Here is a 132,992-nt window from a genome sequence, read left to right on the forward strand (position 1 = left end):
CAATTGGAACTTGGAATGACTTTCTGCTGGGATAACACCATTTGCATTGTTTTATTGGGCATTGTTCTATAGTAGGCAAACATTGTATGTAACTTCTTCCTTGGCAAATGGATACTATTTTTGTTTTCTTGCAGACAAAGTTGTAAAAACCTATCATATTGACACTACATGCAACACATAATTACACTTTCACAGTAGTTTATACAGCAACATTTTCAGTGATATACCCAGTAAATTATTCAGTTTAAATTATCAAATGAGAACTATAGTTGCCATTCAATACAATACATATAGAGATGATGACATTTATGTTAATATCTACATGTAATAGAATAATTTTATATCAACATATAACAAAAAGACTGTAATAAATGCAATGGGCACAATTATTTAGAAATAAGAAATCCATAGATCTGGTTAGGAAACTAAATGTACATATATATTATTTTTGCAAACTTAAATACTAATTTTTAAGGTAATTGTTAGTTAGTGAAACCTATTTTGTTAAGAAGTGGAAAAGGACAGGTTCATTGAAAGGCCAAAAACATTACAAATAAAGTATTGTAATATTTGTTATTATTACTCATTGGAGTAATTTTCTTTATTCTGACTACAAGGTAGTAAAGTGCTTTTAAACCAATAGTTTGAACTTGGATGATTTATGCATTCATTTCTCAAATCTGGTAAAATAACTGTGTTTTACAGGTGAGTAGATAGTGAAGCCTTTTACATTATTAAAGATTCAGCCCAACAGTTTTCTCCTTATTTTTTTTTACTCTCCCCTTTTCTCCTTTTATCTCAACTAGATTATCAGGACAGAGTTAAATCATTTTCTTCTCTACTCAGATGCACATTGTTCTTTCAGTTTTGCTTGTCAAGAATATTATTAGTCCTTTTTTATTTTTCAGTACTGACATGTCTAGTTGCGCAGGCAGGATAATTCACAGTGAGTATTATGGCTGCACTTTTATGTTAGCATTCAAATGAGTCCGTTGTCCAAATCAAATTGCAGTTTAATATTGTGGGTTGACTCTCTAATATATTTACTTCTTACTATTCCTCAGCATGAAAAATAACTTGAGGAGCTTTTTAAACTTCTCCTGAAATCACATCACAGGAGTTGATTCATCTTCCTGTTAAAGCTTGAATGTGTGATAGAATGCCCCAAATTTGACCTCTGTCCTTTTGGAAAGTAATCTTTCTGACTGTTCTGGACAACCATTTATGTTTCCTTTCCTTCATCTCCAAACTTTGTCTGATTCTGAAGAAAATAACAGAATAACAGAGTTGGAAGACCTTGGAGATCTTCTAGTGCAGGGGTCGGCAACCTTAAACACTCAAAAACACTCAGTAGAGCCGAGGTGGCGCAGTGGTTAGGGTGCAGTACTGCAGGCCACTTTAGCTGACTGTGATCTGCAGTTCAGCAGTTCAAATCTCACTGGCTCAAGGTCGACTCAGCCTTCCATCCTTCCAAGATGGGTGAAATTAGGACCCGGACTGTGGGGGCAAGTTGCTGACTCAATTTGCTAAAAAAATTGTAAACCGCTTAGAGAGGGCTGAAGCTCTATGAAGCGGTATATAAGTCAAATAAATAAATAAATAAATAAATAAATAAATAAATAAATAAATAAATAAATAAATAAATAAATAAGCCATTTGGACCCATTTCCCACAGAGAAAAAAAAAACCTCATGGTGCCTGACTGTTTCCTGAGCGGCTACAAAACTAGCATATGTAGTTGAATTAAACATTCTGTTTTCTTCTGAAACTTTTCTTGTCTTGGATTTATCCATGGTTGGCCTACTGCGGGTTGAAAAGCTCATTAAAATGGATGCTAGCGATTGTTGCACATTGGCAGTTGTGAGGCATATTTTGAATGACAGGGAGCCACAGCAGTGGGATGAAAGAGCCACATGCAGCTCCAGAGCTGCGGGTTGCTGACAAACCTCCTGCTCAAGCAAGAAACCCTGTACCATTTCAGACAAATGGTTTCCCAATCTCTTCTTTAAAATCTCCAGTGTTTCAGCACCCACAATTTCTGGAAGCAAGTTGTTCCACTGATTAATTGTTTTGTCAGAAAATTTCTCTTTAGTTCTAGGTTGTTTTTCTCCTTGATTAGTTTCCATCCATTGCTTCTTGTCCTGCCTTTAGGTCCATGATGGCAAACCTATGGCACGCGGGGAGGCGGTTTTTGTGCTTCCATGGGAAAGCCTCCACAGCCTGGGTGGATGAAAAAGGGGCCTCCCGGAAGTTCAGGAAGTCTGAAAATGACCCTGTTTTCGGCCTCTAGAGGGCCTTCGGAGCCCGGGGGAGGTTACCTTCACCCTCCCGGAGGCTCGAGAAAAGCTTTCAGAGCCTGGGGAAGGCAAAAACACCTCTCACTGTGGTGTAGGAGGCTGAATAGCCTGCGTGGGGAGGTGTTTCGTGCTTGCATGTGGTGTGTGTGTGTCACGGGCGCATGTGCAGGGAGGCAGGCACATTACATTGTGGGTGTGGGCACGCATGCATAAACAATAGTGCGTGTGCGCACGATTTCGGCACGTGAGGAGAAAAAGGTTATCCATCACTGCTTTAGGTGGTTTGGAGAATAGGTTGACTCTGAATGAAGGACTCTTTCCATCTCTGGCGGGCCAGGGATAGAGGATATTCCTCTATCCTAGTGCTCCTTGACCTCTTAGTGGCTTTCGATACCATCAACCATGGTATCCTTCTGCGACGGTTACGGGAGGTGGGAGTGGGAGGCACCGTCTTAAGGTAGTTCTCCTACCTCTCGGACAGGTCGCAGTTGGTGTTAGTTGGATGACAGAGGTTGACCCCTAGGCCCCTCAAATATGGGATGCCGCAGGGTTCGGTCCTGTCCCCCCTCCTATTTAACATCTACATGAAGCCACTGGGTGAGATCATATGCCGGCATGGGATCAAATATCATCAATATGCGGATGATACTCAATTGCATCTGTCCGCCCCGTGCCAACTCAGCGAAGCAGTGGAAGTGATGTGCCAGGGCCTGGAGGCTGTCAGGGCCTGGATGGGAGCGAACAAGCTTGCACTCAATCCAGACAAGACCGAGTGGCTATTGATGTTGCCTCCCAAGAATAGTCCAGATATTCCACCTCTTAGCCTGGGGGGTGAAATTATACACCCCTCAGAGAGGGCCCACAATTTGGGTGTCCTTCTGGACCCACAGCTGACGTTAGAACATCATCTGTCGGCTGTGACCAGGGGGGCTTTTGCCCAGGTTCCCCTGGTGCACCAGTTGCGGCCCTATCTGGACCAGGAGGCACTTCAAACGATCACTCATGCCCTCGTCACCTCAAGACTGGATTACTGTAACACACTCTACATGGGGCTGCCCCTGAAGAGTGTTCGAAGACTACATTCTGGTCCAGAATGCAGCAGCGCGAGCAATATGGGGTGTATCTAGATGCACCCATGTTACACCTATCCTCCGCGAGCTGCACTGGCTCCCCATTGGTCTTCGGACGCGCTTCAAGGTGCTAGTCGTTACTTTTAAAGCCCTACATGGTTTAGGACCTGGCTACCTGAGAGACCGCCTCCTGCCACTTACCTCCCAACAACCAACAAGATCGCACAGGTTGGGCCCCCTCCGGGTGCTGAAAACCGAACAATGCCGGCTGGCAGCCCCCCGGGGGAGGGCCTTCTCTGCTGCTGCGCCGGCCCTGTGGAACAATCTACCCGTAGAGATCAGGACCCTTAGCACTCTCCCGGCCTTCCGTAAAGCCGTTAAGACCTGGCTGTGCTGGGTCTTAAACTCAAACTTAAGTAGAATGAAGTGGATACTTCTTACTGAAAGAAGGTGGTTAGGAAATATTTTTCCTGAAGATCAAAAAGGAGCATGATTTCTGAGAGGCAACTCCAATAAATTGGTGCTACTTTAGAGAAGCAGTGCTTTCTAGTTAAAATCCCGTCCGTCCCCCCCATCTCTCAAAAAGGACAAATAGTTTCTGCCTGAAAGATCTAATGGGCAGGCTAATTCCATTGGAAGAAAGAGACATTGCCCATGCCCAGATGTCTATATTGATAAGTTGATAGATTGATAAATTGATTGATATCTCAACTTTTCTAATATTTTCCCAAACTTTGCTGGCCGCAATAGAAAGTCAAAAAATAAAAAAGATAAATAGAGAACATTTGCCTCTTTCCTTTGATGTGCTTCTAATAATCTATTAAGTGTTTACAATTCTTATGTTAAAATTCCGAGTGTTTTTACAAGTTTCAAAATAATACGTCAGTGAGATTACTCCCAGTATATACATCTAAGAGCGCAATCATTCCTGAAAACAGTGAGATTTTTAAAATGATTTGTTTTGAATTTTTATGTTAATTTCTAATGGAAAAATAGGATATAATTTTCTGCCCCCCCCAGCAGTGTGACTGTGAAGACCTCCCTAGGGAAATGGTGATATGTACTTTCACAATGAGCTCTTGTACAGCAACATTTATCATAATAAAATGCCTCCTACATTTCTGTTTTGTTCTGTGTGTTTATTGCTTTCTTATACGAAAGATGTGAAGAAACTGATTCCATCTCAATTACTGGCAAGTTTTAGGGGGCTACTTTATGTGCCATCTCCTTAATAAAATAGTAAATAAGAGTCAAGCTTTTTCTCTGCTGTAGCTATGTTCAATTCTGAAATATTAATGGAAATGCTATCCAGTTGCAGAAAATCCCAGGCTAACCAAACACGGGACAAGGATGACATTAAATTCAAAGTAATTTTAAAGCAAAAAAGTAAAAACATTATACTCACTAGATTAAAACTAAACTAAAAAGTACTCATTAGGTCCTTGATCATAAATCAAATTTAGGGCCATGTACATTTCCTGGCCTTGCACAAATGCCAAGAATACAATGACAATTATTAAGTAATAGCAAACCTGGAGAGAAGCTTCTGAATTGTCAGATGTGAACAATCAGATGCACATACTGCATGAAGAGTTCAATTAACTTTTATTGTTCATGCCTATAATAAATGAATATTCTTAGACTGGTAGTTTGTACCTGGGCCAAACTAGATAAGGTTCAACAGCATATAAGGGGAGCTGGACTTTGCCTTCTTGTGTTTATATAGAGTTTCCAGACTAATTCCCTGTTTGACTCCTCTAAGTCTCTTTCCAATATGATTTACTGTAGGCGCAGGGCTATAATAGCTGGGCAAAATTATAGTAATTTAGGAAGTTTATATAGAATGAAATGATTATTTAACAAAAGCAGAAAACAATAGAATTATATTGTATAAAATTTAATTTGAATATTTCAGAACATTTTTGTATCCAACCACACTTTTATCCAAGTTCAAAGCCATTTTCAAACTTTAAATTGTAAATTAGGATCAGAACTTCATTTTGTTGTGGATTTGAACCTAGGTTTGTAATACTATATCCAAATCCAGTATTACTGCATTGAAATCACCAATAAAGAAATAACAATTATGCCGCTTTGTAAAGAAAATAATTCCTTGCTTTTGTCTCCAGTTTTAGATTTTTGTTTGTTTAATAATATTACAGGAACTTATTTGAACTTTTTGTTTGCTACTACTGGGAGTTTGTCTTTATGACCTAGACTGAGACATTTTCTGCACCTTCTAGGCTTGCGAAGAGGACATGTTGCATTTTTCTCTATTAAAAATACAACTGCAGTCAGCAATACTCTCAGAAAAACAACCGTATGGATGTAGAGATGTAGTTAGATGCAAATACCAGGATAATTGAAGAAATTATTCTGGAACCATTAGTTTGAATGTTCAAAAACCTGGGGGAAGTCCTAAAGGTCACAAAATCTTGATTACTTAAGTACTTATATGCTGAAACATAATGGTGTAATAGGCATTGTAAATTTGTGTTGTTCTCTGAAACTCTTTGAAGCCCTTTCAGTCATATTACTGAGATTTCCTGGCACTTTTATTTCAACTCATTGTGTATCCATTTAGAAATTTTAGTCAATGTATTTTGGGGATAAGACATGATGCTAAGAAGCTGTGGCACTGCCATCTGCAGTCTTCTAATGTCCTGGATTTTTTGATTTTTTTATTATATAGTATTTATTTCATATACCTGTATTTTCAATAATTACAGAGTCTGCTTTTATCTTTGTTCATTTTGTCACATTTTTGAGACCAATTAAAATCTTTTTAATCAAGAACATAAAAAGGTGATGGAAAAACATAAAAATGGATGGTTTCTCATTTTTTCCTAGTATTTCCAAAGCCTTTGCTATTGTTTTCTCATTACCCAATCCTGTCTAATGGAGTGCAAAGAGGACATGAGTAGCCTGCGATCTGAATAATTTACTTTTTACCTCACACTGAGTCAAACTGAGGTAAATATTAAAATACTTATTGAAGAAGTGTCTGTTTTCTTTTCCTAGTTTCATGTCTGATTTCAGCTACTAGGCTGCTGACCTGACAGTTGTGCAGAAAACCATCATTGACACCCCCCATAAGGAGGGAAAGCCTCAAAAGGTAATTGCAAAAGAAGTTGGATGTTCCCAAAGGGCTGTATCAAAGCACATTAATAGAAAGTTATGTGGAAGGGAAAAGTGTGCAAGAAAAAGGTGCACAAGCATCAGGGATGACCGCAGCTTGGAGAGGATTGTCAGGAAAAGGCCATTCAAAGGTGTGGGGACTTTCACAAGGAGTGGACTGAGGCTGGAGTCAGTGATTCAAGAGTCACCACACACAGACAGATCCTGGACATGGGCTTCAAATGTCGTATTCCTCTTGTCAAGCTGCTCCTGAACAACAAACAACAAACAACATCAGAAGCGTCTTATCTGGGATTAAGAAAAACAGACCCGGTCTGTTGCTCAGTGGTCCAAAGTCCTCTTTTCTGATGAGAGCAACTTTTGCATCTCATTTGGAAACCAAGGACCCAGAGTATGGAAGAAGAATGGAGAGGCACACACTGCAAGATGCTTGAAGTCCAGTGTGAAGTTTCCAGTCTGTGTTGATTTGGGGAGCCATGCCATCTGCTGGTGTTGGTGTGCTTCATTAAGTCCAGGATCAACGCAGACGTCTACCAGGAGATTTTGGAGCATTTCATGCTTCCTTCTGCAGACGAGCTTTATGGGGATGCTGACTTCATTTTCCAGCAGGACTTGGCATCTGCCCACACTGCCAAAAGCACCAAAACCTGGTTCAATGACTGTGGGATTACTGGGCTTGATTGGCCAGCAAATTCGCCTGACCTGAACCCCATAGAGAATCTAGGGGGCATTGCCAAGAGAAAAATGAGAGACATGAGACCGAACAATGCAGAAGAGCTGAAGGCCGCTATTGAAGCATCCTGGTTTTCCATAACACCTCAGCAGTGCCACAGGCTGATAGCTTCCATGCCACGCCACATTGAGGCAGTCATTGCTGCAAAAGGGGCCCAAACCAAGTACTGAATACATATGCATGCTTATACTTTTCAGAGGTCCGATATTGTTCTATATACAATCCTTGTTTTATTAATTGCATGTAATATTCTAATTTTCTGAGATTGTGGATTTGGGGTTTTCAAGAGCTGTAAACTATAATCATCACAATTATGACAAATCATGGCTTGAACTATCTTGCTTTGCATGTAATGAGTCTATCTCATATATTAGTTTCACCTTTTAAGTTGCATTACTGAAATAAATGAACTTTTGCACGATATTCTAAGTTTTCGAGTTCACCTACATTTTTGTTGTACTGTTCATTTTCATCACTGGTAAAGTGCTTCAAATGGACACCTGTGAAAATTATACCTTAGTAGTGACTCGATTCTGAACCCTCCAATACTGAATTCATCTGTATATCCCCGTGATCCGACAAAAGCGCGAACGTCATAAGCGCGCCGACAACACCGCGGCGCTAAAACTGCGATGTCAAAAGCGCGCTGACAACAGCGCGCCGACAACAGCGCGCTGACAGAAGCGTGATTTAATTTAAGGTAAGATTTATGGTTAGGTTTATGGTTAGGTTTAGGGTTAGGTTTAGGGTTAGGTTTAGGGTTACGTTACAGCGCGCTTCTGTCGGCGCGCTTTTGTCGGCGCGCTTTAGGGCTAATTCGTCGCTCATTCGTCGCATGGTTTTGTCACCACGCTTTAGACACCGCGGTTTAGTCAGGCGCGCTTTTGTTTTGCGCGCATTTGTGGTGGAACCTATATCCCACAACTATGGACTAAAAAGAGAAATGGACACACTGATAGAGCATATTATTCCAACTCCTTATTCAATATTGGAAATCTAATGCAGAGCTAAATAGTTTTTGGGTTCATCTATGGATGTTTTTTTTTGTGGCAGGCCTGAAAATATTGTTAAAAAAATAATTCATTATAATGATTACCTATTTCAATATGAATTACTATGGATATAGCTTCTGTATTTAAGACTACTTGCTATTTAGATTATTTGCTTTTCCAGTATATTCTAATGTTCCCATCTTTGATGTAGTTCAAATACTGCTCTAAGCCAATATTTCTTTAACTACTGAATAATTTTCAGTTTGATTTGACACACTGCAGTAAGATATAAGCCATGGTTTTTAAATTATAATGGTTTTAGGTATGCATTTTCTAGATCATAAACCATTAGGAAAATCTGATGAATGAAACTAGTCTCTAAGAAACAAGCTGCAGTTTGGTTGACAAAGAAGCATGAGAAACAAAACAGGTAGTCCCCAACCTATGACCACAATTGAGCCCAAATTTTTTTGTTGTGAAGCAAGACTGTTGAATTTTGCCCCATTTTATGACCCTTCTTGCCATAGTTGTTGAGTGAACCACTGCAGTTGTTAATAACAGGGTTATTAAGTGAATCTGGTTTTTCCATTGACTTTGCTTGTCAGAGGTTGCAAACGATGATTATACTACAACTGTCATAAATACATGCCAGTTGCCAAGCATCCAAATTTGAATCATGTGACAATGCAAGAGTCAAAAGTCACTTTTTTCAGTACCGTTGTAATTTCACAGTCATTAAACAAATGGTTATAAGTCAAGAACTACTTGTAGTACAGTCCTATGTCTAGAAGATAAGGTTGTACTTTAGAGATGGGAGTCTGTAATATTAATCCAATAAATAGTGCATTCTATTAGAAATACTAAGGAAATGCTGGGAGAAGTGTAGAAATGTATGCACAGATCATCTTTAGTTATTTTTCTTCTCATGATACTAATAGTATTTTGCTAATATGAGGCACTATGAATTTATATGTTAAACAATCAGAAGATAAACTGCTTTAAAAGTTTCAGCTATGAATTTTAATGCTAAAATCTAAGCTGGTCTTTTGTGTTTATTGTCTTTTGGGGTTATTATGTATATTATGTTTAAAAGCATCATCATAACTCAATTGAAATGACCAGTGCTGCATAGAAAGCCCTTAAATTTTATTCATGCTTCAGACTATCATAGGATCCTATTACTGAATTAGAACGTTGCATTTATATGACAGACTATTTTTTTTATTTCTGCAATTTTAAATTGAATTGAATCTTTCTGAATCATACATTCTTAAATTGTATTCTACTCTGAAAATAAAGTTAAATCTTGATACTAATCTTTTAAATATGACTTAGTTAGCTTGCACAAATATATATTTGTTTGGTTTAAGGAGAGGACTAGAATTATGATAATTTCAATTTTGTTAGAATTTAATCAGAATAAAAAGGCAATATAACAAATTCCATGACATAAATTGAATATATTGTGTTCTTTATAGCAGTGATGGCAAACCTTTTTGGCACCATGTGCCCAAACCGGAACACACGTGCATGCGCTGGAGCACGAGAAACCCAAAGACCAGCTGGCCGATGCACGGGTGCTTTTTTTTTTGCCAGTTTGGGGACCATTTTTGGGGCTGTTTTCAGGCCATTTTCAGGCTGGTTTTCGGGCCATTTAGAGGCCGTTTTTCAGGCTATTTTCTGGCACTCCGACACTCACAAAGAGCAGCTGCCAACAGCATGCGTGTCCACAGAGACAGGTATGTGTGCCATCTCTGGCATGCATGCTATAGGTTCGCCATCATGGCTTTATACCAACATCTCCAACTCTAAAGGTCTTTTTATCCAAATTGCTTTTATACCAGGTCCTTGGAAAGGATTATGTTACTATATTGTACATGGTTAATATGTGTTCATATGCTAACATTTAGGCATTTTCACATGTGTTACACATCAACCAATATTTATGATCTGTATTATCAAAACTGCCTATGTTCATAGTTTTATCTTTCCAGAATTTATAGTCTACAATAAACTTTGTTACAAATTGTAGTTTCCCGCAATCCAATTTATATGGCTTTCTTTGATATAATTCGAGCAGATACAGTATTGTTAACTATTGATTGTAAACATGTAGACATGCTTATGATTTTGGCATTTTAAATATCAGCATATATCTGAAAAAACTAAAGACAATTTGAAACTATTCAAAATTCAGTTAATATTAATTAGAAAGCCTTAAGGAATGGATAAGCTTCAAGACTGCGCTTCACAATTGGTAGATTATCCCTGTGTTTTTGTGTGTATTATATTGTATTCAATGATTTCCCTTAAATACAGTAACAGGACTTTGAGTTCTAGTCAAATGAATCTCTCCTCTTAATTTTTTTCTCCAGGGATTCACCACTGGAACTGCAGGCTTCTAAGGGAAAAAAAGTTTTATTATAATGTGTTGAGTTTGTCATCCCAAACAGTGTAATCTAGATCTTAATTTTGTATATGAGGTATTTTGTATGCCAACCAAGAGTTTATTGGCACAAAGTTGATAATATAAAATATTTATATAATTGTATTGCTACTTAGTTGTAACTTTTTTCAACACGTACAATTATGCACTCCATTGGGCTGGATCTCTATAGGATACAATTTCTCTAAATAGAAATACCAACACTTTGAAACTTTTAATAGCTAAGTGAGAGTTTCCATCTTTTGCTAAGTAGATTTATTTGTTACAACGCTACTCCTTGGAAAACTCGCTAAAATGTATTACTAATTGATATCCACTGTTTATTATAAAGCGGCGAAGTACCATTAGTGGGTCTGACAGACGTATTTCTAAATTATACTAACAATGTGGCAGCCGACAGCCCATTTCAGTAAATATACACGGCTCGGAAAATGCCTTTTGTGCCTTGTTAAACCGGACGCAATTTAGAAATCAATCTCTTTCTTAGAGCAAGTCATTTCTCCCGCCTTCGCGGTTGACGAACCACGTGCTGGTGCAGACTAGACGAATTGGAATGCCAACGGTCGGTCGCGCGCTTTCTCCACGAAGACGCTGAGACCCTTCCCAGCTTCTTGGAACACTGGGGACAACACGCACTCGCCCATTGGCGTGGCGTGGCGCGCGCAGTTTTGAACCCCCCCCTTCCTCCCGCTCGCGTCACTCCAACGGTTCTAATGCTGGAAATAAGTTCTTGAGAAGCGATACCTGGGGAAGAGGGAAAGAGCGAGAGAGAGAGAGCGAGAGAGAGAGAGAGAGGATTGGGTAGCATGTGCGAGAATGGGAGGTTTACGGGTTCCTAAAGTCGTTACTTGGCGGTAAAGGCAAACTGTGGCGTCGTATGAATCTCCCGCTTTTGTTGAAGGTGTGAAGTGGTGTATGCACTACACGGTGGCATGAATTCCTTAAACCTGAGCCTTGCTGTCAACGGCGCCTTTGCCGACATTATTTCTTCGCGCCATGAAAAACAGCTGGAGCTGGAGGATAAGGAAAATCCGTTTCTTGGCAAATATCACATCATCCCTAAGGACAGACCGACAATTCTTTTGGTAATGTTTCTGAGCTGCGCCTTCGGAGGTAGGAAGTCTGAGGTCTCCTCTTGGCTCTTGACGAAGCGCCCAGAAATATCCTTTAAACGTGACCTTGGTCGCTCGGGATCCTAAAAAGCAATTACTTAATCTTTGGTTTGGATGTACATTGTTACAGTATGGGTTACTTATGGTTAGTGGACAATCCACATTAATGAATGGTCAATGGGTAAGACACATTAATAGTCACGTAGAATATTTTCAGATATTTAGAAATTGCAACAGCCAGGGATTGAACAAAGTATTAGGCAAAATCAAATGAGCCAAATTAATGGGATACGTATGCCAATTCCGTCTTCTAGTGAATGGATGTTCTATTTTAGATTTCTGATGTAGATATTTGTGCTCTAAATGTAGTCTGAAACCAGAAAGATAGTTTAAAATTAGTATTACATCACAATCATAATTGATGGCTGTGTGTCTATTTTAGATAGTGTTTTTTTCTAAAATGCAAAAAGCTCTTAGAGCAGTTTGCAAACTATCAAATTTATAGGCTGCTCATCTAGTGGTTTGAGGTGATTGAAGAGCTTACTAAACATTGAACAAATAAAATAACTATATCAAAATTACAATAAGAAATATAAAAATATATGTAATGAATTAACAAAGAAAACAAAATAATTAAAATATCCTAAATGGATTAGTTATACAGTTTTCAACTGATACCAAAAATTTCAAATTCAGCAGGAGGTGAGTTTTGTGAGGAAAATGTTAGAGAATCAAATGCAATAGCTGACGAGAGAGCATGTAGTTTGCAAATCATATTCATGTGGTTTACTTAATCTTATTTTCTGGATTCTTTTGATACACAGAGGCATAAATTATTCACATTGGATGGATTTACATAATCTTGTGAGTAACTAGATATTAATGCTTCTCTTTTGAAGGTGGAAATTTCAGCCACTTAGAATAGGCTATATAGGTAGTCCTTGAGTTATAAACACAATTGAGACTAGAATTTTGATTGCTAAGCAAGGGGGTTGTTAAGAAGTTACAGCCAGTTTTACAATCTTTTTTGCTGTGGTTGTTAAGCAAATCACTGCAGTTAAGTGAATCTGGCTCCCCACATGACTGCTTGTCAGAAGCCAGCTGGGAGGGTAGCAAATGGTGGTCACATGACTCCAGGATACTGCAACTGTCCATAAAAATCTGGTTTCAGAACACATTTAGGACATAGTCCCTTCCATAGAAGGCTGTACTTTGTTCTCTAGAATTCCATGTTTAGTCAAACTAGTGGGCAAATTCTCTGATATTACAACTTCAGTACCTCTCAGACGAAATGGATTATTTCGATTCCCTTCAGTCTGGATTTAGAACTTGTTTTGGTATGAAGACAAATCATCCTGCTGAATAATTTGTAGGAAAAAGATGGGTAATAAGCCTTCTCCCCATTCCTGCTTCTCTGCAGCTTTTGTGACTGTTAATCAAGGCTGTGCAAATCCTTTGAAGGAAGTGTTTTTGAATGCATATATTTTTCCTGGTTTGCATAATATACCTATTAGTTTTGCATTCCTGCTTAAGTATTCTGAATTGCCTTCTTCAGTTTTATAATCTACTTCATAAACTCGTGGATTCATTTCTTATTTTCAAACATTGACTATCATATTGTGTTATACAGATTGTTAACAATTTAAAATGAAAGGAAAAATGGTTTTTCTCCTTTGTTTTACTCCTGCCTCATATTCTTTGCCTAAATGTCAGTAATAAGGTAAACATTGTATTAGGAATGGGGGAGATCCATGTTCAAACTACTATTAAACTGGACAATGCTTGGATTAGTTGAAACAAGATGTCTGTAGCATCTTTTCCAACTAAAACATTTTATTAAAAGGATACATTTTTGTGGACTGCAGCTCATTTCATTAGATGTACAGAGTGCCTGAACATATGTAGTATTTAAACGTGGGTGGGTTATGGAGATGCAGGTTACACATCAGACACATTATCTATGAATTAATAATTGTAATGTGTTAAAACCTAATGTGTTTATTAAGATAATTTGTGATTGCCTGTAACTTTTGATATGTAAGTAAGTTCAGCAATCTCTGGCTGAATGATTTTTTATTTATTTTATTATTTATTTAGCTAATTAGTTTGTGGAACATGTATAATATAACAGGTATAAGTATAAATATGGACATGAACAAGGAAATGAGTACACATTAATGGGGACAATAGGACAGGGATGGTAGGCACACTGGTGCTCTTATGCGCCTAAGACCTCTTAGGAATGGGGTGAGGTCCACGGTAAACAATTTAAGGTTGAAGCTGTGGGGGTTAGAGGATGCAACAATGGAGTCAGGTAGAGCATTCCAGGCTTTGACCACTCTGTTGCTGAACTCATGTTTTCTGCAATCAGGTTTGGAACTGTTTATCTTGAGTTTGTATCTATTGTTTGCCTGTGTATTATTGAGATTGAAGCTGAAGTAGTCGTTGACAGGTAGGGCATTGTAGTAGATAATTTTGTGTACTATGCTTAGGTCAGATCATAGATGGTGTAGTTCCAGGTTATCCAAGCCCAAAATTTTAAGCCTAGTGGTGTAAGGGATTCTATTGTGAGAACAGTCATATGTCTTTTAATAAGATTTGCTAATTGTAAATGCTAGTATCATATTCTTTTTTTGCCATCATAAACTATTATGCCCTCTGCAGAGTCTTGCATTAGTCACTGTCATTATTCATTAACATTCATTAGCATTAGTTATGATAAATGCAGGGACTAGTAAAGTCTGCAGAAAATTGCAATAAAATGACACTTTGCACAAGGTGACAATCATATAATGCCATATTTATTTGTGTCCTGATATAATTGCACAATGCCATCATGCATATTTTATCATTAGCTTCCCTTCACCACCTCTTTCCCTTCACCACCTTCACTACCTCTAAAGAGAGGTAGGGAGAACCATATGTGCTGTCTTTTATTACTTGAAAGAAAGATGGAATATAAATGCTGTGGTTAACATAGCAATTTATTGCTTTAGTGGAACAGTTTAGTGTACATTTTGCTTTTGTGATACATGAATCTGTTCACAACTGTCAACCAGATTCTATTGCCTTTCTATTAAAATTGATGTTAAAATTTTGTAAATTATGATTTTACAAAGCAATTCTTAGAACACTAAAACTTAGTATTAGAGTGGTCTTGTCTTTCGGATGTCAGTTTTTCAAAAATCTCTATTTGTAGTACATTATACCAAGAAAACTGGGGCTTGGAGCTTCAGATGTAATTAGGATAATATTTGTAGAGTGTTAGTACAGTCACCGGGTGTAATTGCAATCACTCAGTTTGATAGCATGCAAAGTGTAAGATACCTTATTTGTAGAGAAATAAAATGCAACTTTCTCCATGAAGAATTGGAGTATTTCCACATTTCAGCAAAATTAATAAAAATATAGAAAATAGTTGACTGATGATTGCACAACAGAGTATAAACATGATATTTTAAAAATCTTCATTTTCTAGACCACCTTTTCAGCATTGTTGATAGAGTGATTATGTGCCATCAGATCAATATTGACTCTGTGTGACCAGATGGATAAATTATTTTCCATGATGATCGGCCTGTAACCTGATCTTTCAGGATTTCATGATTTGTAAATTCAGCCCTTATGGATTGTTAAATAATATGTTAAATATTGTGTGTTGTGAATCTATTGTGCTTTATGCAGCAAACCATCAAATCCATTGCTTAATGTAATGAGTAAATTACATTCTGTGAAGATAACCCCTTCGACTACACAGGTCTGCAAAAAAATTTTTTTCGAGAGCTGTTTTGGTTATTCCATATAATCTTTATGTTTTTTGGTGCGCTGAATTTGAAAATGACCTCCATTTTGTCATAGGAAATCATGTTTCCTGACAATTTAGGTAACTATGTTAAATAAGGCAATACCTCAAAATAAATGGAAATAGACTTATAAAATTAAAGTTTTATTACAATATTTTCATGAAAATCCTTTTTTAAACTGAAATGAGCTCACCTACACACACTAAACTCGATTCTTCTTCCTCGTGAGGCTCCTCTTGGTGCATTCACGCTTGTGAGTAGCATCTGGAATGTCTCTCTGAAGCATACAACAGTAGTCTGCCATCATTGTAATGCTCCATTTTCCCTGGTATCTTCTTTCCTTCTCTTTAATGTCTTGGTGGAATCGTTCACCTTGTTCCTCACTTACAACTCCCAAATTTTCAGAAAAGTAGTCAAGGTGGGACTGGAGGAAATGCACTTTCAAACTCTTCAGGCAACCTAACGCTTGAAATGCTTTCAGCATTCTTCCAACGATCTTTTTGTAGTGAGGATCTTTGTTATTGCCTAAAAATTTCTGTATGGCTTCTTTAAATGCAATCCACCCTTCGTTTTGAGGATCCGTCATGGTATTGACAAACTCTTGACCAACTATAAGCCTTCTAATGTCTGGTCCAACGAACACACCTTCCTTCAATTTTGCCTCCGACAGGCATGGAAACTTGGTGACCAAGTTTTTGAAGCATTAAAGAGTGATTTTACGAATTGCTTCATCAATCCCAATTTTATGTGGAGAAGTGGTAGAAGAACTTTATGGGAAGGTACCAAAGTTTCTTGGAGGACATTTTTTTCACCTACTGTTAGCACCCTCGGCTGCCAACTGTTCTTGGTGCAGTGGTTTTGTCGGTCTCGACTGTCCCATAGACACAGAAAACAAGGGTATTTGGTATACCCAGCTTGTTGCCCGAGCAGCATGCACAAGACCTTCAAGTCCCCACACACTTGCCAACCATGGTCTTCATATTTAAGTTTACGAAGAACCAATTCCAAGTTCTCATAGGTTTCCTTCAAGTGTACGGAATGACCTACAGGTATGAAAGCGTAAAAACTGTTGTGGAGTAAAACTGCTTTGAGACTTCTTTTTGAAGAATCTATAAAAAGACACCATTGTTCTGAATCATATTGGATTTTAAATTGACCCATCAGATCTTCGACATTGATGCAATAAACCAAGTTGTCTTCCTGGGTGAAGTAAGGAACAAACTTCTTTTCACGATGTCTGAATCATGAAGATGACACTCCTGGCAACAATAAATTCCTGCTTTTCAGTCTTGATCCGAGTAACTCAAGGGCATCTTTGGGAAGATTCAAGTCTCTTATCAAATAATTCATCTCCTCCTGAGAAAACAATTTTGCCTTGTATCATCTTCAAAGTCAGAACTTGATTCGTTATCTGGTTCAGGTATGACTTCACCTTCATCGGAGCTAGGTATCTCTTCCAAGGTAGCAGGGGGCTTGGGTACTGGTATATCTGTGCCATGGAGGATGGGACGAATTGCTGAGTAAAGATTGGGGTATGAAATGGAATGCTTCCATTTGGAATTAAACCCTTTTACATTGCATGAATAAAAGTAACAGTCATCACTATGGTTCTTTTGCTCTCGCCATACCATAGGAATCCCATAACGGAAAGATTTTTTTCTTACCCTTGAACCAGTTTCGGAGGTCCTCGACACACCCTTTGCACACTTTTTAAGATTTTTTTTTATTGTTTTAATTAAACAAAAACACACATAGAGACAAAAGAATCATTTTTTGTTACATCTTGTAGAAAGCATATTGATTGGTTACAAGTACATTCCGTGCATTTCTTCCACCATCCTTACATATACTTCATTCAAATCGAGTTGTACATTTTAAGTCAAGAAAGAAAAATTAGGTATTTTAATATCCATGTACCACAATTCTCATTTGATTACCATTATTTAAACATGTTTTTATCTAGAATTATTTGTACTTAAAGACACAACTACCTATTGGCATTCATTTGCAGTTTCAATAAACGTCCAATAACATTATACCTTTATGACATATTCTAAAACAAATTCAGTTAAGTAAGATATCTAAGCATTTCTCCCCCCCCCCCATAACACACCTGTATGTATCATTAAATATTATCCATTAACATTTCTTTGCTATTATTGTAGTTGAATAAAAATTATTTACTGTTTATCTCACCTCTCCTCTCCACAGGCCCACACAAGATTATACCTTTATAGCCTTCTTTAAACAATGATTTATTAATAAGATTTATAAGTCTTTTCCGTCAATCCCAAATTAGTTAATTACGTGTTAAGAAAATAAATGTTGATCATCTAAGACAATCTAAGAGATATTAACATTTCTACTTAATAATCACCAAAAGCATGCGTTAGCATTTCCTTATTTATATCACATGTCTTCTCCTCTGACTCAAATTATTTATATCTTCATAACAAGATCTAAACAGAAATTTGTAAGTCTTGTACATTTTTTCGCCAGATCCCAAATTACAATTTATGGCCCAGTTATTTATCCTAATTAAAGGTTATCATTTCAGTATTGGTATCATAGTAAATTATATGTTAACAAATAAATAATATATCAAATATAACGAATCAAATAATAATCTAAAACAGACTATAAAGTACTAAAATCTCTACTTATTAATCATCAATAATTAACTAACTTTTTTTAATCAACTAGTATTATTAACCAGTGTCTTTCCAGTAACAAAATTGACTTTTCTCTCTCGCCAGCTGTTGTGTCAATTCTCTTTTCAGGACCTTTCCAGGGTTTAAGACTTCTCCTAGGCGCTGTTTGGAGTGTTCAAGCATGGGTTACGGTAACTTCAGCTTGCTGCCCAAGGACTGAGTTTAACATTTTTTGTAGCTCCGCCTCTTGCTCCCCTGAGGGGCTCAGTTTTTAAAAACTCAGTCGCCCTACAGGACGCATTTTGGGGAGATCCAGTCCTTGTGCAGCAAGCTGGTCCTCTAGTCAGTGTAGTGTAACTCCTAGATTTTATTTTAGTATTGTTAGTTAGTTTAGACTTTTGTTTCCCTTTAATTTCTCCTCTGTTCTAGTTCGGCTTTTCGGTTCACTTTAAAATCAGCTGTTTGGCGCGAGGCAGGCTTCCTGGAGTGAGCTGCCTTTCTCTATTGTAAAGACTCCTGGTTGCCGTGGGGAGGCTCTTTGGCAGTTGCTAACGAGCCCAGGGGACGGATAGAGACGTAGGGTCCCCAGCGCGGAGCATTAGTCTCTTCAGCTTCCCCTGGTGTTGTTCCAGGCACGCACACGCATTGTGGCCGCCATTTTGAACTCAATTTTGGTGCGCTTTTTCTTTGAGGCTCTGACCATTGCCGCACTGCCTGTCCTCACTTGCGGATCGCCGCGGAAAGCGCTTAACGCAGGGGCCTAGCTTTGGATTGCTAGGCAGGCTCCCCTCTTCCCTGGATTATTCCAAGCAGCTGCAGGGTTTTTTTCTGGCTACTATCTGGCCATTCGCCTTTGCTTAATGGCGCAGATCTGCAGGCTCCTGGCCTCTCCTCAGCCAGTGCCATTTGTCCTCGCTCCACCTGCCTAGAAGCCTCGATTATCCACTGGCCTGACTCCTGCAAGGCTCAACCTCTCCTCTCACCAAGAGATTGCTTCATCTGACCACTTCTGCAGCTATCACTCATCTCCTCAAACAGAAGATGGAGAAGCAGGTGGAACAACAAGCTGGGCCCACCACTTCTAAACGCAGCAGGCCCAACCCTGCTGCCAAAGGTGATGGGGTGGGGTGTCCAACTAAGGGAAAGCGCCCCAGAGTCAGCAAGGCCTCTATGGCAGATGAGAAACTTGCTGAAAGACGCCAGAAGGCACTTGAAAAGCAATTTCAAAAAGCCCAAGCTGCTCAGCAGCAACAACAGGCAGGCCCAAGTCCCAGGGATGTTGAGGCAGGGCTTTCCCTTCCCACCCTCCAGCCAGAGGTCTCACCCTCTTTGCATGCTGAGGAGGATTTTGGATTTTCTCCCAATCCTTCTAGGGCTTCCATGGGGTCCCCCTGCCACTATCTGGTTGAGGATTCCCTTGATGACGGTGACTCCCTTGCTGGGGAAGAATCCTTGGCTCCTTCTGAAGCTGAGCTAGCCCTGCCTCAGGCCCAGGAATCCCAATTGTCCAAATCCATGCAGGGTGTGGTGGCATGTGCAATCTCTCAGGGTATTTCAGATGGAATCCAGCAGTTGGCCTCTAAATTACCCTTTGCCACTGCTATTGCCTCTACTCCCATAGCTTTTGGCAGTTCCAACAAGAATGGTGCCATTCTACCTCAGGAGCCCCTAGCTAGGGAGGCTTCCCCGGCCCCTACTGGGATCAGTGAGGTATCCGATGGGGAGGAGACGGAGCAAGATGCTCTGGACTTCTCAGAGGACGAGAATTCTGCACCCGAGGCGCCTGTCTCTTCGGGTCTCTTCAACCCCTCCATGTTTAAGGCTATCCTAACCAAGGCTAGGGCGGCGGCACCCCAGATGGGTCTGCTGGCTCAGCAGAGAAAGTCCCTTCAGCTCAGGGTACCAAGGAAACCATTGGGCCCCAGGACTCGGGTGAGGGATTGTTTAAGGAGGCTTCCCCTCCTCTGGATCTGGTCCCAGCTCCTTAGGTGTTCCTGGACATCATTCAACGTCAATGGACCCAGCCGGTTCCACAGCCAACCCTAGTGGCACAGATAAGAAGCTCTATTCTATGGAGGGCCCTCTGGGGGAGCTGCTTAAGCTTCCCCAGGTAGATGACCTCACGTCCAATTCTGCCCTTCCAGCTGATTTACTGGAGGGCTTAAAGGCAGAAGACAAGAGGGCAGAGTCAGTCTCCCATAAGAGCCACCAGGCCACGGCATGGGCCATGAAGGCTTCTGCATCTTCCTCGTATTTCGGTAGAGCGGCCCTGTTCCGGCTACATAAGCTATTAGCCGGCCTCCCTGCGGGGGACACCAGGGCTAGACAGGATGTTAATAAGATAATCGCGGCCGTATAATATTCTGCTAACACCTCCCTTGCAGTCACCAAGCTCAGAATGCAGCCGCGCGAGCGATCGTGGGTGCACCTCGTTTCACCCACGTAACACCTATCCTCTGCGAGCTGCACTGGCTGCCTGTTGATCTCCGGGTGCGCTTCAAGGTGCTAGTTGTCACCTACAAAGCCCTTCATGGTATTGGATCTGGGTACTTGAGAGACCGCCTACTGCCAATTACCTCCACTAGGCCAGTAAGATCCCATAGATTAGGCCTCCTCCGAATCCCATCAGCCGGTCAATGTCGACTGGCAACTATCCGGAGAAGAGCCTTCTTGGTGGCTGCTCCGACCCTTTGGAACGAACTCCCCATGGAGATTCGTACCCTCACCACCCTCCAGACCTTCCGCGTAGCCCTTAAAACCTGGCTGTCCTGACAGGCCTGGGGCTAAAGACTTCAACCCCACTGGAATAGTATGACTGTTGCGCTTTTTAACGATGTATTGTCTTCATGTTGTAACTTGTTTGTCCTTCCCTCCCCTTGAATTGTGAGCCGCCCTGAGTCCCCTCAGGGAAAAGGGCGGCATACAAATAAAGTAATCAATCAATCCATCTCCTTTAGAGCTCTTGCTTCCAACATAATTTCACGCCGCCTGCTATGGCTTCGCCACTGGCAGGCGGACGTGAAAGCCAAGTGGAAGCTAGCTTCCGCTCCATTTAAAGGGGGAAAATTGTTTGGGGAGGCCTTGGATCCCTTGGATTCTGCCCCTAGTCACCAAGAAGCCAGACTGTAAGGGGCAGCCCTTTTGCCGTAATTCCTTTCAGAGCCCTGAGCCTTCCACCTCCTCGGGGGGGGGGGGGGACAATCGGTCCTACCCTCAGTCCCAGGACCATTCCCAGGACAAATCTTCCTACAGGGATAGGAACAGACAGCAGGGCAATAGCAATAGCAGTAGACTTATATACCGCTTCATAGGCCTTTCAGGCCTCTCTAAGCGGTTTACAGAGAGTCAGCATATTGCCCCCAACAATCTGGGTCCTCATTTTACCCACCTCGGAAGGATGGAAGGCTGAGTCAACCCTGAGCCGGTGAGATTTGAACCGCTGACCTGCTGATCTAGCAGTAGCCTGCAGTGCTGCATTTAACCACTGCGCCACCTTGGCTCAGGGTTGGCTTCCGCAAACCATTCTGTGGGGGGTATTCCAAACATCACTTCCAGAAGTCAAAGTGACCGTCACCAAGACCCTCCCATTGGCGGTCGTCTCCAGCTTTACGCCAACCAGTGGGAGGGACCACGATGGACACCTGGATTCTGAACACAGTCTGTCACGGATTGACCCTGGAATTCCTTTCCTTCCCTCCAAGGACCTTTGACCGTTGCCCCACCCCCAGGTCGGCCCACAAGTCGGCCCACAAGTTCCAGCTCATGAGGAAAGAGATAGCGGCTATAGAGAAGATTCCCGAGGGCCAGGAGGGCAGGGGTTTCTACTCCATACCGTTTCTGGTCCCCAAATCCTCCGGGGGGGGGGTAAGGGCAATACCGGACCTCAAGAAACTCAACAAGCATCTGGCATACAAACTCTTCAAGATGCAGTCCCTTCAGACCATCCTGGGCTGCGTCAGACAGGACGACCTCTTGACCTCAATAGATCTGAAGGAAGCATACTGTATGTTCCGATCCACCCAGCGCATAGCAAGTTCCTGAGATTCCAGTTTGCCAACCAGCACTTCCAGTACAGGGCCCTCCCCTTCGGGCTCTCATCGGCACCTCGGACCTTCACCAAGCTGCTAGCCGCCATCGCTGCGCATCTGCAATCCATCCCGGTAAGACTGGAATGCTACCTGGACGACATCCTAATACACTCATCATCCAGGGGGCAGGCCCAGAGAGACCTGGACACCACCATCCGAGTCCTCCAACTACACTGGTTCTCGGTCAACCTCGCCAAGAGCCATCTGACCCCGACCTGTAGAATTCAACACCTCGGCACGGTGATCGATTCCAGGGACTGCAAAGTCTTCCTCAAGCAGGAGAGAATAGACAGCATCAGATCCCTGGTGAGGTCCATCCGATCGGCGGGGTCAGCGTCGTTAGTTTCCCCCTCTCAGTTGTTGGGGAAACTCGTGTTGTGCATTTCAGTGATTCCGTGGGCACGACTGCATACACCAGAGCTCCAATGGTTTCTGCTGCCGCTCCAGAGGCGCAAAGCCAGCAACTCCAGGAGGAGGGTGCATCTACCTCCAAAGGTCCTACGATCCCTCAGGTGGTGGCAGACGGACACACTTCTGAAGGGCTGCTGCTTCAAGGAGCCGGAGCGCCTGGTCATAATGACAGACGCCAGCCTCTTCGGTTGGAGCACTCACCTCCTGACTCAGGTGGTCCAGGGCCGGTGGTCACAGACGGAGCTTGCTCACAACATCAATTGGCTGGAGCTCCAGGCCACCAGACTAGCCATGTGCCATTTCCGCAGTTGGATTGAGGGCCATGACGTGCTGATCCTAACAGACCACATCGCCACAAAGGCGCACATCAACCATCAGGGCGGCAAGAGCGAAAAAATTTCTAAGGCAGTCCAATAGGGATTAAATTCGCCACTTTGTTCTTAGTTAAGGGACTAATTTAGCTTAAGAAAACAGTTTCTTAGGGCAATCTTCTAAAAAAAAAAGAAAAACTCACCAGATGGAACACTTTCACTTCTCTTTCTTTCCGGAGCTGTCTCCAAATGTCAGCCTGGGGGCTGCCTGTTTGCCGCCGGTTGGAAGCGCTTCCCTTGGGTCGATCAGGGACTTTGCGGTGTCCCTGAGACCAGCAAGGTCTTGTCTTCCCAGTCACCATCTCTTCGGGACGGTTTAGGTCCTGCTGGATCATCCAGGGGTAAAAGTGTCATCAGCGGACTCGGACTGTAGAGTCCGCATGATGTAACATTGCCACGTTGGCTCCTCCTTCTCACCCAAACTTTATCTTGATCTCCAATTTTTAGTCCAATGTATGCAAAGTATACTTTTTTTACAAAGTCTGTAATATTCTGCTGTTGCTTCAACACTGTATATTCACCACAGATGAAACAGAAACTGTCTGGCGAATTGATACACTTTTGTGGAGCCATAACATAACGGTTGAAGAATTATTATTATTTATTTGTCTTGACGAATGATGAGCTAACATGAATTACGATGAAAAAGTGTGAACAGCCTAGAACCAAGAACCTGATGATGATTCATGCACAAGTGTGGCATGCAGGAGAGAGCAGCTCTGTGTCTGTACACGAGACTTCATAGTGCTGTCCATGCCCCATGCACTGCCCGGAGATGCTGCTATCTGCCCTGTGTCTCCCTCCCACTGGATTCTTTGGGAAAGATTAACCCCTTCTACCATTAGAAGCACAGACTTAAAACTTGCTTAGCTTATGTGTATATTGCTGACCATCAGATTTACAGTGCTATATTTTTTTTTAACATAACTCATTTTTTAAAGGTTTTTTGGCATTTTATATCTTAAATGCACTTATGTGAATTAAGTAATAGTAATTTGAACTTTAAACTTGGTTAAAAACCCATAATATAAAAAAATACCAAAAATTAAAAAAAATTGATAAATTTGAAGACAATTTTCCATGTTGTGGCAAATCATGATGTCTAGGAGTTTTTTCAATATTTTATTTGTTTTCAGCACACCAAAATACATGGAAATTAGATGAAAATAATCAAACAGCTTTTTAGTCGCAGACCTGTGTTATCTTTTAGCATGCTGAATGAATTATAATTTATGATGTAATGAAGTATGTGAACCAGTCTTATAATAGGCAAGGTGCTTCCAAATGTGGAAAGCCTGTTCGATGTACAGTAATTATACCATGACTTTGTTCTAAATGGCACACCAAATATGCCAGCAATGGATTTTTAATGGCTCCTTTAAAGAGAAAGACTCAACAGGTTCCTATAGTCCTCAATTTACAATAGGTTGCTTAGCGACTATTTGAAATTATGATAGAACACCACTCCGCTGCCAAATGTACGTATGACCCAGTTTTAAATTTAAAACTTCTGCTATTAAAAACCATCCCATTGGGTTCACAAACCCTGGTGATCACAGAAAAGGAAGTGCAAGATCTATTTCACAGACAGAAGCCAGGAAAAGCACCAGGCCCAGAGAAGATAGGCCCCCATCTTCACCTGAATTTTCAACAAATCACTAGAGATGTGCCATGTTCCTTCTTGCTTCAAATGCTCCACTATTATCCCAGTGCTGAAGAAGCCCTCCATCAAGGAACTGAATGACTACAGACAAGTTGCTCTAACATCTGTAGTTAGGAAAACGTTTGAAAGGCTAGTGATGTCCCACTTGAAAACCATCACGATCCCCCTTTAGACCCCCTGCAATTTTTATACCAAGCAAATAGATTGACTGATGATGCTGTTAATATGGCTCTGCACTACATCCTACACCATCTTGAATCTCCAAAGATCTACGCAAGGGTCCTCTTTGTAGACTTTAGTTCAGCATTCATTACCATCATACCGGACATTCTCCTAACTAAACTAAATCAGCTAGTGGTACCTGAACACACTTGTAAGTGGATCACAATCTTCCTAACAGACAGGAAGCAGCAGGTGAAGCTAGGCAAAAATTACATCAGATACTTGTACAATTAGCACAGGAGCCACCCAGAGCTGTGTGCTCTTTTCACTTCTCTCTATACACCAATGTCAGCATCTCAAATGATCCATCTGTTAAATTACTGAAGTTTGCAGACGATACAACAGTGATTGGTCTCATTCAAGACAATGATGAAACCGCATACAGACGGGAGGTTGAACTAGCCTCGTGGTGCGACTAGAACAATTTGGAACTGAGCACACTCAAAACTGTAGAAATGGTGGTAGACTTTAAGAGAAACCCTACCATACTACCACTCCTTACAATACTAGACAACACAGTATCAACAGTAGAGACCATCACATTTCTAAGTTCTATCATATGTCAAGACCTAAAATTGACACCTAACATCAAAAATGTCATCAAAAAAGCACAACAAAGAATGTTCTTTCTGCGCCAACTCAGGAAGCCCAAACTGCCCAAAGAGCTGCTGATACAGTTCTACAGAGGAATTATTGAGTCTGTCATCTGCACCTCTATAACTGTCTGGTTTGGTTGTGTAACTCAACAAGACAGACACAGATTTCAGAGGATAATCAGAACTGCAGAAAAAACAATTACTGCCAATCTCCTTCCATTGAGGACCTGTACACTGCATGAGTGAAAAAGAGGGCCATGAAAATATTTACAGACCCCCTCACATCCTGGACATAAATTGTTTCAACTCCTACCCTCAAAACAACGCTATGGATCTTCACACCAAGACAACTAGACACAAGAACAGATTTTTCCTGAACGCCATCACTCTGCTAAATAAATAATTCCCTTACCACTGTCAAACCATTCACTAAGGCTGCATTACTATTACTATTGTCTTCTCATTGTTCCTATCACCCATCTCCTCCCACTTATGACTGCAGGACTGTAACTTTGTTGCTTGTATGCTTACGATTGATATTGATTATTTCCTGATTGATTATTTGTACCCTATGACTGTCATTAAGTGTGCTACCTTATGATTCTTTACTAATGTATCTTGTCTTTTTATGTACACTGAGAGCATATGTACCAAAGACAAATTCCTTGTGTGTCCAATCACACTTGGCCAATAAAGAATTCTATTCTATTCTATTCTGATCAGCTATAGGCTCCTTTGCATGGCTGAGTGGTTGACCTGGAGTGACCCTGAGGGACAGGGAGGCCTGGAGTGACCCTGAGGAACAAAGAGAGAAGCACTGGGTGCCTTAGGTAGGAGAAATCTTGGAAAGCCCAGGGCAGGCATGCATGGGCCTGTGCTAAGCATCCAAAGACCTCCTCCACTCCTGAGGCACACTGTGCTCCAATTAATGACCTGCACTTTCATTTAATGATTGCATTAGGGAAAGCAGGATCGGGGAGGTTGTTAAGTGACATGGTTCACAATGGCTGTCACAACATGCGGCTATAATGGGCAAACTCCATTGAGGTCATAAGTCAAAGACTACTTGTATATGTATTATAATATGATCATAGAGAACAATTTGGCAAAATAGAAAAAAATATTCTTTTCATACTTATTTTTCAAAAAAGTCAATTTAAATTTTTGCATGTCTGCTATTGCTGTATTGAGAAACTTCTGATAATTTTAATACATATATTCATATTAAACTTTTTCTTTATTTGACATGAACAGACTTCGGATTTCTTGATTGTTTTATTTCTAGGCTTATTAGTTATGTTTTAGTATATAAAATATAGTTATTTATTCACAAATATAAAATAAGAACAGTAGTTTAGCTTTCTAAGTAGAAATACAATTTGTTTACAACATGCAAAATATTTTTTCTTCATCTTCTACCCTGCATCATGATTCTTTAAGAAAAACTAATTAGATTTTTAAAAAAAACAATAGAGGTTTTATAAACAAAAAAATAAGAGATGTAACTTATACTTTGATTCTGCAGTAATATTTCTGAAGATCAAGTTCATTTGTGGTGTTATACTTGTAGTAATCAACTGTACTACACCCTGTTTCTTTTTGGATCTATTTCAGAGATCTATTTAAAATGTTTCCTGATTCAGGAACCAAGTAACTGATTTTTTATATGCTATTCAGATCATCATCAGATTAGTTGCCATTGCCATGTGAGGTGAAATGGGTAAACACCTGAGAGATTATCTTGGTGATAGCATCTTTATTCTACAAGACTTTCTGATTCATTGGGTACAAAGCAATTTTTTCCCCAAACTGTTGCTTTTGTTCTTATTTATTTTATTTCATTATAGCTTAGATTTTATTAATGCTTCTTCGATATTGTTTAACTGCACTAATTACATGTTTATTACTTCAATTAGGTCAAGAAAGCTTAAAATTTATTTGAATGTTGCATATGAATTATTGCTGATTCAAAAATGCTATTCTCATTTAAAACATAGATACTGCCTTAAGATTCAGCACAAAATTGCATATTTAACGGTAATGTTTTCTTTCAGCTTTATTACGAACTATTTTGAAGGAAACAAAAATCCCTATTCTTGTAATTATATTCCTGGTTGGACTTATTCTTGGAATATTAGCCCATTTTTCACAAGAGGTACAGTATTAAAACAATAATATATAGAGAACCAGGGAATATATCTTAATACAGTTTATAAATAGACATCATAGATTAATCTATATTAGGCTAGGATGTCAAAAGGATAAAGGAAATTTGGTCTCCTTTTCTAACAAATCCATTGGGTTCCTACTCCCAGAAGATATTGGAAACTTCCTGCGAATCCATTCTAGAACAGTGATGGTTAACCTTTTTGTCATGTGCCTAAGTGCTTTAGTGACTGATAAATAAGGGTATCTCCCCCAACTTAAAGGTCAGTACTGTTGAAACCCTTCCTATTTATCCAGTTTCCTATGTACTAGTTATCAACTCTGAATTAATGTATAATGCAGCTACTTATGTGGTATGATTTGTTGAATAATAGTGAGGTATTATTATTTCTAAATATATGAGTCAGGAAAATAATCAAATATAAATAAGAAATTACTTATATGTAAGATGTATATGTTTTGGCTTTAGCAGTAATAAGGCTTGTTGTATGGTGAACAAAACGGAACAAGGTTTATTAAATCATCTAGACTAGAGGAGTCAATGCAAGCAGACTTTAGCCTTATAACAGTTTCACTTCTCCACTAATGGTCTCTCCCTCCCAGTCCTCCTTTGCAGTCTAAATAGAAATGTCCAGGAATCACCACAGAATAAATTAAAACCTACTCTGGATCTTGTGAGCCCAAAAATTACAGGATGGGCATATCATTTTTAATTTGCCAATTTGAGCAGTGATCAGACATACTAAATTCTTGTTGGGATGGACAAAAGTCAAATGGATGCTGTCCAAGGTACTGTTAAAAGAATGGTTTGCAAGAAAACGATTTCTGTGAGAAAAGAACATACCTATTCAAATGGCATAGTCCCACTCCTGAAGGAGGGAGAGGGAAACCATCTTAAATGGCTTTAGTTTTATTTTTTAATGAAATATTATTCTAATAAATATTTCATCTTCTATTTTCTATGCTATTATTTATTGTGAAGATGTAAATTCTATGTCTAACAAGAGTGAAATTTTATTCAGAATATCTGCAGTCTGCTTGGCATATAGGTGACCATCTGAAATACTTTGACCATAATTTGAGTTCTCAACAGTAGTAAAAGTATGTTTCCAAATAGGAAGAATTATTGGGAAGTGCCAGGATCCTATCATGTTGTTGATGACATTAAAAATATGCTATAATTTAGCTTTAGGACTGGGTTTAAAAAATACTTCTTTTTAAAATTGAAAATAGTGTAGTTTCCTGATCCAAGCTCCATACTCAGCCAAGGCACATTTTTCATTATCAAACTTTATCCTGTTATATGTTATAATATTTATAACATAAAGTTACTATTAATGAATTGATATGCAAATTATTCATTCATTCAATATTTGAAGCTAGTATATAAAAGTAATCTTACATTATATAGTATTCTTACAATATCTTTTACTAATTTTTATTATCAGTTGCCTTTTGTGAAAATTGTCGCAAATATAGATCCGATACTTTTTCTTCATTTATTTACACCAATCATAATATTTACAGCTGCATTTGAGATGGATTTATATATATTTCGAAAATCATTTTGGCAGGTAAGTCCAATCTGTTTTTACCTTTTTTCTTTAGAAACATGATAATCAGTGACTCAACCATTTGCTATTTCTTTTCTTCAAATTTCCTCAAATCCTTCCTGGGATGTATATGGTTTTAGTTGTTCTGAGCCTTTTCTTTCTAGTCAGAGTTCATTAAGACAGTTCATTAATGAAGAGCTGCAGATTCTTCACCTCTAATTTGGATGATGGAAACATCTTATTTCAATAGGAGTAACAGATGAGGCCAGAGCTTTTGTGAGGAAAACAGCATTGTTGATTACAAAAAGAGGCAAAATTCAAGGTAGTTATGGCTCCTTCCAGAATTGGGAAAAGATATGGAGAGGAGAAGAGGTTAGATAAGAGTCCAGGGCGATGTCCAATGGTGCTTCATCATTTGTGAGGAAAAAGAATTGAAGTGGAGACTGAAAAGCCAGATACATCAAAAGAGGGGTAAGGTAAGACTCCTCTTTGTTAGGATGAATTCAGCAAGAGATTAGTGCTGTGGCTGCCTAGTCATAAGAATTCTTTGAGTATAAAATCTGATGTTTCAACTTTGCTTTTCACTAGATCTTAACTTACATTCTTGCAATTTTCATTGCAGTTTTCATTGCAGTTCTAAGAACAAGTTACAATTGTATTGGTATGAGTGCACAAAAGCATTGTAAAATACTTATTTTTTTGCACTGTCAGTGCTGGTGCTATTATCTCAACAAATAGTTAACCATAGTTTCAATTGGGGAAATGTGATAATCCTGGACCAGACTCAGTCCAGAGAATTTCTAGAAGCTGGGCACTTTTGACTAATCAGCCATTAATAGACACATAGACATTAACAACATTTATAGATGATGCAAAAGAAACAATTAACCAGTCCAAAAGAGAAAGAGTCCAAAACCTCTCCACCAGTAATCAGCATTCAGATCAGCATAGGTCAACTTCAGACCAGCAATCAAGTAAACAATGCCTCAATCAAGAAACTGTCAGAGCCATCAGGAAACAGCCCAACCAAAGAATCTCCACGCACACAGGCAGACAAGTCACAAGAATATAAACTAACAGCAAACATTGATGATGTTTCCTAGTTAAGGGTAATGAAACATCTGCAAGAAAACAAGCTCAGAGAGCACCAAGGACCTCTCAACCATTAGTTACCCACTTGCTGGTTTAAAGTTATAAATAGGCCTGAAGTTTTTTTTTTTAAGGGGGCCTGTGATTCTGTGAGCAGGCAATGTTGGCTGAATATTGTAAACTGTTAAACTAATTATTATCACTTTATTATGCATTATTCTGTTAATTTATTTATTCATAGTTTGGAAAATTAATTTTTAATAAAATTTTAAATCATTTTTAAAAATTTCAGTTTATTATCAGTTCTGTAGACTAGCTGAAATCAAGTTATTTCGTATCATTCTGTTACTCACATGCAGACACAGAGTGGAAATCTCTGTACAGTATGTTCCTTTGGGTTAGCTTCTTGAATTTATTTCATTTCTATCAGTATAAATGATATTGGAGTGAGCTGAATTCAAGAGCTATTGACTGAAGATATAAAGTCTCCTGACAGAATCATTGAATGAGGAAATGTAGATACTGGCATCCAAATCTCTGGAGATGCAAAAATGAACAACTCCAGCAAACTATATTCCATTGAGATTGAAATACAAAATTTCAAAAATGACATTCAGCTCAAACACTAGGAGCCCTCTCCCATACCTCATAAATATCTGCTTTCTCAACCCTATGGATCAGATTTTGAAATGTACTGTATTTTTCGGAGTATAAGACACACCTTTTTTCCTCAAAAAAAAGAGGCTGAAAATCTGGGTGCGTCTTATACACTGAATACAGCATTTTTTGCCTCCTTAAGTTAAATTCAGTATATCTGCCCAAGAACTGAGTTGATTTTTGTAGACACGCCCCCTGTTCCTCATTGAGGTCAGTTTAAAAAACTCAGCCCTTAAGGACACATTTTGCGAAGCTCCTCAGTTCTTTGGCAGATATACTGAGACTCTCCAAACAGTTTATCTTACGTTTATTGTTTTTGTCTAGATTTCCTACTTAGTCAGATTAGTATTTAGGGAAAAATTCTGTTCCTTTTACTTTTGCTTGGGAGGTCTGACAGCTGAGCCTCAGCCTTCAGTAAGACATCTTGCCTGGTGGCTGCGATGAGCACCAGAGGTAGGAGGCTTCCTTCTCCCCACCTGTCAGATGAAGCGCGAAGGACTTGCACAACCAGTTATCACTCCGATCAGTTCTCTCTCTCTATTGTGCTGCTGCTGAAGCAGAAGATGGAATCAAGCACGGTGGCGATTTTGGAGAGTGTTTTTTCAGATGCTTTGCAGAGAGAGCTGAGGAGAAAGCTGTTTTTCTGCAGTGAGTTCCTTTAGCATTGCTTTGGCCATGGATCAAAGAAGAGGCTGCATTTTTGAATCCCAAGCAGCGGATCGCAGCCAGGGAGCGTGGGACCTTGTCCGGGGCTCCGGCAAGGTCTGTCTCCTCCAGGAAGACCCAAAGGTGGCCAGGGAATGTTTGGCCATCTGCGGCCATACTCCCTTCCTCAGGGGAAGATCCATGTGTGCAGCAGAGCTGGCTGGCCTCGCGCAGGTGCCTCCAGCTACTATGTGCAAGTCTTCCTCCTGCCACTGACCAGACCTTTGATGAAGCAGCCTTCACAGACAGCAGTTTTTTCACCAAGGCTAGCTGAGTAAAGAGGAAGATGGCGGATGGAGGTTTGAGGGAGGATGAGGAGCAGGCAGGGCCCTCTTCCAAGTGGAGTAGGCCAGATCCCCCTCCTAGGAGGGCTCAGGGCAGGCAAGGCACCAAGGGGCAAGAGCCACAGGGTTCAAGGGTCTCCAAAAGCTCTACCAGGGAGGAGGCTAGGAGACTTAAGGCCTTGGAGAAAACCTTTGAATGGGCCCAAAGGAATTCCAGATCCCCTGCGTCTCAACCCCAAATGAGCAGTGAACCGGTTCAAACCCCTCTCATATCACCCCAGAGAGATCCCTCCCCTTTCTAATGGAGGAAGGATTACAGGAATTTTCTCATGACGCCTCCCTGGGCTATCCCAGTTCCCCTGGTCATCTGAAGGGGAACGGGGACCTTTTGATTGTGCCATCTGTGGGGAGGTGGAACCGGGACCATTGGTAACTTCCAGATGCCTGGGCCCCTCCAGGCCTAGGCCCAGGAAGGAACAGGGCTCGACCTTGTCAGCTGAAATGAAAGAGGTGATTGCGCAGGCAATCACTCAGGGCATAGCTGAGGGGATCCGTCAAAAGGATTCCCTGGCTGGCAAAAGATCTTGATCTAGGCCGCTGCAGGCTCATCATAGCAGGGATCAATTCCCAGCTCCTCACTCACCAGGCATCTCCATTGCAATAGAGGAATCCTTGGATGAGGAAACCATGGGGGACATGGACCTATCAGAAGATGAAGATCTTCCTCCTGATAAGCCCGCCTTTGCAGGGCTGTTCAAGCCCTCTCTGTTTAAGTCCATACTGCACAAGATGAAAGCCTCTACCCAGTTAGGCCCCACTCCACAGGGAGCACCAGCACCCTCTACATCCCAGGACTCCAGGGAGGGCTTGTTGAATGCACCAGCTCAAGACCTTGTCCCTCTGCCAGAACTATTTGTTAATGTAGTTCAGCGCCTATACGTCTGGGGGGCGTACTTTCAATTCAGGTGATACAGGGCAGGTGGTCATAGGAGGAAGTGGCCCACAACATAAACTGGCTAGAACTACAGGCCGCCAGACTCTTCCTGAGACACTTCTGCAAGGACATTGTGGGTCAACATGCTCTGTTGCTCAAAGACAACATAGCAATGAAGGCCCACATAAATCACCAGGGCGGCATGCATTCCAGAGTCCTCATGGTAGAGGCAGAGACATTGGGGAGGTGGGTGGAGTTACATCTGCGCTCTCTCAGAGCGGACCATATCTCGGGAGTGGACATGTGAGGGTGGATTGGTAGTGCTGTCAGACTATAGACAATTCAGAGTGGTGTCTGCTTCCGGACCTGTTCCACCAGATGACAGAGGTTCGGCATGCCACAACTCGATCTGTTTGCCAGTCCAACCAATGCCCAGCTCCTGAGGTTCTACTTCTGAGACCACACTCCTCAAGCAGAATGAACCGACGCCCTACGAACCAAATGGCCACCGGGCCTGTTGTACGGCTTCCCGCCTATTCCCCTCATTCCGCAAGTCATTAGGAAGATATTGATGGAAGAGGTGGAAGTACTCCTTGTTTCATAGGGCACAGGAGGTGATCCTCCCCATTTTTTGTCCCAATCCTCAATACTCTAGAGAGTGTGCTTGGCACATTCTGGATGTCTGATGTACTGTTGTAGATACATCAAGAGAACGGCGAGGTTCAAACGATCTGAATCGCTCTTCATTTCATTTCAACCGGGATCCATGGGCAGAAAGGCATCCTCCTCCACTATTGGGCGTTGGTTGCGAGTTTGCATCAAGATGGCCTACGAGCACTGTGCCAGGACTTCCAGCACATATAATGGCGCACTCTACCAGAAGTGCTGCAACTCCAGCAGCTTGGGTGACTCAAGTGTCCATCGAGGACATATGTAGAGCAGCAATGTGGTCGTCTCTGATGCCGTTCATACGGAATTATAAAATAGATACATTCATTGCAGCTGAAGCCTCCTTCGGGAGGAGAGTTTTACAGTGGGTAGTTGCCTGCCCGCAATCCCTGGACATGTCTTCATCCTGCCCTGAGATAACATAGCTTGGGTATGTCCCATGCTTGGATTCTCCAAGCAGCGCCCAGGAGAATGGCCGATGGCTTACCTGAAAGGTCATTCTCTGGGGAGAGTCCAACCCCACCCAGGGATTATTCTGGAGTCCAGGGTCCAGCAGGCAGTTGGAAATGCAATGTCTACAAATGTCCTAGACAGATCACGCTTTTGTTTTTTAAAATGATCTCAATGAGGACCAGTCGGGCTTCCGGGGAGGGACCTTGCCATCGCCGGCAGCTCAAGTGAGCTGCCCCCAGATTTCTGGTTCGTTATCTACTTAACATCAGTAGATATCTGTTTCTTCAGGCAAGAAGATAACAGTGAGTGACCCAGCTGGTAAGAGCTTTCTTTGAAGTTTGCAGTTTTTTTTTTTGCTGCAAACAGAAGGGGAGAGATGGCCAAAGCTGAGTCATACCTCCGGCCAGAAAATCTCAGCTGTTTTTTTGCAGCACAAGGCAAGGAATCCCCCCCCCCTTAGGACAATTTTTGAAACTATTTTATCTCAAATTAATACAAGCAGAGACCGGACCTGAGAACTTTATCTGTTTTTTCTAGAGAAAATCCTAGCTTCAATGCTATAAAAGCTCCTTTGTGTAATTGTTTTCAAGATGGCGATTTTGTAGCTTCTGCATTTGCTATAATGGTATATTTCTAATTCCCTGGCATGACTGACAGAGAGAAAGATCAAAGAAACAGCCAGATAGCATTCTCTGACTAATTAGATTTTTTTCTTTGAAGACCTACCAAGAATTCCTTTTTCTCTCTTATCAATTTTTAAAAGCTCCAAAGCCTCCTTGTCAATAAAGGGACACTCTAAACACAGACGAATACGAACTGTTTCATTACAATGCTAATGTTTTGAAACTTGCCTTGTTATAACGCCATTTTTTGACATCTTTTGAAAAACTTCTACGAACAAATTAGGGGGGACATAATACTTTCTTCCCTTGTAAGCTAAATAACGGGCCAGCCGAGTTTGAATAACTCTTGAATAATTGTTTGAAGAAAAGAAATAATGGCACCAAAATCAAAGTCGGGGAGACGTCCTTTTAGCAATACACCTCATGCATTTGGCACAAAGTCGCAGCTTTTACCTTCTATGCCCCCTACTGGAGATTTGCTAACGAAAGAATTTCTTTTTGAGACTCTTAGAGAATTTAGAGAGGAGATGAAGCAACTTATTACAGACTTATGTGACAAGCTTGATACCAGGATTGCTAAAACAAAGGATGATATGGTAGGACTTGTAACTGTACTGACAGAGTATGTTGCTGGAATGGAAGATAAGCTAGAGCTTCTGGAGGAAGCCAACACCAACCTGACATCCAAAATTGAAGTGATGCAACAAAAAGTTGAAAATGCAGAAAAACAAATTGTTATGATAAATTATAAACAGATGGAGCTTGTATTAAGAGTTAGGGGACTGCGTGAAAATGAACAGGAGAACTTGAAACAGATTTTTTCAGAGGCCTTCAGTCATCTGGTGGGAAGACCGGGAAGCAACTTTGACTGGCAGATCGAAAAAATTTATTGTCAGAACTCGTGGACGGCAAAACAGAGACAGCTTCCCAGAGATGTAATTATATACTTTGCTACAAGAGAGTCTAGAAATGCGATACTACAAGAGTCTTATAATACCAAGTTACAAATTGGCGGACAGGACTTGATTGTCTTCAAAGAAATACCACCCCAAATGTTAAGAGCCAGGAGAGACTACGCTTTTCTAGTCAAAGTACTCAGAAACCGTCAGATACAGTATAGATGGGATGTGCCATTTGGTATTATAATTACATTCGGTGAGCAAAAATATCGTCTCAACTCTGTATGGGAAGCCCGAGATTTCTATCATAAGACCCTGAAGGTGGGACACCCTGAATCATCTGGACCTGCAGAAAGACAACGAGAAGGACAAGATAAACAACAAATCACACAACTACAAGACAGAAAGCATCATTTTTCCCTTCCGGAAGGGCAGGAGACCAGAGAACAAGGATCTAGCCGTACGACTACCAGACGAATGGGAAATCAAGGCAGACTGCAACAACCTTAATAATCATTGGCCATTGATTAAGGAGTTATGTCTGAATTCATTATAAAAGAGAAAGAAAATATTTTGCTATTTCAAACAGCTCAAAACAATATGACTTATCTGTAAGAGAACTATATTAAACTAACTGATTTAAAATATTTGCTCAATTTCGAATTTGGTCAATATTTTGGGACTTTTGCTATGCAAAAGAAAAATGGTATAGTTGTATACTGAAGAAGAGACATTAAGGCTGAATGAACTGAGGCAGATCTCTTTGGAAGATATATTGCATTGGATTTAAAAAGACTTGATGGACAATTTTGAATTTTTATACAAATCACCAATGATTTATTTTCTAGGGTGAAGAAGACAAAGATTGCGGTGAGGGTTCTCTTGGATCACAACCCTGTTTGGACGCAATTGGGAAGGGTAGTGTAGGCAAGAAGGTCTTGGAGGTCGAATGGGAGCTTATTTTGATATGGAAAGCATATTAATGATTGTAAAAATTGTTATCTGAATACACTGTTTGGAACATGAATAAGGGTATATCCAGGGAACTTGTAGGAGATCTAGGTAAAGCATATATGAGAGGAGTACTGATGAATATTTTATATATATATATATATATATATATATATATATATATATATGTATATGTATATGTATATGTATATGTATATGTATATGTATATGTATATGTATATGTATATGTATATGTATATGTATATGTATATGTATATGTATATGTATATGTATATATATATATATATGTATATATATATGTGTGTGTGTGTGTGTGTATATATATATATATACACACACACATATACACACACACACAAACAAAGGCAAAAACGAAAAGAGTTGGAAGAGGAAACCAAAAGAAAAATTTGAAATGTATCTAAATTGTGTTATAGAGGAAGGAGGCACAAAGGGGACAAATTAAGGGTTTGGACAGATAGATATTTAGATAAAGAGATAAGGCCCCTAGCTAGAGAAGAGTTCTATTTGGTTAATTTATTTGGTTTTAATACATATTGAAATTCTGCAGGTAATTAATTAATTAAGATTAGGAACAATGTAAACTGCTTAAGTTTGTGTAACGGTAAGAAGGTGAGTTCAATGCAGAAATTTTACTGACCTTTTCTTTCTTATTCTTTTTTCTTTTCCCTGTTTTTTCTTTATCACTTTTTTTTCTTTTTTTTTTCTTAACTTACTTGGTTTTAATACATTCTAGACTGTGTTTGATAAAAAGCTATACCGGGTACGGGCTCTGGGAAGTCGGAAGGGGGGAAGGGAGGTGGGGTCATAGGGGGGAGGGGGGAGGGGGGAAATATAGTTTGTGCCAGTTTTTAAAACAACATGAATGCACTTGTATACTGTTGCCTTTTTTAAAATTTTAGTATAAAATAAGAAGCTGAATATATCGATGAATAGTAGAAATACACCGAAGTGAGGAGCAGAGGGAAAGAAGAGGGAGGGGCAGAGAGGGAGTGAGAGAGGAATGGAAGGAGGGTGAGATCGAAGGGAGGGGGAGAAAGGAGCGTTAGAGGGGGAGGGGAAGTAGCAGAGGAGAATGTTGGAGGGTAGAAAGGAAAGTTGGAGGGGGGAGAAAGAAAGGGTGTATGGAGGGTTGAAGCGCTATATTGGTTTTGTATTTTGGGGAATACAAGGAGGGTTTTGTTTATTGCTCAATGTTATATGGCCTCAATCATGCACAGTATATATGTGAATGTATGAAATGAAAATGAAAAATGAAATAAAACATTTGAACATAAAAAATCAACTCAGTCCTTGGGCAGATACACTGAATTTAACCCATGCTTGGACTCCCCCGCAGCGCCCAGAGAATGACAATTCAGGTAAGCCAACTGTCATTTTCCCATCTTTCTAACTGGGTTTCTACATCTTGACACATTAGGTTCCATCTCTGGGGTTTAGAGTTTAAAGATGAAGACTGTTATCTCTAGTCTTTAAGAAAAGGAGACTGCCCTCTTTGTGAGAGACCTATTGAGTTTTTAGGATTTGTTAGAAATGTAGTACAAGACACCACTCCAGAGTTTTCCTCTTTTGTTATGTTTGTTGGCTTCATCTTGTTCATTCTATTGCAACCTCTTTTATCCGCCCAAGCCTCAGTTGATAACTAGTTAAACTCCTAGACAAAAATGACTTATTCTACTCAAGGTTCCAATAGAAAACCTATAAGCATAATATTTGCCAATTTCTATGTGATTTGCATTAATTACTGACATGCTGTACTTTTCTAATACTATTTCCTAATTTTAAAATTAAAAGTTTACAGAGGTTGATGGCACTTTTAGTCAGAATGGAAGGCAATTTTTTTCTCTTTGGTAAAATCTTTCAATTTTTCTTCTAAACAGTAATACTTACCTCCACCTAAAACTTCTTTGTTGGGGGAAGAGTTTTAAAAGACTGCTTAAGTCTATTTTATGTGATAGTTGGGACATTATTTCACCTAGAGTTCTATATTAGGATTTGGAAGAATTCCTAGCTGGGCTTCCTTCTTTCAATGCCCCTGTGCCTCTATTAGCTTAGATCCAGAGATCTGGTTTTGCTGATAAAAGGTAAACTAGTTCCCATCGTTTTGGGATTTTTTTTAAAAAAAAGTAATTTACTTTTTTCCCCTGTGATATTAGTGCCACCTTGTGGTTCTATTTTGAAAAAGTACCTTCACAAATAAGATGAGCAAAAATTTCTATCTGATTTCTCTCTCCGACCCTCATCTTCTGCGGAAGTTATTCACTTAAGCTACTCAGCCATAGAATAAGACAAGAAAAGTCCTGCTACACAGTCTTTCAATCACATTCATCAGAGAAGAGCTAGCTACTAAGCAGGAAGTAATTTCTTCAGATCTTGTTTCAGTAAGGCTTTCTCAGATTTTCTTGTGTGTTTCAAAAGCTGAGCCCTCAGAGGTTCTCAACATAGAATCCAACTTGTCAATTGGATAGCTGATATCTCCCCCCAAAAAATAAAGCTACTTTGAATTAAAGTTCAAAGTAACTTTATAAAAAGTTATAATAGAAAAAAAAGATAGCCAATTGAGATTGATAGGATCATGGTCAGAGAATATCTTTTTTCTGTTAAATTTCTGCAGCTATATGAATAAAGTGGATGTAGTTGAATTAATTGGTGAAACTTATTAAAAGTGAAGGTATGTGAAAGTGAGTTGGGATTACAATTCATATATTATCTGGTAGATTTGGGAGTTAACAGATCTTTTTGTTGTTGGAAGAAATGTCCCCTCTGAGTTCAGCTTCCAGTGTCTGTTGAAAAAGACGCTGGAAACTTGGAGGCTGCTTGGAAAGATGGTTAAATGGTGAACACGACCACATGGCTTGAGGTCCTGAACAGAAAAGGGGCATCATATGCTTCCAGATATTGGGTAAAGAAGAAAAGAAGGAGAAGGGCTGAAAGGTTCTGGCTTTATACTCTCTGTTCGGCCCCACCTCCCTGTTTCCTGTACCTGTGTAAGAAAGGTATTCTGATTGATTCTCAGACTCCCATGGGGCCATGCAGGGGCAACTCTTTAGGTTGTGTTTTGAGTCCACGTTTGATTGAGCATTGCTTTTTCCCAAGTGCCCTGTGGTGAGATGGGTAAAGGGCTAATACTACCATGCCTTAATCCCATTACCCTGGAGCTGAAGGGGGATCTTTGTAGTGTAGAATAGTGTCCCAGGCTTTTTAAATGACCCATTAACAAAGGGGGGGGCTATTAAGAGTGAGTCTATTTCCTGCCTAAAAACATGTCTCCCCATTTCTTATCCAGGGAAATATAATATTCTGCCTTTTCAATATTTCCCAAGATATTTCATTTTTCTAAGAGAGGGATGGGTGCTAACGTCCAACAGTGTCATAAACTTTATCTTTATTTTGGATTGTAGTTCTATTTTTATTGTTTTTAGAAATATTTATTGTTAAAATATTCATGACTGGGAGAGGCATGGGAACAAGGTCAGCCAATGAATGGACATAGCAACTAAGTCAGCCAATGGGAGCTTAAACAGTTCTGAGTCTGCAAAGAATTGAAACAGAAACTTAAGAAGAAAGCAGTCTCCTGCTCTGAGAAGTAAACTAGCAGTCTGTCTGGGTTTGTCTGATAAAATGAAACTAACTGCTTGTGTTTGCCTATAACTCTCCTGCCTTGTGTTTACTTGGAAGAACCACTTGTTGGTATTGTATATTTATTCATCTAGTCTTATGTATATAAAGAAGTTAATGAATCCTGCTGCCTCAGTTATCTGTGTATGCTTGTGGATTTGAATTTATGCAACAAATTCTTACATTTATCTTTTATAGTTTTATTGCTTTTAATGTTATAAGCCATCCAGAGTTGTTCGAAATGAGATGGCCAGTGGTGGAATTATTAAGATAGCAAAGAAGAAAGCAAGAGCAAAAGCAAGGCATTTTTAAATATCTTATAGGAAAAGTAGAGATTGCACAATAAGGTTGCAGCATGAAGCATAGTATTAGGATAGTGTTACTGAGACAAAATCACACTGAGTGCATATGATAAGAGGAAATGCAGCTGAATCAGGCTGTGGTACATGGAGCCTTATCAAGAGAGGCTGATAAGTGCTGGTATTGGAGGATGAAAATCAGGAAGAAATCTTGAGAAGAGTGTCCAAAGCTGATCTTTTACTCCATTATTCCACAATATAATATTTCAGGCTCTGGGTGTAGAGTTGGATTTTTGCATAATTTTCTTTCATATGTCTGAGCTTTGAAACTGCTCGGTCTGTGCATATCTGTCAAAATAACTTGGCATTGATATTGTTACAACTTGAAAATTTTGTAATAATGCAATGAGAACTGTTATCTGATAGGATGGACATTGATTAAAATGATGGTCTGGGGAGATATTATTGGTGGAAGCTGGTTTTTTTCTGAACATTGGTTTATACAATGCTGTTAGGGAGAAAAATCTGAAAGAATAATAGGAAGAATGGATTGTTATACTTAAGTTCAGAGGATAGAATGAAGATTAATGTGAGAGCTGGGCTTGGGGTATGGATTAATAGGAGACAGTTAGGGAAAGTTTGGTGTTTTGATAACGTTTGGGCCTATGATGGCTGCTGAATGACTTGTCAATTTCAACCTTTGTACTAACCTTACTTTTGGATCTCAATTCTGTCTGGTTTATCTAAAATCTTGAATTTTGCATATGAGCACTGCATATTAGCTTACTTTGTGTAAGTACTGTCTTTAACAAGTTACAAACAGGATAGCAGAAAAGGGAATAATACCTTGGCTATATAAAACTGCCTTGATGTTGATTACTCTGCAATACATAATTTGAATAACAGTCTGCTAAGAAAAGGCTGATGTATGTAACACACTGGCTGAATAATAACATTGGTTTTAAGTTAACTATAAACTTACCAAATTGGTTTCAAAGTGGCATAGTTCAAACAGTGTGGATACAGGTAAGAAAAAAATTAGACTGACAAAGATCCTTCCACTGTTACTGAAGCAGATCTTGCAGTCAAAATAATCTGGGGATCATATTTCCAATTTAATTTTTTTCTCTCCTTTCTATCAGTCTTGAAAATATTATCCATGAATATATTCTAAAAGGAATAGTACAGATTGTCTGTTATTTGAGATTGTTCAGCCAATTCTAGCAAATTGGACAAAGAAATAATTATGCTTATATCTGAAGTGCACATCACCATCTCTCCATATATAATATTGGCATTATTTCTGTTTCTGTTAGATGTATTATGTTAATCTTAATTCTTCACAGTACTGTTGTTGGTGTTTTTCCAAATATTATCCTCCTGTTGATCATATTCCATACATGCAACTGTGATGAACCTAATACGTACAACTATTTTATACATTTTGATAGTCTTTTCTATCAAATATGAACAAAAGTGTGTGAGATATGAATAGTCTGTGTTTATAACTTTTCTAAATGTATCACTCATTGGTGTAAGTACAGGCAGTCCTTACTTAATGACCTTAATTGGGACCAGAATTTTCATTTCTAAATGAAATTATTGTTAGGCAAAATGTCACATGACTGCACCACATAGTGATGGCACTTCTCATTGCAGTCGTTAGGCAAGGATTATACTGTCATCAGATGCTTCTCCTATTTTGCTGTCCTTGCCTGCACTTCACTTTGCAAAGTACCAGTAGCTGCCTTGGTCAGTTATACTTTGCTAGCTGTGGGAGAAAGAAGATGGGGTGGGGGACTGCAGGAATAGATGGGACAAAGGGCTAGGTGGTCAAAAGGGCAGGGATAAAGGGAGAGAGAGGCAGGTGGGGGAGGTGAAACATTATGTGGTCATAATTAGAGGTGGGCTGCCAAGTGCTGAACGTTGATCACATGACTGGGGGCACTGCCACAGTATAACTTTCAGAATTGGTTATGACAACCATTTATTCAGTTCTACTATCATTTTTCAGTTCTATCATCAGTGAACGAATGGTTGTTAAGCAGGGACTACCTGTATGCAATTTACATTTTAGTTAATTTGAGAAAATCATATTTACAACCTCTCTATTATCATTTATTGCATTGTATTTAGCAAATGATTTTGAGATAATATAAATGAATTATAGCCATTTGAATTCCAAAAATGTATGGATACATTGTTTTTTACAGGTGGTAATTCTGTCAGTTCCTGGATTTTTGATGAATTGTGCTTTCCTTGGATGGATAACTTATAAAATTAATAAATATAATTGGTCTTGGGATGATAGCATGTTGTTTGGCATAATTCTTAGTACAACAGATCCTATCCTTTCTGTGGCCTCTGTAAAAAACCTTGGTGAGTAAGATGTTATCTTTTTTATGCAGTATGAAACCTACTCCTTTTTTCTGATGGTATCATTGCCAGAATAGTACATGATAGGATCATAAGAGTTGAAGAAGCCATAGCCAGTTCAATGAACTTCACTGATGCCTCGTATGTTGAGCCTATTCATTTCGTTCGTAATAATATTCAGTTTTTCTTTTTGATGTTACATGTTCTTAATTTGAAAGTCTTTGAACAGCGGAGATATCTTTTTTTACTAGGAGCTGTGTCAACAGCTGGAGGAGCCATTAGGATTTAGCGTATCCACATCATGGAAGCCCCTACTATTATGATAGTGTCTTTGCTCTTTCCTTGTAGTTTGGTACCTCCCAACCGGGGGATACACCGGTACCATATTTCCATATTTTTTAGTTCATCCGTAACATTTTTTTGGCAGGGAACAGTGGAGTAGGTCCCAGATCTTTCTCTAGGCCAGAGCCATGTTGGTCAGTATAATAGCCTTATATTGTTTACCCACTATCATCACAATGAGGTATGGTTGGGGTGGGGCTACTATAACAAATAGGCCCAAATCACATCTGAAAAAATAATTAATGGCTACAGGATTCATAGTTTTGATAGAACATTAGGATTGATTTCAATTTCATAAAGTCATAGAGTGCTAGACCTTGAAGGGGCCATTTAATCATTAATTCAAACTTCTGTTCATTACTGAAGTACAGATTAAAGTACTTTTACAGAAGAATATTCATCCTCTTAGAACATCCACTGAAGGGAAGCCCACTAACTCCTTGTATAATTGATATTCTGGGCAATATTATTTCAGTTACTGTAATATTATATCTTCTCTATGACCTTTCAGTGCGGATCATCCCCTATCTCTTCAATTTGAGTACTTGTATAGTAATTGTTTTACTTTGAATATAATTGAAGAAGTCTAGCATCCTTTGCCAATTTCACCTCATTCTGAGCTTGGTCAATCACAGAAATTACCTTTGAGACATTATGAGCATGCATAATATAAACTGGTAATGGGATTTACTGTATATTGAGAACATCATGATGCTGTTATTTCATCATTGCTTTTTAGTTAAAAAATTAAGGGTAGTAATGCCCCTCTCCCATTAGATTTCTTTACTTGTTAACATTAAAAGTGAATCTTTATTCACTTAAATAGTTTCTTTTCGGGAGGAGTGTTATGGCTTTTTATTGTATTTTTATTTGGCTTTTATCTTTAAGCTGCCCAGTCACTGAGTTGTGCAGTCATATAAATTTTTCTTAAATAAACAAAGAAATGAATAAATTACATTAATTTTCATATTGTTTTCTTAGGCCTTTCAAAAATAGTTATCAACTTAATTAAAGGTGAATCTTTGTTTAATGATGCAACTACAGTAATTATTTTTGAATTGTATAAAGACCTCATAAATCAGAGCCATCAAGAAGTAGGTATGTGTCTATTTTTATGTAACTTTTTTGCATAGAATAATATATAGTAATACCATGATTTGCAACAAATAATTTTTAATTAGATATTTGCAAGGCTATTTGAATTACAATATTTAGTATCTGTATGTATTAATCATTGTTATCATGCTACCTAATACAGTGATTATTGATAATTGCTTTATTATTTCATTCTATTTGTACACTATGAGAAATAATTGCTGTATAAGCAGGGATCCTCCCCTTGTCTGTGGCTCGCTACTGGGTTGTGGCCCATTGGGAACTGGGCTGCTAAAGAGTGGATAAATGGACAACACTTCATTTGAGCATTCATGGAATTTAGATTCTGTGTGTGAAACCATTCCCTCGCTACTGAAATCGCCAAAGCTACCACCAGCACTGCTGGTCTGCGGAACCAAAACAGTTGGAGACCACTGCTCTATAGAATCTCAGTTACATATAGTTTTCAGAAATTATGGGTTGTGAAACAGGCATTTTATTTTAATGGATTTAGATGTTGCCTGACTTCAAAATGAGACTGAGCACCTAAAAAAAGACCAGACTAAAGGCAGTGTTATGTAGATAATAAGACAGCATCTGACCATTCAATACAACATTTACAGAAATTCATCCACTGAGGAGGTCTCATCCACCTAATGGAAGACCTGGAAGATAAATCAGTGTATTTGTTTATTGTGTGTGTGTGTGTGTGTGTGTGTGTATGTGTGTATGTGTGTGTGCATGTATATGTACACACACATACGCACAAGCACACACACACCAATCCTAGACAAGTGACTCTTGGTGGTTCACAAGATTAAAACAAACCCCAAACATAATCCTCTGGCACCCAGGAATACAGTGTTAATCCCACTTAACCATCTATAGAAAGAAAACTCATCTGCCTCCTGGCAAAATATCAACAAATAACCAGGTCTTATGAAAGACTAACAGGTTTGGGGGCATTCCAATGTTGGGAATAATGGTGCCCGGTCCACAGATCAAGTGCTACTATTGAGAAAGCATGACTGGTCCCATAACACAACATTCTTTAATAGAGGAAACCCAAAATGTACTCTACCAGATCTGGTGGGGTAAGCAAAAACAATAGGAGAAAGATAGTTGCACAGGTGGCCTGGTTATGTGCTATGGAGGTTTTTGTAAGCAATAATCAGTGTCTTGAATTATATCTGGAAGCCTACTGAGAGCCAGTGCAGCTCATTGAGCAACAGTGTTACGTACACATAGTGAGATATGCCAAAAAATGCTCATGCTTCTGCATTCTGAACCAGATGTAATTTTTGGGTGGTCTCCAAGGGCATCCCCTGCAGAGTGGGCTACAGTAATCCCAATGAGTGACCATGAGCAAAGCTTTCCAGTGTAGGAATGGACACACTTGATGCACAAGACATACCTGTAGAAGAACCCTCCTAATCATGCCTTCTACCTGCTCTTCTACAGGAGCAGTGAGTCCACTACATACGCAAATTGTTCACCAAATTTAACTGGAGAAGTGCACCTCCATGCAGAGTTTAGGATGGAAAATCTGGGGAAGGGGGGAAACTCACAATGAGTCTATCTTATCAGGATTCAGATGAAGCCTGTTTTCCTCCATCCATAATCTTGTAGGCTCCAGTCAGTAAGAAATGACTTTCATAACATCACTTGGTTGGCCCAGGAAAAGATGTACCACTGGGTATCATCAGCATATTGATGATACTGCACTTTATGCTGACAGATAGCCTTGGTTTGTAGCTTTAAGCAGATGTTAAATTGGAGTGGGGATAGGATACAGCAAAGAGGTGCCTGTCCAAGCAGGGGCATTGGATTCAACTCTTCTTTCCTACCAATACTACTACCTAAAATTGGCCTTTGAAGAAAGGATGAGAGCCAAAAAATACTGCCCCAACTCCCAGCACACTGAGTTGGCCCAGAAAGATACAATGATTGATGCTATATCGAAAACTGCTGAGATCATGATGAATACACTACCATGTTCCTGAGCCAGCCAGAGATAATTGACAAGTAAAATCAGTGTTGTCTTAGTACTATAATCAGGCCTGAAAATACTTTTTAGGTTAGGGGTAGAGCTTTCCAAGGTCCTTTGGAAAGCCACCAGAGTTAGAGCCACATAATCTCATGTTAGCTATTTGATGGCTGGATGACCTTGTGCTCAGTAGTTGTACTGCTGTATATGTCCATGACATCTATTCTAAATATTAATGAATATATTTAGGTATTTTTAAAAAATAGGTATTAGACATAATTGTCTTGAATGATAAGTGTTGCTATAATTTCTTTAATGGAGTCACAATTGAATGATACACTCCAAAAACTATTCAAAGATTTATTATATTTTTGTTGCCTACTAAAATGTGCCCACATATTTTAGATTACTGTATGCATATTGTCCTCAGAGCATAATCATTACCAGTAGAATGGTTCCAATTACATTTGCATCCTATGCTAATCATGTTTTAGTTCCATTTGAATCATTGGGTTAAGCCTATAATTTTGTTTTGCTGTAAGACTATATTGTTTTAAATAGTATTACTTTGATTTAAGGCAAGAATATAACTTTTTATCTAGGCAGTATAGGATATAAAATTGGATTGTTAAAATTATGATATAGATATGCAATATTAAAAATAATTTAATGAAAACAATCAAATTGTAATTATTTTTTCCTTTTATAGTTCAAGAGATTTTTTTAAAACTGTTTTTAAAATTTTTTGCAAGTGCTGCATTTGGATTTTTGAGTTCAAGGATAGTTCTTTATTGGTTGCAACATATTTTCAATGATGGAATAATTGAAGTAGTTTTAAGCTTCTCCATGGCATACATAATTTTTTTTATTGGTAAGTTCACTATATAATCTTTGCCAAATGCTTAATTTTAAAGCAGACTTCCTTACTTTCATATAATAATGACTTTTTTCCCTTTCTATCTTCAGCTGAATGGCTTGGCATGTCTGGAGTTATAGCTCTTTCTATTCTGGGCCTTCTTTTAGATTCGGTATCCTTTAGTCCAGGAATGGATGTTTTTCTTTATAAGTAAGAGTTTATCTCTTTATCTTAACCATTTAGTAAATATTTAATTTCTCTCATTTATATATGATATAATACAAATTAGTGCCATTAAAATGGCTGTAGAATGAATTTCCATTTTGCAAATTCTGTATTTATAGTTGTAATTGTATACCAGACTTTTATAAAAGAAATGTTAAGTATGAATATTGATAAACTCAAATTATTATAGTTATGGTCTATAGAATTTACGTTTTGCTCACAAGAAATCTCATGAAAATGGGCTTGAGTTTGAGAGTCAGAAGAAAATTATTTGTATGCCATCTAAACTACTACTCATTGACCGTTGTGGCCAAGCTGATTGAAGTGGCACAATGGTGAAAGTATAAATCTTGAGGCTGTTTTGAATTACTCAGTTTGACTGGCATGCTCCAACGAAAATCATGGAGCGACCTCGGTGCACTCTTTTCCTGATATCAGCCGTGCAACATCAATTGTAATCTGGTCTTTTCCCCTGAATAGTCTGAAAGTAGTGGATGTTGAAATACTGCCACAATCGTAATTAGAATGCTTTCTAATAAAGAATGATCTCAGTTCAGTGGTGATAAATTTCCAGACTAATAAGCTGCATTCTAATTATTTGCTATCTTGAGGTTTCACTAGCAACTGTGATTGGCAACTTCAGAGATTAAATTGGTCTGCTCTGTGGTACACATTTTGGGAGCTCACAGATTACTGAGCAGGAATTGATTTGAGTTTTTGTATTTGTAACCAAACTAATTTTTAATTGGACCACGCCATTAGAATTCTGGAAAGCTAATTTCTGACTGATTCTTCATCCGGATGAAATTATAATTGGTCTAATTTGAAGAAGTTCCAGAGGGGCAAATTTTTTGATTGGTCTTTCTTTGAAATACACTGTTGTTTATTATTTTTCAGGTGAGATTGCTGAAGATTTTAAATGTTAATTAAGGGCTATTTTATTTTGGTGTGATGTAAAGCTGGAAATCAGATTTTGTTAACCTTTAGACTCTCTTTTTGTGTAAATGTTATTGTGTTTATAAATCTCAATAGTTTCTCTGTGGAACTCTGCATAATAATTTGACATGATTGGTAGTGCTCATGTGTCTTTAAACTGAATTTTGTGCCCATTATGTAGCAGTAAGTATTCAACTACTGTGGATTTTTCAAATTTTTCTAGCCGACAATATTTTTCATGTTCTTTTAGATGAATTAATACTACGTTTTATAGTTCCAATATATATCTGTCCAAGCTGCTAAATATGCAATAATTTCCTGATGATAGAAGTGGACTGCTGCCAGCATAGGTGACTGAATTCTTTCTTGGATATTTCTTGTTCACTTGTAAAGAAAGTTGTATTTCTTTAGTTCTAATTTTTTTCTTTAATGGTTTAATAAGCCCACTTTAGCAGTACTTTCACTTATTTCTGCTGTGTACAAGTCATTGTTAACCTCATTATGTCACTTGTAACAATCTGGACTTTACACTGGAGACCATATTAAACTTGCCAGCACTAGCCAGACTTTGCTTAAGGCAATGGTTTCTTACTCCCCATATCCTCCCACCCCTACTTGCAGAAAACCCCTTTCCAAGTATTCCTACATTATAGTAACAGAGACCTTTTGCTGCCCAGAGCCCATGTCGATCCTCCACAAGGGAGGATCCTAGGGGATTTAGCCCTTCTTCGCCCTCGGCCTCCCCCGACAGGCCTCACTCCTATTCCAGGCAGAGGGGGTCTCCCTCCCCTTCTGGCTCTCCTGTTTTACCTGGGGGAGGTTCAGGGGACCCTGTTCTTCGTGCAGGTTGGCTTCCCAGAGGCCTAGTTCTTCTTATGGCGATATGGAGGATTTGGATCACCTCCCTGAGGGGATTAAATGGTTTATTTCTGCAGCAATCTCACGGGGCATTGCCCAACGGGACAGAAGCTCCCACTCTTCCAGACATGGGGGTTTGGGCCGGGCCCAGTACAGGGCTTCCTCTCCTTCCATGGTTAGCGAAGCTTCAGTCATGGGGGAAGAGAACCTCCAGGACATGGGCTTCTCAGACGACGAGGATGCTGCTCCCTCAGATGAATCCTCTTCTTCAGGGCTCTTTTCCCTGGTCATGTTCAAGATTCTCCTGAACAAGGCAAGGAAGACCACCAAGGTGGGGACTGGGGATCCTTCGGTGCCCCCGCCTAGGGATCCTGACATGGCCATGTTTTCTAACATGGCCACGAACAAGGAGGAGATTCCGGCTCCTCCCTTGTTTGTGGAGGTCCTGACTAACCAGTGGGCCCGTCCCTCTAATTTCTCTAACCCTGGGGGTAATGACTGCCGCTTCTATAATGTGGAGCAAGCCTTTGCCCAGGCCATTCAGTTGCCTGCCATTGACATTCCAGTGGCTGCCCTGATCTCCTCCTCGCCAGTGGTATCGGGTGATGCGGCTGATAAATTGAAGCCAGAGGATAAGTGCGCTAAGCTTACCTTAAGGAAAAACTTTAACGCCACCGCATGGGCTATCAAGTCCGTGGCCTCGGCTTCTTACTTCAACCGCGTCACGGTCATGTGGCTTAAGCAGCTCCAGGAGTGCATTCCTATCCAGGAGGAGCGGCTCCACCAGGATCTAATCAAGATCATGGCGGCTTCCAAGTTTTCCGCTGATGCGACCCTGGACACGGTTAAGTTTGCGTAGAACTCTGCCTTGGCCACTTCAGTCACATCTCGCCGTCTCTTATGGCTGTGCCACTGGCAGATGGATAACAAGTCCAAGTGGAATTTGGTGGCTCTTTTTGGGGTGGCCCTTGATCCCATTCTGGTTGAGAATAAAGACAAAAAGAAGGTTCTGCCATCTAATGCCCGAGGCTAGGTCTCACCCTTACCATAGGCAGTCTTACAGGGTCTCTGACTATGATCATAACCAGCATTTTTCTTCTTTCCGGTCTGACAGGCAGTTTCCCAGGTCATCCTTTCAAGACAGAAACTGTTTCCAGCACCATTCCCGGTGGCCCTTTCGTGGCAGAGGCGGCCGTCCCTACCGCAGAGGGAAGTGACTCGAACCCGAGTCGTCCCCATCGGGGGCTGCCTTTCCCTCTATGTGGATCAATGGGACAAGATCACGTCGGACCCGTGGGTCCGATCCATGATACGACACGGTCTCAGGTTAGAATTTCTCTCCACCTCTCCGAATCTCTTCAGGTCGTTCCCACCGTCCCAGAGTTGGGAGCGCCGCCGCTTGATGGATCAGGCTATTACTCACCTTCTCGACATTCAGGCGGTGGAGGCAGTTCCCCTGGGGGAACAAGGCCTGGGCCACTACTCCAACCTGTTTGTGGTTCCGAAGAGCTCGGGGGGCTGGAGGGCTATTCTAGACCTCAAGCGCCTGAATCGCTTCCTGGTCCTCCCTCAAGAAGTCCTCCCTCAAGTCTATCCTTCAGGGCATCCGAAAGGGGGATTTCTTGGCTTCAGTAGACCTCACAGAGGCCTACCTTCACATACCGATTCTGCCCAGTCATCGCAGGTTTCTGAGGTTCTTGCATGGAGCTGGCCACTACCAGTACAGAGCTCTTCCTTTTGGGCTGGCTTCGGTCCCTCGAGCATTCACGAAGGTTCTAGCGGCTCTGGCGGCTCATCTGCGCTCCATCCTGGCGAGGCTCCAATGTTATTTAGACGATGTCCTAGTTCAGGCAGGGTCTCTTCCTCGGGCCGTCTCAGACCTTCAGCTCACCATCAGGAGTCTTCAAAATCTGGGGTTTTCCGTAAACTTCCCCAAGAGCCATCTCTCCCCTTCCACGCACATTCTTCACCTGGGGATGGACATAGACTCCGTGTCGGGGGTAGTCCGTCTGTCCCAGGAGTGTCAGAGAAGTCTATGCCAGCTAGCAGAAAGCGTTCGTGAAAGTTGGTTAGTTTTGGTTCTCACGTTGTTAGGCAAGATGGTCTCTTGTATAGGGATAGTCCTGTGGGCCGGACTCCACCTCCGGCCCCTCCAGTGGGAACTCATCCCATTCCAGAGGGGGCGATTGAGCAATTCCCTGTGTAATTTCTGCCTTCCGGCGAGGCTCTGGGCCTCGGGTGGTGGCCATTCAGCGGGGCTGCTGCTTCTGAGAGCCGAACAGGGTGACCGTCACCACGGACGCGAGTCTGTTCGGCTGGGGGGCCCTGGTGGGTTCCCGGTTGGCCCGGGCAGGTGGACAGCCTCGGATTTCCGCCACAACATAAATTGGTTGGAGCTGAAGACGGCCCACCTGGCTCTGCTTCACTTTCGGACCTCGGTGGAGGGGCGTCACGTGGTCCTCCTGATGGAAAATGTGGCCACCAAGGTCCACATAAATCGTCAGGGGGGGGACTCACTCTCGAGCTCTCTGACTGGAGGCTCTGAGGCTGGGCGCCTGGGTGGAGAGGTACTTGTTGTCCTTGGTGTCGGAACACATCTCCAGGCTTTCCAACCACCAGGCGGATTAGCTGAGTCGGGTGACTCTGGACAATGGCGAGTGGCAGCTCCATCTGTCGTTGTTTCGGAGAATCTGTTGGAGGTTCGGCACTCCCCTGGTGGATCTTTTCGCCTCGGCGGACACATCTTTTGGGCGAAGGGTCTTGCAGAGGGTGGCGGTAGAGGCTCCCCTTGAGCCCTAGTTGTTGAGTTGTTCTCCCTCCCTGGGACTGAAGCTTGGGTATATCCCACACGTGACCACTCCCTCTCTTCCACTGGAAAAAGAACGTTGGTCTTACCTGAACGTGTCTTTTAAGGGGAAGAGGGGGAGTGGTCACGACCCGCCCTGAGTGTTCTCTTTTGGGGCCAAGGGGAGGGCCCGGGTGGTTCCCGGGGGGTTTGTTTTTGTTGTTTTTTGATGTTTCAGTTCTACCGTTCGCCTTCGAGGAAACTGGGCTAGGATTGGGTGGCACCAGTATTTAAGAGTTTACTCTCAGTCTTTGGACCAATCAGGCTTTGAGAATACCCACACATGACCACTCCCTCTCTTCCCCTTAAAAGACACGTTCAGGTAAGACCAACGTTCTTTCTCATTATAGCCATCCTGCTCCAAATGTTATGTAATGATGGTAGCAGAAGTCAGTATCTGTGGTCCAGATCGGTATTGACATATGGAAGACTGGGACTTGGCTTATAAGAGGAGCAAATGTTTTAAATCATATAGTACATTAACAAATGTTCTGGGCCCTGGAATTAGCCTTCAGTCCCCTAACATCTTTGGAGTCTGTGCAGACACTGCATTTAGCTGTGTTGTGCTTCCATCTGTTGTTATGATGAATCTGCCATATCATCAGTAAGTGTAACTTAGTAATCATGCCTGTTTGTGACATACAGTGATCACAGTGAGGAATACGTTGTTTATTTATAACTCTGGTTTATTGACAAATCATCTATGCATTCACTCAACTCTGGTTACTTTATTTGGTTTGAAGGTTAGGACCAGATTCCACCCTTCCTCTGCTTCCACACTCATGGCTAGTACATCAAAGGCCAATCTACTAACAGGGAGGTCACTGATAGACTATTGCACATGTTATCCAGGCCTTGCCTCCACCTCTCACCTTGAGATCTTGCCTGAAGCTTGGACCTGATATTCTGGCACCAACCAGTCTGTCCATTCTTAGTTCATGAGCCATACAAATGGTGATGGGCCAATTTGGCCTGCAGGATGTAGTTTGCTAACCCTTAATGTAGGTACATAGCCACTGTATTCTCAAACATTGGTGTTAATGAAGAAAATGAAACTGAGCAAGAGCAAGTATTACAGGATAAATATGAGGCTTCCCCCCCCACAAAAAATAAGTTAAGGAATATTTCAAAGTTTGTTCTGTGCAGATGCAGAGACTGATATATAAATACAATCACAGAGAGAGGACAGTAACAGGTAAACAATCTGTTTCTTTATAAGTCCCCATACTATAAAATGTATAGTTTGAAATGAAAAGGAAATATTTCAAATATTATGTTATGTGGCCATCATTTCTCTATCGGAGTGGTATGGAATTATATATTTTGTGTTTTGATTTAATTTCAGAGAGGAAAGGAAAATATACTCTATATTTTATATTAAGTTTGGTCTAGTATCTCAGACCAACCCAGACCAACTCTATCTCAGACCAACCCACCTTACAGGGCTGTTGTTGTGGGGAAATTAGGAGGAATAAACAGTATTGGCAATGTTTGCCATCTTGAGCTACTTATAAACAATTATAAAGGTGTGATAAAAATCATATCAATAAATAATCCCCTTATCAACACATTAGTAAATATGTTTTGAATGTATTTACTAACGATAAATGATATTAAAATGATTGTATTGGTAGTGTCAATGATTGTCTAGATCCATGATGGTGAACCTCTGGCACGTGTGCCAGAGGTGGCACACAGAGCTCCATCTGTGGGCACGTGAGCTATCGCATGCACACTGGACCAGCTGGCCAGTGCATATGGGTGCAACAGAACCCAGAAGAGCAGCTGGCCCAGTGTGCATGCACATGACAGCCAGGTTCTTCCAGGTTCCAGTGCTCCAGAGTGCATGCGCACAGGAACAGGCACACGCTCCAGTTTCAGTACTTGGTGCCAAAAGGTAGTCTCTAGATAAAAACATTGAAATTGGTTAAATTTTGCTCACCTAATTTTATTGTTTAAAAATGATGATGTTATCCATTCAGTTGAGTTTGACTCTTGATGATTCAATGGTAAAGTCTTTCCACATCTTCCAATTTTGCCCTATTTCTTTGAGCTTTTCTATGCTTTGGCTGGTGTCAGCTTTGATAGCATCCAATCACCATGTTCTTTGATGGCCTGGTTTCCTTTTTTAAAAATATTTCCAGTCTAAAATATAATTTCATGTGGCTAACATTTATTACTAACTAAACATTACAGTGATATAATAAAATGCATATTATTATAAATAAAATAGAAATGTTTATGGTATATTTGCTTTTGTACAATAATGAGAAATATAATTTAGCTTATGTTATACTGGTAAATGATAAATAATTGCAATATTTGTTTTCTCATTGGCATGTTTTAATGTCTCCCTTAATCTGCTTTTTCTTAAACAGGTTTTGGTCTATGCTGACATTTTTGGCTCACATTATTATATATCTCATAATAGGAATTGTGATAGCTCAAAAAACATTTCCAAATATAAATTCTCGTGCTTTTTTCTACATTGTAACAGTCTACCTTTCACTGAATCTTGTAAGGTAAATACTTTTTTACTTTTGTGGAAATCGACTAACATTGCCTATCAGTTGTGATATTCTTAAATTGCTGTCTTCTAAACATGTAGTTGGAAGTAAGCCACAGTCAAGCATGCAGAAATGCACATGCTCACATGCACACACACAGAATATTAAAACTCTTAGTGCTACAGTTATTGTCACTTTGAACTGTGAGATGAGTGGTATATAAATTTGGTAAACAAATAAGCTGTCAAAAATTTTTGATCCATGCATTGTAATTTATTTTAGCATGGAAACCCTTGGTGTAAATTGTTCGATTTGGATGAATAGCTCTGTGATATCTCTGATAGTGAACATGAATATATATAGCTTATTCTCATTATTTCCTAATGAGTTGCATTGTAATCAAGCTATAGAAGAACTGTTTTCCATTAAATTTTTGCTCTTGAATGTAGAAAGTATTTCTTCTTCCACAATGGTTGAAATGAATTATGCCAATGTTTTAGGTGCTGCATATACCATGCCGGGGGGGGGGGGGGGGGAGCTTTATGAAAAACTCCAAAACTTCAGTGTGTGTGTGTGTGTGTGTGTGTGTGTGTGTGTGTGTACACTTTAAAAAAAAAACCTTGCAAGTCAGATTCATCCTTGGTCGGGACATTATAAGCTGTGTTAGAACTCAGTAAATTATAATATAACTTAAAACCAATCATAGTGATCTTAATCAACATGGGAGTATTAAGATTTTGTAACACATAGCAGGTATTACAAAATCTCAATACTCCCATGCTTGGAAAAAAGGTACAGTATATATATAGTATTTGAATAATACATTGGAAATCCAGTGTAGCATAATGGTTAAATTGTTTATATGAAAGAAGCAATAACATGATATATTTTTGTTTAATAATAAACTTTTATATTGATTGATAAATGCAGTCTTTTATCTTATAGATGATAATGATTAATTATTTGTTTAATAAATTATTTTAATTTTTGATTAAGATATAAAATTTCAGTAATATTTAAAATTTAATTTTGCAAATTTTTACTTTTATTTACTTAGATTTTTAGTTATTTTGACATTGAGTCCTTTTTTGAGTCGACTCGGCTATGGATTTAATTGGCGTTGGGGAGCTATTATTGTTTGGAGTGGAATGAGAGGCACTTTTACTTTGAACATGGCTCTTCAAATTAGCCAGACAGAAAGTGAGACTCCAGCTGAGGCTAGCATTAAGAATCAGGTAAAAATAACTTCGTATCTTGAAAAATCAACATTTCTGATAAATTTATATTAGAAATTAAACCTATGCAAATCTTTTTAGCAAAATGTCCTCTAGATCTGCTTTTTAAAGCCCTGGAGTTAAGGCATACCAGCATATTGGGCATTGTAATAAAAACATAGTTCAATTCGACTTGTAAAAATGTGAGATTTAACTTATATTTATATAGAAGTAGCTCTCAATTTATGACCATTAATTTAATGACAATTTGAACATGATTATTGCAGCATCCCTGTGGTTGTAATTGTGATTCAGGCACTTGGCAACCATCATGTATTTATGGTATGTGCAGTGTCCTCCAGCCATGTGACTATCATTTATGACCTTTCCAGCTAGCTTTCAACACGTAAAATCAATGGGGAAGTGGGCAGGGAAAGTCTCAAGTCTCACTTAACAACTGTAGTGATTCCCTTAATGATCACACCGAAAAGGTAATAAAATAGTGTGTCATCACATGTGCTTAACAACAAATTTTGAGCAGTCACTAAACAAATGACTGTAAATTGAGGATTATTTATAAATTATGTTGTTTTAAAGGGATGTAAACGTGATCAAAAAGTATCATTTTTTATTTTATTTATCAATTTTATTAGTCACCCATCTTACCACAGGGTAACTGGGTTAATTACAATATTAAAAATATAAACGATATAAATAAAGTACTACAGAAATATAATAATACATAATATAATAGCTAAAAGATGGGGGAGGCAGTAGTTTGAAATTTAATTCTGCAGCTTGTTATTTCATTTGGATGAAGTTTGGAGCTACTGAGAAATAGAAAGCTTCTGAAGTTAAAAGAACATGACCTGACATTTAAGTGGCATGGATATTTGTAATACAATAAAATAATAGTTAATGTGGATTTCAAAAATTATGTTAGATGTACTGTATTGAGACTATTGAATTGATGTTAATCCAGATTTCACCCAAAAACACCTTTGTAGTTTTTAAACAAATGTAAACAAACATAACACATAACATAAAAACATCTTCCATTCCATACAGTGTGTTGATTGATTACAAGGTTTTTGTGCATCTTTTCCGTAATCATCCTTTTATATAAGTCACATATTATCAATCAAGTATATTTGTACATGTTATTATTATATTATAATATTTTCTCTAATATCATATATCAGCTTACGCATTTCAGCACATTCCATTGCTCATATCATCAATCTAATATATATGTATACAATTATTATGATTATTAAACATTCATCGAATATAGCTATTATTACATACTAAATTTAAAGTAAATTTATATTATGGCATTTCTTTACATCATCCTGGACTCCTCCAATGGTAATGCACCTTTATACTCTATTCTACATAGAATTGTTTATCTTTTATAAGAAAAAAGTTTTTCTACATCATCTCCATGATCTTCACTTACAACTTATATAAAATTCCATATTGTCAATCTAGTATATATAAATGCATTATTATCATTATTAATTATTTGTTTAACTATAACTATTATTACTTTGTCTTATACATAATATTCAAAATTTAATTAAGTTTAGCTTAGTTTTATTGTGACATTTCATTTCATCATCCTGTATCCTTCCAGTAGTAGTGCAGTTCAATATCTCTTGCCATTTGTAGAATCTGTGTTCTAAATATTTCCTCGATAAGTCTTATGTGAACTTCTCTTGGCAACTTGTTGTTCATTGCATATTTTGTAAATACTCAAAACGCTCCATCTGTTCATTTCATCAGCTGGGCTTTGGTTATCACTGTTGCTTCTGCCAAAAATACTCTCATTGTTTCTGCCAAGTTTTCTCCCCTTTCTTCATCTATGTTTTGAAGCGTGAGATAGAGTTCCAGTTCGTCTACCTCTCCCTTTAGTGTTCCACATGTATCATTTCCCTCCTCTCTCAGTATACTGTCAGCATCAGCAATTTTCTCGTCACCTTGTTCATGTTTTTCTGCATTTTTAAACTCTATCTTCAACTTGTTTCAACAATATTCTCAGCTCTTCCCTCCATTCCTTCTGTTCTTTGTTCTATAAACTCCAGATTTTTTCTATTCTTTCTGTACTTGTTAGGATTTTTTGAATTTCTAACATAATTCTTTGCAATGTTAATTCCTCTTCTTCTTCATGTTGCACCATCTTTCCAAGTTGTAAACACTGCCACTAGGACCTCCAAGACTTTTGATAGGTTTCAAATAAATTCAGTGTTACTCCAAAAGAACACCTGTATAAACAAGATGTGTTTTCTCTCTGTCCCTTTCAATAAGCAAAGCCAATGGCCTTGAGATAACGGATGTAACCAAGCCTCCACCCTCTAGATGGCAGTGTTACTTCTTTTTTCTCTACTTATAGCTCCCTCTTTAAGCTCCGAGTTTAGGGATAGGAAAAAAAGTGTTTAAAAGTTCCGATCCGGCTGAGCATTTAGAGGAAAGAGATTCTTAGTCCACAAATACAAATAATGGAAAAAAATAGAAGAAGGAGGAGAAAAAGGACCAGTCCAATTGAAAGTAAGAGGTATTTGTAAAAATTCCATCCATAGAAAAGAAACGAAATTAAAGAAAAAAAGATATAACACAATAGTTTTAATTCAAGCTAATCTGCCGCTTGCTCTCCTATCTTCAATTTTAGTTTTACTCTACTTCTTTTTGGGTGTTCTCTTCTCTAATAATAAAATTTATCTCACCAATTTCGACACACTCTCTCTCTCCTGCACTGTTTCCATTGCAGGGGGCTGTCCCAACATTATGCAGCTTCATTAGCTGCTTCTCTTGTAGCTGAAAAAAAAAGCTTCTCCTGGATCGATCAGCAGGACGTACTCTTCTCTATCACCATCTCTACGGGACGGTTTAGGTCCAAAAAGGACCGTCCAGCAACAGGGATTTCAACAGCAATCCTGGAGCTCCAAGATTGCATGTTGTGTTGTAGCGAAGTCAGCCCCGGAAGTCCCCTTATATTCTGCCTCTTTTAATATTCTCCAAAATATTTCATTATCTAGGAGGGAGGGGCTTCCCATAATATACTAGAATTTTGTCAAGAGAAATGGAAAATAAAATCAAGAGAAGAACGAATGGCAGAGGGATATGTCAATGGTTGTTGTATTTACAATTTTTAGAAAAATGTAAAGTAAACAAAATGTATGGTTTTGAACATTGTAAGACTAAGTCTAAGTGAAATAGAATCACATGTTCAAATGAACATATAATTGCTAAAATACATAAACTTTTGTTAAAATTTGAAACAAGATCCATAAGGAGGGCTAACAATTTTAGTTATAATATAGAGATGGAATAATGGGAAAGCATGATCTCTGAGGGAGCTGTGAGGTTAAGAAATATTATAGACAAACAAACATTTTCTTAAAAGTGCTAGCTAATTTATCCAAAACATAATAAAATAAAATTCTAGAAGATCAGGGAAAACAGTATTTTAACTAATGAGGTTCTGCTTCAAGAACATTGCCTCAAGATAGTAATCAGTCTTTTGTGCTATAGAAGTGATGAATTGATTGTTTTGGAGTTCATACTACGTACTCTTGGTTACCATGTCTAAACAAATAATTTGAAGGTATATTTTGTTCTGTTTCAGTATCCAACTTTTACATTTACATATTATCACTACAAAGGCTCTGTTTTAGCTATTCCAATTTTTGTTGTAATATCAATATGTATCCTTTATTATCTTGTTTAATTTTTATGTCATTGTGTTTCTCCCCAGAAACTTAATGCTCCCTAGTGCTTAAACCTACAGCTTTTATTGCAATTATTTTCTAATTCCCTCATTATAATTTCAAGAATAATAGATCTGGAGACAAATACATCCTAGTCTCAACTCCTTTTTACTTCTTAAAATTCAATTTTTACAGTAAATTAGTGTTTTTTGTAAGTTTTTTGTTAAAATATTGATGTGAACAATTAATGGCAGTGAAGGTGTGGATGGAGAATCTAAATTAACTCCTTTTCTTTTTCAGCTCCTTTTTTATGGGGACAAAACAAAATTCAGAATCCAGGACTATACTATCATAATTGGTTATGTTTGATTTTGTTTTGTCAGCTTATTAGGTGAAATTGTACTATATGTATCTGTATTATTCTTTCTACGTTGGCCTGCTCCCTTAAAATATGGTATCATAAATGTATGGACATTTTATGAGGTTACTAATTATAACAATTTTTTGTGTTTCAGATATTAATGCATTCTGGAACAGCATCACTGTTAACCTTGATTATTAATTCAACCACTGTGAGGACGCTGGTTATAACCTTAGGTGACACATTAAACATATCATTTTTAAAAATATTTGTTTTTCTATTTAGTTTCTAACAAGTAGACTGTACATTTTCCTGGAAATATTTCCTACTGAATGCAGTTGGACATGTCTTAGTATGTCTGGGATTATGCTATTAATGTATTAAACAATGGCACATTATATATCAAATGCAAATTTGCAGAAAATTTAATTTGATTAATTTGTCAATCTAGCAAAATTTTAGTTAAATAAGAAAATAATATATAAAATACATCTACTTTCCAGTTACTTGAAATGGAACCCTTTAATGAAGTTTTTAAAGGCGTAATATTATCTGGATAAGAATTTAACTTCATATTTACAAGGAATTTCAAATCAAATTTAACAGGAGCTGCATACACAAACACATATGAATGCACACATAAGTATGCTATAAATCTATATTATATCTATTTTAATCACATTAAATTTTTATCTTCTATCAAATCCAAAACATTATTTTCATGGTGTATGGCATTAATATCAACCCCCAAACAATTTACAATTTTAAAAAATCCAACAGATTAAAAATTCAATTAACCTAGAAGAGCAAAATACAAAAATAAATCAAAACGAATTGAAACCAAAACAAAACCTTGGCTCTGCAATCATCCTGTCCCTAAGACCTAAGAGAACAACCCGGTCTTCAATAATTTCCTGGTGGTGGGAGTCACATGATTATTTATAGATTATAATTTATAGACTATAATAAATGCTTACATATTTCATACACATTTCAGAATAACTAATTATTTTCCTCTTATTATAGGGCTTTGTAATATTACTCTTCCAAAGCGTATGGCAATGTTTAATGCTATTCAACGTATTAGAAAAATGGAGGCCAACACTTTTGCAATGCTAAAACTTGATCGATTTTTGGCTGATGCAAACTGGGCAATGGCAGAAAAAGCAATCAAAATAGATTATCCTTATAGAGTAAGTAATACAAACGTTAAATAAAATATAGTTTAGAAAAAACATAAATTAATATTATGGTATTTACATATTTGCCATGACTAAATACAAGAGATTAGCTTTTATCATGCGATTGAATTGGTCATTATTCAGCTTGCAGTGAGGTTTGAAGTTGCAAATAAACCTAGGTAGATATGCAGAAAGGATAAGGAATTGAGTGGGAAAGGACAGTATAGTTTACTAATGGCGAACCTTTTAGAAGCTGAGTGCCGAAACTGCAACCCAAAACCCACTTATTTATCGCAAACTGCCAATGGCAATTTAACCTGAATATTGTTTTACTACCTAAAATAATGATAAACAAGGCAGAGTTCAGCTAATTGTTTTAAGAAAGATGTGATAAATGCACTTTTATGCTCCTTTGAAATATTACATTTAGCAACAATAAAAAAGAAAAAACATTTCTAATATAATTTCTCTCTTTCCCTCCCTCTCTCTTTCTTCCCCCTGTCTCTTCCTCTCCCTCTCTCTTTCCCTCCCCATCTCTGTTTTTCTTTCTTTTTCTTTCCTTCTCCTTCTCTTTCCCCCTCCCTCTTTCACACCTCTCTATCTTTTTCTGTCTTTCTCTTTCCTTCCCCCTTCTCTCTACCTCTCTGTTTCTCTCTCTCTTCTTCCCACCCTCTCTTTCTCTCTCTTCTCCCCTCTTTCTCTTTCCCTCTTTCTCTTCCCCTTTTCTCTCTCTTTCCCTCCCTCCCCTTCTTTTTCCCTTCCTCCTCTCTGCCTCTCTTTCTCCCTATCTCTTTCCTTTCCTCTCTCTTCTCCTTCCTTCCCTCTTTTTTCTCTCTTTTTCTCCTCTTTCCCTCCCTCCCTCTCTCTCTTTCCCTCCCTCCCTTCTCTCTGCCTCTCTTCTTCTGTCTCTCTCTGTGTCTTTCTCTCTTCCCCCCTCTCTCTTCCCCCTCTTTCTCTCTCTCTTTCCCTCCCACCTTCTCTGCCTCTCTGTTTCTCTTTCCTTTTCTCTCTCTCCCCCCTTTCCCTCCCCCCACTTTCCCCCTCTCTTTCCCTTCCCCTCTCTCTGCCTTTCTGTCTCTCGCTGTCTCTCTCTGTCTTATCTATCCATCCATCCATCCATCCATCCATATCTATCTATCTGTGCTCTCCTGCCCAGCTTCACGTGTCATGAGAATCTAACCACTTGGGTGAGTGGAGGCTGCAGGCAAAGCCAAGAAATCCATGCAAAATAAGGCAACTTCAACCTGGATCCTGTCAGGGAGATACCCATGCCTTCTCTTTCCCTCTCTGGGAGAGACACATGAGCCGAACATTTGAAGCCATGCTCAATGGAGTTTGCAAGTAGGCTCAACGGGGCTGCTTAGTGGAGAGGGAGACTCCCGCCTGTTTGGTTTGCTTCAATGCAGGGTGTGCCATAGGTTCACCACCAGGGGTATAGTTGTAAGTGGAGAGAAACAAGTAGGGAGGAACTAGGTGGAGAGAGTGATATTAATATAGAATATAAAATCAAAAAATATTTACAATCCTCCCCTGATCATTATCATTGTTTCTAGTTACACTACTGTTCTTTTCTTCCTCCTGCAGTTAACTCCAGAAGAAATTAATCAATTGGTCAGATTACTTAGATGTCCAGAATGCAATGCAGATATTACATTTGAGAGAGATCCTGAACAAATTGCTGAAATGTTCGAGGAAGCCAGGTTACGTCTCTTAACTGCACAGATAGTTAGTATTTTTGTTTACCTTAATGTTTTTTGTTCTAAATATATTTAATGTATATAATCTGAGAGCAAAAATATTTAGCAGGACTAGTAAGAGCTTTTGGAATCCTCTTACTCCCCCAATAATTCCTTGGTCACTACTATTAAATAAATTATTTATCCACCCAGAGTCATATATTTAAGATGGGTGGCTATATAAATTGAAGTAAGTAAATATACACAATATAGTAATAAAAGGTACCACCTACTCATACACTTGTGAATTGCATTTACTACTAAACCTGAGATGTCACTACCTGCACCCCACCTGTGAACTGCTTAAAGGGCCCTTCTAAAAAATAGTTGGAACAAGCTAAATTGTGTTTTAGTGGCGAAAAGGAGAAGAATCAGTTAATGATCAGTGGCCTAGTAAACCAAGTTGTTTATATTCTCTGATCTACTAGGAAGAGATAAATAATAAGGTCACTCAAATAGGTTTGTCAAAAACATTCCAGTGAGAACCTGTAATTTATACTGTTTTTGCTTTTGCTTTTGTCTTGCCTTTTCAGTATAGTAGGTAGGGGTTGCATTGTAGTAGGCCTAAGGATAAATAAGTTCTGGTTTTCCTTTTGCTCAGGGCTGCAACAAGTTGCCAATGGTTTGTTGGGAGCCAGTGTATTGTTTGCATGTCTAATAAAATTTTGTGGTAGCTTCAAAATACTTTGGATGCTTTAAGGTTAGCAAAGTTTGGGCCACAACATCACTTACCTGAGAATATTTTTATGTAATGATCAGATTCTTCTCTGGATCTGTAAGATACTCTGTTTATTATCCCTCATATACCACACATCTTCCTAATGAAAATCTCCAAGCCACAAGCTCTCCTCCCTTATCAGTTGAGCTAGGGGAATAATTAAGTGTTTTTTTTTCTTTTGTCAAAGCATCTTGTCCTGTAAGCGACTGTTGGAAGGCTCCTGGAGTGGGGCTGAAAGGTGAAAGGGAAGTAATATGCTCCCTCCCATATTTGGGCACACCAGGTGAGAGCTTGTGGCTAAGAGGTTAATACAACTGCCTAATATGTAAAAACAGCCCAAGTTCGAATCCAAGCAAGGATATGGCTAGCTGATGAGAGTTAAATAGCTTGAAATAGATCTATACTAGTCTCCCTTCATTTATGTATCAGCAAAAACATATACATACATACATACATACATACATACATACATACATAGATGTGCAGTCAGGGGAGGTAGAGCCTCACCACTGTCATCATGAAAAGAAAAAAAATGTAAAAGGAAAAAGGCAAGAGCTGAGGTCAGGCTGAGCTAGTTGCTGCCAGAATCACTGGATGACTCTGCTTAGTGCTTAACTGTTTAAAAAAGCCTCTAAAAAAGTGCCCCCTACAGGAGGAGGCAGAATAACGACGTGTCTCATCTAGTCTGACTTTAGGCGTTTTATGATCACCGAGCAGAGTTAAGCAAGGGTTAAAAGCCTAAAAATTCTGACGTAGGTGAGGCATGTCATTCTCCTGCCTCCTCCTGTAGAGGGCTCTTTTTTAGAGGCTTTTTTAAACAGTTAAGCAGAGTCATTCATAGTGAGGCAGCAACTAGCTCAGCCTGACCTCAGCTCTCGCGTTTTTCCTTTTACGTTTTTTTTTCATGATGACAGGCAAGAGCAGAGTTGAAATCCTCTCTGAAACAGTTGGCAAAGGTACGTGTGGGTCGGAGGGAGGGGAGTAATTCAAACTGCATCCTCCTAGTGCGGGGCTTTGGGCAAAGGCTGGAGGGAAGTGCTCTCCCTCCCCAAGTGTAGTTTGATTGCAGGCAGAGCCACATTGTCTTTTCAAACCTGTAATCAGTGAAACTGGGCTGGATCCTTCCGGGGCTGGGGGAAAGTGTGTGGCTCTTTGACTGGCTTCCTGCCTCCTCCTGTGGTCTCCCTGACTCCCTCCAATCCAACTTTGTGTGTCTGTGTGTCTGTGTGTTTATTTGAGAGAGAGTTTGTTTGAGTGAGAGAGGGAAGGGGGTAGGAGAGATAGTCCAATCCAATTTCTATCTCTCTCTGTGTGTGTGTGTGTGTGTTTGAGAGAGGGGGAGGGAGGAAGGAAGGGAAGGGAAGGGAGAAGAAAAAGAAAGAAGGAAACTTATTTCGCAAAGGAGAAAAACAAATGCTGTCGCTTTAAATCGGAACTGAGCATGCCTGGCTGTAGAATTCTGGGAGTTGAAGTCCACAAGTCTAAAACAAATTGAAACCCATCACTGTATTAGTGCCTCACCAGCCATAAACCTCACCACACGTCATGTGTGTGTGTGTGTGTGTGTGTGTGTGTGAGAGAGAGAGAGAGAGAGAGAGAGAGAGAGAGAGAGAGATTAATATAATACACAAATATTTTGTAAACAGTATATTGACTGGGTCAAATCTTTTTTAAACAATGCTAACAGTAATAATATGAATAAGTATGCCTAATCCTGATCTTCCAACTTCAATAGTACCATTCTCTTTTTCTAATTCTTTATCAATTTTTCCATGAATTAATTTAAACATAAATAACATTTCTTTACACCATCTATTTGTTATTCCTTACTAAGTTACTAATATTTAATATTTTGAAAATTACTCATTATTCCACAATAATTTCAATATCCCAAATGTCTAGGACTACTAATAAACCAAATATTAACAACATTTAATCAATCCCGGCAATATATATAATAATTCCCACAATTTCTAATCCTTAAATGTTTAAATTTGCAATATACTTTAACACACTATTAATATTAATAATACAATTGGATTAACTAATTCTAAATTTCCACTTACTAAGCTTAGTTTATTTTTAATTATAATAGATTCTATTATCTATTAATATGTATGCTGCTATTTTCCCTATTTGTATTTTCTATTTTTCTTATTATTAATATATTTTATCATTATCCATAATCTCTTAACCTATTTGGAGTTCCATCATTTATTGACTTTTAAATCACCCTTTTATTTCTCTCTCTTGGAGTCTTATAACTCTTTTTGAGGAACTATGCTTTTCTATGTTCTGAGAAAACAGTGACCTGAGAAGCAAAAGGAAATCAACTTTATTTCATCCAATACTTGGTATTTTCTATAATAAAGAGAAATTATACGTGTTATATGACCCTAGTAAGCAATTAGTTTTAAGATGGAAAAACATTCTCAATAGCTATTACAGATAATTCAAGTTGACTTCCATTTAAACAGCAGAATTATGACAATCCCTGTTTTTTCCTTCAGAATTAGAATCGTTGAAGTCCAAAGATAAATATCAGTTAATAATGGTTGGTAGACTCAATTGAAGATTAAGCTTATCACATATCAAAATAATATGACATCAGAGATTAATAACCACATAGAACTGCTCTTTCAAATTGGATGTGATAGTGCTTCTCAGTGGAGTCCATAAGCAGATTTAGTAAAACTAATACGGTCCTTAGACTAGATGCAATATATATATGGGTTAATTTATGGGTTAATCATTCAACAGTTCTGGAATTCTACTTATTCAAACTTTTTTTAAAAATATAGGCTAGTTATCAGAAGCAATATAACAGTGGAATGCTGAACCAAGATGCTGCACAAATATTGATAGGTGCAGCAGAAAGCTATGTCGATATTAATGGAAAGTAAGTGCTTAACAATTAATAAAAATAATGCACATGCATCTATTGTAATTAAATATTTCAAATGAGAAGAGTAGATACTATAATATGTTGATGCTATTGTTGTAATTAGTTTTATTGACCTGTATAAAATGTTACAAAAATGGAATTCATTTTGTTTATTTATTTTATTTAATAAAATTTATATGGCTGCCCAACTCACTCATTGACTCCAGGCTGCTTACAAAGATAAAAACCCAATATAAAAAACAATGACACCCCATCCTCCTGGCAGATATACATTAAAAAAAAAAGCAATTTAGATGTAACAAAAAATATATAGATAGCTGTAAAATACCATAAAAGTGAAATGAAGCAAGTTACAACTGTCACTAGTTACGACAATGATGGGCAGAGTCCTACATGTCTAAGAGTTCCTGGATGAAATCCATTTGTATACTAAACAGACCTGCTTCCAAGCTTAATCTTGAAAGGCAATGAAGTAAAGAGCTTTAAATGAACTCAATTCCTGATATTTTTTTATTCACAGCTTGGGAGTTCAGCAAAGTATTTATGAAAGTATTATAATCTTTATTTCTTTGGCAGTAAATAGAAAGCAAGCTGCGCAAAACTAAAAAGCTATTTTATTCAAAGATTTGAAATAAATGGAATCAAAAGCCAGAAGATCAAATCCTGGATATGGGAGGGTGATTTGTAACTAGTCTTTTGGAAGGAGATGATACTTACAAGAAAAGGAATTTTTGCTAAGCCAAACTTCAAGGAAGATAGCAGCTCATATAAATTATTGGCCTACCAATTGAGAAAAGGACATTAATTTAAGGCATAAAGTAGCATGTTTCAAATTCAAAAGAAATGGCAAATCAAATTTATTAAATACTATTCTCAACCATGTGGAAAATATATGCCAACTTTGGAGAAAATTAGAGAGTATTTGAATACAACACACATGAGATGTACAGATCAGCAAAAGGAAATGCTACAAATATTACATTAAACAAAATCCTGGAGAAGAACTTAAAGCGTGTGTTAAAAGCAGTGGTTGGATTCAAATAATTTAACAACTGATTCTCTGCCCTAATGATTTCTTCCAACAACCAGTTCACCAAACTGCTCAGAAAATTAACAACCAGTTATCCCGAAGTGATGTGAATTAGCTGAATACCACCACTGGTTAAAAGTGTGTATCAATAGCAAATAACAAAGATAATAGCGAATAGAACAACTATAAAATTTTCAATCAATAAAGATACCAGATAAGGATATCTGCTTTGTTTCTCATTTACTATTCTTGATTGCTTTGGAAGTATTAGAAAATAAGTTTTCAAAAAAACAAAACAAACCAGATAGCAGGTATCAAGACTCAAAGAGAGAAATAGAATTTAAAATAGTATGTGGATAATGTACTAACTATTATGCAACTGCAAAATGCAATAAAGGATGAAAATAATGGTTTGGATGAATTCTCAAGGTAAGCATACAAAAAGCAAATAAGTACTTAAGAGTACTTAATTCAAGAAGAAGAAAGCTTTGTCCAGAAAGATTTGGGTTGTTAGCCAACAAATATTTGGGATTCTATTTGACAGGCAGCAGTTAATTCAACTTGCAATTTCAAAAGTATTAAATCAGATTATGGAGAAAAGTTAAAAAAATATTTTGACAGTGAAAATATTTAAAACATTTTATTAAATTAGGATCACTAACATGAATATATTATCTACATTGCCAAAAATATAACACTGGGAAACCACTCGTTGAATATGCAACAACATTAAAATTAACAGTATATATTCATAACAGAAATTTGACTAAATTTAAGTAAGAATGGTTTCTGATATACATATTCACATAATAAGCCAAACTCAAACCTAGCAGTATAGTTTTCAAGGGGGAAATAATAGAAACAGTATTGAGAAATACAATATATTTATGTTACATCAGTCACGTAAATAGGAAGGAATTTAAAATTATGATATGTGATTTTCCCAATAAGTCTTTTTACTGATTATTCTTTACCTTTTTCCTTATTTTTTCATTTTCCCTTTTTTCCTTTTTTTCCTTTACATTGTTATGTGCATTTACAATGGTGTTAAAATTTTGTGAACTCTCTTGTATATTCAGTACTTTTGCATAAAAATTACCTGAATTGTGACCTATTCTCCACACATCCTATAACTAGATTTAAGAAAAAACTATACGTGTCAAAAATATTGTATTGTTCATTTATTTATTGAGAAAAATAATCCAAAGCAACATGCAGGTAGTTCTTAGCTTACTATCACAATTGGAACCAGAAACTTTGTTTCTAAGTGATGCAGTTATTCAATTTTATAATCTTTTTTGCCACAATTGTTAAGTTAGTCACTCTAGCTGTTAAGTAAATCTGGATTCATCCAATGGCTTTTCTTGGAAGCCTTCTGGGAAGGTCACAAATGGCAATCACATGACTCTGGGATCCTGCAATGATCATAAATGCATACTGGTTGCCAAATACCTGAATTTTTATCACGTAACTGTGGGGATGTTACAACAGTCGTAAGTGTAGACCACACATAAGTCACTTTTTTCAACAATGTTGTTAACTTTGGTTGTTAAACTAATGGTCATAATTCCAGGATTATCTGTGTTTGTGGTAAAAGTATTGAGAATTATCTTGTATTCACTTTTTACCTTCTATTTTAAAATATATGCTTTTAATTATTCCAGGTTTATGAATATTCATGAAGTAAAAACTTATTGGGAAAGCAAAGGCATATTGGTCACAATTAAAAACTGGCTAACTGAATGGGTTCACAGTGTGAAAGAGGAAAGTTTTAAGCAATCAAGGTTGGTATACTTAATAGATATTAAAATATGTATGATGAGAAATACTAACATTTTATATAATGGTGATGCATACACTGTTATATCCTAGCCTTAATAATTGGGATACTGAGTAACTAGTAATTAAGAATTACTGAGCCCAAGTACCCAGATTTATTGAAAAATAGCTTTCATTCCAATTCAGCAAGATCTAGTCCTGAAATAGCAAGCAATGCAGAAAAAAGGAACGGTAACAAATTATGTTCCAAATTGGAAACTTGATGTCAGGAAAGCAAGTAGAGACTAGTAATCAGTTTCTAAGGCAAATTTATGGGGAAGAATGTGGAAAATTCTTAAAGTTAAGTTACTCAGAAAATTGTGACAGTCATGATCACAGTTCTAAACTGACAGTTCTAAGTCTATTTATGAGTTATCATTTGGATGGGTCCATTGAGACATTTAGTTTACTTGCAAACTGGGGGAAAAGATTATTTAGTTTCAAAGGAATTTGGCTGCTAAATTTCTTTTTTTTAAATATAAAGACCAATGCAGAGATATATAAAGAGAAAGAAAGAAAAAGCGCAGAGAAAACTACAGTTAATGAAAAAAATAACACAGGTCTGCGACTAAAAAGCTGTTTGATTATTTTCATCCAATTTCCATGTATTTTGGTGTGCTGAAAACAAATAAAATATTGAGAAAACTCCTAGACATCATGATTTACCACAACATGCAAAATTGTCTTCAAATTTATCATTTTTAAAAATTTTTTGGTATTTTTTTTTATATTATGGGTTTTTAACCAAATTTAAAGTCCAAATTACTATTAATTAATTCACATAAGGCCATTTAAGATATAAAATGCCAAAAAACCTTTAAAGGGTTTGTCTGAGTTATGTAAAAAAAATATAGCACTGTAAATCTAATGGTCAGCAATATATACATAAGCTAAGCAAGTTTTAAGTCTGTGCTTCTAATGGTAGAAGCAGTTAATCTTTCCTAAAGAATCCAGTGGGAGGGAGACACAGGGCAGATAGCAGCATCTCCAGTCAGTGCAGGGGGCGTGGCCCACACTGTGACATCTCGTGTACAGACACAGAGCTGCTCTCTCCTGCATTCCACATTTGTGCATGAATCATCATCAGGTTCTTGGTTCTAGGCTGTTCACACTTTTTCATCACAATTCATATTAGCTCGTCATTCTTCAACCGTTATGTTATGGCTCCGCGAAAGTGTATTAATTTGCCAGACAGTTTCTGTTCATCTGTGGTGAATATACAGTGTTGAAGCAACAGCAGAATATTACAGACTTTGTGAAAAAAGTATATTTTGCATACTTTGGACTAAAAATTGGAGATCAAGATAAAGTTTGGGCGCCTCACAAAGTGTGCAAAGGGTGTGTTGAGGACCTCCGAAACTGGTTCAAGGGTAAGAAAAAACCTTTCCGTTATGGGATTCCTATGGTATGGCGAGAGCAAAAGAACCATAGTGATGAATGTTACTTTTGTTCATGCAATGTGAAAGGGTTTAATTCCAAATGGAAGCATTCCATTTCATACCCCAATCTTCACTCAGCAATTCGTCCCATCCTCCATGGCACAGATATACCAGTACCCAAACCCCTTGCTACCTTGGAAGAGATACCTAGCTCCGATGAAGGTGAAGTCATAACTGAACCTGATGACGAATCAAGTTCTGACTTTGAAGATGATACAAGACCAAAATTGTTTTCTCAGGAGGAGATGAATGATTTGGTAAGATACTTGAATCTTCCCAAAGATGCCACTGAGTTACCAAGGCTGAATCAAGGCTGAAAAGCAGGAATTTATTGTTGCCAGGAGTGTCATCTTCATGGTTCAGACATCGTGAAAAGAAGTTTGTTCGTTACTTCGCCCAGGAAGACAAGTTGGTTTATTGCATCGATGTTGAAGGTCTGATGGGTCAATTTAAAATCCAATATGATTCAGAGCAATGGCTTCTTTTTATAGATTCTTCTAAAAGAAGTCTCAAAGCAGTTTTACTCCATAACGGTTTTTACGCTTCCATACCTGTAGGTCATTCCATACATTTGAAGGAAGCCTATGAGAGCTTGGAATTGGTTCTTTGTAAATTTAAATATGAAGACCATGGTTGGCAAGTGTGTGGGGACTTGAAGGTCTTGTGCATGCTGCTCGGGCAACAAGCTGGCTATACCAAATACCCTTGTTTTCTGTGTCTATGGGATAGTCGAGACCAACAAAATCACTGGACCAAGAAGAGTTGACAGCCGAGGGTGCTAACAGTCTGTGAAAAAATGTCCTCCGAGAAACTTTGGTACCTTCCCATAAAGTTGTTCTACCACCTCTCCACATAAAATTGGGATTGATGAAGCAATTCATAAAATCACTTCCAAGAGATGGAGAATGCTTCAAATACTTGGTCACCAAGTTTCCATGTCTGTCGGAGGCAAAATTGAAGGAAGGTGTGTTCGTCGGACCAGACATTAGAAGGCTTATAGTTGATCAAGAGTTTGTCAATACCATGACGGATCCTCAAAAAGAAGGGTGGATTGCATTTAAAGAAGTCGTACCGAAGGTTTTAGGCAATAACAAAGATCCTCACTACAAAAAGATCGTCGGAAGAATTCTGAAAGCATTTCAAGCTTTAGGTTGCTTGGTGAGTTTGAAAGTGCATTTACTCCTGTCGCACTTTGACTACTTTCCTGAAAATTTGGGAGCTGTGAGTGAGGAACAAGGTGAACGATTCCACCAAGACATTAAAGAGATGGAAAGGAGATACCAGGGAAAATGGAGCATTACAATGATGGCATTACTGTTGTATGCTTCAGAGAGACATTCCAGATGCTACTCACAAGCGTAAATGCACCAAGAGGAGCCTCACAAGGAAGAGGAATCGAGTTTAGTGTGTGTAGGTGAGCTCATTTCAGTTCAAAAAAAGGTTTTTTAATGAAAATATTGTAATAAAACTTTAATTTTATAAGTCTATTTCCATTTATTTTGAGGTATTGCCTTATTTAACATAGTTACCTAAATTGTCAGGAAACGTGATGTCCTATGACAAAATGGAGGTTATTTTCGGATTCAGCGCACCAAAAAACATAAAGATTACATGGAATAACCAAAACAGCTCTCGGAAAAAAAAATTTTGCACACCTTTACAGCAGTTATGAAGTCATTATCCTTCCTCTTTAATATTACAAAAATCCCTTCAACCTGTTATTCAATGCTTTTGCAACAATCAAATTCAGAAATCACAATTTTTTACTTTTTTTCTTATTATCAGCAAAAAGTTTTCATAAAAGTTTTCCAGTCTTTTATCAAAAATACATCATAAATCGAGGACTATCTATAATCTGAAAATGGTTATCATAATAACTATTTTGTAGAAATATTATATTTGATTTCTCTTCAGATCATATAAATCATCTTGGAAATACTTAGAAACATCTATTTCTAAGAAAGATCTGTGTCTTTCTGAAAAGAACATATATTCCTTGGAATCACAATTTTATACCTCCATATATTTATAATCCCTCAACATCCTTAAAAAATATTTTGGGCAATTTACCTCATATTGATGTAATTCCTTTGACAGAAGTTGTATCTTTTTGTGGGCAAAGCACTCCATTCCATTCTTTTTTATTGTGGTAATTTGAGTTCACTTATCTATTTAGCATCTTTAACTGTCCATAAAATCACAGAGTTGGATTCTTATTGAATTATTCTTTGAGAGCAAGATTTTTGGACAGTGTTGATCACTGTCCATAAATAGAATTAAGAAATGAAAAGTAATAGATGCTTAAAAGACTGTTATTAATTGCATGTTGACCTTTTTTTCTTGCACAGAAACAGGTTTTTGAGAACATGTTACCAATTAGCGACAATGGAGGAATTTGAATATATATGTTTCATGGTAACCCTTTTGAACTGTTTTCCAATTGCTCTTTACTTCATACTTTCTACCGATACACCATTTTTTCCACAGCTAAAAATGTGCAACTATTATTTTCTGGCTTTGTACATACTGGAAGCTTTATTGAAGGTACAAACTACATAAAGTAATTATATATTTCTTATTAATAATGTAAATAAACATGCCTACTATATACTCAATAGCCAGAATATGCATTTTTGGTTTATTTGCAATAGAAAAGCAGGTTAGAAATGTTGTAAATATATGTTATTCAAAAGTATGTATTGAAGCCTAAGTGTTTTTTATAAATATAAAATATAGTGCTATCATTTCTTCAGTGTTTTGCAGTAATTGCTTTTCTAAACTTAATATTTTGCCTTTTGCTGAACTTTAATTCAAGCATCGTGTGATCTTATCAAGGTGATAATATACGCATATATTACAATATGTTTTCTATATGTTTCAAGAACAAGGGGAAAAAAAGAGAGTAAGCTGGAAATATGAAAGAACCATTAACCAGCCAAGAGAGATCAGGAAATCAGCTACAATGGAAAGCTAAACTATTTTTATTGAGATATATAATAATATAATCTATTTTATGGCTTGAGGTTCACATGTTGCTAGTCCATAGTTCAATAATTTATTATGTTGACCACAGGCCATAACAACATGACATATCAGAAAAGAAAAATAAAATTGGTTAACAATAAAATTGTAAACAACAGTAAAGAAAGCATACAAAAGAATTAGGAATCAACTAAAACTACAATTGGGGGCTTAAAGTTTCATTTCTAAATTGAAAAGAAGGCATGGCCAAGGTAGTTGATCTTATTGTTAATAATTGGAATTGTGCCTGTGAGAAGGTAATTTGGTTGTTTAGTATCCTGCACCATAAATTTTTTTGTCATCAGCATTTTATTTTTGATTTTATGTTAGATAGGTCAGTAGAGGACATAATTATTAATCTCATCTACTTGGTCAGCATAACAGGGGCACAGGTTCTCCCCATTGGACATGTAAAAAACTTTCCTTAAAGATAAGTGGAAGCTATGGTATAAAGTAAACAGATGTAAAGGGAATCCTTGGCTTATGTCCATTTGTCCGGTAATTGTTCAAATTACTGAAAAAATGGATATATGATTGGTCTGTGAAATTCTGGCCCCATGTGATCACACGAACACTATCAGGGTGTCCACCTCATTGCCATGATTGAGATGTGATGATGTTCATTTGTCACCTTTTCTGTTGGCTTTCCACAAGAAAACTCAATGAAGAAGCTAGTAGGGAAGGCTGCAAGTTGCTCTTCTTCCCCCCACCTCCACCCCATGCACAGTTGTCACTGACCCTCCCAGACTTTCCCTAGCCACCTGTAGCTCAAGTGTGGCATGGGCAAACCCCGGTCAGTTTCTCCCCCAGCCTCCCTTGGCTGCATGTGACCTGAACTCTTAGGCCTTCCCTGCCTTCAGGTCATGGCATCTGCATGCACTTTCCCTGGGATTTCTGCCTTTCCCCACAATGATCTTGGAATTACAACAGCTATCTCATTCATAGTGAACCATTGGTTTGCTTAACTACCATCGTGTTAGCTTAATGAACATGGTGATTCACTTAATGACTGCTGCAAAAAAATTGTAAAATCAGTCATATGAGTGACTCAATTTACAGTTTCCTGAGTTATGGCTCTGATGGGCAGGCTCCATCACAATTGTAACTCAAAGACTTTCTATACAATTAATAGTTTAATTAGATTTTTGGAAGCCTAATTTTTTGTTCCTCAACAGTGCAAGGTGAATTCTAACAGAGATTGAGGATAGGCCTACTTTCATTCTAAGATAGGTAGCAGGAGTACCATAAGGAAGGCTCAGAATCTTCTTTAGAACTAAGCGGGCACAAAGCTGCATTAGGGGAACAGAAGAGGGCATTGGTCAATTCATGTCTAATTTCTAATCACTTGTTCTAATCACAAATTAGGGTGTTTGGTTTTTAAGTTGAAAAGCTAGAAAAAGATCTTTATCTTTAGAAAATAGCCTCCTAAAATAGAAGTGCAGTTTCTGTCAACCGGAGTTACATGGAAAAGGCCATTAGGATACTGCTCCCTTTGCTTCCTAGGCCAAACTTCCTAGAAAAGAGGCAGATTACTGTATTTACAGCATTTACTTTGGTCAGAGAAGGTGCACTTACAGAGAACAATTTTTAACCCTGTCATTCAGAGCCTGCTGATAATCTATCAAGAATACAGATTGAAGGACAATATATTCTGGCTACAATAGGGATATTTTGGCACATTTTAAAGAGACGCTGGTATCCGCCCTCCTCAAGAAACAATAGTTAGATCCACTGTTTGGGGAATTTTTGTCTCGTCTCTTGTTTTCCCTTTTTAGGGAAGGTGGTTGAGAAGGTGGTGTTGCAATTTCAGAGGATCCTGGATGGAATGGATTATCTATGCCCTTTTCAGTAGGCCTAGATATGGGACAAAAATAGCATTGGTCACAATTTATGGATGATCTTTGACAGGAGGATAAAGATGGTGCATCCATTCTTGTTCTTCTTGATCTTTTAGTGGCTTTCAGTACCCTCAACCATAGTATCCTTTGGGGCCAATTTAAGGAGTTGGGGGTGAGTGGCATAATTTTATGCTGGTTCACTTCCTTCCTCCAAGGCTGATCCTAATCAATGTTGATAGGGACAGAAATTTGTAAATGGTATTTATTTTCTGAATCAATTCTACTGTAATTTTAGACATTGTTTTGAGACATAAGGGGTCATGATGGCTAAGCTGTTAAGCTGAGGTTGTCCGTTGGAAAGCTGACAGCCTAGGTTCGAACTATCCTTGTCCCAGCTCATGCCCATCTAGCGTAGATAAATAAATAACCACTTCAGTGGGAAGGTAACAGTGTCCTGTGTTTCACCTCAAGCTCTGTTCTGCGATGTGATGTCATGCTGGCCACATGACTGCAGAAGCATCTTCGGACAATGCTAGCTCCCTCAGTTAAGAAACAGAAATAAGCATTGCCCCCTAGAGTCAGCTATGAATAGGGAAAACCTTTACCTTTTTTTGAGACATAAATTTCACTGGGGAATAACTTTTAGCAAAAGAGAAAGGGGGAATATAACTCTTTATTTTCTTACATTTTTCAGTACGTGCTGATCACAATGATCTTCTGAATGTCTGAGATGGAAATTGGAAGCACTATTTTACATCAGTTCTGTTGTAACAAAATCATAAAATCATAGGGTTGAGAGGGACTTGAGGGCTCTTTTATGTCAATCCTCTGCATGGTGCAGGACACCTCATTTACCCAAAAGAAATGGTTGTACAATCTGAGGAGTAGGATGTTCCACTGCTTAATAGCTCTCACAGGGTATTCATTCTTGTTTCAGATTTGGATTTTTCACTATAAAATTTTCACCCAAATGATCTTGTATTATATTCAAGTGCTGTGGAGTATAAATCCACAATCTCACCCCTGAGATATCCATTCATGTATTGGAGGGCTGCTGTTAAGTTTCCTCTTAGCCTTTTCTTTAGACTTAATATGCCAATTTCCTTCCATTGCTCTTCGAAGGATTTAGCCTCCAAGGCCCTTCCCATCTTTGTCTCTCTTATCTGTATTCTTTCCAGTTCCTCAGTGACCTTTCTGAATTGTGTCCAGAGCTCACCACAGTATTCCAGATGTAATCTGACCAATGCAGCACAGACTGGTAGTGTCACTTTCTGTGATTTTGATACTCCGCTCTATTGATGCAGCCAAAAAATGCATTGGCTCTTTTGGTAGCTGCAGCACATTGCTGGCTCATTTTCAAATCTGTGGTGTACTAAGATATCCATATTGTTTCACAAGTAATACTGCTAAACTAGTTACTGCTTATCTTGTAAACCGTGTGTCTGTTTTCTCCTATCTAAGTCCAAAATCTCTCATTTTTCACCTCTGAACATTTTGTTGGACATTTGTTGTTTAATCTTCAAGTATATCAGATTCTTTTGAATTTTGAGCCTGTCTTCTGGAGTGTTAACAGTCCCCTTTAAGTTGTATCATCTGCATATTTTATGAGTGTGTCTTCTGTTCTCTTATGCAAGTGATTTATAAATAAGTTGAAGAGTATTGTGCCTGGACAAAACCACAAGTTATCCCACTGAACATCACATTCTGTGTGGATATGGACCCAGTAAGGACATGTGTTGGTTATGGTTACTCAGCTAATTGTAAATCTATGTGTTAAGTCAGATCATCTATCCACATTGTTATGGCTTATCAAGAAGGTTATTAAATACCTTATTGAAGAAAGTACAGTACATCCAAAATATTCTCTTGACCTAGTCACATTGTTAAAGAAAATACTAAGATTTTGTGCCATAATTTGTTTTTAACGAATCCATGCTGCTTCCGCCAATCAAAATCACACGGTTTCTAAGTGCTTGCAAATCACTGCTTGATTATTGTCCAGCTGATGGCGCAGGGGGGTCCAGAAGTGGGAGTTCAATCCTTTTTTGCCCAAGAGACTAGTCAGAATTGAAGCCATGCCTCCAGCTTCCCCTGCTGACTTCCAATTCTGACTCAGTCTTGCCCAAGAGTTAGTATTTTAGTTTTAGTGTTATTTTCCTTTAAATTACGTTTTTCTCTGTTGCTTTGACTGATGGATGGTGGGGGACTTGGCTCATAAGTTCTTTTTCACCATATTCAGTTTGTGTCTGAGACAATTAGAACACGGGGCCTGTTGGAGCCTTTTACCGGAGGTTTCTTACTAAGGTGCTGCTGGCTGTGCCGGCTATCGGGACTTTACTGTGATGTCCTTTTACATTTTCCCATTGTGGTCACCTATTTGTGAGCTCCCTCAGAGGCTCTGACTTTCCTCTGACTCTCAGAGACAATAGCAGGCTGCCAGAGATGCGACAGGCAAGGGGGAGTGCGGTCAGAGCCCTGGTACTTCTGCAGATCTTGTGGCGGAGCTGCACGGCCGATCCGGAGCTCACGGGGTTGTTTTCTCCTCACCGGGAACACCAGACTTGGTTTCATGGCTTTCCACATGAGTATAGAACCTCATGGTGGTGCCCATTTTGGGGGGGGAAACCTCATGATGGTGGCCATTTTGGGGAGAACCACATGGTGGTGGCCACGAGGTGGTGGCTATTTTGGGAAGTCCTCTGCTGAGTCACGAGGGTGGTGCACCTTTTTCAGCCACGAGGCTCATTGCGATTGCTGGTATCTGTGGAGAAGATTGCAGATTGAGCAGCAGTCGCAGGGCCTGGTTCTAATGTGTTTGTTTTTTCCACATTTACGATGGCTGATTCCCCTGGGGAATGCCCTTCTGGAGTGGTGCAGAAGGAAAAGGATCATGCTGCTCCTTCCAAAAGCTCCAGGAAGAGGAGGGTCTCCTCATCAGATCCTCCAATCCTGCAAAGCAATCTACCTCCAAGCAGGGAGGTAAAGGGGTTGGGAAGAAGTCCAAGCAGGGAGGTGGAGATAAGGCCCCCTTGCCTTCTGAATGATCCCCCCTCTTTCCCACTCTCTCCCTCTCCTTCTCACTCGAGGCTCTCTGGGTCCCCAAGGGCCAGCTCTATTTCACCACCCCTTTCGGAGGTGGAGGACATGGATGATCAGTGTCAACCATTTGCTTACCTGGATGCTGCCCCCATATCGGTCACAAGCATAAGCTGGCGCCCAGGCCTGGGCCTAGCAATTCTGTGGGTGAATTTGATGACCTACCTGATAATATCCAATCTCTTATTCATCGAGCCATTGCGCATTGTGAATGCCCTTCAGGGTCATTCCTCTGGCCAGGCAAATGTGAATAGCAATAGCAATAGCAGTTAGACTTATATACCGCTTCATAGGGGTTTCAGCCCTCTCTAAGCAGTTTACAGAGTCAGCATATCGCCCCCAACAACAATCCGGGTCTTGGCTTCCGGGGAGTGGCCTGTCGCCGTCGGCAGCTTAACAGAGCTGCCCCCAGAATTCAGGTTCGTTATCTACTCAATATCAAGAAGATAACTCTTTTTTCAGACAAGAAAAAAGCAGTGAGGAATCTCAGCTGGTAAGAATCTTCTTTGAAGTTCACAGTTTGTTTCTTTGTGAGCTGTGGACGGAGGGGGAGGATCAACCCAAAGCTGAGTCATTCAACTCCGACCTGAACTTCGCAGCTGTTATTCACAGCACTAGACAGGACCCCTCCCCCTCAGGACAATCTTTAGAAAAGAGACTATTAAAAATCAATACGAGCAAAGACCAAACTTGTGAACTTTAAAACCTTTCTCTATCTGAAATACCAGCTTCAATGTTATAAAAAGCTCTTTTGTTTAATTGTCTTCAAAATGGCGTTTACAGCTTCTGCATTTGTTATCTCCGGCTTCCTGCTACAGAATCAAAGAAATAATCTCTTATAATTTAATTAGAGCTACTCCCTTAAAGCTTTCAAGACTCTTTGTTGTTGATACAGAGACATTCCAAACATTCCAAACGGACTTTCTCTTTTGAAATCCTCCGTAAAACCCCTTGAAAAAAAAAAAGAAGAAGGAAAAAAATGGGGGGGAGGAATTTCTTTTTCTCCACATAGCACAGTGGATTAGTAATTTAGAATAAATAATTAAAACCAAAATATAATGGCATCCAAATCAACCTCTGTTAAATTACCTCCGAAAACGTCTCCCATACCTGGTACAAAGTTGCAGCCCCCACCATCTATGCCCCCTAGTGGAGATGTACTAACAAAAGAATTTTTTCTGGAAATGTTCAAAGAATCCAGAGAACAGAACTTAGAAATGTTTAAAGAATTCAGAGAACAGAATCTAGAAATGCTTAAAGATTTCAAAGATGAAATAAGGAATGAGATGGAAGTTCTATATGACAAATTCGATACCAGGGTCACTAAAATGAATGATAATATGATGGGAATTGTAAATGTGATAACAGAATATATTTCTGGAATGGAAGATAATTTAGAAACTCTCAATGAAGCTAAAACTAACCTGATATCCAAAACTGAAGTGGTGGAACAAAAAATTGATAATGCTGAAAAACAAATTATTATGATGCAGTATAAGCAGATGGAGCTTGCATTAAGAGTGAGGGGGCTGCGTGAAGAAAAGCAGGAGAACTTAAAGCAAATGTTTTCTGAAGCCTTTGACCGTCTGGTGGGAAAACCGGGATCCAATTTTGATTGGCAGATTGACAGGATTTTTCGTGTTAACTCATGGGCGGCAAAACAAAGGCAACTTCCCCGAGACGTGGTAATATACTTTGTTACAAGAGAATCTAGAAATATGATACTACAAGAGTCTTACAATACTAAGCTTCAAATTGGTGGACAGGACCTGATTGTTTTGAAAGAAATACCACCTCAGATGCTAAGAGCCAGAAGAGATTATGCTTTTCTGGTGGAAGAGCTCAGAAAGCGTCAGATACAGTACAGATGGGATGCCCCATTCGGTATTATAGTTACAATGGACAAACAAAGATATCGTCTCAGCTCTGTATGGAAAGCTCGTGATTTCTATCATAAGATTCTGAAGATGGGATACCCTGAACCTTCGGGATATGGTGAAAAACCACGAGACGAACAAGATAAACAGCAAACCACACAACCATCAGATAAAATGTATCATCTCCCTCTTCCGGAAGGGCAAGGAGTCAAGGAAAAAAGATCCAACCGTAAGACCACCAGACAAACGGATAAACAAGCTACTATGCAACAATCTCAACAATCGTTGGCCACTGATCAAGGAGCTACTGCAACAAGCTCAGAAGCTGTGGGAGGAGCCAAACCAAAGGTGAGACAGGCCTTGCGGGAGGCTCTAAAAAAGCTTCAGGCAACCAAAAATGACAACTAAGATTTTGACATGGAATGTTAACGGACTGAACTCTCCACAGAAAAGAAAGAAAATATTTCATTATCTCAAACAGTTTAAGAATGACATAATTTACTTGCAAGAAACTCATATCAAATCAACCGATCAAAAATATTTGTTTAACCCCAAACTGGGCCAACATTTTGCGACCTCAGCCATGGAAAAGAAAAATGGCATAGTAGTATATTTAAGAAAAGACATTAAAGCGGAGCTAATTGAAGCAGATCCCTTTGGAAGATATATTGCATTAGATTTAATCTTAGAAGGGAAAAAGACGTTACTTTTGGGAATTTATGCTCCTAATCAACAACAAGATGGATTTTATAGAAATCTCCATGCTAAATTAGTACAGTGGGACTTTGAGTCTTGTATATTATTGGGTGACTGGAATGGCGTGATCGACACCAAAAGAGATAAGAAGACAGCTCGCCCGAACACCAAATTTTGAGCTAAGTTACCCAAACCCTTTTTTGACATGCTGGACGACTTTGAATTGCGAGACGCTTGGCGCGAGAGGCATGCAGAAGAATATGACTTTACCTTTTTTTCCAATAGACATCAGTCTCTTTCAAGGATTGATTTTATACTAATTACAAATGATTTACTTTGTAGGGTGAAGAAGACAAAGATTATGGCGAGAGTTCTTTCAGACCATAATCCAGTCTGGATGGAATTGGGAAGGGTAGCCCAGGCAAGAAGGTCCTGGAGGTTGAATGAAAACTTATTTAGATATGAAAAGTATGTTAATGATTGTAAAAAATTGCTATCGGAATATTTTGTTCTCAATATGAACAAGGGTACATCTTTGGAATATGTATGGGATGCAAGCAAAGCGTATATGAGAGGAGTATTAATGAATATAAACAAAATACATAGACACAAACAAGGGCAAAAACGAAAAGAATTGGAAGAGGAAATTAAAGGGAAAGAGTCAGAATTAACATTGAATCCAGGAGATACAAAGATTAGGGAAACAATTGCTATATTAAAATCTCAGTTTGATATGCTGATCTCTGACCAGGTAGCTACTAGTTTATTATATGCTAAACATAATACTTTCTGCAATGCAAATAAACCCGGTAGGTGGTTGGCTTATCAGATTAGAAAAAAAAAGGAAAGCTCGAAATGTATCCAAATTGTGTTACAGAGGGAAGGAAGTGTTTCAACAGGAAGAGATTCAAAAGGTATTTCGGGAATTTTTTACAGAGTTGTATAAAGGGGATAAAATTAAGGACGGAGATATAGACAAATACCTAGATAAAGAGAAAATCCCCCTAGTTAGAGAAGAACATAGGCATAAGCTGAATCAACCTATAACCTCTGGGGAAATTTTGCAGGCAATTAAACAATTAAAGTTAGGGAAAGCACCAGGCACAGATGGTTTAACAGCTGTTTATTATAAAAATCTACAGTTAGAAATGGTAGAACCCCTCAGAGAACTATTCAATAAAATTCAATCGGGAGGGAAAGTGCCTCCTTCGTGGAAGACTGCGTTCATATCGTTGATACCCAAAGAAGACCAAGACCTTACCCAACCAAAAAATTACAGACCTATTTCATTACTCAATGTAGATTATAAAATTTTTACTAAAATATTAGCAAATAGGCTAATGGGGGTAATTCAGCAACTGATACATACCGATCAAACTGGTTTTATACAGGGCAGACAGATGAAGGACAACGTTAGATTAATTTATCAACGCTTTAGAATACCTGGGAAAGAACAATCAAATCCCGGCCGCATTCATATTTTTGGATGCGGAGAAAGCCTTTGATCGAGTTAATTGGCAATTCCTGCTGAAGACATTGCAAAAAATGCAGATAGGAGATGGCTTTTTACGGTCAATTGGTGCAATATATCAGCAGCAAACAGCCCAGATCATTGTCAATGGAAGTCTGACAGACTCCTTTCAAATTGAAAAAGGTACAAGACAGGGCTGTCCTCTGTCCCCATTATTGTTTATTATAACTTTGGAAATACTGTTGAATAAGATACGGGGCCTGGGCGGTCTAAAAGGGATTAAAATTAGACAGCAAGAATATAGAGTCCGTGCATTTGCGGATGATCTGGTTATAATATTGGAACAACCGCAGGAAACTAGTAGGGTATTATTGAATACGATCAATCAATATGGTCAAGTCTCGGGATTTAAAATAAATCTAGGAAAAACCAAAATAATAGCTATAAATATGACTATCAAACAGAAGGAAGAACTGGGGGCGATGCTAAGATGTGAGGTAGTTAAAAAAGTTAAATATCTTGGAGTTAATATTTTAATCTCAAATGGGAAATTATACAAGTATAATTATGAATCACTTTGGCATAGTACACAGTTGGAGTTGAAAATGTGGGAAAAACTGCATTTGTCCTTGCTGGGTAGAATAGCGGCAGTAAAAATGAACATTTTACCAAAATTTTTATTTCTTTTTCAAATGTTACCAATACTTAAAAGAGATGCTAATCTTTTAGAATGGCAGAAGGGTATCAACAAATTTGTGTGGGCAGGAAAGAAGCCGAGGGTAAAGATGAAAATAATGCAAGATGCACGTGAAAGAGGAGGATTGAAATTACCTAACTTAAAATTATACTATGACGCAGTGGCAATATCTGCAATTAGTGATTGGATTCATCTAACTAATGACAGAATTTTGAATATCGAGGGATATGACTTGTTATATGGTTGGCATGCTTACCTGTTATTTAACAAAAAAACGGATAAGAAATTTAAAAATCACATCTTAAGAAATGCTTTATTGCGGGTTTGGAAAAAATATCAACATAAATTAAATGATAAAGTGCCCATGTGGGCAATTCCTAGACATGCAATTGAAAATATGAATGTAGAACAAAAACACGATAGAACCACCTATAGACAACTTCTTATCTCAGAAAGAGGGGTGATGGAACTAAAATCTTTAGAGGTACTTAAAGAAGAGAAGGTAGTTCAAACGTGGTTTCAGTATGGTCAACTACAGGCTAGGTGGAAAACAGATCAAAAAATTGGCTTTGTAAAAGTTGAGGATAATTTGTTTAAACAAATAAGAGATCAAAGCTCAATGCATATAAAGAGGATATATAATGTATTAGTACAGATGGATTCTGAAACGGAACTGATTAAGGATTGTATGATAAAATGGGCTCAGAATATCGAGGAACCAATAATGCTTGAAACATGGGAAAGAATCTGGGTAAGAAATGTGAAATTTACACAAGCACAAAACTTGAGAGAAAATTTTTATAAGATGTTTTATAGATGGCACCTAGATCCTAAAAAGCTTGCCTCTATGTATCCAAATGTTCAACCTAAATGTTGGAGATGTGGTTCTTGTGATGCTACATATTTTCATATATGGTGGACATGTCGTAATGTCAAGGCATTTTGGATAAAAATATGGTGGATCCTGCAAAACATCTTTAAAAGAAGGATAAAATTTACCCCCCAGTTGTTTTTACTGGGTATATGTATTGATTTTACAGCAGCAGAGACTAATTTGGTTCTGTATTTAATAACGGCAGCAAGACTCTTGGTGGCGCAGTATTAGAAGAAGAAAGATTTACCTACAATTCAAGAATGGACTTTGAAAGTTATGAACTTAGCCGAAATGGCCAAAATCTCAGCATATCTCAAAGAACATTCAAACGAGAGATATAAACGAGACTGGAAAAAATGGATTGATTACATAAAAAGTAAATATGGGACTAAGAAACTCCAGATAGCTTATGCTTAGTATCAGTAATAATTTAAATTGTTTAAAATTTGGGTAACAGTAAGAAGCTGAGTTCAATGTAGAGATATTTTAGACTGTGATTGTTCAAAAGTTATACCACGTATGGTCTTTGGGAAGTCGGGGGGAGGGAAGGGAGGTGGGGATTTAGGGGGAGGGGGGAGGGGGGAAATACAATATGTGTTAAATTCCATGATTGTATTTGTATACTGTGGCTTTTCAATGTTAGTGCGAAAATAGAACAAACCGAATATACTGGAAGGTAATAGATACCGAAGGAAAGAGTTGAGTGAAAGAAGAAGGAGGGTGGAGAGGGTGAGAGAGAGGAGGAGGAGAAGGGAGGGAGGGAATGGAGAGGGAGTGATAGGGTTAAGGTTAGAAAGAAGGGGAGGGGAAGTAGGCGTAGAGGGGTGTGTGAGAAGGAAGAATGAAAGTTGGAGGGGGTTGAAAGAGGGTGTATGGCAGGCCAAGGTGGTATACTGGGTTTGTATTGTAGAGGGCATTTTCTATATAAGTGAGGGCCGTGTTTATTATTCAATGTTATATGCCCTGATTAAGCACAGTGAATATGTGATTGTATAGAATGAAAACATAATAAAATATATATATATAAAAAAATAAAAAAATAATAATAATTAAAAAAAACAATCCGGGTCTTCATTTCACCCACCTCGGAAGGATGGAAGTCTGAGTCAACCTTGAGCCGGTGAGATTAGAAACGCTGAACTGCAGATAACAGTCAGCTGAGGTGGCCTGCAGTGCTGCACCCTAACCACTGCGCCACCTCGGCTCTTGGTGAAGGTGGAGGTGGCCAAGTGCAGAAACGTACAGGATCTGGTTGCTCGCTCGGACAGGTCACAGAGAGAGGTAGCTCCCTCCTTGAGGTTCCGATCCAGGAAGATGAGGAACAAAAGGAGACTAAACTCTCTGATGACGAAGGTTTGGCACCTGATGTCCCAGCTTTTGCCGGTTTGTTTCCTCCTAGTTTGTTTCGTTATTATCCCTCGGGTACCATGGACCAATGAGTTCCTGCCCTAGGGACTGCCGCTTTGGTATGTCCCATTTCTGGACCCTCCTGCGCCATCAGCTGGAGAAGAAATGTTGGTCCTACCTGAGCGTGGCGCAGGACAGTCCAGATTTCCCGCCCCCCTTGTTTGATGTGTTAGGTCTGTGTCCCCAGAGCTATTTATGCTGAGGGCAGGGCCTGTTCTTGTGTTTCCCTACTTGGAGCTGCGCGTTGTCGGAATTGGAAGTCAGCAGGGAAAACTGGAGGTGTGGCTCAGTCTCTTGGGCAAATAAGGATTGAACTCCCATTTCTGGACCCTCCTGTGCCACGCTGAGAAGAACGTTGAGGTAGGACCAACGTTCCTTTTTTCCAAGATTTTACCAGGTATTATGTATCAGATTGATTAGTTTGTACTTTCCTGTGTCTATCGTTTCCCTTTTTTAAATGTTAGAGGAGTGTTGATTCTACTTCAAGCATCTGGCACTTCTATATTTAAGCTTTCAGTCAATGATTCTGAGATAGCTCCCACTAGTTGCTTTAACACCCTGAAATGTAATCCATCTCATTCAAGAGAATGTGATTTGTTTAGAACAACTAAGTGTTTTCTCACCAGTTCCTTATCTCTTTTGATCTTCATTTCTCTTCTCCCCATAGTATCAATTATACTAAGTTGTACTGTTTTTTTGTCTTTTGTGAAAGACAGATGCAAGATAGGAATTAAGCCTTTCAGCTTTCTCTCTGATTTTCACAAATGAAAATGTTGCAATTTTGACTTATTCTCCAAACAATGGGTCATCAGTTTCCTTGACTTTTTTCCTGTTTCAGACCAATCCCCAAAACCCTTCTTTGTTATTTTCAGCATTTAGAACAAGACTTTGTTCATGCTAATCCTTAGCCTTCCTGACCACATCCTTGCAGATTCAGATTATTTCCTTATATTTTCTTTTTGTTAATTTGATTGATTTTCCTCCTGCAACATTTTATTCTGTGACTGGAAAAGAAATGTTTAGTGCACAAATGGGTATTTTTCAATGAGGAATAGAATTCTGGTTAAAAGTTTACCTGGAACAAAAGCTGTCTTTAGAACTATCAGATATTAGCTTATGTCATCATTAATCCTGTGTTTACAACAATATGAAATGTCAATCCACAATCATCACTCTGTACTATCCTTCCTGCTGAGCACTGTCCTTGCCTGAGCTAAATTCCATAGATAGGATGGCAATACAACTCCCAATTCTAAGTTGCTTGGGGATTTCAATCTGCCACCCAATTACACATGAGTCCAGGACAGAATTCATTGCCTTCATTGCAACCACGGGCCTACCCCTAATCATTGATGGCCTGATGCTTACTGGAGGCCACACACTAGATCTGGTTTTGTTTCAGGGCAACTGAAGTATGATCTGGAGGACATTAAAATTATTTTGTTACTATGGACAGATCAGTGTTTGGTTGTCTGTTGCCTCACTGGTGCCACTCCTCCCTGTAGGAATACAGGTCTTGTTTGATTGGTCCACACAGGTTATTGATGGATCTAGGCTTGGGTTTTACCTGAGGATCTGGTGGGGGGTTCTCATGAGGTCTAGTCACTGCTTGGAATGGGTGGATGGGTCGAACCCTGGATTATACTGCTCCTATGTGGCCTCTTCTTGTGTGCTAATCCCAATATGCCCTTTCATTTATTGAGCAGTTCTGGAGATGTAGTGCTTGAAAAGATGACTGGAGCACCGTTGGAGGAAGACTCATTGTGAGTCTGACCAAATATGGATGAAAGCCTGTATTAGGGATTATCTTGTGGTAGTAAGGATGGCAAAACATAAATATTTATCTGCCCTTCTTGCATCTTCTGATAACTGTCCAGCAGCTCTGTTTTGGGTGTTCTGGTTCCTATTGGATAGGTAAACTCCTCAGAATATCTGTTGGGTCTCTGTGGGGATTATTTAGGCTATTTGGAAGATCAAACCACTCGGATCCACTCTGCATTTGATTTAAACTGGGCAGTTAGGCTGAGATGCCTTGGCACATCTGGTGTGATCTGGGATGAGTTTGAGGGACTGCTTATCTCCCATAGTATCTGCCGGACCAAAACAAAGTGGCAGGGTTGATGCATTCTAGGTTCCTTTAATTAATGCAATCTGTTGGGACTCCAGAAGTGCACCTTCTGTGTTGCATTGCTTGCACTCTGGCACAAGGTTTCTCCAAAATCATCCCACCCTGTTTCAAAGGGACCTGAAGATCTGCCCTTTGATAGGGATGAGTAGAGCCTCCTTTTAACTTAGATTGCTTTCATTTGTTTCCACTCAGATTGGTATTCTGTCATCTCTATCCTTTTTTCTTCTTCTTTTTCTTGTCATGTTTCTCATGCTTTAAATCATTTGTAAACTCCCTAGAGTGCTGGAAGTCAGGCAGCACATAAATAATAATTTGTGGATTATATAGTGATGCAGGAGTCCACTCTTAAAAGTGTAAACTGTATCATTTAGCATCCTACTGTTATAACATCTATGTGATAATTTTTATTGTACAGTAACTTCAAGTACAAATATATAATTTAACATGAGTCTCGTGATATTTACATTTAATGTCTGTCTATTTAGTATCATTGCATTGTTTTTAACAGATATCTGCAGTGGGAAGGAACTATTTCAATCATCATTGGAACCAGTTTGATGTATTAATCATAATCATTGGAAGTATAGATGTTGTAGTTATCAATATCGTTAACTCAGTTAGCCCAACGTATGCTATTATTTATGTTATCAGAATATTACGGTTTCTTCGTGTTGTAAGAGTTCTGCGTCTCTTTAAGGTAAACATAATGATGTTATTGTTGAAAAAGTGAGGTTTTTGTTTGTTTCAGACTAAATCCATTTAGTCCATTGTTTATTTATGCTTATTGACTGTAAGCTTTGGATTGTTTCACTGTTCAATTAAATTAAATTCATTTAAAGTGTTCTCTGCTAATTTGGGAGCGCAGACCAAACACTTAGGGAGTCCATAAGTTGGAAAGGCTCGATGTACTACCAGATCTTATTCACAGAACATGAAGAGACACTGAATATGCTTCTCAACTATCTCTGTCTTTCGCTTTATTATAAACTTCATGAAAACAGTCCCCATAAAAAGATAGTATCATCTGTTCATATCTCTTGAGTATTCGTGAGAGTTTGAATCTGAAATAATATAAAGACGTTTGTTTTCTGCTTTGGTTTATCAGTTGGGTGTTAGTTTCTGAGAGGGATATTATACAGTATTAGAATATTGTCATCACTCATTTTCTGATAGCCAGCTACTTTGGTTAGTGACACTTTATACTTTCCTATTAATGAATAATACAAAAAAGCAAAAATGCATATTTCATGAGATGTGTCTGCATCTCTTAGTAAGGGAAAAAAGTAGATTTGAATCAAGTATAACCATATTTTGAAAGCCACATTCATATATTACATTTTTACTTTAGGAATCTCCTTAAGAGAATATTTCCCATGTCTGGATTTTTTTTCTCTTTCTCTTGCATTTACATTCTGAATGTTTTTCTTCTTACCGGCATACAATTTTAGAATTCAATTTTGCCAGTACTATTTTTCTCCTTCTATAAATTTACTGACTAATAAGAACATTAAATGTAGAGGTAATTACAGGGATTCTGGATATTTTTGTCATCCCTTTGCATTTAATGCTAGTTCCAAATAGTGAAAGAGAATAGTTGAAGAGAATTGCCTAGAAAGAGAAAAATCATGGGTTAGGGTTTTTTTCTAAATTGAAAAAAGGACAAGATTTTTCTATAAGCTTTTCTTTTAATTAAATACATTGGATTACAATGAATTTCATGGAATTACATCTCTCATAGTATGATTCTTATCAAGTTGAGTAATCCACAACAGAATGGATCTGGTTTCTGTTACATTAAATCATTTCTTTGTATTTAATTTTTTTAGGGGTACCTGCTCATATTTGGCAAATCCACTCTATACTTTTTTATCAGTTAGCAAATTTATCAGAGGCTCTCTTTTGAATATTCCCAATTTCATCCTCAGTTCTCGTCTAAATAATTTCTTATTTGCTCTATCCATCTTCATGTAAGTGCACACATATTTTCTTTCATAGTCATTCATCAGAACTCTACAAACCAATTTGCTCCATAACTTTATTCCCCAATGCCCTTCCTTACAGTCACTCTGTAGTCTTCTCAAAAAAGCTCCCAGACCTAAAAACAAGCAGGTGTTAAAAGAAAATGCAAAATCAAAAACTGATCATGAAAGTTAACAGCATTTCTTACTAAAATATATATTGGGTGGTTGCAAGCCAAATGCAGCTTCATTTATTTCATCAGCTTCACTTGTGGTTATTCAAAGCATAAGTCAAAGTTATAATTATGACTTAAAATGGCCAATATAACTTGATACCAACAGTGTTTCTGAAGAGGCAGTTCCCTTGCCTCATTCATTAAATTTAACTGATGATGTTATTTGTGTATTCTATGTTTTCTTTTTTCCTCAACCGAAAAATATAGTAGAAAGGAATAGAAATAGGAAATGTAAGTTTGAAAAAAATGAAGAGGTACAGCAAGCATCACTACTAAGGGATGTTAGAAAAATTGTGGCAATCTGAAGAAAGCAATAGAGAAATTAGGAAAGAACAAGCAACCTAAGGAAATTAGTATTAATGTAAAGAAAGCAGATAAAGTAACATTGGAAGTTGGGAAGGTGAAACAGAAAATTAATAGAAATATACTGTAGTTTTTATGGTGGCGTAAGATAAGCTATGCAGGTGGACAGAGAAATAGTTTTGATGGAAAGGATGATACATAAAAGGGTATAGAAAAAAATATCAATTTTAAGTATGTTATCTATTTCAGCTAATGATACCAAAAATGATTTTCTTGTTGAATAAACAAATAAACAAGCAGCTTACTTTTCGGTATGATATTGCCAAAGGATATGTTCAAGGTGAAGAAGATGTAAAAAGTTTAATTGGACAGATAGCTGGTCACGAGAAAGTTTATGTTGTGAGTAAAATAGTCATATATTTAAAGAGAATAAATATTTGTCATATTCTTTATTTACATTCTATAAATGAGTATTTTGAAAATATATTCAGATCACAAAAATACTTCATAAATTCACAAAAATTTATATATATATATATATATGAATACACAAGCCAAAAGTTAAAATGACCAAGAATATGGAGCTGAACTTTTAAAAAGCAGTTTGGTTTCATTTATGTTATTGATAAATTCTACAGACTGATTCTCTATTCCATCAGAGAAGCACAGGAAACCCAATGACCAGCTGGCTGGCGTGCATACATGCCTTGGAAACCTGACGACCAACTGGCTGATCTGGGGCATGGGGCTAGTGCCCACTTAGAGAGCTCTACGTGCCATCTCTTGCACATGTGCCATAGGTTCGCCATCACGGGTCTATTGCATTCTTTATCTTAAAAATAATTTTAGTCACTAACAATGTAAAAGATGCCATACATGGAAAACATAATGGGGAGTAAAAAAACAGAAGGAGGGGTGGAAAACGAGCTACGTCATTGTGCTCTGTAGCCTTTTGGGAAGAGTGCTATGATTGAAAATGGGCTTGCTTGGTCATTTATAATTTCATTAATATAAAATACATATTCCTTTTTAACAGGCAATTAGCAAAATTTTGCAAAACAACAAACAAGAAGCCATGAAAGAGTTAGGTATGAATTTTAAGAGATTATCATTATGGCTTAATATTGCTTTCATTATTATTAATGAAATTTTAATTTCCATAGTCTTGATTCTTACAAAGCTGAAATAGCATTTTTTATACACATGAAAGAATTACTCAAAGCAAAGACAATCAGAAAGACAGTAGTAAACTCCATGGTTTCCTGTGGATTTACTCTGGCTTCAATAACTTTATATCCTGCTCAGCCCCATATGAAACTGCACATTAACTACAGGTAGTCATCAATTTATAAATACAGTTGATCCCAAAATTTCTCTTGTTAAGGAAGACAGTTGCCAAGTACAGTAAATTTTGCCCCATTTTATGACTTTCCTTGCCAAAGTTACCATATTTTTCGGAGTATAAGATGCACCTTTTCCCTCAAAAAAGGCTGAAAATCTGGGTGCGTCTTAAACACTGAATACAGCATTTTCTTGCCTTCTAAAACTCCACCCCTTCACCAAAATGGCCATGCATAGCTTGTAGGAGATTTTCAGAGAGCTCCTGGGCCATTTTTTGCTCAATTTTGCCCTCCCCCAGTCCCCAGGAGCACTCTATAAGTTTCCTAATGTCCTTTTTTGACAAAAACTGGGCCCATTTTCACAAAAAATTGGCTTTTTTGCTCATCCCCCCCCCTCCAGCAACACTCTATAAGCCTCCTAAGGGCTATTCATGCCCTTTTTTTGAAAAAAAAAATGGGCCCATTTTTGCAAAAAACTGGCCATTTGGGGGAGGTGCAAAAATTTTTTTTAAAAAATTTGCCTCTTCAAAACCTTGGTGCGTCTTATACTCTGAAAAATACGGTATTCAGTGAAACACTGCAGTTTTTAAGTTAGAATACAGTTGTTAAGTGAATCTGGCTTTCCCATTGACTGCTTTGTCAGAAGATTGCAAAAGGTGATCACATTGACCCAGGATACTGAAACTGTGATAAATATGAGCATTGCAAGCCATGGGGATGCTGCAGCAGTTGTGTGCAAAATACAACCTGTCTTAAGTCACATTTTTCATTGCCATTGTAACAGAATAGTCACTAAATGAATAGTTGTACGCTGAGGACTACCTGCATAGAAACATTGCTTAATTTGATTGCAGTGTTTCAAGTTGTTATCTGTGCTGTCACATAATTAGCTTTCCTGTTTAGGGATTGTTTAGTTGTAACAGTACTGAATGAGGGGTAATTACAAACAGTCCTTGAAATTCTGGCTGTTCCAATACCTCTGGGGTCATGTGAACTCAATTTGGATGCTTGAGAACAAGTTCACATTTACAATGATTGCAGTGTCCTGTGATTGCCACTTGTGACCTACCCTGCTGACTTCCCACAAGCAAAGTCAATAGGGAAGCCAGCAGGGAAGGTGGCAAGTCACTCTGTAATTGTTCTCCCTACCTCCATATACCCTATGTCCTTCTTTCTTGGGACCTCCCTATGATTGCATGCATGTGCCTGCAGCATCCCCTCTTCCAACTTACAATACAATAGCAGAGTTGGAGGGGACCTTGGAAGTCTTCTAGTCCAACCCCCTGCCTAGGCAGGGAACCCTATACTATTTCAGACAAATGGCTATCCAACATCTTCTTAAAGACTTCCAGTGTTGGGGCATTCACAACTTCTGGAGGCAATTGTTCTAACTGTCAGGAAATTTCTCCTCAGTTCTGACCTGTTCTGAGCATACCCCTACAGAACCATATATTCCTTTCCTTGATACTTTCTGCTTAATGACCTCTGTGTCTTGGAATTAAAATAGCAAGCAGGAGTACCTAGGTGCCAAGGTGGCGCAGTGGTTAAATGCAGCACTGCAGGCTACTGCTAGATCAGCAGGTCAGCGGTTCAAATCTCACCGGCTCAGGGTTGACTCAGCCTTCCATCCTTCCGAGGTGGGTAAAATGAGGACCCAGATTGTTGGGGGCAATATGCTGACTCTCTGTAAACCGCTTAGAGAGGCCTGAAAGGCCTATGAAGCGGTATATAAGTCTACTGCTATTGCTATTGCTATTGCTATTACCTGGTTTGCCATTATTAATGCAATTGTCATTTACATTTTTAGTACCTCCTAAATGAAAGAGAAAAAAGAAATGGAAAGAAAGTTTATCTGCATGACTGAAGCAGTCATCAGTATCTTAAATTCCATAGTTTTTATTGGCACACTGGATGAGTGCATAAATCACCATTTATTTCAGGATGCATAAATATCTATTACAGATAATTCCCTCAACTGATAACATTGTAGAAGAACCTGAAATACATTCAATTAAATATCCCTGATTAATATTTACAGTTAATACTGTAAAATCCCCATTCCCTTCCCACTCTGGGACCAGCCAGAGGTGGTATTTGCCAGTTCTCTGAACTACTCAAAATTTCCACTACCGGTTCTCTAGAACCTGTCAGAACCTGCTGAATTTCACCCCTGAAATAGATGTATTTTTATCTGTGGATACCACTTTTGGCAGCTGTAGTATCTGGATACTTCATAAGTATTCTTGTATGAAAAAATATTTTTGTTTACTTTAGGATTAATGCAGCGTGACTATCCAGATATTGTCATTGCTGTGAAAACCAAACAAGCAGTTCAAACGGTGCTAAATACAGCTTTTGAAACTCTTAAATTTATGATATCAGGAGGAATTGTGGATAAAAATGAAGGAAATGAATTACATAAGGTAATTCAAACAAAATTATATAAAACATGAGATATTTCTGTTAATATAGAAAAATTCAAATTATATTTACAAATTTTGGGTATTGGGATTTCCAATGTTAAAAATAGAAAGTTGGAGATGTTTTCATTAACCTCATATGGATAAATTTTCATTGAAAGAATTTTGAGAACATTAAATGGTTGCATATTTACTTTTCGCACAGATTTCTGCCAAAATTTTGCAGGCAAATATAATTTGCTCTTACTGTTAACTGGAAACTGAGCTCAGTGCTGAGCTTCTTTGTGACCTAAAAATTTCTCCACCTTTCTTTGATATGTGCCTATTTATAGCCTGTAACCACTGCTTCTGCTTCCTATTTTAATATTTGTATAAAAGATTTTAATTGTGTACTCTCAAGAGATTTGTTATCACATAATGAACATTATATAATGGTACCCATCATCAAATTTTGTTGTATGAAGAAGAAACTGAGAGTCAATTAAACCTCCCAGTTGTTCCAGCCATGATAGATTGTAAATAGCTTAGATAATGGCTCTGAAAACGTTTCAGTGAGATAAACTCTAGAAATCGTAAGCATTGTATTGGGATCATTAAGATTTCTAGGTACAGTATAGTGAATTAGTAGGCATTTTCTCTCTCTATTATGTGTTTCTTTTTTCTCCATTTTATTTTTTATTAAATATATAAAGTAACATAATAAAAACAAATGCAAATTAAACTCAGAAAAAAGAGAGAAAGAGAAAGAATAAAAGTGCCAAAAAAAGAAAATAATAATAATGGAAAACATTTGGAATGCCTTGTCTGCTTTGTAGTGCACATCTTTAAATACTATTTGACATCTACATAAAACTGATGGAAAAAAATCATTGGTTTTAGGTGATATATCATCATTATACCTCTCACTTGAACCTACTTGTAGATCTATCTGTTTATGTTAAAGCTATCTATGGACTGGCAGTCTTTGGTGCATAATGGGTTTTGGCCTACTGTCTTGTATTATATTGACCTAGAGCAACACTTTCTAGTTAGCTTAATTTTTCTGGGTGGATTGTACATACAGTTTGCTTCTGCTGTTAATTAGCAGATAAGCCTTTTCCAATCAAAAGAAATGGCTTCAGTTATGGCTTCCTCCACATAATGGATTTCTAATCCTTTACTGTATCAGTTATTGGAATTGAGGGTATAGGAGGAACTAAACAAAGTTATCTAACAGTGGAGGTATATTTCTATTCAAAATTTTGCAGTTTTGGAAAGATTCACAATCAACAAATATACTTGATCATCATAAATATATAGTCTCAGATAAACGTGTCTCACCTTAGTTCTCAATAATATTCTTGGAGAGTAGTATAATTTTTTTGAAATTATAATATAATTAGCACATTGTAAAAAAGATCTCTTCATTAATCAGAAGAGTATACTGTGTGATTTAGAGCCTTTTTATCTAATTAGAATGGTATCATTCAAGATGTCTTAGATCTAAGAATGTAGATATCATTTCATAGTGGTTGTTAATGATATGAATTTAAAGAACTAATAGGTAATATGTATTATAACAATAGTCTTCTTTTTTAGGTGATTCTTTTAAGAAAACAACAGATTGGAAAACTTCCCCCTACAATTGCCCCACCTACTGCACATGACCTTCTATGCAATATTGTGTGGCTTCAGGGTAATAAAAAACAGATAGAATATATTCAGGTAATGATGCTTTGGATGCTTCACATAGGTAATATCTGGCCCAATGCATATCAATAGTTACACATTAGATCTAATCTTCATCTCCAAGCAGTAGAGGATGCCAAAATGGAAGAAATGACTATTAATCCTTTGCATGGTTAGATTCTCCCTTGTTCACTTGAGGTTTGTGTGTTTGTTACTTCCTGCTTAGATTACTACAGTGCATCCTATATGAGGCTGCTTTTGAAAACTACTTGGAAGGTGTGGTTAGTCCAAAATCCAGCAGCCTGCTTGTGAAAGCCACTTTCTCCAGAGCACAGAACTTCAATGCTTTGGGCTTCCTATCTAATCTTTAAAACCTTATGAAACTTGACCCTTAAGGGCCATCTATATCAATTAGTTCCTACCTACCCAGCACACATGTCTTTGGTTTGCTGAGGGTTTGTTTCCTCTGTAACATCTGGGACAGGGGTGTCAAACTGATGGCCCACGAGCTGGATGCATCACATGCAGGCACAATCACTCCAGCTCCGTGAAGGGAGAAAAAGTCAATACATCATGTGACAGCAACATGACGATGCGAGTTTGACACCTGTGAACTAGGGGAAACCAGCATCATCCTATTCATAGCATTGACACCAACCCTATGGAATAGCTTTCTATCAGATATTTGAATGATTGCATTGTTCTTGATCTTTGAAAATATCTGTCAGCCTCTGCTTTGCTGTCGCTTAGGCTGCCATGAAACGGGGAGGGAGGGCATGGTATTTGGGTGGGGTTACTCTTTGTGCTGGAGGAAGGTTCTGGAGTTCACCGGCTGATCGGACTACGCATGCGTGGGAGTTTCCCGCCAGGATTAACGGCGTCGACATTCCATCTTCGTGATGCCTTTTGAAGTTATCTCGCACCTGACACTTGGGAGAATTATGATTGGCCTCTAACTGTGATGCCAAGGGGTGGGGAATGGGCTATTCTATATATCAACCGCTTTCGCGCCTAAATGTTCAGATTTCGCTTCGCTATGCCTTTAATCATTTTTAATTAGTAAAAGTACACTTGATTTCCACACATGGAGACTCGTGGTCATTCTTTCCTAATTAGTAAATGAAGAGGAGCTGACAGTAAGCGAAATCTCACTAACACCCCACCAGGAGAACCCAATCTACCGTGGGGGGTGAAACTACAAGGAGAAACGGAGAAAATGTCTTTGCACGCAAGCAATGAAGAAATTGAAGAGAAGACTGCTGATCTACCATTACCTGACAGGATGGCTGAGCTGGAAATAGCGGGCCCTGCGATCCCCCCCCCCCGTTGGTCCTTGTCCGTGGGACAAAAAGAAGAGGGTGCCAGCTGGGATGCTGGAGTTACCAGAAGAAAACATCAGGAGAGGCCGTTTGAAGCGGGGGCCAAGCGAAGGCCCCGAGAAAGAATTCAGCTGGAGGACTTGGAACAAAGGCACTCTGGGCAAAGATTCGGGGAGGGTGAAGAGGCCGAGGGGGAATGGGAGCAAGCTAACCCAGAGACAGCTTCACCACCACCCCCAGCCAGGGGGGCTGCCAGACCAGGGGTTCCCCCTCCCCAGAAGGCGCAGAATGGCTAAAGTCCCTCCCTTAACTGTAAGATTTGACGGAACTCCCAAGAAGCTGGGCCTTTTCATTATGCAAGTTTATAACTTCATGGAAATTTATGGACCCGATTTAGAATCGGATGCCATGAGAGTTCGTATGGTGTTAATGGCTTTGGAGGAGGAAGCCGCGGACTGGATGATGGGTCTGCACCAAAGCAATTCCCCCCTCCTGAGGAATTTTGATGCGTTTATGACTGCGTTCAAGCGACGATTTGATGATCCCCTAACTGAGAAACGGGGAAAACTGAAATTTATGACCCTCACTCAGGGAGATAGGCCTGTGACACAGTACATTCAAGAGTTTCAACACCTTTGTAATTATATGAGAGGATGGGGTGAAGAAGCCCTTTTGGATAAGTTCGCTTTGGGCTTGAATGAGGACATTTATCAACAACGTGTTAATCGCCACCTTCCTAAGCGCGTTACTGCTTGGTATGAAAATGAGCAGATATTGAGCTTGATTTAATTAGACTCCAACGGGCAAAGGAGGAGAGAGAAAAAGAGAGGGAAAGAGCAGCAAGATCTCCGCCCCCAACACACAAGTCCCCTTTCCGAGTGAGAAGCGAAGGAAAAGGAGGCCCCACGGGGAAAATCAAGCCGTTCACATGTTTTCGTTGTGGAAGGGGAGGCCACCGGGCGCCGGAGTGCCGTGCTAAGCTACCCGCAACCCCCCCACCCCCTGCCAAAAGGGAAGGGAAATCAAACAAGGCCCCAGACAAGAAGAAGAAGGAAGCTGCTTTCGCTGCGGATGCTGCCCCTCCGTGTTTCATGCAGGATGTGGAGGGAGAAGCTGACGCCTCTACCGGCTCGTCTGATGATTCCGATGACGACGCTTCGCCTCGCTGGGTGAGTTCAAACAAAGGCCCCATGCTAATGTATGTAAGAGCCGTGGTGGCGCAGTGGGTAGAGTGCAGTACTGCAGGCCACTTCAGCTGACTGCTAGATCAGCAGTTCAGCGGTTCAAATCTCACCGGCTCAGGGTTGACTCAACCTTCCATCCTTCCGAGGTGGGTAAAATGAGGACCCGGATTGTTGTTGGGGGCAATATGCTGACTCTGTAAACCGCTTAGAGAGGGCTGAAAGCCCTATGAAGCGGTATATAAAAAACTGCTATTGCTATTGCTATTGCTAATCCCAATAGAGTTAAATGGGGTGTCAGAACACCTTCCCGCCCTTCTTGACTCGGGATGTTCCCGCTGCATGATCAATCCTGCTATGGTGGAGAAATTGGGCCTCAGGTTAAAAACTTTAAAAAGCCCTATTGTCTTTTGTCAGATAGATGGGTCCATAGCAGGGGGTGGCCCAGCCCATTTTTATACCGAGCCTCTAGAGATGAGAATGGGCTCCCACACCGAATTGATCTCTTTTATTGTGGCTCCTGGAATGGACAGGCCCCTCATTTTAGGCCTGCCTTGGCTTCGAAAATGGAACCCTCACATAAATTGGAGGGAGGGATGGTTACGTATTCGTACGAGCACACCTCCTGAGGGGAAGGGCGTTTCCCCAGAGCCTGCTGACTGCAGTTCTGTTTTGGCCGCCAGAGGGCAAGAGAGGATTGAAGGAGAGGAAAAGATTCCAAAAGTGTATTGGGACCTGCGAGGTGTTTTTAGTGAAAAATCCTCAGATAAACTTCTGCCCCACAGGCCTACTGATTGCTCCATTGACATTTTGCCCGGGGTAAAGCTTCCAAAGCCCCAAATATATTCCATGTCTCCTAGGGAAATGGAAGAAATGAGGAAATTCATTGATAAAAATTTGGAACGAGGTTTCATTGAGCCAGCACGCCCGAAAGTCGCTGCCCCTATGTTATTCAGAGAGAAGAAAGATGGCTCCCTGAGATTATGTGTTAACTTCAAAAATTTGAATGGGATCTCGGCCCAAAACGTCTACCCATTACCGTTAATGAAGGACATGCTTGCCCAGTTGGGGAAGGGCCGTATTTTCACTAAACTGGACCGCAGGGAGGCGTATTATAGGGTCCGCATAAAAGAGGGGGATGAGTGGAAGACTGCTTTCAACTACCCCATCAGCTGTTTCCAGTTCTGGGTGATGCCTTTTGGCCTGCAGGGGGCGCCTGCAGTTTTCATGCAATTGATTAATGAGATCTTGCATGACCACCTTTACAAGGGCGTTATCATATATTTGGACGATATCCTTATCTATACTCAAACTTATGATGAACACGTCGCTTTGGTCTGGACTGTTTTGAAAAAACTCAGGGCCGCTGAGCTTTATGCCAAGTTGTCCAAATGTGAATTTCACCAGGCGAAGATTGACTACCTAGGGTATTGTATCTCCCCCGCCAGTATTGAGATGGACCCTGGGAAAGTGAAGGCCATCACTGAGTGGGATGCGTCCCGGACATGCAGGCAATTGCAAAAAATTTTGGGTTTTGCTAATTTCTACCATCAATTCATTCCTTCTTTTGCCAAAATTGCTCTTCCTATCACTAATTTGTTGAAATCCAAAGGTGGTCCTAAGCCTAAGCCTAGCAAGCCATTAGATTGGACCATGGAGTGTCAAGCTGCTTTCGAAAAGCTGAAGCGCCTCTTTGCTGCGGAACCGGTTCTGAAGCATCCTGACATGGACAAACCTTTCGTCGTTCAAGCCGATGCTAGTGACGTCGCTGTTGGGACCGTCTTGCTTCAGACCAACGACCAAGGTAATTTGCAACCTTGTGCTTACACCTCCCGCAAGCTCACAGACACCGAAAGACATTGGGCAGTTTGGGAAAAGGAAGCATTTGCAGTGCGGTGGGCCCTGACCACATGGCGCCATTTTCTAGAGGGCGCTAAACACCCATTTGAGGTGTGGACTGACCACAAAAATTTGGAGGCTTTGCGGACCCCGCATTGCCTGTCACCTAAACAAATGCGCTGGGCCCAACATTTCAACTTCACACTCAAGTATATCCCTGGAGGGAAAAATTTCATGGCTGATGCTTTGTCCAGACTCCCTCAATACAACTGCTCTAAACTGAGTATTGTTCAGCCTGTCGTTCCAACATCTAGCCTTGCGGCTCCGGTGGTCACTCGCCAGCAGGCATGCTCGAAAGTGGAGGTGCCTCATGATTTTCTTTCTGACCTCAAATGCGCCCTTCCCCAGGATGACTGGTTTCAGCAGCATCAGGATGAGTGCACGATGAGGGACGATTTACCGTGGATCGGAGCCAAGCTTTACGTCCCAGCCTCTCTTCGTCTCGTCGTCCTCCAACGGGCTCACGATTCTAAGTTGGCGGGCCATTTTGGTTTCGTAAAGACATTGCACCTGGTGAAGAGACAATTTTGGTGGCCCTCTTTGAAAAAGGACATTGAACTTTATGTTGCCAGTTGTCCGGTCTGTGCAGCTGCTAAACAGCCACCTGGAAAGCCTCAAGGCCTGCTTCAATCTGTGGCTCGCCCTGTCGCCCCTTGGAAGGAAATTTCAATGGACTTCATTGTCGAACTTCCTGAGAGCCAGGGGCACACCATCATCTGGGTGGTTACGGATTTATTTTCAAAACAAGTTCATTTTGTTCCGTGCCACAAGATTCCTTCTGCTAAGGCATTGGCTAAGCTCTTTATTTCCCACATTTACCGTTTGCATGGAATACCTGATCGCATTATTTCTGATAGGGGTGTCCAGTTCACTTCGGCCTTCTGGAAGGAATTTCTTAAACGCATTGGCTTTGCCCAGGGCCTAAGCTCCGCCCACCATCCTCAGACTAATGGGGCTTGTGAGAGGACTAATTCTGTTTTAGAACAATATTTACGTTGTTTCATCAATTATCAACAAGATGATTGGGTGGACTTGCTACCGCATGCTGAGGTGGCCTACAATAATTCTGTTCATAGCAGCACTGGTTTCACTCCTTTCCGTGTTGTTTTTGGTCAAGATTTTGTTCCTATTCCTGAGCTGCCTCGTGACCAACCGCAAGTTTTCTCCGTCGCTGAGTGGAGCGAACGTCTGAGCCATGTTTGGCCCTTGACTCTTGCTACTTTAGATGCTGCGCATCGTGCTCATAAGAAACAAGCTGATAAGAAACGTACGCAGCCTTATCAGTACAGAGAAGGTGACCTTGTTTATTTGTCCACGAAATTCCTTCACACTACGCAAAAGTCAAAGAAATTGGGGCCTAAGTATGTTGGTCCTTTTCCCATCATCAAACTCATCAATCCTGTTTCCGTTCGCTTGCAACTGCCCAAACATCTCAACCGTGTTCACCCCGTGTTCCACATTAACCTCATTAAGCCTGTTCGTGTCTCTACTTTGCGTCCACCTCTCGACCCTCCACCTGCGCCCCTCTTGGTTGACGGTGAACATCATTTTGAAGTTCGCGAGATACTGGACTCTAGACAACGATGTAATCGGGTCCAATACTTAGTGGCTTGGAAGCATTTTCCTCCTTCTCATACGGAATGGGTTGACAAGTCCCATGTTCATGCCCCCCGACTGCTTCGACTGTTTTATTCTGCTTATCCTGACAAGCCTTGATTTCCCCCCCCCCCCTCTTCTCTCTTTTATGTTTTGGTTGTTCATCTGTTTGTTTGTGTTTTCTCGTTTTCCAGGCCTGACCACCTTTTTCCGGGGGACGGCCGGATGTCAGCCTCTGCTTTGCTGTCGCTTTCGGCTGCCATGAAACGGGGAGGGAGGGCATGGTATTTGGGTGGGGTTACTCTTTGTGCTGGAGGAAGGTTCTGGAGTTCACCGGCTGATCGGACTACACATGCGTGGGAGTTTCCCGCCAGGATTAACGGCGTCGACATTCCATCTTCGTGATGCTTTTTGAAGTTATCTCGCACCTGACACTTGGGAGAATTATGATTGGCCTCTAACTGTGATGCCAAGGGGTGGGGAATGGGCTATTCTATATATCAACCGCTTTTGCGCCTAAATGTTCAGATTTCGCTTCGCTATGCCTTTAATCATTTTTAATTAGTAAAAGTACACTTGATTTCCACACATGGAGACTCGTGGTCATTCTTTCCTAATTAGTAAATGAAGAGGAGCTGACAATATCTTAAAAACTCAGCTGCTCAGAAAGGCTTTTACTTAGCTGTCATCAGAATGTTACAATAATTTTAATAACAGTAATTATTGTTGGTTTTAGTTGTATCATTCTTTTTTATTACTGTTACAATTATTTTGGGGTTTTTTGCACTTCCATAACGATGTGGAATGAGCTGGTGTAGAAATAAAGGAAATCACACTTTCAAGTGTCTGAAAAAAGAAGAAATTCTTAAAAACCAATGAACAGCCCCACATATATACAATAAATCATATAGACAACTTGATATTCTTCAGATACAATTCCTACATCACTTAACCTTAGCTATGCTAATGTTGACTCAGCCTTCCATCCTTCTGAGGTTGGTAAAATGAGGACCCACATGGTTGGGGGCAATATGCTAACTCTGTAAACTACTTAGGGCTGTACAGCACTGTGAAGCGGTATATAAGTCTAAGTGCTATTGCTATGCTGGCTAAAATGCAGGAGATAAAGCCGTAGAAACCCCAAATTAGAATCTTCCCAATTGAAGTTCCTATGTGTGTCATTCTCTAGACATTATTTAAATAGACTTTTGACTCGCAGATCATACAATTATGAATCCTTAATTTTGTTATATGGTTTTTTCATTGGGTAAGTAATGCCAGAATACATAAGAAGAGCTTTCTATTTGATATGCAAATAGATCATCAGGATTGTAATATATATTGGTATTAATGAGTTATGGGCTGATCTCTATTCACTGCTTTTTGGATCTGGTCATATCTATTTACTCATGATGAGTTGATAATGGCAGGTTTAGGAGAAGAGCTTTAGACAACCAATTTATCTAAAACAATATTGCTGGAAATGATCAATAAATTGTTTTCATGCCTTCTGAATTTAGGTTTCTCATTACAGCAGGTGAACTTTCATAAGAAGAATATTATGTGTCCCTCTATGAATCCTTGGATAAGGAGAACTTGATATCTTTTTAGGGCCAGAACTTGCAAGAGTCATTGGTGACTAAGCCAACTGTGGGAGTAAAGCTGAGGATAAACAGTATACTTTAAAAGAACACAACTAAAGTTGATGAACTGCTGATCCTTCTAATCCTTCAAGGAACAGCAAGAGGCAACAGGCTGCTTGGGCAAAGATGCAGTCTTTGGGAAACAGAACTGGAAGACAACTGGGAAAGAGCTATAATTAATCGGCAGACTGTCTGCCTTTGTTTTTGGTTTCAACTAATTCTTTTCTGAGGGTCCCATGTCACAAACCAAGTCTGAGGGCTGACAGGATGACTTAAGACCATCTCTTCTTCACTATTCCTTTGGATTAGACTAAAATCAATGCTTCGAACTTCAGACTACAATATCTAAGCAGCTGTTTATCTCAGACATACTGCTTCTCTTGACTTTCCCTCCTTGGTAGATCTGCCATCTAAATTTGTTAGAGTTCATTACCACAACAGTAGCTTAAATGGCAAACCACTCCCAATCAATTCTGGCAGTATAATGAGGAATTTCAACAACCATAACGGATACTTCCCTTATAGTTGACTCAGCTCAGAACTCTGGTCATTGTCTTATAGGCTTAGTCAATAAAAAAGCTGCTCATTTTATTGCAAAATTCTGATTGGTGTTCCAGAAAAATTAATGATGAGAAATAATACTGTGCTTTCTTTCTAGCTCAGAATTAGTCACATGTAACTAAAATAGATTTACTTCTGATCGAGCAAACTAGGACAGGTAACCATCATTTAGCAGCTGTCTTGGACAGTGACCATTTGAAGTTATGATCATAATGAGAAATGATAATAATGAAACATAATTTTGCAACCAAAATCTGCATTCATATTTTTTGCAGTGTCTTTCTCTCAAGTCATGTGTTTGCCATTATAGTCAGTTACCTGTTGTCCTGTGCCTGATCTATTTTTATCCCTTCACCTCTCACAGTGGCAAGATTGTCTACACAAATTATCTTTTCCTGAGCTGCTTTTCTCCCCAGCCTAGTACTCCCCTGAAAAATGCTAACTGCAAGTTAACAAGCTTAGCTCTATGATCTTAATTAGTGAATTAGAATCTTCTGCTGGGATGTAGCTGCAATCTGAAATTGATAAGACTGGCCAGTTTCACAGTAAAGGCTTTTTGGCTTTCCCTTTTTGCTGACAACTTGCTGCATAGTATACTAGGCAGATGGTGCCAGTGCATTCCCTTGCTTGCTCTTAAACAGATTCTTGCTTAGTGACTATCTAGTTTAGTGAGTGTTAGCAGTTAACTTTGAAGTAACTTTGCAACCAGTCCTTCCACTTGCAACTTCACAGATCTGTAAAGCAAAAGAAAGCTGAATTAAGATTGCAAGCGTAGTCATGGGTTTACATAGTGATTGCTTTGCTTAATGACCAATAGCATTAAGGCTTATATACTGCCCCATAACACTTTACAACACACTCTGGACAGCTTATAATGTCGAAGCATTATTTGCATATCAATCACCCACAACAATCTAGGTCTTCATTTTACAGACCTTGAAAGGATGGAAGGCTGAGTGAACTTTGAGCCTAATCAGGATCAAACTCTGTAGGCAATGTTTGCCTGCAATATTGCATTTAACAACTGCGCCACCAGGACCAAGTTGCTTGCCCCAGTTGTGATCATTAAACAAGGAATATCTATAATCCCTTCTCCAACTAATGTAAATACAAACACTAATTATCTCAGCTTCAGGATGAGGCTTGCCAAATTAGGAAAAAAAGCAATCCAGCACAGTACTTGTTACTATCCAATTGCCTCCTCAAGAGACAGTAGGTACTGCATGAAGAATAAAATTGCTTTTGAAATTGCTAATTATTACAGGAGCTTCATGCTCATTTTTTCCAGGAAGAAAGAATTTCCAATTTGCTCCAGTCCTAAATCTAAAGGAATAGAGACTGCAGGATTTTCACATCCTAAAACAGGCCTTTATCTTCAAGCCAATGCTATTATTATGAACATTTTGGGAAAGTATTTGTGATACTCCTCCAACCTACCCACCCCCACCCCGCACATATTAATGACTTAAATACCACTTCAGAAAAATATAACATATTTGAGTTAAACTAACAACACAATTTAAATATCTTAATATATTTTACTGATGGAAATTTTATTTATTATTGATTTTTGTCTTCTAGTTTTAAACTTCTTTTGTATATATTTGTCAGTTGCTACTCTCTTAAAATATTCAAGCATTAAAAATACTTTTCTTACTGGATGTCTTTGGCGGTATACTTAGAAACATTTAGTCTATATTCTACAATACTATTTATTTTTATTTTCAGAAAAAAGCAGACATTCTTTATTATGATTATGGAGATAACATATGTGAAGAAGGTGATATGCCACAAGGAATTCATTTAATTGTATCAGGGATGATTAAGGTAAGATATAGGTATAAATAAATACCCAGGAATATAAATGGGAATGAGGAAATTAATATTGCTTAGAATGCTAGTAATATTGTATACAATTTGTAACTCTGAATTGCTACCATGTTTCCCCGAAAATAAGACATGCCCTGCTAATAAGCCCAATCGGGCTTTTCAGAGCATGCACAACAATAAGCCCTCCCCCAAAAATAAGCCCACCCCCAACTGTTTAAGGGGATGCACAACCGGTCCCCGCCATTACCATTGTACCATCTACCGGTATAACTTGCGCGGCAAAAAGAGGGCTCGCCGCAAAAACAGCGGCAGGCGAAGCAAACTGCTTCCCCCCCCCCCGCCTTTCCCTCCCACACAAAAAGAACCCGCCGCAAATATAGCGGCAGGCCAGCAATGTGATGACCCCTCCCGCCTGTTCCTTCTTGCGCAAAAAAACACCGCCCACTCCAATGGTAAAGGCAACTTGCCTCACTTCTCCCCCCCCCCCCACCTGCCACCCCTCGCTAAAGGGATGGAGGGAAAGGGAACCAGTCAGGCTGCCTTTACCATTGGGGCAAGGTGGGCAGTGTTGGGCCACAAGACACGCCTCTTACCTTTTTAGCTCCATCGCATTCCTCGCCATTATGTTCAGGGAAACCCCTGGTAAAAAAAAAACCTTCTCGCAATTTCAAGAAGTTTGATTGAACTCACGAGGTTGGTTTTTTTTACCAACTGCTTCCCTGAGCAAAATGGGGAGGAATGTGACGGAGCTGGAATGGTAAAAGGCGCGCCTCACTTCTCACCTGCCCCAGAAAATAATAAGCCCTCCCCTATAATAAGCCCAAGGCCATATTTCATGGGGCAAAAGAAAATAAGACCCTGTCTTATTTTCGGGAAAACATGGTACGAGTTTGTACCTAACTTGAGAATTGTGTTTCATTACGGGTCAAAGTTTTAGACTTCTTTGTTCTTTATTATTGTTTGCTATAATTAATGATATATGTATTACATATAAAAAAGCAGCTGAGTTTTGTTCATGCATTGTAACCACGTTCTTGCCCTTTTCGTCATTTTGATTACTGTATGTATAAAATTATTTTTTGATAAAAGTAGTGATCTACATCTACATTTATCAGAATTAATTCCATGATCTCAAATATAAGATTTAATTGGTATATTTGTTGTCATAATAGAACAAGGGGAAAAATTCTTAATATTTGGCACATAGTGGTAGTACCTTATAACTTGATTAATCTTGCAACCTTATCAATAAAATAAATTAAAAGAGTAATGAAAACATATGTGTTACTGATGAGAGATACACCACAAAGCAGCCCACTCTGCTTCTGAAGATGTCAGTCACAGTGGCTGGTGGAACAGCAAAATAAAAGCAAACTGGAACATTGATATCCAGCCTCATCACTTCATTGATGCCAGCTGTAAAAACCTATAATAGTACATGCAAATTATTATTTCATTATCTTTCTAAATGTAATTATTATTGTTTCTTTATACCTAGCTTTCTGGCAAAGCCCCTTCTTATGGAGTTTCTAAAGAAGTTAAAGATAATCAAAAAGAGGCTGACAAAAATATGTATGAAAGAATTCGTAAATCTGTTACCTCTTACTACACAGATTACTTAGTGACTGGAGCTATAATAGGAGAGCTCAATTGCTTAACTAAGCAAGAAATGGAATTTGGAATTGTTTGTGAAACTGCTGTGCAGGTTGGAGAATTCTACTTTATAAAGTGATTTTACATGGTATTAGAATTAAAGTTTTTTGACTAATAAGAAATTATATATAATTATATAAAATATGTAAAAGTTTCATAATGGTAGTTCATATTTTAGGTTTTAAAACTGAATTCAAAATACTTAACATTAAATCATTTAAATCTTAACAAATTTTAAACAAAGCATATTGAATTATCCAATTGCTTTGTATTATATTTCTATTTTCCCCAATGTTCTAAAATCAAAAGATAAAATTATATCAGTGTGGAACAGTATAGAAAGCAGCCAATTATTGTGTCCATTGCACAAAATTAATTCACTTAATATTTGCCAGATAAGCTGCTCTTAAAAATACTAAAATGGCACAGAATTTATGGCTGAGGAAATTACCCAAGGTGTTTGTAGTGGCAGTCATAACTAGATTAGAAACTGATTCTCCATTTTCAATGCTTCCTACATATCTATGGATAAAAGGGCAAATTGGCTACGACATCTGTCACCCTGTTGTTTGCCGATATTGATCCGACAGATCTGGGAGGCTACATTGGTGTATGTCCCTTAGCATTTCATGTCTGTCCCTTCCGAAGTTGTTTGCTCAGTGGAAGTCGACAGCCATCCCAAACAAAAGTAGTATATAAATTTTTGATCAAGGGTATATAATATAGATTCTATGTATAATTATTTCAGATATTGTCTATTTGGGGATTGCTCTCTTTGCTAATCACAAATAGTATTAGCATTTTAGGTTACAATGACCAAAGAAGAAAAAATATTTCTAGGGAATTGTTTCTTGCATCTAGAATTGAGGCATTGCCATTGAGTGGTTCCTTCCCTAGACATATTTTGTTTCTTGTAAAGAATGTAAGCTGAAAATTAATTCCTTTGTTTTATAGAGTAGTTTGAGAAGTCTAGTGCAGGAGAAAGGAGACCTATAGATTGCTGCATTTCCCTTCTTCTAAGCCATTTGTCCCTGTCCTAAGCCTATGGTTGAATTGTCAATCACCTTGACCTCCAGTTGCTGTTGCTAAAAGCCAGGTCTGCATCCCTTTATGATATTTTCTTAAAAGATATGCAGATCTTCCATTTATCCCTGGGACCTGGATGGACAGCAATAGGAATATAATCCTTTTGGGAAAATTCCAACTTAGTTTCAGCTGCTATAACAGTCACACCATAAAAATTGAGGAGGGGCACCATTATAGTTTGAGAAATTAATACAGTAGCAAGAACTACTACCCTGGACGTGAGTGGATGTGAGTTGCTGGTAGAGTACTAACCACCTAACTGCCCAGCAGTTTTTTATCCAGAATTGAATATAATGTTATTTTACATTTCTGAACTGCCCATAGTTGCCTCTGTCAAGATGGGTTGCAAATGAATTTAATAAATAAATAAAATAACATTAGTAAAAAAAAAATTCTTTGGATTGCATCTAAGTATTTTTTGTTCAATAAAATTATGGTCTAAGATCTCGGCTGTATTTTTTTACATGTTCATAAAAGTAAAAACTAGATAAGCAAAGCAAACTTAACAATTAAAATTCCTCCCAAAGGAATACAAACTAATGGGTTTCTAATTTCCTCTTTTATACATTTTCTAATAATACAATATTTATAGATGCTTAGGCCCTCCTAGAAGCTAGACCGTAAGTGATTATATTTGCAATACTGCATGATGTATTTTATGTATGGGGTGCCTTCTTGCTTAAATTTGGTTAAACATCTGTTATTAATAGTTAGATTTGCCATTGCTGCATATTCTGCAAATTTAAGTTCCCAAACAGATACTGTTGAAATTGTGTCTTTCAGTTTTAGCCAAATTTTATTCTCATATCTTATTATGTCATTTATCCATTAAATGATGATGCTTCCTGTTAACTTTTTGTGAGATTTTACAATTAGAAAAGTTGGGGTTCCGTTTCAAATTTTTGCATTGTTTTTTTTTTAATTAAAATTCTACGCTGCCCATATCACTCTACAAAGTGACTCTGCAAGACTTAAATCTTTTTTTACATGTTCACCACATGCGATAAAACATTATTTATGTTTTATGACATTTCTAATATTTATTACTGTATGATTTGTTTATCTTAGATATTATTAATGGAATTGTGTGCCAGCTGTAGAACATTTTGTACTAGCTTTTTTTAAAATTATAACTTGGTGTTCATTTTATAGATTTAGTCCATAATTCCTTCCCATTATTCTATTGTGTTTCTTTAAAACATTTACATCTATTTTACCACTCGTTATTTTGTTTGTTCTTTATCTGTAAGCATTTATATATGTGCCCTAACAGATGATGATGGGTTTGTATGAGCATTTTAAATTCTGTCTGACATTTTTGCCTCCTTCTCTCCTGTCCACCATTCTCTAATCTTGTAGAGTAGAGGAAAAACTTGAAGCTGAATATATTTTGATTCCTGAAACAAAAGTGAGAGATTAAAATCTTTGATTACTTGGAAGGACTATTTAGTTCAAACCATTTGGCTGTCAATCCATTTTGACTTCAAGCCTGACAAAAGAAGAGAGATTATTTGGGGAAGGGAAGAAACATGTTTGTATAACTTTTGAAAAAGATAGAAATTAACCAACCTGAAGCTGTGAGAAGCAAATCCTTTTCCACCTTCCCTTCCTCCATTTTTAACTTCAAAATAAAGTGGAATATGACAAATTGTTTTATATTGTTATTTGCTCTGTGTAACTTTTGATCTCAAAATAATGTCATCCCAAGTAAGCGTTTGTTAATTGAGCAGTGATGACAAAATTCTCTGGATATTTAATCCAGGATTTAATTAAAACATAGCAAGCAACTCTCATACTGGCAGAACTTTGCTTTTTGGCTCCTCTGAAATCTATGCCATGTAGACATCCAATGTTATGTTGCCTTTCTCCCTGCATGGTGATCTTTTTGTCCTCTGATTATCTTCCATTATCCAGGAACTTGCATATGTTCAGCAGTCTGAAACTACATAACTTTCCTTGCTAGCCATCTTCTCATTTTTTCCTCTCTTAGTCTAATAATAGTTCTTCCCCTGCCAGCTCCTTATGCCATTTCAATTTCTTCCTATTCTCAAGGTGTCTGCGTGTGTTTGTGTGCATGCATGCACATTTGTGGAGAACGTCATGTTTATCTCAATTACAAGTACAGCTTGTATTGTGTAGTAAATCTCATGACAAGAGGGCACACAGTGTTTGCTCCATTTTTCACACAGGGCAGGATTTTGTAAGGTTCAGCCGAGGAAGAAGTTGAAATCGAAGTCAATACAGTTGCCAAAATGCAACGTATCATGATAGTTGTAATGGTCTTGTGGCCTTACTTTATTCTTTTTTTCTCCCTCAGACATGTTTCATCTCTATTGATGATTTGTTTGAAGCTTTTGATACATTTTTGGACCCACCTTCCCTGGAATATAAAATATGGTTAAAAATTGCTCTTGATGTTGCTCTCAAAGCCTTTAAAGAAATTCTTCCAAATATGGTAAGTATGTCTGCAGGGTTTTTATGGTTCTAGTATAAGTTGTTTGGCTGATGCACTAACTGAAATAGAGTTATCAGTGAAGAAGCTGAAAATTTTAATAATTTTCAGAAGGGTAACTAGCAAACCTTCTCAGTATTTATAATGACATGTGAATATCTGGATTCACTGGTTCCTAGATGGTATTGTATAAAGATTTTTATATCTTTGCTATTTAATATATGGATTGTCTGCTTTGAGAAGATGGGGAAAAAGGCCAATAAACTATTTAAATTTGAATTAAATACAATTTGGGAATGACTGGAATACATCTGGATAGCTACTGTTTTAATATAAACTAAGTATTACAGAAATGCTGCGATTGGCCAGTAGTAATTCCTTCAAAGAAAAAAAAAATGCTGTTAAGTAATGCTGAGGGATATCTCACTACTTTGAGTTATGGGGTGCATAAATAATCCCTATTCAAGCAATCTTTCTTGTTCTAGTGGAAGATTAGAAAGCAGGAAAAAACATACATCTAGATTGATAAAAGTGAGATACAAGCAGATTTTCCTTTTAGAAAAGAAGAGAAGGGGGAAGAGAAATTTCAAATTGTTATAATCATACTGCTAAATGTAAGAAAAGGAACTTGGAAGATTGAAACAAAAGTCTGAATTATATATGGTTATGAAATTGACATATAGAATACTAAAGAACTATAAAGAATAACATGATTTAAATGAGGTATGAATTTAAATGGAGTCATAACATTTAGATTTATATATTGGGATGTCTCCTCATGTCTTAATCCTACTGAACAAATATATGTCTTTGAGTACAGAATGGAACTGATATACATTTAAATTGTGGTTACAGTTAATATATACTAAATATATATGACTTTACATATGTGTTACCTTTGTTGATTAATATTATTGTGCAAAATGGGCATTGGTTCTTACCTGACACGCCCATTCTCTGGATGGTGGAGACAGCAGCGATAATGGGTTGACCAATCGGACTGAGTCTACAGCTGTGACATCACTGGTACATCACTGGTACCACTGGTACCAGCTTTAACGAAGTAGATCTGTAGACTGACGCATGGTGTTAATCGCAAGAATCAATAACATACTCACGCTCTCCTCCAGAAAGCCCTGAGCTATTTCTAAGTCCAAATCAGTAAAAAGAGTCCCACAAAGAAGTCCGCTAAGGAATGGAGGTGGCTGCTGTCTCCACTGTCTGGAGAACGGATGTATGAGATAAGAACTAACGCCCATTCTCCCCAGTTGGTGGAGACAGCAGCCAGAATGGGACATACCAAAGCTTGTCCATAATGTTAAGGGTGGGTAGATGACTGGCCTGAGTTTGATTGTCCAGACCTGACTTATTAGAGTATCCTCCTGCCAAAAGTGGCATCTGCTGATACGTATCTGTCTAGTCTATAATGGTTTACAAATAGAGATGGTGAAGACCACGTAGCCGCCTTGCAGATTTCCTTGATGGAAGCTTGGGTAGACCACGCTGCCAAGGTAGCCGCACTGTGTGTTGAATGTGCTGTCACGTGTGGAGGGAGAGGTAGTCCGAGAGGGGAGGACAGGACCGCCACAGATGGGTCTACAGATGGGGTTTCCAGGAGCTTAGTCAGCTCTGGTCCCACATTGTACAGCCTCTTGTCCAGTGAATTTGGAAGGGGACCTGAACCTGGGGAGCCCCATTGTCTTTGGACCAAATCCCAAAATAATTTTGTAGAAGGGATGACCACCTTTTCCATGGTGTGTTCCAGAAAGAGGGGATCCACTGGTTCCCCAGTTCCTGAGTCTGACACTTGAGGGGGGTTTAATCCAACCTTGGCAATTTGCTTGGCCTTAAGAAGATGGGATTTAAAGAGAGCTGGTTTGAATAATCGTACGAAGGTAGGTTGGTCAGACGTTAAATCCTCATCTTCAGACAGGTCAGAATCCCTAACTGCTTGTTCCTCTTCCATACCCTCTGAGGCCTGATCAGAATGAGAAGGGATTGATTGAGTAGAAGGGCTTTTGCTGGTGTGAGATGGTCTAGGTGAGGGCAGGAAGAGGGGCCGGGGAAGCAGTAGCTTATTGCTATTGTTGGAGGCCAGCTACAGTCCCCTTCTTGATGGCCTCAGATATAATGGAGGCCATATCCAGCCCAACTGATGGCAAAGGGCCCTAGGACAATAAAAATGAAGGCTGTACCTCAGGAGAAGGCTGTGGAGCCGAAGGTGCAGCGGATGGTTCAATAGGACCAGAATAGGCTGGTGTGGATTCTTCCTCACTATCTTCCACACTTTTTGAGGACAGATCAGTGGGCCTTGGGCTTTCCAGGGGCAATGAGCCCAGCAGAAATGGATGAGGGCTGGCAGGGAGCTCTGCAGAGATTTGAGCCTGGAGCTTGGCAGCCAAGTGCTGTGCTTTTGCAAACTTCTTGTCCAGCTGGCACTGGTGACTGTCCTCTGCCTTTTGGGCAGCCTTGGAAATTTGGGAGGTCTGCCCTTTGTACAAGGCTCTGGGGCTGGTGGCTCCTTTTCCTAGTGGATGTTACCCCAGAAGGGCCTGCCATTGGACTATCGGAAGAGATGTCTGGGCTCGCCTGGCTTTGGTCACCATGGTAATTGGTGGTTCGGGGACTCACCCCACAGGAACCTTTCTCTGTGCTCTGCAGAGGTGGGAGGCTGATAGGAGGCTTGGCGCCAAAATAAATGGGAACGAGGCTTCAAAATAGCCACCAGAGCTTTGGCACAAACTGAAATCGCCGCTGGAGCTCCAAAAGAAGAAGAAATTGCCACTGGAGGCTTTTCTGCAGCCGTGGTTGAAGTTGAGGGGCTGCAGCAACGAATTTACGCAGGAGGTAGCCTCACAATAGGCAGAGGCTGTTGGGTTGCCGTCCGCAGGCTTGCCCGATGAGTAGAAGTCACAGGGTGCTCTTGAGTTACCTCGTGGCACCCACGATGAAGTCAGAGTCGAACGGAAGGCAGTTTGCAGTTCACAATGAAGGATGAGGAGTAGAAGTACTTTAAACACTTGAATTAGCAATTTTAGACTTAAATTTGGAAAAAACGACCTAATTGGCTAACTAATTTGGAGGAGAACTAATGTATGTATCCAGTCCTGATCGGACTGAGTCTAAAGCTGGGAGGAGTCACCAGTGGTACCACTGATGTCACAGCTGTAGACTCAGTCCGATTGGTCACTGGACAGAGACAACCCATTCTGGCTGCTGTCTCCACCAACTGGGGAGAACTTAGATATTTTTGTTAAAATATCTAAAGTTTGAGTACTAGAATATCTAAGGGGTCTTAACTGGAAAACTCTGCTTATAGTCAAGTATGATTTAGGGTACAAGTCTAGGAAATAATTTAAGTAAATGTATATGAGATAGGCAGCCTATAAATCTAATACCTAAATATATAACAATATTTACTGATGTTTTGATGGTTCATCCAAAGTATACACTAATGAGCAGAACAAGGCAACACAACCTTTCAAAATACTTTTGAGTACAACAAACATTTTGAACATGGATATGTAGTTATCAAAAATTAAGCTTGATTTAAGAGAAATTCTACTTTGTCCTGCATAAAAATCTTGAATTATAGCCAAGCTAGTTTTTTTTATAAATGTTCATCTAATTTATATGTCTTTGATGTACAGGATTGGTCATACAGAATGTGTATGCAGTTTTCTAATACATATGTCGTGGATGTACCAAATCACACTAAATGTGATATTTATGATGAAGCTATGGATGAGGTAATTCTTGTACATGGAACTGTGCAGGATTGTCAGTCTGGAGAGCATTATTTGGCACCATTCGTTTTACCCAAAACCTGCCATCAGGTAAGAAATACTTTTATAATTAGCCAATAATTACGTAATTTATAACAATCAGTAAGCCGAATCGGGGAGCAAATATCCTGTAAAGCAAGGGAAAATAAAATTAAAGAATGAATACAATATTTATGATATTTGGTCTTCATTTTTAAATTTCAGCACCTGGCCAGTGAATTGAAAGAACAGTATTATCAATATGAGGACAGTTAGGATTAAATATTTATTTTCAAAATGTACAGTCAAATCCAAAGAGCCAAATCAGCCCAACAATCATTATAAGTAGAGCTCACTGCATTGATTGTGTAGGAATTGTGATTTCCACAATAACTTATTAAGATATTCTTCCAGGTACAAGGTACTTCAGCTGCAACAAAATTATTAATTGTACGATCTGAAGAAAAAGGACAGCGGAAGAGCACAGGAACAACTAGTAGTATATGCCAGTATCACTCGAGAAAAAGATTTGGTGAGGAGGAACTTGAAATCCTTGATATCAGAGAATTTAATTGAAATTATAGTCCTTTTCTATTACTTTATACCTTTCCCAGCATTAAAAACCTCCCAGGAGAGCTGGGTCCTTTCATACTGTGGGAGGAAAGATTTTAAAAAAGACAACTATTAGCAAAGTGCATGGACTCAATTACTGCAGTGATGGGTGCACCACTGGAAGACCTGAAGGGATCACATTGGATTAGAAAAAAATCTTACCTAAATCGGTCACTAAGAGCTGACTCTGACTCGATGGCACATAATTAATCAATTATGTATTTATAATTCAAGTACAGCTTGATGTAATCTGTGTTATGATTTATTAAAAATCAACCTCTGTATTTGCTTTCATTATTGAAGAACTGAAAAGTCTAATCATCTCACATAATTTAAAAAGTGATTCAGAGTTCTGGATTATTTCCCGCTGAGAAAGAATGAATGTAGCAAGGTATTACCCTATTTTTCGGAGTATAAAATGCACCAAGATTTTGAAGAGGCAAATAAAAAAAAAAGTTTTTGCACTCTGTAGACCTCCCAAAAATGGCCCGTTTTTCACAAAAACGGGCCCACTTTTTGTCAAAAAAGGGGCATGCATAGCCTTTAGGATGCTTATAGAATGCTTCTGGGGTGGGGTGGGGGCAAAACGAGCAAATACCAGTCTGTTTTTCACTCATTTTTGCCCTCCCCAGCCCACAGGAGCACTCTGGAAGCCTCCTAATGCCTATACTCGGCCTTTTTTGCCAAGGGATGGGTTTTCGGGGAAAAAGAATTGCTGTATTCAGTGTATAAGACACACCCAGATTTTCATGCCCTTTTTTGAGGAAAAAAGGTGCGTCATACTCCGAAAAATAGGGTATATTTACCACTATTTGTCTCCTGAGACTGAAATTATAAGTTTATTCATAGCAAAAGTATGGCAAAAATTCTTTTATGGACAGACCGTATTTTTCGGAGTATAAGACGCACCTTTTTTCCTCAAAAAAGAGGCTGAAAATCTGGGTGTGTCTTATACATCGAATACAGCATTTTTGGCCTCCCGAAGCCCCACCCCCTTCACCAAAATGGCCATGCATAGCCTTATGAAGGCTTTCAGAGAGCTCCTTGGGGCTGGGGAGGGCAGAAATAAGTAAAAAATGCCCCCCCCCCCAGCCCCACTCTATAAGTCTCAATAAGGTTATGCATGCAATTCCTTTGACAAAAAACAGGCCCGTTTTCATGAAAAATGGTTCATTTTTTATTCTTTTTTGCCCCCCACCCCATCCCACCAGAAACACTCTGCAAGCCCCTCCAAGGCTATTCATGCCTTTTATTTGAAAAAAATGAGGGCATTTTTTGGAGGTTTGTAGAGTGCAAAAACTTTTTTTTTCCTTTTGGAAAGCTCTTTAACTAATGAGAATTACATTGATCAAGTGCTATGCCAGCAGAAACAAAGTCTTAAGGTTTGTCAGCAATTTCCTTCTCCAGCACATGGATAAATACACATGGAAACATCTACCTACCTACCTACTCTCTCTCTCTCCTACGTATACTGTATCTCTCTCTCTCTCTCTCTCTCTCTCTCTCTCTCTCTCTCTCTCTCTCTCTCTCTCTCTCTCCCTCTATCTACCTACCTAATCTCTCTCTCCCTCCCTATCTACTGTATTTCTATCTCTATCTGTTTCTATTTCTATCTCTCTATCCCTCTACCTACCTACCTACCTACCTACCTACCTACCTACCTACCTACCTACCTACCTACCTACCTACACACTCTCTCCCCCTACCTACCTACTGTATTTCTCTCTCTCTCTCTCTCTCTCTCCTTATAAGTAGTATAGCTACCTAATTAACTAACTACTCTCTCTACCTACCTACTGTATTTCTCTTTCTTTCTCTCCCTCTCTATTCCTCTATCTACCTACCTCCTTTTTTTTTAATTTGCCTCTTCAAAACTTTGGTGCATCTTATACTCCAGTGCATCTGATACGCCAAAAAATACAGTAGTATATGCTTAGATTATAAGAATTAATACCTGTGTTTAAGTTATTGTATTTATTAGAATTTATTCTCAGGCAAATGTACATTTAATTGTAGCCTTAACTAAGATTCTTAGGAAAAATATTATTTTAATAAAGAAAATGTTTTAAATCTTTATTAATTATTTCTAAGGCACACATTTTCAGCTGCGGTTGATGGGAAGTATGGTAATCATTTTAAAAATATTTTTTTAAATAGATGAAATAATGTCACCTGCAATTTCAAGAAATTGTTAAACGAATTGCAAATATATCAAAAACTAGTTATTTATACTTAAAGTTAGCTTATTTTATAGTTATCTGAATTGTATTTTGGCTTCCAAACACATGGCTTTTTTTCTTTTTTTGGTGGCACTTTTGAATCAATCTGGATGCCTAGTAACTTCCTGAACAAGATTTTTGGAAGTGGTTTGTCCTTGCCTTCTTCCTAGGGCTGAGAGAGATTGACTGGTCCAGGGTCACTCAATTAGCTTCATGTCTAAAGTGGGCGTAGAACTCACACTCTCAGTTTCTAGCGTGGTGTCTTAATCACTACACAAAATTGGCTTTCTGTGACAAATTTAATTAATGCAATATTAAGCTATCAAAAAACAAAGAAAAACAAAGATCAGTACAACAATGTGTATTTTTGTAGTTTAGGAAACATAAAAGTAAGAGTTAAAGGGACAGCATATATAAATCTCTGTTTAGTTTTTAAAAATTATTTTGGAAATGTTCAGAGATAACCAAAAAGAATAAATATTGAGAAATTTTGTATTTCAATATTTTATAAATCTGCTTATTTATTGGAAGTTTTAAAATAAATTAAGTTGGCTTTCAAATGTTTTTGTCTTCCATTCAATATATAGGAACCTTGGAACACATTTTTGCTTCAGATAATAGCAGCCAAGGCACATTATTAGACAATGTAGTAAGTATGCTTATTGCATTTATTTATATATATATATATATATATATATATATGAATAAATAAATAATAAATAATCCAACCATCTGGGACTATCTATCCTCTAAAAAAATTCACATTTCATCACAGTTCCTCCCATTGCTTACTTCCACCTTTTTAAATTATCTTGTCTGAAGAAAAGTACTTGGAAACTTTGACTTATAATTCAAACATATATAACTATTTTGTATAATTATATTTTCAGGTGATCTAAAGAAAATTCTGGTAGGATTTAAAATTAAATGTTGTTAACTCTTCAGAACTATGTAGCCAATAAATTACACATCAATTGCAAACATGGTAAATAACTTCTTTGTCACTAGGCTTTCTTTAGGGAAGATAAATGAAAACTAGATTTCAAGTGGCAACTTCTTTTTTTATAGCTTTTTTATATAAATTTTTATTGCTGCAAATTATTTCACTTTGCTGTAGTTCAGTCTGTTTCAAATACAGTTTCTGGTTCAGTGCAGAAAACACTTCAAAAATACCTTGTTTTATAAATATGTTAACTGCACATGACAAAGAGTGCAGCTCTTAAAGCCAGAATGAGGCCCCCAGTACTGGACAAATTCTTCCCCTTGCTTCCTTGGACATGTTTGATCTATTCTTTATAAAGAATGTTTTTATCTGGCCTTTCTGCTGTGGAATTTTCTATGTCTCTTTCATTCCCTCTCCATAATCATTCAGTCATTCACTTCTATTTAGTTTCTATTTACCCATCTTTCAAGAGGGACTCTGGGTGGTAATACAATTTAAAACTTCATTACAAACTATTCTATTAACTAAAACAAACAAACCCCCCAAAACACATTAGCATAAAACGGCAACCAACAATAGCCAATCAACCTACGCATCTTGGGTTGCTGATTCCCTTGCCCAGGAAAATAGGAGGTCTTAAGAGCTTTCTGAAAGCGCAGAATGTTCAGGGCCAAACTGATCTCGGATACTACGGTGCTCCAAAGGGCATGTGCTGCCACAGACAAGGCAGATGTAATACCTGTTAACGGATGCCTTCTCTGTACTCTGCAATTACCACCTTTGATTAATACTTTTCATTTTCACACATTTTGTGCATTCTTCCAATAAACTAGATTTCCTCTCATCCTAAACTCAGCTGACTTACCCCGTTGATAACTGTTAACATTCTTTTAGATACACCCCTGAAGAAAAAATAGGACTTGCTAATGTTGTTTTAGAGTATTTGTTTTCTCATCTACTATAATGTAAGCTAGAAACTCTAATACATTTTTCCACATCACATCAGCTCTAATAATCTTAATGTCAGTTCAGTTGCATGCTTCCTTCAATGTTAAATTTGACACAATCTTCTCTGAACTCTTTCTTTACTCTTTCTTCATCTTCCTATAATCCACCCTAAAAATTTCATTATCAAATCTGTTTTTTGATGTGTCCATTGTCTCTGATAGACAATTTTTCTCATTTGTAAACTTCCAAAGTTTCTGGCACCAAACCTTTTTAAAAAACTATTTTAGTGTAGTAAAATTCTGCTTTTCTTCTCTGTTTTTGGCCCATCTCTTTCCCTCTACATTGCTTCTGGGCTTTCAGTACTATTGTATATTCCAGTAGTGGCCAGTCTTCATCACTTGCACAGAACAAGGAGAAATATATCATTTCTCTTTATTATTTATTCACTGTCCAATTCTTACTATTTTCAGTATTATATTACAAAATGCAATATTTTGTTTTATTCTTATGCGTCTTAGGAAAGCAACTTATAGATTTATTTAAGTCTTGTGGCTGTTACTAAATGGTTAATTTCAAAATAAATATTATATAATTATATTTTAATGAATTACATTTTATGACACAAAAATGCAGTCAAGATGTTTTTTTTTCTTACACAGGAAAACACTTCTACAGTCTAAGTTGCTCCATCCAGCAACTTAAAAAAGGCTTAATGAACAGCAAATATGTTCCAGCCTCACAGAGCAAAGAAGCAAGATCTTACATAGAAACCAAATACTAAGGAGTGCTGTCAAATTCTCAGTAAAATTGTTTTTTTATTTGCTTTCTATGAAAAGTTTCCACATTTTAATCTTTTATAAAATGTTATATAGATGAAGCAGCTAATAAAACAACGCCAAAGGACCACTGAAATTGTTTTAGGACTGTAGAAATATTTGATGTTATTTCAGTTGTTATAATTTCTGTAATAAATTTTTGAACTGATTTTATGCTTCTGTGATGTTTGAAATATTTTTATCAATATGAAACAATTTCTTTACTAGCACTGATGATGTTACCTAGTAATGAAAAATCTGCAAGAAAATGAAATGTCTGCAAGAGCCAAATTCAGAGAGCATCAAGGATCCCTTATTTCAACCCCAAGCTACAAATATTCTCATTTATTGGTAAAATAATTTCCATTTATATTGTTTTTGCATATTGAAATATATTCTGGCTATTTTAAATAGTAATTTTTGCAGCAAATAACCTTCTAACATTTAATATAACATAACATTTTATCTGACAGAATGATATATGTTTTGAAGATGAAAAAAGACAAGGTGAAAATGGTGATCAAGAACTCATCTGATTAAATTGGAAACATACTTTAAATCCATAGTAAGGTATCTATCTTGGAAAAGAGAGCTCTAACTGCTTGAACCTTTCATCACCACAATCACCAATTGTAAAGCTTTCATGACCTCAAATACACATAGTGGATATTAAAGGAACAGTCAGTGGTCTTTGTGAATGGGCGTTGGTTACTTACCTGATACACCCCTTCTCAGGACGTTGGAGACATCATCCAGACATGGGTTATTCCAGCCAGTATCCAAATGGGACTGGGTCTACCAAATTGATAAGTCACGCCCTCTGTGCTAGCTCCTCCCAGCTTAGACGAAGGATTAATGGTAGACTGCTGTGTCAGAATCTCAAGATAAAATGTGTGATCTCTCCTTGTCAGTGGAAAAAATAAATAAAGTCCGAACAAAACTCACAGGGTGGGGCTGGATGATGTCTCCACTGTCCTGAGAAGGGGCATATCAGATAAGTAACCAACACCCATTTTCCCAGTAAGTGGAGACATCATCCAGACATGGGACATACCAAAGACAATTCTGTCCCACGGGCAGGCCCAGAGTGAAGACTCAGAATTCTTGGGCGGCCACCACCTGCTTTAATACTTGCCGTCCAAAGGCAGCATCTGCTGAAGCATATCTGTCCAGCCTGTAGTGGTGAATAAACGGAAAAGGAGTAGTCCACGTGACCACCCTACATATTTCTTCCAATGGGGCCTGGGCCACCTCAGCTCCAAAAGCAGATGAGGTGGCAGCGCTGTGTGTAGAGTGTGCCATGATTTGGTGTGGAACAGGAAGAGAGAGAGCCAAGTATGCTCTAGAAATTGCTGAACGAACCCAACGTCCAATGTCTGTGGAAGAAGCCTTGAACCCCTTCTTACCTCCAGGTTGTAAGTGGACAAAAAGAGCTTCCGAATGACGGAACTCTGCAGTTCATTTTATATGCACTCGGAGAGCCCTTCGCACATCAAGATAGTGCCACTTATGTTCCAGCCAATGTGACGGGTTGGGACAAAAGTCAGGAAGTACCAATTCCTGCGCTCTATGAAAGACCGAGTTCACCTTAGATATAAAGGTCGGATCCATGCAGAGAACCACCCTGTCTATATGGAAGATGCATAAATCCTGTCTAATTGACAGGGCTGCTAGTTCAGAGACCCTTCTGGCTGTAGTGACTGCGACAAGAAAAACAACCTTTATCGTGAGATGGTACAAAGAGGGAGAGTGCAGAGGCTTGAATGGAGACCCTGTTAAAACATCCAGGACTTTGGTAATGTCCCAGGAAGGAAATCTATGCACAGTAGGGGGCATGAGTTTGGTAGCACCCGGAGAAACCAGTGAATAAGAGGCTGGTTGGAGAGCGGTTTAGATGTAGCGATGGACAAAACTGAGGACAACACCACCACCTGCCACCAGAGCGTGTTTGGGGATAGTCCCTTGTCAAGTCCTAACTGAAGAAACAAGAACATTAGGGATGGAGGCCTGCAAAAGGGGCAATACCTTGTAGCTGGCACCAGAAGACGAAGACTTACTGGTCTCAGGGATAACGCAAAGTCCCTGATTGACCCAAGGGAAGTGCTTCAAGCCGATGGTAAACAGGCAGCCCCCAGGCTGATGAAGTCGGGACGACTCCGGAAGGAAGGAAGTGAAAAGAGAAAGTGAGTCCATCTGGTGAGGTATTTTTTATATTTTGCAAAATACTGCCCAAAGAAATTTTTCTTTAAAGCCAAATTAGATCCTTAAGCAAAAGAATTAAGCGGCGAAATTAACTTATATTGGATTGCTTTGGAAAGCTTTTTGTTCTTTGTAACTATACTTTGTGGATTGAAGTGCTCACAACGTTTCTCGTTTCTCCTCTTAAAGTGAACGGTTTGATTTTTTTCTTCTGCTTTTTGTTGCTTTATTTTTTGACTTCTGGATTAAAACCTTCCTTTTTATTTTAACAATTCTTTCCATTACTTGTTATTAAGTTTCACTAAAAGAAATTTAAAGAACTTTGTTTCCTATAAGCCAGAGATAAATATTCGAAAGTGAAAAGTAGCAACACTGCCACTCAGAGGTCAGAGGCTGGAGTTTTTGAAACAATCTATCTCTTCTCTTTTCTTCTTTGATTTCACTGACTTTGTAGCTGAAGGGTTTGCAACTTGTTTACAGAAACTGATAAAGAGCCAAGGACATGAATTGTTTTCACAGATGTCTTTGAGAACTATTTTGGCAGGTGAGAGAAAGGGGAAAAAAACAGAACCCTTCTCCTTTGAAGAGCATAAAATAAAAAAATAAAAGAGGCCTGGAAGACTAGAGTGGCAGTGGCTATTAGTTTTTTTCTTTCTTTCCTTCTTTTTTGGAAACATGGATCAATATTCAGATGAGGAAACCTTAAAATTCCAAAATATCTTGGCTGGAATTCAAAATCTATTGGAAGGATATGGGAGAATTGAGAAGAAGTTGGAAAGATTAGTCTTCCTCACAGCAAAAGATGAAGGAGTTGGAGCCCCCAAAATTAAAGGGGAGAATGAAGACATAGAAGATAAAGACAATAGATGAATTTATTAATAGAGCAAATTAATGGAGAAAGTGAAAAGAAGGGAATATGAAAAAGGGAATTCGACGAATTGGAGCTCTACCCCAGATTCCAAGATACAGAAGGAAAAAAAATGGTAATGATGATGGACTTAAGAGAAGTTTTTTCAGAAGCACGATTGACAAAGACAAGCTAATTTTAATAACAGCTGGAGGGTAACGAGATTACCTGAGAGTTCCTTCAAGCAACAAAGTGCGGAGAGAAGTCTATAAAAACCTTATAAAGGACATAAAAAGAAGACTGACATCACAAATGGCAAGAAAGATAAGACTGTTTTGTTATTTGAAAGATAAAGGTTGACAATGAAAGTTGATAATAAAAAAATAGTTGATTTTGGTGATCAATAAGTAGGAATTTAGTAAGTCTTAGATTGTTTTAGATTGTTATTAAATGTTTATTTGTTAACAAATAATTATCTATAATAACAATAATGAAATGATAATGGATACAGCTTAATTATATATACATGTACTGGCAAACTAGTAAAAGAAATTTGGATATAAATTGCAAATTGTGATCTGGGAAAGACCTATAAATTTTATTAACAAATTTTTATTTAGATCTTGTCATAAAAGTGTAAGGGACTTTTTTGGTGGGGAGTCTGATGAGAGGAGATGGTACATAAATAGTAAATGATTTTTAGCCAATTATAATAACAACAAGGAAATATCAATGGACATTGTTTAATAATATATACATGCTATGGTATTGGCAAAAGTAACTTGGATACAAATTCTAAACAGTGAGTTGGGGGGGAAAGGTGGGGGAAAGTTTAGAAACTATTAATTGACTTTTACTTAGAAGATGTCATAAAAGTGTAATGTTATTGGAGGATTTTTTGAAATAGCTAATGAATGCCATTATGTGGTTGTGTCTTTAAGTATGAATGATTTGAGGTAAAAACATGTTCAAATAATTGTAGTCAATGAGAATTGATAGTAAGATATACAAAGATTTTTGATTTAAAGTGTATAATCTAATATGAACTATAAGTAATGACTGTGGAAGAAATATATGAGATAGACTCATTACATGAAAAGCAAGATAGTTCAAGCCGTGATTTGTCCTAATTGTGATGATTATGGCTTACAACTCATGAAAACCCCAAATCCACAATCTCAGAAAATTAGAATATTGTGAAAAAATGCAATATTCTAGGCTCAAAGTGTCCCACTCTAATTAGCTAATTAAGCCATAACACCTGCAAAGGGTTCTTGAGCCTTTAAATGGTCTTTCAGTCTGGTTCAGTAGGAATCACAATCATGGGAAAGACTGCTGACCTGACAGTTGTGCAGAAAACCATCATTGACACCCTCCAGAAGGAGGGAAAGCCTCAAAAGGTAATTGCAAAAGAAGTTGGATGTTCCCAAAGTGCTGTATCAAAGCACACCAATAGAAAGTTATGTGGAAGGGAAAAATGTGGAAGAAAAAGGTGCACAAGCAGCAGGGATGACTGCAGCCTGGAGAGGATTTTCAGGAAAAGGCCATTCAAAAGTGTTGGGGACTTTCACAAGGAGTGGACTGAGGCTGCAGTCAGTGCATCAAGAGCCACCACACACAGACAGATCCTGGACATGGGCTTCAAATGTCATTTTCCTCTTGTCAAGCCGCTCCTGAACAAACGACGTCAGAAGTATCTTACCTAGGCTAAAGAAAAACAGACCTGGTCCGTTGCTCAGTGATCCAAAGTCCTTTTTCTGATGAGAGCAATTTTTGCATCTCATTTGGAAACCAAGGACCCAGAGTATGGAGGAAGATGGGAGAGGCACACGCTGCAAAATGCTTGAAGTCCAGTGTGAAGTTTCCAACGTCTGTGTTGATTAGGGGAGCCATGTCATCTGCTGGTGTTGGTCCACTGTGCTTCATTAAGTCCAGGGTCAACGTAGCAGTCTACCAAGAGATTTTGGAGCACTTCATGCTTCCTTCTGCAGACGAGCTTTATGGGGATGCTGACTTCATTTTCCAGCAGGACTTGCCACCTGCCCACACTGCCAAAAGCACCAAAACCTGGTTCAATGACCGTGGGATTACTGGGCTTGGTTGGCAGCAAACTCGCCTGATCTGAACCCCATAGAGAATCTATGGGGCATTACCAAGAGAGAGATATGAGACTGAACAATGCAGAAGAGCTGAAGGCTGCTATTGAAGCATCCTGGTTTTCCATAACACCTCAGCAGTGCCACAGGCTGATAGCTTCCATGCCACGCCGCATTGAGGCAGTAATTGCTGCAAAAGAGGCCCAAACCAAGTACTGAGTACATATGCATGTTTATATTTTTCAGAGGTCCGATATTGTTCTATGTACAATCCTTGTTTTATTGATAGCATGTAATATTCTAATTTTATGAGATAGTGGATTTGGGGTTTTCAAGAGCTGTAAGCCATAATCATCACAATTATGACAAATCACGGCTTGAACTATCTTCCTTTGCATGTAATGAGTATCTCATATATTAGTTTCACCTTTTAAGTTGCATTACTGAAATAAATGAACTTTTGCATGATAATTTCTTGAGTTTCACCTGTATATCTAACACAATTCCTTTTGTCAGAGTTAACAAATGATGGTTACGCTTTATAATGTCTTTCTCAATGAGGGAAAGTTATTTTACAACTAGAGGACAGCACTTTTTAGTCTTTAGGGTGGCTGATTTTCATTATTCCTCCTAATACCACTGAAACAAGTGACATGGACCCATTTCATCTTTCGGTTTTCCAAGCATGTCATTTTAGTAACATCATTTTTATGATTCAAGACTAATTACATATACCTTTTCTTATCATCTATAAATATCCTAATATTTATTTAGTACCAGGGCCTGCTTAAGGCTATCTTGTTTTTATGCAGTATTTCTCAAAATGGGCAACAACAACTATTGGGCTTGCTTACAAGATAACCAGTTAGGGTTGCACACTGCGCAGCTCAGGATTTATTCCACAAGCCTGTAATCGTGGTGAAATATCTTATTCAACTATTTGGTTTTATCCTTAACACTCATAGTGACTGCCAGGTAAGATAGCCAGTAATATCCTGTAATGTTCATATTCCCCTCTCTGAATTTACATTCCACCCTCCTTTTTTCTATTTTATGGAGAATAGGTTCAGACTCTTCTGCAGTCTTTGGGACAAAGAAATGATAGAAGAGTCATCCAAAACTCTAACTCTGAAACATTCCCCAAACTTTTTGATCATTTGCAGAAATAAAGGTATAGAAATTCACCAATAATCACTTGGAAACAATCCAAGTGGTTGGTAACCATAGCCAAGTTAACTAATTTGTAGACATTTCATGCTATACACAAAGCATTCTGAAATATGTAAATATATACTGGGCATCTATTTTAAGACTATTTAACTTCAGTTAATATCTGGATTTCTGATAAGTTGCAATGGTATTATTTATTAATAATATATTTTATTATTTAAAATACATGATAGCAGTGTTCCAATATTTGAGGGGCTGCCACAAAGAAGAGGAAATCAACTTATTCTCCAAAACACCAGGAGGCAGAACAAAAGCAATGGATGGAAACTGATGGAGCGAACCAACCTAGAGCTAAGGAGAAATTTCCAGACAGTGAGAACTATTAACCACTGGAATGGGTTTCCTTCAGAAGTTGTGGGTGCTCCATTATTGGAGGTTTTGAAGAAGAGATTGAACAGGCATTTGTCCAAAATCGTATAGGATCGCCTGCTTATGCAGAGGGTTGGACTTCCAACTCTGTTATTCTGTTCTTACATTTGTTTGCCACCGCTTGCTTCAAAGCAACTCTTTGGGTGGATTACATTAAATGTAAGATAAAGGTATGCTACATTTAGTAGGCAAATTATACGTACCCTGTACATGTGTGATATAGTATGTGAATTTAAGGCATCAGACCTTGAATGATTCCAAACAACTAATGATGGGATCTAATTTCTATTTGGAACTGGAGGCATCAGGACTTTGTGGGCTATGGATGAGAAAGTTGGAAAAAGAACATTGGTCCTTACCTGAAGGTTTCTTTTCTGTGGTAGAGGTGGGAGGGGGCTACAACAGGGTTTGTTACAGCCTGATTGGTCCAGAGACTGAGGGATTTTTCTTAAGTATCCTCCTTACCGTCTCGGCTTCCAGTTTCACGAGGTCGAATGGAAAAGCTAACAGCATTATGTAAGGAAGTAACACCACATATATCGAGAAAAAAACAATACCAACTACCCCGACCCCATCTGATCAAGCCAAGGGTGGGAAAGTAGCCTCTCCTGCTTCTACCACAGAAAAGAAATGTTCAGATAAGGACCAACGTTCTTTTTCCTGTGGTTTCGGTGGGAGGGGCTACAACAGGGACATACCCAAGCTAAGTCTCAGTGCGGGTCATTGGCTCCGGGGGAGTGGGGGTCACCACCTGCTGGAGTACCCGAAGGCCGCATCCGCCAAAGCGAAACAATCAAGGCGATAGTGTCGAATAAAGGGGAAGGGAGAGGCCCAGGTTGCTGCCCTACAAATATCCTCCAGCGGAGCCCTGGTAGCCCAGGCAGCCACGCTCCTGGTGGAGTGGGTGGTGATGCCCTGTGGCGGAACCTGTGAACTGCCTGATAGGCCTTCATAATGGCCTGCTGCACCCACCTGCCTATGGTGGCGGAAGACACCCTAGCCCTTAGCGACCTAGGTTGGAAGGACAGGAACATGGCCTCTGACCGCCTGATAGGAGATGTATGCCTGAGATAAATGCGCAGCGGACATCTAGGCGGTGCCAGCAGACCTCCCTCTCATAGAAAGGAGAGGGGCAGAAGTTGGGAAGGATGACCTCCTCCGACCTATGGAATAGGGAGTTGACCTTTGGCAGGAAGGTCGGATCTAGTCTCAGGATAACCCTGTCTTGGTGGAATTGGCACAAATCCTCCTTAGGCAACAAAGCGCCCAACATGGAAATGCTTCTAGCCGAGATGACGACAACAAGGAAAATCATCTTCAGGGTCAGGAACATAAGGTGTACGGTCCTCAAAGGCTCGAAGGGGGCACTGTAAGGGCTCTAAGAACGAGGGAGAGATCCCACGTGAGGAACCGTTTTACCAGAGGAGGGCACAGGTTTGCCGCACCCTTGAGGAAACACTTCACTAATGGTGATTGGGTTAATGACCAATGACCCTCCCCTGCTAAGACTGAATATAGGGCAGCCATCTGGCACCGTAAGGTGTTGTAGGAGAAGCCGCGGTCTAGACCGTGTTGTAGGAATTTGAGGACCTGGGGGACCGAGGCAGAAGCCGGGGATATTTGGAACCTCCCACACCAGGACACAAATGCCAACCACGTCGAATTATAAATTTGAGTGGTAGAAGGACGCCTGGCTGCCTCGATAGTGGAGATAACCTTGGCAGACAGGCTAGCATACCCCAGAAGGCGCCACTCAAGTGCCAGGCGGTCAGCTGGAGCCACTGGGGCTCTGGGTCAATCAGGACCCCCTGGCACAGGGCAACGTCCTCCTGGGGAATCCTCCAGGGTGGAGATATGGATAGTTGGACAAGGTCCGCGAACCAACGTCGCCTCGGCCAAAATGGGGCCACCAGGATGATATGGGCCCTCTCCAACACTATTTTCCTCAGGGTTCCCTGGATGAGAGGAAGGGGAGGAAAGGCATAATGAAGGCCAGGGGGCCATAGGCTCTAAAGAGCGTCCGTGCCCTCTGCATTGCATGCAGGAAAGCGGGAAAAGAATCAGGGAAGTTGAGTGTTGCTCGGGCTGGCGAACAAGTCCACCAGTGAATCGCCAAAGCGGAGGCAGATCCTGTGAAATATCTCTGAAACCAGCTGCCACTCGCTGTGATCCACTGTCATCCGGCTCAACTAGTCAGTTTGGTGATTGGCTATGCCTCGGATGTATTCTGATAGAATGGACGCCAAGTTTTCCGCCGATAGACCGAGCTTCTTGCCACAGGCATTTGGAATGGGTCCCCCCTTGACGATTTATGTGAACTTTGGCTGCTACATTGTCCATCAGGAGGAGGACATGCTGATTGGTTATCAAGTCTCGAAAGTGAAGAAGGGCTAGGCGGGCCGCCTTCAGCTCCAGCCAATTGATGTTGTGGCACAGGTCAGACTTTGACCATCGTCCCTGCGCCAGACTGGTCCCCATCATCGCTCCCCAGCCGAAGAGACTGGCGTCCATCGTGATGGAGATGCAGTCCAGTTCCCAAAATTTGGCCCCATGGTTCAATGACGGGGACAACCACCACTTCAGGGACCAGCGGAGGTCCGGTGGTGGACAAATGGAACACGGGGAGTTTCTCATCACTGTCGCTGGAATGGAATGAGCGTCCACTGAAGTGTTCTGGAGTGCAGGCGAGCCCAAGGGACGATCCCTATGCATGACACCATTTTGCCCAGTAATTGCGCCAAGGTCAGGATGGAAGCTGACCGACTTGTGCGGATGTGCCGTGCCAAGCTTTGCAGACTTGTCAGATGTTCTGGTGAGAGACAAACTAGCCCTGTTCTCGAGTCTATCACTGTGCCTAAGTGTAGGATTTTTGTTAATGGGGAGAGGTGGCTCTTGGGAAGTTCATGGAAAACCCCAGGGACTGTAGCGTCTGGATGGTGATCTGCAGATCCAGATTCGTCTGCAATTGGGATTGGGCTAGACAAGCACGTCGTTGAAGTAACAGTGGAGTCTCACCGGCCGGGAGCACAGGTGAGCCGCCATCGCTGCCAGGACTTTCGTGAATGTGCGGGGAGCAGAGGCCAGGCCAAATGGAAGTGCCCTGTAGTGATAATCATGGCCACCATGGAAAAAACGGAGGAATTTGTGGTGGGTTGCCAAATCGGAATGTGTATGATTCTGCTAAATCTATTGACGCCATGAAGTCTCCCCGTCTGATCCCCAGTAATATGGATTTGAGAGAGGACATCTTCAAGCGCTGGTAGACCAGGAATGAATTTAGATGCTTCAAGTCCAGGATCGCTTCCATACTCTGGATCTCTTCGGGACGACAAAGAGGTTCGAGTACACGCCTTGCCCACACTCCTCCGGAGGGACTGGCTCGACCGCCTGAATGTCCAGCAGATGCTGGATTGCCAGGAGCATTAGGCGGCGCCTTTCTGGGTCCCTGGAGGGGGAGGAAGTCCTGAAGAGCATTGGGGGAAGGGCAAGGAACTCCAGACGGAGGCCCTCCCTGACCATCGACCTGACCCAGGCGTCTGATGTTATCTGATCCCACTGGTCCACGAAGGATGCCAGGCGGCTGCTTATGCATAGACTCAGGTTGCAGTCATTTCCCCCTGCGGAAGGGACGGCCGCCCTCTCCACGAAAGGGCCATTTGAGTTGGCCCTGGAACCTATTCCTATCTTGGTAGAACGGTTGCTGACTCTGTCTATCATACTTGTAGGGGGCGTACCGCTGCTGGCAGTAGTCTTGGTCAGGAGGCCTGAAAGATGAAGGCCTACGGTATGAACACGGATGATTGTCCGGCTTCTTAGCATTAGAAGGTAGGACCTTCTTTTTACCCTTGTTCTCCACAAGGATGGGATCTAGGGAAGCTCCAAAAAGGATAGGGCTGGAGAAGGGGGCTGCCGCCAGGTTCCATTTGGACTTGGTGTCCATTTGCCAATTACGGAGCCACAGGAGTCTCCTTGTAGTCACAGAGGTGAATAGAGCTCTGGACGCAAATTTAATGGAGTCCAGGGTGGCGTCCGCCGAGAACTGGGTAGTTGAAATGATCTTAGTGAGGTCTTGGTGAAGACATTCATCTTGGATCGGGATGTGGTCCTGTAGCTGTCAAAGCCACATGACCGTTGTGCGGTTGAAATAGGACGCTGCCGCAGCCGCCTTAATGGCCCAGGCAGAAGCATTGAAGTTCTTATGAAGGGTAAGCTCTGCACGCTTCTCCTCTGGCTTCAGCTTGTCAGCCATGTCACCCGAGACTACAGTGGATGTGTTAGCCAAAAGGGTGACCGGGGCATCTACCATGGGAATTTGCAGCGCCTGGGAAAAGGCCTGTTCCATTTTGTAATAACGCTTATCATTGCCTCCAGGGTTCGGCAAGGAAGAAGGCCTCGCCCACTGATTCTGTACCACTGCCAGGAAAAGAGAAGGGGATGGAACTTCCTCTTTATCCGTATTGGGATTTATAAACATGGCCAAGTTGGGATCCCTGTGCTGGGAGAGTGGTGGAGCCCCCGTGCCTATCTGAGTAGTCTTTTTGGCCTTGTCTAACATAGGCTCGAAGGCGGGGGGAGGAAGAAGCCCCAGAAAGGCTGGGACCTCAGGAGGGGCGGAATCCTCATCCTCTGAAAACCCCGTCTGGGTGTGTGACCTCCCCCAAGATGGCACCCTTACTGACCACTGAGGGGGAAGGAGGCCTAGGATTACTGTGCCCTCTGGAAGAAGAGGGAGATCTCCTGGAAACCGCTGGTGGTATAGGCACCCCTTGGGAAGAACTGTCCCTCTGGGCTAGGCCCGAGGAAATATCCCTAGAAATAGCTGCGGAGATGAGTCTCCTGATGCTATCTGGTAACTGGTCTAAATCCTCCTCAGAAGGGCCTCATGATGGGGGGCCACGGGGGGCAGGTTCTGCTGCCAGTAGGTAATCCCGGGATCCCCCTTCCCCCGGGTCCTCCACCCTTTCCCTATAGGCTCTAGGTGAGATGGGGGGAGAAGGGGAGGCCACCCCACTGTGGGGTCTTGCAGGAGAGACAGAGGGGAAGGACTGAAGCCCCTAGTAGGCAAACCAGATGTTTGATGTTTTTCTGCCCTAGCCACCTGTTTTTCCCGGGCTTTTGGTCTTCTGGATTCATCCCTAGCAGCAACTCTGGAAGGGCGCTGGTCGGCTGTAGGCCACTGCCCTGGGTCTAAGCCTCCCCTGGCCCTCCTCCGCTAGATCTCCTTGGGCCTGTAGATCTGAAACTGTGGAGGCCATGCCTCACTCACGTGTCTGAGGACGGCTGTGGGTGCTTTGATCTCTGGCTTGCTGTAGTTGCTTAGTGAAGCCTGGCGGGCTTCGTCTCCTGTGGGCTTCAATTAACTTTCGATTCAGCCCGCTGCTGGAGAATGCAGCAGGAAGCCGCTGCCCACAAGGTCGCACCAAAATGGCCACTACACCTCATGGATGAAGAATCGGGCAAACTTTGAAGTGGTTCTGAGGGATTAGCCTCACGATGAATTGAATCTGAGACACTCCTGCGCCCAGTTTATCTGTAGACTTTCTGTTCTGAGGGCCGCGCTGTCCGTGACGAAGCGAGCCGCGGCAGGTCTTTCAAGCCACGGTGAGGCCACAGCAGCGCTAAAATCTGAACAGAATCGGCTAGCGCTTCTTAAAGTTGACCACTAGAGGCCATGTTTGAGCTGTCACGCTAAAAAACTAGCGAAAAACGGCCTCTGCTGCGCTCAGGAGCCTGCAGCTCTCAGGTTGCTGCAGAGCTCGTAGGCGAAGCCCCCTGCTCTCTCATGAGACTGGAACATCTCTCTGATGGCAAGTTGTTTAGAATTAATTTAGAATTTCCAATAATCGAATCTTTATCACAGTTAATATAATACCTCACTGGAGCCACAGCTAGTGCTTGGACCAAAGACTGAGGGAAACTGGGAGCCAAGAGGGAAAGGAGGATACTTAAGAAAAATCCCTCAGTCTTTGGACCTATCAGGCTGTAACAAAACCTGTTGTAGCCCCTCTCGCCGAAACCACAGGAAAAGCATC

At 39.3% G+C, this 132,992-nt stretch overlaps 1 protein-coding gene across 1 annotated transcript; it reads left to right on the plus strand.

The window, feature by feature from the left end:
• Positions 1-19,283: 19,283 nt before the first annotated feature.
• LOC106539607 (solute carrier family 9 member C1-like) lies at positions 19,284-120,349 on the plus strand. Its single transcript, XM_087704012.1, has 27 exons — positions 19,284-20,103; positions 27,648-27,748; positions 29,208-29,333; positions 42,746-42,911; positions 44,232-44,348; positions 47,042-47,203; positions 47,299-47,398; positions 54,431-54,574; positions 55,617-55,794; positions 59,996-60,077; positions 60,868-61,034; positions 62,607-62,747; positions 66,278-66,375; positions 69,076-69,195; positions 73,017-73,212; positions 88,282-88,470; positions 90,520-90,669; positions 91,307-91,358; positions 93,885-94,033; positions 95,609-95,734; positions 105,626-105,724; positions 107,226-107,432; positions 110,784-110,921; positions 114,569-114,754; positions 115,097-115,214; positions 118,101-118,162; positions 120,064-120,349. The coding sequence occupies exons 1-27, from the start codon at positions 19,284-19,286 to the stop codon at positions 120,082-120,084; spliced, it is 4,215 nt and encodes a 1,404-aa protein (XP_087560138.1). The 3' UTR covers positions 120,085-120,349.
• The last annotated feature ends 12,643 nt before the right edge of the window (positions 120,350-132,992 follow it).

The sequence above is a fragment of the Thamnophis sirtalis genome, unplaced genomic scaffold (assembly GCF_051295495.1).
Source record: "Thamnophis sirtalis isolate CommonGarterSnake01/CBP01778 unplaced genomic scaffold, rThaSir2_p1.2 scaffold_1, whole genome shotgun sequence".
In the NCBI taxonomy this organism is placed as follows: Eukaryota; Metazoa; Chordata; class Lepidosauria; order Squamata; family Natricidae; genus Thamnophis; species Thamnophis sirtalis.

What these genes read in the sequence shown, in the direction of transcription:
- LOC106539607 (XM_087704012.1), top strand. Translation starts at nt 19,284, where the DNA reads ATGGAGAAGCAGGTGGAACAACAAGCTGGGCCCACCACTTCTAAACGC. An exon ending in TATGTCGATATTAATGGAAA is followed by an intron (nt 66,376 to 69,075) that starts GTAAGTGCTTAA and finishes TAATTATTCCAG; the next exon opens with GTTTATGAATATTCATGAAG. An exon ending in AAGGAAATGAATTACATAAG is followed by an intron (nt 94,034 to 95,608) that starts GTAATTCAAACA and finishes CTTCTTTTTTAG; the next exon opens with GTGATTCTTTTAAGAAAACA.